The sequence below is a fragment of the Typopeltis vanoorti genome, chromosome 6 (assembly GCF_054136105.1).
Source record: "Typopeltis vanoorti isolate ZY-2024b chromosome 6, IOZ_Tvanoo_1.0, whole genome shotgun sequence".
NCBI classification, from domain to species: domain Eukaryota; kingdom Metazoa; phylum Arthropoda; class Arachnida; order Uropygi; family Thelyphonidae; genus Typopeltis; species Typopeltis vanoorti.
This window is the reverse complement of record NC_143554.1, coordinates 108,336,661-108,480,839: the sequence shown is the minus strand read 5'-3', so window position 1 is coordinate 108,480,839 and position 144,179 is coordinate 108,336,661.

The following is a 144,179-nucleotide window of genomic DNA, read 5'->3' as shown; positions in this document are numbered from 1 at the left end:
TGTCACATAATAATCATAATAATAATAATACATGCATATACAGGCAGCCCTCGGTTTACGACGGTTCAATTTACGTCGATTCACAACAACGCAGAATGGCTGCGTGTGCTTTTTTTAGTGTAGTGTGTTCATTCCAGAGATGATCAACAGAGTTGAGATCAGGGCTCTGTGGAAGTGTGGTGACATTCATATCCACAAACCACGTTGTTACAGCAGCAGCTTATGACATGGTGCATTGTCTTGATGAAAGAGACAATGGTGAGTTCCGTAGAAACACCACATGCTCGAAATAACCCTTATAAGTACGAAATGCACCTAACACCATCCATATTGTTTGCTTCATCACCGACAGTTTGTATATAAAATAAGTCTTTTTCATAAGATTCTTGAACCACTTGAGACATGGACTGTGGAAGAACATACCTGTAACGATCGATCTAAAAGTAGAGCAACATTATATTCTTGCGAAGCGGATCAGTTCTACCAGCATTGAGAACATCTTGATAATCTTAGCATATTTCAATGATATTGCGAGAGATGTTCTTAACAAAGCATCAGTTTATATTTTAGCGTGTAGACTGCAAGGTTAAAACTTCTTCGAAAAAGAGAACAAAGATTATCTCATTTCGAAAGTGTCACATAAATTTAGAATTTCTTTTTTTCTATGAGGTGACCATGTATTTTACAATGATAATAAACACACTAATGAAAACACCAGAGTGAAGATATGATGTCGATGTGAATGACGTATATTTATAACTGTATCGAAGCATAGTTTGAAAGTCATGCTTCTCCACACACACACACACACACATTTCACAGATATACATTTTTCTAATGTCCTTAACTTCGAACTTGTATCATATTTATTAGGTATACAACCTAACTTCACAAACGATTATTGTTTTTTTATTCGTGACATCATAATGAAACTGTCATTATGAAGTTAAAAATAACAATAGTACAGAGCGTGATGTGTGAAGGACATTTTACATCCTTCCATTGTGAAATTCAGAAATGTTCTCTATGTCATCGTTCTACATCAAATTCGGGTTGAATGGGAGAAAAATGATAATAATAATAAGTTCATACTTCATATAAAAATATAGTTGTTTCCGATATTTAAAGGTTAGGGGTTATAAAAATTAAAGGCATTTTTATTGGACCATAAATTTGTACATTTGAAGAATAAATCACCCGATGACATCTTAAATAATACCAGAGAAAAAAAAAGATAAAAAAAACAAACACGGAGGGCTTTGCAAAAGCTTCCATTTCTAACTGATTTTAGGATCTGTTAAAAAGGGACTTTACAGAGATCGTGTAGACAACTTACTACAGGCCTAAAAATCAATGGGATGCACTACACGAAATATCAGCTTTTTGCATTGCATTTATAGGTGAATTTCTTTCGTGTTAACTTTGGTACTGTCAGTGACCATGGGACAACAGTATTCTGACAGATATTTGCGCAGAAATTTGACGGAACCTCCAGCATATTTGCTGAGTTTACTGATTTTGAAGTAAAGAACCAATTAGTAAATTAGTAACGTGGCATATATTTGAATTCGTATTCGAATTTAGCACGTAGAAATGTGAACCGAACTCACTTACTTTCGCTCCTTCAGAAGAACAAGAAGAATAAACTCAAGCAACTTCATATAAATTTGCTATAAAATTTATTCTTCCTGAGAAAGCCTAACATTAGTAAGACTTGAAAAGAAATGAAATAAAGCAAGGTGAACATCGATGAGATGTCTCTCATTAAGAGAGATAAAGATAGCTTCAACTGCGTTTGTCTTATCAGCAAATCATACCATGGATTGGAACATAGGCACAATATCATAATTTCATATCACGGAGTCATCTTAAGGAATTTAGTAAAGTTATTCATTCACATGAAATTCTTAATAGAGATCAGGACTTCTGCAAAACGTTTTGGAAGTGGCTTCTCAGATTTTATAATTCTTCTATTACTCTAAAAAATACCAAAACACAAAGCGAGAAAGAAAATATTAAAAATAAAAACGTGTCGTTATATTATTCCAATATTATTGAAAAAAACAATAAAATTTATTCTGAAATCTTACAATTATAAATCTAGTTTAAAGTTTATTTTTCACTTGGTTAGACTATAATAAATTTAGTTTAATCCTTTATCCAAGTCTGTGCAAACAAAGTTTGCGCCTGAAAGTATCTTCAGAACTTGGGTAAGGTAGTACAATACCGGGAAACTCGTAGCAAAAGTGGCCAAGCTACCATCATCCCTATCTCAGTATCTTCCATAATGCAAAGCACATCTCCTTACGGATATGTATAATGTTATGCATTAAGGGAAGGGCCACTACCCATACCGGTTTCGACCTTTATTGAGGTGGGTGAGAGTGAAGAATAAACCCATCATCGGCCTATTGAAAAATAAAGGGGTCAGAGTGTCCCCGAAGAGAAGTAAAAGAGGGGTAAGGAAGTGACAGAGAGGTCAAGGTGGGGTGCTGGGGGGGGGGAAGAGGGGAGGAAGCGGAATAGGATGGGAAGGGCGGGTGGGGAGGTAGGGGTAGGGAAAAAGAAGAAAAATAGGCCTCAGCTCATTATTCTCATCTTGCTAGCTTAAGGCTATCAAATGATATTTCCTCACCCTCCTCGGAGATCTGCCTCAAGAAATCAAAAGGACCACGGAGGTAGCCGGTGCCCAGGTGACCCGCTCCTTCAGGGCAGCCCGCCTCGAGTTGGCCTGCGCTGCCTGGGTTTTTCCTCCGAACTACCTCCGTTGGAGACCAGGGAACAAAACAAACCACAGGGGGGACGCAGAGACCAAGGAAATGACTCGGAGTGGAGCTGCTGCTGCAGATGGAGATCTTAAAGCAGCAGCAGGCAGAACTTGATGGTGTTGTTTCTGACAGTACACAGGATTGGAGGTGAACACCACTTGATCTTAAATGTGGTGTCACCCAGAGCCTCCCATTCGAGATGTAAAAACCTCCTTAAGGAACCGTAGAACATGTAAAATACGATCCGGGAGAGATCCAACAAACTGGGAGGATTAGCAGAGTTGTAAAATTTTTTTCTTACCTTCCAGATGTGATACTTAAGCTCATTTATTATGAAGATTAGCAACTTCTGCCTGTTGTTGGCTGGTGGAGCAAACTGCAGGAAGATGATCTGCTCCTGCAGCAGGAGGGGGATGCGGAGCACGTCGCTTAACCTCCTCCTTAAGATTGAAATGGGACACCAGTAGATGGCGTTCCCCACGATGTCCGGGCTCCGACAGAAGTCGCATAGGGGGTTCAAAGTGTTGTTGAACCACCATCTGTTCACATTCACTGGAAGGTGTCCATATGCTATCCTCCATGCCAGGTCCTTTCTCGACGGGTAGCCTCGATGTTTGGAGAGGTGGCCGAAAAGGATGTTGTTGTCAATTCCTAGATCCGGAACGTCGGTATGAATGATGTTAAATAAATGTTCATACCATGTTGAACTGTTCCGGATCGCGGCGATGTTCACACCCGACGAGCGGAGTTGTTGCATTAGCTGGCACAGTCTGTTGTAGTCTTCTGGAACAATGTCCGCCTTGGGACCCTGGTGGACTGGGATCCCAAAAAGGGGAAGCTTGTGACCCAAGAAATACCGCACAGGATAGCTGCAGGGATGGGTGGTCTGCAGTATCCTGCTAAGATGGAAAGCGGTATTGCTTAGGTATCTGATGTTAAAGGAGGGGAGGCCGAAGCCCCCCCCCCCGCTTCTCCGGAAGTTGAAGGATGTTGAGACCAACTTCCTGGCGTAAACTGGGGCTTCCTGTAGAGCCGGATTTCCTGATCCTCGCTGATGTTAGTGATGTTCAGGACGTGCTGAAGCGCAGGGCATACGATGGTTTTGATGACGGTGGCCCTGGAGGAGAGTGACAGCTGTCCATTTTTCCAGTCCTTGAGCTTCTCGACGGTGTTGTTGTCGAGATGTTCTATGTTGAGCACGGGCTGCTCTTCAAACGGGACCCCCAGGATGGTGAGGGGGGTCGGCAGTAGGGACGAGACCTGCAGGGATGTTGTTCAGGTCCCAGACTCCATACATCTTGATCTTGGTTTTGTCGTTGTTGGATGTTAACCCCGACACTTTGAACTTCTATAAGATGGTATAAAAGTTCCGTATGGAGTCGTTGTCCCTAAGAGTGCCCACCACGTCATCCGCGTAGGCGATTACCTTGGAATCATCCGTGGTGAGAGGAAGTGGGATTCCTCTAACCGCATGAGAATTGTTGACAGCCCGCAAGAACGGTTCAAGGGCTAGTGCAAAGAGCAGCGGACCGAGGGGACACCCTTGTTTGACCCCTTTCTGGATGGTAATGGGGTCAGATAGGTGTCCGTTAATGAGGAGGCGAGTCGAGCTGTTGTTGTAGCCTCCTCTGATGATGTTGAGGAGTCCACTGCTGACCCCGACTTTCTCCAAGATGTTAAAGAGAAAGGAATGCCGGACGCTGTCGAACGCTCGGTTGAGATCAATTGTCAACAATGCCATAGAATACTTCTTGATGTTAACCAGACGTAGCACTTCTCTGATGAGGATGAGGTTGAACTCCATCGATCGACCAGGAACACCATACACTTGGGTACTTTTGATGATATACCTCATCCCGATTTTCAGTCTGTTGTTGAGAACACGGGCGAGGATCTTATAATCCGTGTTCGGCAGACTGATAGGGCGCCAGTTCTTGATGATAGAAGGGTCCCTGTTGGTCTTCGGGATGAAGACGGTATGGCATTCCAGAAATTCCCGTGGCATGTTTCCGGTGGTAAGGAAAGAGTTGAAGATTGCCACGAGAATGGGGAGGATGTGGTCCCAGGCCTCTCGGTAGAGTTCCGTGCTTAAGCCGTCTGGCCCAGGCGCTTTCTTTGTACGGCACTGTTTGAAGGCTGATGTTATTTCGGCCGCTGTAAATGGTACATCCAACCCTGCTTGGATGTGCGCAGGGAAGGAGTCAATGTTCCAACAGGAGTAATCCTGGGGGACACGGTTGTCTAGGTAGAGTTGACTGTAGTACCCCCAGAAGGCGTTCATGATGTTAGGTGTGGTGGTGTGTTCACACCCGCCTTCTTTGATGGTAGTAATGGTTCGCTCCTGCCGGAAGTTGACGTAACGCCTGTTGTAAAAAGCGGCCGATTGCCTGTCTTCCGAGCGGAGGTGGAGACGGATCTTGATGTTCTTTTCTTCCACCTGCTTCTGTCTCTCCGATTCAATGTCGAGATTAATGTCACAGATGACGTTGTGACATGGAAAGCCTTGGCGTTGGCTGGCCACGAACCAGCTCCTCTCCTTGTAAAGGTCACGGAGCCGAGCTCTTCTGAGGAAGGCACGTTCCTGGCCCCATTTTATCATATTTTCTTTGATGTTAAGTTTTAGTCGTGCCCAGGTGTCCCAGTCCCAGCCAGCGGTGCACCAGGTGGAGCACAGTTGGTTAAGCTTGACTGAGAACAGGGACGGGAAGTCTAGTGGTAACTTTCAGGGGCCCGGACCAACATCTACTGCTTCTAATGGATGGTAACTGAGCACGACTAATTTGTGGTCCGAGATGGAATAATTAATTGGAACGTGCCTTATTTTCTCGACTCTGGAGACAAGGGAAGGTGACAAATAAAGGCGATCGAGCCGTGTGCCGATGCCATGGCCTGTCCAAGTATAATCCGACAGTAGGGGTTGTGAGCCCTCCAGATGTCCGACAACTGGAGATTCGTGATGTGGGTTTCCAGTTGTCTGTAGCCAGCAGTACCTGTATTCGGATTTCCCTCTATTTTATCGCAGGCCGGGTCCGCCACACAGTTAAAGTCCCCCATCAAGATGACGTGATGGGCGCCGTACAAGTATGTATAAAGCGACTGGAAGAAAGTCGATCTTGATGTTGGATCTGCCGGGGCGTAGATGTTAATGTATCTAGTGATACAGCCCCGGTACTTCCAGTCGACGGCAAGGACTCTCCCTTCTGTATCCCTCTGGATGTTATGGAAGGCTCTGAGGAGGGGGGCTAGCATAAGTACCCCGACCCCGGCGCTGTTACGTGTGCCGAAGCTCCAGAAAGACGTGACGGGGTACTTATGGCTCAGTTCCTGCATATCTTTGTAATGAAAGAAATCTGTTTCTTGCAGGAACAAGAGCCGGATGTTAAAGGCTAGCATAAGCTTCCACACCTCCTCTTGTTTGGATGGTGAACGGAGCCCTCGGATGTTAAGAGAGGCAACAACACAAAAGGGGGGTGGCGGCATTCTGATGTTTGTATACCCGGCCTAGATCTTTAATACGTAGCTGTCTTGCGTATTGGATTAGGCTGTCTATCTGTAGGGGGGAGGTAGAATATCCCGCTTCCTGCAGACCGGCTTCCAGTTTATCGCACGAGCTCGAGAGAACCTCGAACTCGTGGTGAATGTTCTTGATTTTAAAGCTGACGATCTTGTTTCGGTCTGTCTCGTAGTTATATAGGTTGAACTGGGAGCCGGTTAGTTTCTTTATTTTTTGATTTATGCTGGAACGGTAAGAGGAGGTTTCCACCTCCATTTCGGACTCCGATGTTGTGGAGTCCGTACTCCTCTTGGAGCGGCTTCGATGTTTTTTTTCAAGTTTGGGGGAAGCCGCTTCCTTCCTTTTCTTAGGGGGTTCTTTCGGAGGTGGAAGGTCTTGTGCCCCCCTCTTTCACTACAGGGAGAGGGATGCTAGCTACTGCAGGGGAAGTCTCTGAAGCGTGAACAGAAGAAGCTTCCTCTGATATTGTTGAGGGGGGGATAGCTGTTGTTGTTGCACTATCCATTGCTTCTTCTATACTCCCCTCGACTGTAGGTTGTTCTTGTTCCGATGGTGGTGGAACACTGGAAGTTGCTGAGGGGAGGACTGTTTCCTCAGCGGATGTTGTTGCTGGGGAGGAAACAGTTCCTTCTGCTGGTGTTGCTGCAGATTGTCGCTTCGGTATTTTACCCAAGATGGTCTGGGTAAACTTCTTCTCCCCGCTGTTGGTAGGTGGATCTGGAAGTGCAGCGTCTCGGGCCGGCTGCGAAGAGAGTGCCTCAATGGGCGCCTCTGCCCGCTCTGCAAATGTTCGTAGAGGACACGATGTTACTTTGTGGTCCTTGGCAGAGCATTTACGGCAGGGGTGTGGGCACTGGTTAGAGATATGCCCGGCGCCGACGCAGTTGAAGCACTTGGCTCGCGGGCAGTCACTCCCCATATGTTCGATAGAACCACATCGCAAGCATTGCCTTTGTACCCCGGGGTAGTTTACCATGCCACGCTACGTGCCGATGTTGACAAGGTTTGGCACTGATTGCCGCATGTCCATGGTAAAGGTTACCTCGCCAGAGTACCAAGCGGGGTCTTTCTTGGAGACGCTCTTCTTAATGTTGCTCACTTTCCCCCACTTGCTAAATGTCTGTGTGAGCACGTCGTCTCCGGTCTCTAAGTTCCATGGGGAAGCGGTCGATTCTGATCTGCCGAACCTGTGATCCCACCATGGTTGGGATCACCTGCTTCCCTTGGACGGGGAAACCCTCTAGAAGTTTGTCTCTCGTGGCCGCATTTTTAACTACGAATATGTATCGTCCTCCTCCATGGGTGGTGAAGGAGAAGATGTTATTTACTCCTACGAGCTCCTTAAGAACGGGTGTTAGTATTCTGGGATCCTCCAAACCTGGAATCTCCACTCCAAGTGTCCTAGTCCTGGGGGGGACGTAGACTGCTCTACTCATGTTGATCTCTGCGTCTAAAAAGTAAAAAGAAAAAAATTAAGAGTCTTGCGACTCTGAAAATCCCGTAGTGCGTTAAACGCACTACCAGCAAGTTAGTATAATTAGTATAAAAATGCAACAATGTTAGTAAAACAATATTAGTACAAAACAACAAAAAAGAAACACTAGTATAACAAGCAAAGGATATCCGGGATCGCTTGACTTTTCCAAAAATTCGACGCCTCGTCAGTGGGAGCCAGGCCCTGAAATGGAGATACTAGGCAGAAGCACTGGAGAGGTCACCTTTACCTATAGGAGTTGCCAAACGGTGTGCCACCTCTTTATTAAATTACTCTGGATTTAGAGAAATAGTACCTTACCTCAGTGCTGAAGATATTTTCAGGTGCAAACTTTGTTTGCTCACACTTTGATAAAGGATTAAACTAAATTTATTAAAATCTAGTTTATTTTTCTTATATTGTATATAAATTATTTGCTTATATTGATTAAATTTAGCCGTTATATATATATACATCAGGTGAAAATCAGCAATAAAAAGACGAAAACTATGAAAATAGACAGGAGCATAGAAAACTTCAGCTGCATTCTGAATGGAGATCCTACAGAACAAGTAGAATATTTCAGTTATTTTGGTACAGTTTTTAGTGAAGATGGCAGGTTAAATTTCGAAATAGATAACAGAATAAGCAAAGCTGGTATGGTGGGTAGCCAGCTAAATATATTTATATGCAATAAGAGAAAAATTAGCCAACATACCAATCTAGCCGTATACAAAACCGTGTTTAAATCAGTTTTAAGTTAAGGATTTGATTTGAGAGTTGGGTTGGAAATAAAGCACTTGATCAAAGACTAGAGACAACAGATATGATGGTTGTGAGAAAAATTAGAGAAGTGAACCGATGGCATCAATGGAAAAATCATATTTAAAATGAAGACATTAGGAGGGAACTTGACATTATTGGCATTCTAGAATGTGGCAGCAGAGCTAATCTAAGATGGTATCGCCACTTAAATAGAATGGGAGACGAACGATTATCAAAACGAGTATTTGATGCCAAGATGGCAGGAAAGAGACCCAGAAGAAAACAAAGACTAGATGGATGGATTCAGCCAGAAGTGTCTTAGAAGTACGAAATATTAAGTACGACAATATTGCAGTGCTGACAAGGGATAAACTAATTGGGAGGAAATTGTCCATAGGAGACTAATAATAATGTAAAGTTAATCATGTAGTGCTATTATAACAGTCTGAACGCCCTTTGATGGTGTATAGCAGTAAATTGGTGATGATGATAGATGAAGTAATCGCTTCCATGAACCACATAAAATTCGTTTATTCTTTCATTTGTTAAAATTCATTGCCTCACTGTATAGAAATTAGCCGAAAAATGGTTATATAATATGCATTATCCAATATAGATCAAGATAACGAAGTTTTCTGTTATAATTTGGAAATTTTCATTTTACTTGTTAGGTGTTTCTCATCTCATCTGCACATGTTTTGCTGTGATCTGTTTGGGTTTGTCTTTCTATAACAAAATATTAGAAATACCATACTTGGTATGCACAGAGTACGATACTTTTTTGGTTTTGAATTCAAAATAGGAGAGCATTATTTTCAAGGTATGTATATACTCCTATATAATATGCCGCTGTTAAATTTCTGATATGTAAAATTTCAAAACCAAAGAAGGTGTTTTTATGATTGAGATACAGTTTTGTCGTTTTTTCCGGTCCGTTTTGTACGCTACTACAATATAAATGTTATACTGTTATCATAAATTCCTAGCAATTCTTTAATGAATTTTGTGTAGTAAATGACTCGTAAATAAACTTACTTCGAATTCGTTTACAGCATGATTCGCTGTTGTGTAAATGAGAAGCTAAAAGTTATTAACTGCGATTTTAAGAAAGGAATAATCATCAATTTCCATCATGTTCGTATAACCAGAAACAGAGTTTTGTGCCAAACAAGCAAACAAATTTTCCAGAAAATTAAAAATCACCATAACGGTCGTAGTGGTTACTACACGTGATCATTAGTGCATTGAGATAAAGAACATGGATCATGATCAGAAAGAATACTGAAGCTAATCATTAAGAGTATCAAAATCGTCATCATGATGATGATCATGAAGGTAGTAAAGTTCGTGATCTCTCTGGATCACGAACAGCTCAGTAATAATCTTCAGAATACTGAATATTTGATAATCATAATCATAGAATGCCAAAGGTCATTATATATGATCATATAAGTAAAATTTATATCAATAGGATGATCGCCATTTTAATCATATGCAATAAACATTTTTCAAATAATGCACAAACACCTCAAAACTGACTTTTGATACTTCGACAGCAAATAATGTTATATTAATCATACATACGGGAATTTACCGAGTATGTACTTATTAGCAAGACAAATTTATCCTACGCCTTGGATATTTAAATAATAGGCAAAACAAACTCGAATCCATGCATTCTTAATCGATATCGATTGAGGCGTTAAGTCTAGTTTATTTCCACTAAGAAGCTCAGTAATAATTTGTTTATGTGCAAGTATTGATCGAGATCTCTCTCTCTCTCTCTCTCTTTCTCTCTCCATCTTCCGTCTTGCAAATGAAAGTTTGCTAATCAAATATTTATATCTAAAGATGCATCACACGAGACATCTATTTATTGTCTACCCAAACCCCAATACACAAGAGCTCGGCAATAAAGCCAGTTACTTAATTATCTTTGCTACAAAATAAATTCTAATCAATTATTTGTGTGTATACAAAGTTTATTGGCTTTAGTTAAGGAACACGGTGCTCGATAAACACATTCAAATGATGCAGTTATCTGGGGATAAATCAAATATTAAATTGAACACAGCAACGAGAAAATGGAATTTTGAAAAATTAATTTTTAAATTGGGTTTCCATCCAACCTGGAACAACTCAATTTCAATCGTTTTTATTATTATTATTATTATGAAGGTAATTTAAATTTATTTATTTAATCACCAAAACTTGAATATACGCAGGCAATACTGTACTATATAGTTTATTTATTACTTTTAAAATTCTCCCTGTAAGACAATACTTACAAACAATGCAACATATTGGTGTCGTGCAGGGCGGTATCCTTTACAGGGGCTAGTTAAACATCACATATAATACCTGCTAAGATTAGCTACAATAAGTCATAGAGAAAGCGACCGTTTGAGCCACAAAAGTGCAAAAGTAGCGACCTGCACACTTGGTATGTTGTGTTGATAAGACATTGGATGAAATCGATACATGTTTCTTCCTAGGGTCTAAGACAATAACGACATAATTCAAACCATGTAGTTCTCTCCAACATTTGCCATCAATACAGCACGAAATATCAAGATGGTCCGGACTGCTTGCCAACACCAGCTGTTCTTTCTGAAACAAGCAAAGTGATTTCAGATAGAAAAAGAATCTTGCGGTGTAGTCCTAGTACAATAATATTAACTGTCATATTTTGCAAATGGTTTATTACATGCTGAACGAATTAGTATGTAATCAATAAGAAATAATATTAATTATATAAAACAATATTAAGTATTAAATCTATTTAGAAACACTCTTAAGATATTGAAATATTTCACTAAATTATACCACATTTAAAAATTTAGTTAGAAATATTTTAATACACCATTTTTTTTATATATATGTAAACTATATTAAATGTGGAGAAGAACCGTATATTTCTCCAGAATCAATCCACCGTGAGATGCGGTGATTGGTTCATTAATGCCCTTTGGTTCATTAATGCCCTTGGGGGTGATAGATAGCAACGCAAAGCTGTACCAATGAAGTTTAACTGAGGTTCGGCTGTTGCTGTTACCCACTTGGGCGATGAGTTTTTGAGTTCGCTCTCTTAGGGTTTTTGCCTTAAGGGAGCAATTTGAGTCTCCGGGGAGGGTGTTCTCCGGCACGGCCCGCTGAGGGGCTTAGTCGGTTAATTATTTTCCTCGGAATTTGAGCGGTTCTGCTCGGTAATCGAGTTTCACTGAGTAGAACCAACGCTGAGATTTGGACGGTCTTTCGCCCACGAATGAGTGGCCTAGAGATAGAGATCGTCCATATTTTTGAGATTGAACCTTTACTTACATAGTCGATTCATTCAATCCAATACCCTTGTAGGGTAATGGATGGCAATGCTGTAGCCAATGAAGTTCTAACTGAGGCTCGGCTATTGCTGTTACCCTCCTGCCATGATCAGAGCTTTATTAGCTCAATAACACCTTATCCCTACACTGTCTTCTACAGATAAGGGGGAGGATGAAAAGCATTTTTGCTTCGCCCCTTTAAGCCAGTCCTTATAAGGATAAGGTATTTCTCCACATTTAATACAGTTTATAGTCTGTACAACCGTGAGATGCGGTGATTAATACCCTTGGAAGGTAAAGATGGTAATGCTCTACCAATGAAGTTTAACTGAGGTTCAATGGATGGCAATGCTGTACCAATGAAGTTTAACTGAGGTTCGGCTGTTACTCCCTGGGGCGCAGAGATTCAAGAGTTTGAGTTTGCTCTCTTAAGGTTTTTGCCTTAAGGGAGCAATGTGAGTCTCCGCGGAAAGTGTTCTTCAGCACGTCCCGCTGAGGGGCTTTGTCGGTGAATGCTTTTCTTCGGAATAGAATATGAGCGATTCTGCCCAGTGTGGGTGGAAAGCCATCACTGAGCGGAGCTAACGCTGAGATGGACGGTCTTTCGCCCACGATTGAGTGGCCTAGGAATCGTCCCAATTTTTAGAGACGGCTTTTCCTTTACATAAGGCAATGATGTAGCCAATGAAGTTCTAACTGAGGCTTGGCTATTGCTGTTACCCTCGTGCCATGATCAGAGCTTTAATAGCTCAATAACACCTTATCCTTACACTGTCCTCTACAGATAACGAGGAAGATGAAAAGCGTTCTTGCTTCGCCCCTTTAAGCCAGTCCTTATGAGGAGTATTGTATTCCATCCCCATGTTTTTGTTGGGGGATTTTGAAAAGTGGCAGAATTGAAATAACAAATGGAAAAAACCCAGTTTTTTTTTGAATACCATATATATATTATAAGTGTCTCCGCAATGTGAGGGCGAAGCGCTTTTTATATTTATATGGGGTGGGAAAGGGTGAAAGGGGTTGAAAACAGCAACTGATTTTTAGAGGGGGAGAAGGGAGTTGATGGGGTGCGGTCCGTTTCGACTATTCTTGGTCGTCGTCTGAACACATGGAGGAAGTGGATGCTATGTCAGGTCGGGTAGGTGCTTCTGCTTTTGAAGTGTTTGTGTTGTCGCCTATTGGTCGGGGTTGTGACATCAGTTTTATGTTGTGTAGCTTCCAAACCTCGGATATTATGTAGGGCCTGTGTACGTTGATAGAGTTCGCGTCACACTTTATGGCTATTATTTTCGATATTCTAAGCATTGTTTCATTGTCTTGTCTGTCTACTATGATGGCCTTGTCGATCTGCGGGATATGTTTTTGTTCAAGGGTGTGGACAGCTATTTCCGTTTTTCCTGTGCCTTGTATTCGATTTTTCTTTTTGATGTTGCGTTTTTTAGTATTTAAGCGTTCTGGAATAAGGATGTTACAATCGCGGAAGTGTTCTGGTAGTCTTGCCCATAAAGACCTGATGGTGGAACCTGTGTAGGTGATGTCACAGTCTTTTTGGCAGGGAAATTTATAGACTACGTTGTGGTGTTGAAATATTTCTTTTTGTGTCTGAGATTTAATCAGTTTTAGGAGATTTGCCAATTTTTGGTTTGTGGTGAATACCAGTTTGTATTCACCACACAACCACACGCTCCCCTCGTATGTTCGGACAAATAAAAACCCACAAAGACAGGTACCCGATGAGACCAATAGTCTCCTACAAAAACACCAATACAGCTCCTTTATCTAAATTCGTAGCGAAACTTCTCAAGCCATTAATTACAGCATCTAACTTCATGATAAAAAAAACGGGGACGATCTTTTCAAGAAAATAAAAAACCTAACCCTATCCCAAGAAGACATCCTCACTTCATCGGATGCAGCCTCTTTATACACCAAGGTGGACGTCCCCAGAACCTTAGACATCGTACACACACTACTCACAGAAGACCACACCCTACACTCTCGTATTAAACTAACGTCCAATGACATTATTAACCTAATAAAACTAATAATCTCGGCAAACTTCTTCAAGTTCAACAACAACATGTACATTCAAATCTTCGGACTCCCCATGGGCGAAACATCAGCGGACAACTAGCGAAATTATTCCTAGCACACATAGAATCACTCCTACTCCACCCTTCCCTCCTTCCCGGCATCACATTTTATGGCAGATATGTGGACGATATTCTGTGCATTGGAAATCCTATGAAATTGGAAATCCGACAATGAAACAATTCTTAGAATATCGGAAACAATAGCCATAAAGTGTGACGCGAACTCTATCAACGTACACAGGCCCTACATAATCTCCGAGGTTTGGAAGCTTCACAACATAAAACTGAGGTCACAACCCCGACCAATAGGTGATAACACAAACACTTCAAAAGCAGAAGCACCTACCCGACCTGACATAGCATCCACTTCCTCCATGTGTTCAGACGACGATCAAAAATAGTCGAAACGGACCGCACCTCGTCAACTCCCTTCTCCCCCTCTAAAAATCAGTTGCTGTTTTCAACCCCTTTCACCCTTTCCCACCCCATATAAATATAAAACACGCTCCGCCCATCCCTTATAATACATATATGTTATTCAAAAAAAAAAAAAACCTGGTTGTTTTCCACTTGTTATTTCAATTCTGCCACTTTCCAACCCCCCCCCCCCCCCACACACACACAATAGTTTGGACATCGCGAAAGAAGATGAGCCACAACACCCAGAAAAAGGTATGTGCAAATTTCTTGTCCTCTATGCAACATATATTTATTGATAAATATACATCTACAATGCCCTTAGAATCCGTGAGAAAAGAGCCAATGGCATTTAAACTGGAGCACTCCTAAACAGAAGCAGGAAAATAGCCTTAAATATAATAGTTTGTTAAGAGGAGTAACATGGGAGTTTTACCAGAAATAATATCCATAAGCTATGTGATTGCTGCAAAATATTCGGTAAAATCAAAATAACAGATTACTCTTTTCAGTGTTTGTTATTTAACACAGAGTGTGTGGAGGAAATTGATAGAAACTTTAACATATCACAGCTCTGCAGAGTCTCCGTAATGGTTGATGTTATAAGATTAACTTATAGTTATTTATCCGAAAACCGTGCTCTGGAGATCAAACATTGAAATTTCTTCAGGCTTCAGTTAGTGGGGTAGTGATCTCACAACCGGTGACGAATTTTTTCTCCGACCTAAAGACAATCACTAATATCGGTGTCTGTAGCAGGATTCGAACCCATAGCCTGTGGATTACAGAAGAATATGCTAACCATTCGGCCAACCAGACTGGCTTTCTGGGATGGACTAGAGTATGATCCATACTCTAGTTAAAAGAAGTTTAGGTGAAATTATCTTCATGAAACACCATATTTAAAATGTTGAAAAATTATAAATGAAAAATAAAAAAACACTGTTTTAAATTAATAATAATGATAGCACAAAATGGAGAAGACAACTTACTTCTATGGTTGCTGGTTAACTTGAACACTTGATAACATCATTCCTAGGAAATGTTGGACTGGTTTTCATTAATAATAACCAAAATGAGATTCGAATAGCCGATCAAAACACGCAGCTTATGCATAAAGTCTCTTGCTCTGAATATACAGAATTAAATAGATTATACATAACACACAATACTTTCTTTCTTAATCCCCCTCCTCTTCTTCTACCTTTTTATGGTGTCGAGGTTTCTTATTCTAGCAACTGTAACCGTACTCGAGAATAAGGTGGTTGGCCCGATGCTTCCCGGTGTGTCCTATGTCTGTAGATGCGTGTGTGCAAGGTTTGCCTGTTCTGGGGGACGGAAAACCCGAGTTTACGGGTGAAAAAAAAACTACCTTCGTATGAGACCGGCTAACTCACCTTTAGTCGAAAGAGACCAGGTAAAGGTTCCTCAGTTCTTGGACTGGAATCGAACCTAGGTCTTTTCAACCAACTGGTTTCGTCCATAACGACTAAGCTACAAAGGCTCCTCTTTGTAACTTAGTCGTTATTCATTAAAGGATGAATGAGTAAGATAAATTTTTTAATTATTTTATTTTTTCTTTTTTACATAATTCAGAAACGCTGCTCTAGAGACCCAATATGGAATTTCTTTCAATTACTCAGACTTCTAGTCCTCCATTAATTGAGGTCTCACAGCGGTCGAAGAAATTCATTTCCCACTTAAAAACATTCATCAATATCAATACCTATAGTGAGATTCGAACCCAGGACCCATTTGTTGAAGATTGTATATACTGTCCACTCAGCAAACCAAGCAGGCGATCTGGTTGGTGATTTTGAAAAATATGTGGAGGATGTCAATTCTGGGCGAGACCGCATGTGGTGTTGATATTTTTATTTGGAAATTATCTCGTTTAATTCTCTTTTTACATACCTGAAGGATATCTAAATGAATTTATCTTAAAATAATAATAATTTTCACTATTCTTAAATAATTGTAATTTATTACGTTCACTTATCTTATTATCAAGTCTCAGAAATAAGACAATCAAAGCAAAATGTAATATAAAAAAAAGAAAAAAAATAGATTTTAAAATATTTCGTAGGAGATTCTCTCCCTCTTTCACACGCACGCACACACGCACAGAAGAATAATTAAGCGAAACTTTTTTAATCTTTTTAAGGTTTGCAAAATTCATTTCTCCACTCTAATCATGGGCAGTAATAGTGATGTAATTAAAAAAAATAACTTTCTCTAAACCTGTAGCCTAGTTATAAAAACAATATTTCAAAGGACCTCTTTAGGTTCATATCTTTTGGGTGAGAATCAGTAGATTTCACATAAAAAAACTTTTTTTAATATACTTTCTTCGGGAAAAAAAAGGACGCCTGCTGTTTCGAGTTTTTGCGCATGCGTACACTTACCCAAAACTTCCGGTACAAACTCTTAACGGAGCTTTCCTTCTATGTGTAGGATAAACAACATGTAAAATAAATTTTAGACATTGTTATTACCCAGTTTCAGTCTGTTAAAATAAAAGATGATAATTTCTTAACAACTTGAAAAAAAAAAAATAAGCACAGTTCTTAAATTAAATATGAAAACTTGCGACTCTGTGAGTTCGCCATTTACGAAACATCGCTGAAGTTTAGCGTAACTTTAATACATAAAACTTAAGTTAAAAACTCTTTTAATAACAACTTTATATTTTATAAAATTATTCTTAAGATGAATTTTTTATATTTATCTTAATAATACAGGTGAATTTAATTATAATACTGAATTAAATTTCATAAGTCAAAAATGAATATCGCATTACATCACTGCAAACAAGAAGGGGAAAATTGAGTTTAATTATTTAAATTTCTTTCTAATTTTCAAATGTAAACTAAAAAAACATAAAGGCTACTAAATTATTAAAAATAATTTTAATTTACTTTAAAAATATTAGGAAATAATTAAGACACCTTTTTATATTTTATATATGTAAATTAGATGAGCTTAATCTATGTAGTATGAATTGTTGTTGAAAATGATGAGTATTAGATTGATTTCAATCCAATACCCTTGGAGGGTAATGGATGGCAATGCTGTAGCCAATGAAGTTCTAACTGAGGCTCGGCTATTGCTGTTACCCTCCTGCCACGATCAGAGCTTTAATGCGCAATAACACCTTATCCATACACTGTCCTCTACAGATAACGGGGAAGATGAAAAGCATTCTTGCTTCGCCCCTTTAAGCCAGTCCTTATAAGGACTATATGGATGAATTGTTGTATTGTATACTGATAAATTACGGTACTCATTAATATCTTCATCTAGTAGCTACATATAGTAAGTAATCTCAAAATACATATATATGTAGAATATAAATGTATTTAATAGCTTATTTTGTCTTAAAATTGCTTGTCATACCGAGTGTATATATATATATATATATATATATATATATATATAATGTGTTAAATTAAATATATTTAATTTAACACACAACATGTTTCGTCAGAATGCCGACTTCTTCAGGCATGAGAACATTAAAAGCAAACACAAAAAACACCGTAAAGAAAAATTGTAGACCATAATAATAGACTATGATCTTATAGTTCATAGTCTATTATTTCAATTTTCGTTTCGTTTTGTATTTATTTCTTTTTGTTGATTTGTTTGTTTACTTCTACTTTTATTTCAACGGTTTCAGGGCATTTCGTCCAGTGCAAATCTCGTCCAATCCCTAGATTTCGTCTATTGCTTTTCTCGTCCAGTAGGACATTTCGTCCAATCCTATTTGTCCAATTCTTCATAGTCCTAGGAGTTATAAGTAACTTGTGATGATTAGTAATAGTCATTTGACACAAAAGAGAAGGGCGCTAGGCAATATGCATGGTCCACCCTCACACGTTTGGTTAGGTTAGGTTAGTGGACAGATTGGTTAGTCAGTTGGCATAGTCAGATGACATCGATGGGACCAATTGAGATTGGACGAAATGTCCGACAGGACGAATGTTCCCTTGAACAAAGTTATAAAAGAACAAAAAATCTTGGACCATTTGCCTTCAAATAATTTCAACTGTTTGGTTATAAAGGTTTTTAAAATAATTTTCTAATTCCTCTATTTCTACTTTTAATATTGGGATTTATTCTGCTTCTTCCTTCTTCTGTGTATTAATAAATCTCCACATTTATTTCTGTATACCATAAAAATCCTGTTCAAGTTCTTTTGTATATGATTCCCAAAATTCATTTTTTGCTTTCTATTTTCTTTTGAATAACTTTATTTCTTATTTTTTTATATTCGTTCCAATTATCTGTTGTTTTAATTTGTAGATATTTATGTTATTTTCTTGTGTTAGTATTTTTATTTCTTCGTTAAACCATGTAGTCTATCTTCTTGATTTTGATATTCTGCTTTTTTCTTTATGTTTTCTTCTTTTAATAATTCCACTTTAAATTTTTTTTCGGCATTGTGTTAATTTCCTTTAATATATACAATAATCTAAAATTTAGGGATACAAAGACATCTTTCTTATTTTTATATAAAAATTAACTAAATTAATAATTTAATTGGCTATTTCTATATTTCTTTCTTAGTAGATAAATCTTGGAATAAATTTTGGAAGAATAAAAAAAAAACACCTTTTTAAAAAAAAAACGACTAGAGCTTTTTAGTTCAATAACACTCCATCCACACATATTTTCTTCATTCAGATGACGGAATAAAGGGTCAAGGACTCAGTTCATCGCCCAGTTCTTTTAAGAACTTTAAGAACTTGTTGGACATGTGAAATTGGTGACAGATGTAAATTTAATCGACCGTGAGATGCGGTGATTAATACCCTTCGAGGGTAATAGATGGCAATGCTGTAGCCAATGAAGTTCTAACTGAGGCTCGGCTATTGCTGTTACCCTCCTGCCATGATCAGAGCTTTAATAGCTCAATCACACCTTATCCCTACACTGTCCTCTACAGATAACGGGGAAGATGAAAAGCATTTTTGTTTCGCCCCTTTAAGCCAGTCCTTATAAGGACTTGTTGGACATGTGAAAATAAAAATTAAACAAATTAGTAAATCGAACTTCTTGTTAGACATCTGAAAAAACTGAATTGGAAACGTAACAGAATTTAAAAAACCGAAAAGAGTAAAAGGATTATAGTCCTTTTTAGTACTTCCAGGGTAACGGGTGGCAATGCTGTAGCCAATGAAGTTTAAACTGATGCTCGGCTATTACTGTTACCCAGCCATGAGTAGAGCTTTTAGCTCAATAACACCCTATCCACACAGATTTTCTTCATTCAGATGAAGGGATAAAGAGTCAAGGACTCAGTCCATCTCCCAGTCCTTTTTTAGGACTTTATTGGACATCTGTTTCTGTTATACTGTTATATATTTACGCTGGTAATATGTTATCATACCAAAACAATAAGATTTCCACATTTCGTGATAAAGTTATCTACAATATTAATTCGATAATGATTACTAAAAATTATTTCATTGCCTCGGCATTTAGAGAAACAAGAAAAATCGAAAGACTTCAGAATTAACAAGGATAATAAAACGTATTTTTTATAAACTAGTGAAATATCAGTGCCAAGGGAAACGAGGAAGTTGGAATAGAAGAAATAAAAGTAACCAAGCACTAGAAAAGCTTTGAATATCATTGAAATAGAATTGTAGGGCTGGTACAGCTTAGAACAATTACGATGATTGCAGAAATACGTCACTTGTAATGAATGTAGAGGGCCGTGAGTGTCTATTATTCCAAACTGTGCACAGCCGTAGCTAATATGTGGTGTATGCACCGACCGAATCTCACAATATCACTAATTGTTACGAGCAACACGCACGTTGTAATTTATGCATATTCGATGTGGTTGTCATTATTCATCGCTGCTTGGCCGTACCATTCATCATGACAAAGAGATTAACTGTTTGGTATTTAATTCAATCACGAAGTCATTTTCTCTTGAAGAAGTGCGTTGTTCAGTGAAAAAAAGGAAAACATGACGGATGCATTAATCGCGCCCAAGTGTTTTCATTAAGATAGAAGCGCGAGATAAAGAGCTGCACGTCTGTTTCTCGGATGCAGTCTATGCCTGAACTAATTCATAACATCATCGTTGTTTATATTAACGTCAAGACAAAACGATGTATACCTTTTCCTTTCTCTCTCTCGGTCTCTGTCTCTCTCTCTATCTCTCTCTCACTTTCCATTTGGCTTTCTTTCCCTTCGCTATCTCTTTCTTTTTCTCTTTATCAAACGTTCTTTTCAATTTTACATAACAAATCTAGACGGAAGTATTCAGCTAAATGATTCATTCTTTAAGTAAATAATTTTCCGCACTTTGATTCTTACATCGATTCTCTAACAGACATAATGAAAAGAAAATACAGCGCTCTTTCATTCCATAAAAGTCTAACTAATAAACAATATCATCACCACAAATACCAAAATTCGCCTGCACCAAACCCACCAGTCGAGCCATGTTCAGATAAGGTGCCCAGACATGGAACTTCACTAGTGACCGAGCAGTTAATACCATCAATAACTTTGAGACGATGTGCTTTCTAACGATGCTAGGATATAAGTGGCAAGATCACATTCTCAATACCTTCATTCTTGAAAAAAAGCTAACAAAGATTCCTAATAAAACCAATTAAAAAAAGTCAACTGAGATGGTGGGAACACCTAGACATCCACTTTCACCTTCGTTCAGTATTCCTGCTCACTAAAGACCAACTAATGGACATAACAGGAAGAGAAAGACAAAGAAAACAGTTTTGGCAATAAATAAGCAAACTTCTTTTTGAAGATGAGGATCATAAACCATCTGACATTTATCATTTGGCACAAAACAAAGCCACTTGGCTCACTTGAATCTAATTGAGTTTATCGTCATGAGTTTTTGTTACGAGTATTTTTGTATATATTTCCCTATTCCTACATGATAAATGATGATGATGATGATGATGATGATGATGATGATGATGATGATGATGATGATGATGATGATGATGATGATGATGATACAAATAAGAAAACAAATCAGAAATTCAGGAATCAACATTACAAATCAAACAGACATCGCTTCACAAAATTATAAAAATGATCGAACTACCAACACCCGAATCTTTCTCATGCAAGTCGTGGTCACCAACACAATGAAGCATGCATCTGCGCATGTTTACTATCAACCACTAATAAAAAGAAACAATAGATAAATATTAATGGAATGAGTAACGGAACTTTATAACTGACGTCAACCGCATCACCTTTGAGATAGTGGGACTGCTTTAAAGGTATATTAAGAAGCATCTTTACATTTTTTTTACAAAATTATTTTCGCCACTGCTGCCAAACGGGCCCATTTTTACATTACATAATTTCAACGATTACTTACATATGTTGCATAACCAAGACTAGAAATTCCCATTAATTATTTTAAACTATACACTGCTCAAAACAATTAGAGGATATTTTTGTTTCTGTCGGATAATTATAAATTTCTGCAAATAATTTGGGTACTTTATACATGGATAAATATTTCTTATTTATGGATAGAATATAATTTATGAAATATTGTTTAAATAATCGATATTTATGGCAAATGTAACTAATTATATATTTTAGCGTGAAATCATTTTAACAAGAATAGCTAAAAATGCTTTTGTTAATCTTTAATCGGGCGTATGGTCTCCATCAACAGCCAAAACAGCGGTACATCTTGATTGCCATGGACCGGATAAGATGATCAAACATTCTTGTGGGATATTTCCCCACTCTTCTGTGAGAGCAATTTCGAGCTCTTGAAGCGATCGTGGTGGCACCAGTCTAGCAGACACGCGCCTACCTAAAGAATTCCAGGCATGTTCGATTGGATTGGAATGTGCTTCTGACAAGTAATGACAAATACTGATCGTCTCTTGGAGTTGTTGCTGATGGGGGACCTTGACCTTGTCTTCGGCAAACATTTCCCGTCTCCAGAAAACGATTCCAAAGTCGCGAAATTACGCTTTGAGATACACGACACGCTTGAGCGACAACTTGCTGCGTTTGTCCAGCTTCTAATCGACCAATGGCTCTCCAAGCCCATGGATTCCTGGATGTCATGTCGCTCTGCCATTTTTAACAAAATAATCGGTGGTAAGTGACACAAGTTGACAATTGAAGTGATAAATATGCACCGTGGAAGTGAGCGCAACAAGCCACGCTTTTATACCCCCCCCCCACATGCTAATACGTCTAAGACACGTTCCGACAAGTCTTAACATGATTTTGTACGCAGTTGCGTGTTCTACACTGTCGTATATTAAGAATATTTTGAAATAGATGTGTTATATTTGTAAATTATTTTTATAACTTTATAATTTATAAGAAAACCAAAATGTCCCCTAATTGTTTTGAGCAGTCTAATTTAGTTGAGCGCCTACTTTTCTGATTGTCCATTTACTTCAATAGATTGTACAAGTCATTGACCGACAGCTATGTCACCTACGGATTTACAAGAAACATTAAATATTTCCAATATGAATAACATTATAAATATCAAAATGAGGTTTTATACGAACTCGATGTGGTTGAGTTATTTGTTTTGTTTATGCCTTAAAACTGCATTGCAAAGAAATAACGTTAATAGTTTGCTTGTCAAGAGCCTTTAGTGAATATTTTACCTTTGCCTTGTAGTGAAAATTTAAGAAAATGCAGATTCCCAAAGAAAAAAAAAAAATCTAATCTATGGCCAGATAAACTGTACAGAGATTCTCAACTAGCCCTGCACAGCAACATATTTCGTGGTTGTATGTACATGCCTGTTAACTTAGGCCCTAATCATAATTCACCCAAGTGTTTCCATTCATAACCTTCCCCCCCCCCCCCCAACCCCAGATATAATTACCTCCCGTGTGATAAATTCATCTCTCTCACGCAAACCTTTATATATTATAACAAACTTGCATCGTGTCTCAGGATTTTTTTTCTGAATATTTGTAGCTAACGGTTATTAATAATCACAAAAGGGAAAAAAATACTAACAGTACAGATAATGAATAGTGTTTTAAAGATATGTTGTGAATAAAATAACGCCTGTAGCTAAAGGAAGTCTCATTGACGTTTCAAAACATACGAAGAAGAATGGCATGTAATCAATCATACTTAATCCCCGGCAAATAATGAGTTGCCTTGATTGTTTTCATTTATAACAATGGGAGACACTTTGAACATATTGTTAATGACTTTATGGCAGATGGCATTTGCTTTTTTTTTTTAATTTTTTATTTCTCCTCTTTCATTGTTTAGAATTTTGAAAAGAGATGTCGATGCATTGCTCCACGTGGACAGCAATTGATTTGGTTGGTGACTGAAACAACATGCAATTACCTGTTAAATTCGTAGCGTTTGTATTTTATACGATCAGAATAGGATGTGTTAATAGCATCTTGCTAGTAATGTATTATAACAGCTCTAAGACCAATTAAATGTTCATCACTAGTCTAAATACGAACTGAACTACCCAGATCTATGAAAATTACCTATTTTAAAAATGAATCCACTCGATCAAGGAAGTCGATCCTAATAAATGTATATTTAGCGATCATTTAAGAAATTTTATTGCACCAATTTTGTGTTTGTCTATCATATTTCAACGATGTAAAAATAGAAACGTCGTAAAAATCCTGTATTAACTCGAGGAGTGTTTGCTATTTGATAGGTACGTTAATATCGGAACATTTCTAATCAAAATGCTAATTCTAACTGGTGTATTCATGTTTCATTGTGACACGAATGGTTGTAACAATAAACCGGTTAAGTATAGCGTTGCTGTAATCATCCCCCAGTTCCATTAGTCCTTTATGATCATTGGAGGTAGCTCATGTTCTCTCTATGATTATCTGGGTAACCTCCCCGATGTTAGAAATATGCTTCTCATATTGCAGAAGATTACGTAGAAAGGCAATGATCTACTGGTCATTGTATAAATATCTTACGTTTTTCATTTCACTGTCGCAATATGTATTAAGAACAGAGAAGTCTGTATACTTATTCCACTTTTTTTTTTTTAATTTCGTGACGAAGTTTATTATAAATGTTTCTTGCTTAATCACCATTGTTTTAGTACACAGAATATAATGCTATATTAAATCTACTGTTTAAAATATAACTACGTTCTGGATGTGGTTTTCATCGATCGCTTAATTTTGTACTAAAATTAATAATGCAGTTATATTTTAGTTTACGTTGCACACAGACTTTATCTAAAAAACAAACGCAATTATACTGTAGAAATTTTACTTTGTTGCCATGGTATCCAGTTGTCATCGCAACATAGTTACGGTTGTCAAGGTTGTTACTTTTCTGCATTGTTTACCTTAGATAAAATTCCCAGTTAAAATATATTGTTGGTTTCCTAATGAAATGTAAATACTGAATCTTTGAATTATTAACGTGAAAACGAACAGAATTTCTACATTTAAAAGTGTATTTGGTGTACATACTGTTATACTGTTATGCTCTCTGTATTTCGGATGGATAGATGTAGGTTCAAATCGTTTATTTTTTCCGGAAATGATAGGTTTTTCCTCTAGAAACAAAGTTAAAAATTAATATTATACTGTGGACTTAACGATCATCTCATAGAACTTGTAACATAATCACAGAAGTTTGCATATGTCAGTGTTACATTAATTACTTCAAACATTTACTGTGTATAGAAATCAATGTCATTTCTTACCAGAAATAAAATTGCTAATTAATGTATTTAATCTGTTTAAAGTTCTGTTTTCAGTGGGATACATTATGCTTTTGTTTCTTATTCTAATTATTTAAGGAATGATTAAATAAACTATTTAAGTGAACCGCGGTATATAGTCCTATTTATATTCTTTATACCCTGAACACGTATGGTTATTAATTTATGAGTAAAAGTTCAATTTAAATTAAATGTTTTATTAACATTTAATTTTTAACTAAATTTATATTTACAAAATTTTTAGATTTTTTTTTACTTTTTCTAAATAAATCTAGAATTTATGAAGAATATTAAAACGCCTTTTTCTTTTTTATATATAATTATTACATGACATAATCTTGGGAAAAGTATTGAGTGGACGTAATACCCTTGGAGGGTAATGGATGGCAATGCTGTAGCCAATGAAGCTCTAACTGAGGCTCGGCTATTGCTGTTATCCTCCTGCCATGATCAGAGCCTTAATAGCTCAATAACACCTTATCCCTACACTGTCCTCTACAGATAACGGGGAATATGAAAAGCATTCTTGCTTCGCCCCTTTAAGCCAGTCCTTATATAAGTATTTACGTATTAATATTAATATCTGCTAGCAGCATGTTAATTAATAATTTTAATCTTCTCTTTGACTTGCTCCGGTTTTTCTTATGGATTCCACTAAAGAAATTAAAGCGATAAATGAGATATTTTAGCACGTATTTTAACGGTTTTAGCACGTATCGTGATAAAACCGTTTCGTATTTCGTATATCCTCCATCGCAAATATGATTGAAATCCTATTTTCCCTTTATCTATCATTAAGACATTTTCATAGATCATTCTAATTCGATGGGAAAGCATCCACATATCGTTCCCAACAGTCGTAATAATTTTCCAAACCGCTCATTTCCCTGAGTTGTAGGTGCAGGTAAAACTTACCCTTGTAGATTAAGAGACGAGCAGGATGATAGATCAGAATGCGCATCTCCATCAACGTATGAAATAACAGGGAATTTTTGATATTAAAAAAATAAAAGCTTTCAAGTTATTATGGCACGCGCGGGGAAAACTCACAGTTCCATTGATAACGTACAACGTTTAAAGAAATTGTATATTCCCTGTGAAATATAGCGCACTTTACAAAATTGGAAACTTAATCTTTTTTTTGCTGATTTAATCTTATTTTAATCTTGATAAAAGCTTTAGGATATACGTAAGAATAGTGCATAATCAAGCCTACATCTGGTGTGGTGGGTGGAGATGGAAATGCAGGACAAAACGCAGAATTTCATATGTGGCTAATAACACACACCGACTTATGTCTGCGTTACCAAGTTCTGCCTATAGTAAGAAGACGACTTTTTCAATTTATCCTCAAACTCAACCCAAAAAACATGACTTTTTTTATTGTAAAATTCTCTAAGATTAATAACTTCGTTTTTAACCTTTCATCCAGTTACGTGTTTTCTTTTCCATTGGTTGCTGGGATTGAAAAGTGAAATGCAAGTTATTAATCGTGTTTTCTGAAATAGAAAGAACGTATTAGAAAGACAAAATTCAAACAAACCTGTCATGAAAAGAAAAAAAAATTAAATTATGCATTTCCATCAACTCGTCAATTTTCATGTCAGAAAAAGTAGAATTAGACGGCGAGCTGTCGCCCAGTTTTACACATATATGACTACCCCGGCTAGACATCAGACTGTAAGCATAGCAGACGTTGGATCGTTATTAAATTCCCTGTCCAAATCTATCATGCAACGAATATGAGAAATGTCAGCCACTGTTCTTCAATATTTCTCACGACTATCAAGATTATTTCGACAATCACTGTTTAAATAAAAACATCGCTGTGCCATTCCAAGAAGGCTTGTAGTTTAAAATATTCGTGATAACTTGTTTGAGGCTATAACAACCTCTAAAAGCACCGAACAGCTGCAGTGAATGTATAAAACTGCAGCAAGTACAGGTAACGATATTGTTCGGGTGAGTGAAGCATGGTTGCCGGTTTTTGAGGGATGTCTGCCATATAGATGGGTCCAATATGGTGCCTAAGGATACTCCAGCTATTATTTTCCGTTGTGTGGATTTTATTCCGTTGATTTTCAAGGTACTTTCCTATTACTTGGATATGATTTGCTTAATTGAATTTGGATTTCATAAAATTTGGATCAATACCACCCTGGCAGCAGTCATAGTGACTGCTGCCAGGGTGGCTTTGATCCACATTTTATCAAATGCTTTGGCAACATCCAAGAATAGCTTTTGTATGTTATTTCCAGTTGTATCCTGTGGTAATATATTCGACGAGTCGTTGAATTGGCTGGACTGTGTTATGGTTGTATTGGAAGCCAAATTGTTCATTTGGTCTGATGTTTCCTTTATCTATTGTTTCTTGCAATCTGGTTAGGTTAATTTTTTTTCTGTAATTTTTCTTAGGTTCGAGAGGAGGCTGATGGGCCGATGGTTTTGTGGGAACTCTTGAACTTTTCCATGTATATGTATCGGGATGATGTCTACGATCTTCCAAGGTGCGAAAAATACTGTAGTTTTAGTATTGCATTTATAATACTGACCAGGTGCATTACAGCTTTGAGTAGAACATTTGATGATTTTATTTGTGATTCCATTCGGGCCTGGTTCTTTCTTGTTGCTGAGACATTTTACGAAACTGGTTATTTCAGTTGTGGATATGGGATGGATCGCTTTCAGATTTGTGGGCTGGCTTGACGTGCGTTGTACATACTGATGGATCTTGTGAACAGAGTTGAGGTTTATGTTTTCGGATACTGGACTGTACTGCCTTTCAGGTTGTCGGAAGGAACTTCTGCTTTGTCAGCGTCTGAATATACGATCTCCTGTTCGCCTTGCATTGGAGGAAGTGGTTTTCTTGATGGAAGAATTTTAAGCCATATTCCATACTGAGTGGTCTTCCGGATTGATGAACGTGAGTTTCTTTTCCGATTGTTGATTTCTGTGATTTTTGTGAGCTCATCTGTCTTGATTGGTGAGTTTGTTAAGGATTTTTCGAACATGTGGAGTCAGTGTATTGTGATATCTTTTCCGGGTTTTATTCTTTTCTCTGATTAGCTGCATGATGTCATCCAGAAGTCTGTTTAGCGTGTAATGGGTAGTAATAGTGACTGCTGCCAGGGTAGTGTTGACTTGATTTGTAAGGTTGGTTATTGCTTCATCGATGCCTTCGTTTTTCCTGATATTAGGTACCAGAATGAATATGTTGGAGATGATATTAAAGAATTTTCCACATGGCATGAAAGATTGTAGTGGCGTGGATTGATCTTGAGTGCCTAACTTGAGTAGGATTGGGTTGTGATCTGAGGAGAGTTCATTTATAGTTTGCAGTTTCGATTGATGTCTGGTTTTTTATAGGATAGCAATATCTAGTACAATTGGTTTCCTGAAAGGTCCAAAGTGTGTGGGATTCGGATGGACCGACTACTGTTAAATTGCTGGAAGAGGCATATATGTTGAGTATTCTTCCGTTTCTGTTTATCCTTTTGCTATTCCAAACCGGGTTCAGATCACCTCCTCTGATAATGGAATCTTTGGCGCTTATTATGGCATCGAGATCTGTTGTCAGTGGAGATTTGCTCGGAGTGTTGTAGGCTGCGTAGATTTGAAGATTTTCAGCATTTTTGGTTTGAATTCCAATTGTTGTGGTTTCTGGTTTGGGGTTGGCTGTTACATTGTGCATGAGGTCGATTTTGGCATAAATGGCAGCACCACCTGTGTCATCTAGTATGTCATTTCTGTAGGAAATATATCCTCTTAATTTTGGTTTATTGGCTGGTCGGAGGAGTGTTTCGTTATTTCTGAATTGTACCGGATGATGAAATCTTGTAGTTCAAGAATCTTTTTTTGAGACGCCGTTAGCATCCTATAAGAAGCGAGTTTGGTGTAAGTACATTTATTGCTGAGTGCAGTCAGAATGGAGTAGGTCTGTTTGAGAAATCTTTTTGCTGAATCCAGGGTCGGATTGCATTTGGTGAAGTCACCTAACATACCTGTTAGGGAACCAGTTAAGACTGCGACTAGATTGTAATTGAAGATTCCCTTTCTATTTATAAAGTTCTGGTTTTCCAGGTGGAGGAAATCCTTATAAGGACTGGCTTAAAGAGGCGAAGCAAGAATGCTTTTCATCTTCCCCGTTATCTGCAGAGGACAGTGTAGGGATAAGGTGTTATTGAGCTATTAAAGCTCTGATCATGGCAAGAGGGTAACAGCAATAGCCGAGCCTCAGTTAGAACTTCATTGGCTACAGCATTGCCATCCATTACCCTCCAAGGGTATTGGATTGAATGAATCAATCACCGCATCTGACGGTCGATTGATCTCTCATTAGAGTTTCAACTATCCTTAAAGTCCTTAAAAGGACTGGCTTAAAGGGGCGAAGCAAAAATGCTTTTCATCTTCCCCGTTATCTGTAGAGGACAGTGTAGGGATAAGGTGTTATTGAGCAATTAAAGCTCTGATCATGGCAGGAGGGTAACAACAATAAATAAACCTCAGTTAGAACTTCATTGGCTGCAAGCATTGCCATCCATTACCCTCCAAGGGTATTGGATCGAGTGAATCAACCACCGCATCTCACGGTCGATTGATTCATAACATCATTGGCCAGAAGGGTGAAGCAAGATGCTTTTATTCCCCGTTGTCTGATAAGGAGGATGAATTGAAGGAAAGATTTATGAGCTGAGAGCTCGCCCTGGGGGGCACGGGGATTAGTCATTGTTGCAAGTATTTAGGATGGCTTTTGGCCTCTTGTATTTGAAGAGGTGTCTCTTCATAGTTTGCTGCTTGTTTAACTAGATCGTTGGGGTGTGTAGAGATCTTTGAGAAAAATTTTTCTGCTGTAGTTAATAGGAAGGAGTAGATGTAAGGGATGTTTGTATCTCTATGCAGTTGCACGTTCCTTACAAACCACGGTGCGTCCAATATCATGCGTAAACACCTATTTTGCACTCTCTGCAGTCTGAGAATGTTGGGGTCGATAGTTTATAGATGAAAAAAAGATTACGGTGTTTTAAAATAATTCAATTATTCTAAGAAATCTAAAAAAATACTTTTCTTATTTTGCATATAATATCTTTACTAAATATTTTTACAATAAAATTTTAAATAATATTTTAATTAATCTTTTGAATTATAAACGAATGTAGCATTTGCAATTGAACGTGCTAGATATTTTCATAAACGCGTATAGATGGAGTAAGGAGTTTAAAATCACTGTGTAGTCACTAGACACATTTTGTTATATCTATGGTAGTTTCGAAATAAACAGTAGGGAGTTAAAGGAAATATTACAAACGTTATTAACAATCGTGTCATGCATCGGACTTGTAATCTATTCCACCACAAATATATCATTTTTGAAATCAGCGTAATAGACTTATTCTTTAAGTTAGGACTAATAGGGTTGAATACCAATCCTATTCGACAAGTTTTTCAAATCAATTGTTTTTCAAATTTTTAAAGTAGTTATACTTGGATTACTGAAGTCGTATGTGATCATAAAGGTCACGTAGTTAATCCAGCTCACCAAAAAAAAAAAAAAAATCTAAGAATTTTATAAATTATTTCTCAGGTTTGTGTGTGTGTGTGTGTGTGTGTGTGTGTGTGTGTGTGTGTGTGTGTGTGTGTGTGTGTGATTTATGTTCGATTAAACTAGATTAAATAAAATTAATACTTAGAACCTTTATTAAAATTTATCGAATCCACTTAATTTTGATTTAAATCGAACCATTTTTAGAGTCATCATTTAATGAATTCGAAGCTAAACAAACTCATAACAAAATTATTCGGAATTATAATAAATCATCTGTCCACAGTATCTAAAAAAAAGGACTCAAGATTCAATTATTACAGTAATATCATAACGAATAATTTTCTTTGAATTAATTAAATACTGATGTAAAAATCTGGAAGTCCATTAAATTTTTAAAATTATTTTTTCATCATGCTCTTTTTTTGTGCAAAAATAATATTTTAAATGGATTCGTTCTAGCTCTATTAACTCCTTTAACAAACAGGATACGATCTTTTTATGGTAATTCTAAATTCGTCATATAGTACAATAGGAAGACAAGAAAAACACAAGACAAGAGAAGAAATATAAGAAAGCAAGCAACTCTGCCATCTAATTATACCGACATGCTTTAGTTCCATCGTCAACGAGTTCGTCAAGTCCAACTCTGTGCAAAGGCTGATCGATCAGCACTGCTGGGCGGGTGGGAGAGAATATGAAAGCGAATCGGTGGACAACATCTTGATAGATATGTCAAATAGCACCAGGAAAGAGAGAGGTTCACTTTTCTCTAGCAGAACGGTCATTGATCTGGAGTGATGCCGCTTCAGTGGAGAGACATCCCGCGAAAATAAGACTTGACTCGTTAATCTCTTAATACTAATAAGTTCCCTTTGTTTGTCCTCTCAGGCTTGTCTCGGCAATCATGGGAAAGACGTCATGCATGTGCATTGGGGTCTGCGTTTATGTATGCAGATATTGAAATTCGAATTAGCGTCTGTCAATCAATTATTCACGGATGCTCAAATTCAAATATTTGACGATCGTTAGAGTCTCCGATAAGAAGCGCTCTCGAATGCCTTTCCTCCTCCGCCCCCCCCCCCCCCATGCCCTCAGCTCTCTTGTTCATACGGGAAATTCGAGGCTACTTCCGGTAAATAGGATTTTCATGGCCGATACTTAAGAGTTGAGCTTCAAAATATAATAAGATTATTTCAATTTAGTTTGCGTGAAAAGAAGTGGAGAGATTAAAGTTAATGCATTTGTGTCATTCCATGATACGCTTCTTGATAAACGGATTGAGAAATATCGACTGCATATTAATAGATAGGAACTATTTTTCAAGATCTGAAATGCCCATCAACATCAAATCATGAAATCTTAAACATGCATCTGCGCAATATTTTTATTATTTATTTACACACATTAGTTTGAGAGAGACAGAAAGATGTTATCCTCTTAGCTAACCAAACCTGCATATAATGATTTTACCAAAGTGATTGTCCATTTCAATTTGATTAAAAGCTATATTAATAAATTTAAAACAGATATTTATATACAAAATTAATGCATTTAAATAGTAACATGATAATTATTAAAAAAAATCGTACAGTTTTTTATAATTACAATAAGAAAAGTATATAAATATTCTTAACACCTTTTATTGTTAATTTCTTTCAGATATTAAATTATTTTACAATCAGAATAATCAATCGACCGTGAGATGCGGTGATTGATTCATTCAAATCAATACCCTTGGAGGGTAATGGATGGCAATGCTGTAGCCACTGAAGTTCTAACTGAGGCTCGGCCATTGCTGTTACCCTCCTGTCATGATCAGAGCTTTAATTGCTCAATAACACCTTATCCCTACCTCTACAGATAACGGGGAAGATGAAAAGCATTCTTGCTTCGCCTCTTTAAGCCAGTCCTTGAATGGCAATGCTGTACCAACTTCTTTGGTCAATCACCGCAACTCACGGTCGATTAATTATAATTTCCTTTACTGAAATCCTTATATGGACTGGCTTAAAGGGGCGAAGCAAGAATGCTTTTCATCTTTCCCGTTATCTATAGATAGATAGATAGAGGACAGTGTAGGGATAAGGTGCTATTGAGCAATTAAAGCTCTGATCATGACAGGAGGGTAACAGCAATAGCCGAGCCTCAGTTAGAACTTCATTGGCTACAGCATTGCCATCCATTACCCTCCAAGGGTGGTATTGGATTGAATGAATCAATCGCTGCATCTCACTGTCGATTGATTCCCAATCCTTCTTTTTCCTCAACCGCACCTGATCTCTTTACTGAAATCACTTTTACTTTAAGAAATTATATACAAATGAAACAATAAAAAATGGTGGATTAATTAATTCGCTTTTCTTTTAATTTTTTTCTTGAAAATTATTCATAATATTAAAATAATTTCTTTGATAATTTTAAATGTATTCCTTTTATATAAAATTATTTCGGTTTTCGATGCATATATTGGAAATATATGATTTTTGGTATATCTTAGCTACAACTACATTATGAATTTGCGGTTAAGTTTATTAAACATATATGTAAAATTCTGCTTTCTTTTATTACAAGTATTTAATCATCTTTTTCTAGACGATACTAAGATGTGCTTAATTTCAATATAATAAGTAAATAAAAAACGTTCCGTTGATGATAACATTGTACATTTTTTAAGGCTTCTAAAATTGATGGAACTTTGTTTTTATTTAACGTCGTCAAATTAGAGCACAGAAAGTTACAAAAAACTACATATTTGCACTATAATAACATCGACAAGCTAACCGTAGCATAAATAGGAGGCTATGAAGCGATATAATACGAAGGTTGGCGAGAATTTGATGTTTTAGGTGGAATCATTTTTATGTCAGCTTTTTTTTATGTTTATACATTAGGGAAGAAACATACTAGCGACCTCTATCGGCCAATATTATTTACTCATCATATCAGGTTTTTGTTTGTTTGTTTGTTCATAAAGAAAGAAACATAATGGCGACCTCTATCAGCCAATATTATTTACTCATCATGTGTAGATAATTTTGTACTATTTAAGTGCCATTCATATAAAGTTTATTATTTTTTGATGTCATTATTGTTATTTTAATAAATACAAGTATTTTATTTAGATGAATTCTTTCATATTTGCTGTTTTTTGTATAATGAGAATTATCTTTTTTTGTATTCTTGTATAGCGCTTCTAAAACCTATCACATGTTTAGACTACTACTGTAAAAGTTGAGACAAGTTTAGGATGGAATGAATTTATAACAGAACTAAAAGATGGATGGGTGAATCGCGAAAATTTTCACATCTATCATACGAACTTCATTATTTTATTGCCTCTCTATAGTGAAGGCTTTTCAGAAATTCTTATAACGGATTTTTGTTTAAAAAAAAATAATAATAAAAGGAATGAAAAAAATTAAATGCAGAAAGAAGCTTTTTTTTTGTTATTATTTGTACGCTGTAAACTAATGAAAACCTAACATCTGAAGTCTCTATCAGTATGCTTCTGTGGCTTAAAGTAAGAAGAACGAAGTACTTGATTTTCAGGAAGTTGTGTTTGTATTGGAAAGGGACCGATTCAAACATAGAATACAGAGAAGCCTCATGAAAGATACATAAACTGGAGAAGTTATTTAAAATTTAACACCTGACACAGGTGGATATAAACCACCAACAGTAACCGCTCTCAATCTGTATGTGTGTCCTTTACGATTCTACTATAGAGAAACTCTGTTTGAGTACGTTCCACTTTCTCATTGCCAACATCTATCAAGAAAACGTAGTTAGGAACTGCTGAAGCTCGTCTGACATCGAACAGAAATCTGCTACATTCACCGCATCTGAAAACCACAACAAGACACCTCGTAGTCACCTTCTGACTACGCTAGAACTTTTAACCAAAAAAAAAAAAAAAAACATGAATTATTGATGAGTTGTAAATAAAGCAGTATACAGGGGAAGAAAAAGAGACATCTCCCGAGGATAACAAAAACCCTGAAAGTTCAGAGAAACTACAATAACAAACATTGACAGTTGAACTCTATCCGATAACTCCATCGTTGAAATAAGAACGACAGAATAATCCTATTGCTCTCTTCCCGTTTGCATTGGAAAAAAGGCTTAATCTCCAATCACAGCTACGCTGTATTCGATCCTTCTCATCTTAATTCGCTCCGAGTATGATTTTTTTTTCTACTTTCTTTCCTTCCTTTTTTTTTCTTCTTCTTTCATTTCGTATTGTCTGATGTTGTCAAGAGTGGATCGTTAGCCATCTCTAAGCGCTACGCAGAGCGTTTATTGGAGCAAGACGGTAGAAGAGAAAGAGTGGTAACAATCAGCGAGATATTATCGACAGCAGATGTCAATATATCCGTAGTGTGTTTATTGCACGTTTCTCGGACGCGTGTCAAAACACGAAGTGTGTAATTTAGAAAAATCATCGGCCAGCCATAAGTTTCCATTTGTTTGTTGTCCAACACCATCTGTAACCGAACGAAATTCTCTGTTGCCGTTTGGAGAGATTCCTACTTGCGGATGTGTGTGTAATTTTTCGATACTAACATACAAGAAGGTTGGGCATTGTTATTTGAGTCGGGGACTGTACGCCCTATATCCCCTTTTTCCGTCAAGCAATCTTAGGACACCAATTTTAGGGACGTAAAGAAATATTATGTCTCCCGTGAACACACTATAAAATATTGTGTGACACCTCGGTCTGGAATGGTACAGTTGCGCCCTCTTTTTTATGGTTTTATATCTAGCAATAGTCTCAATTACTTGCGAAATCAGTTTATTTGATCTTTGTAATTATAAGAAACTTTGATCTTACTGTTTATAAGAAACTGATTTTTTTTATTACATCGCGAGGTCTGAAGTGACTTGAAAAAAAATTAATTTAATTATATTATATATTAAATGTAATTCACTTATTCTGGCATGAATTAAATTATAAATGCAAACTACTTATTTATTGAATATTAAACATTGAATATTCTATTATGTAAATATTAATTTCGATATAAATAATAAATATTTTTAATGTAATGATTTATTTTTTGAATTTATTTTAAACACCATAAGTGTTTAATAGTCTAAATCATATATAAGAAACATCAAATAAGTGGCGGTTGTTTCTTCCATTAGGTGCTATCAGGATGTTTCATGAAATTACATTCTTTTTTATGTAAATCAAAATTTTTTAAATCTTATTTATTTATTACATATAAGTCAATAATGCTGCTAATCTATTACTCCTGTTTCTGAAACGTAAACGTGTCATAAAAGTTTCAATTACGTGTTTGTTCCTATAAATTTCTAACATGAGTTCCGATAAACTTCAGTATTGTATTTTTTTGGTTGTTTATTAAAATTCCAAGGGTTTACTTCCTCTGTGGACGTATTTACGTACCACTGAATCTTGGAAACTAGTTTTAAAACTGGGTGACATGGATAGCCTTTCCAAAAAATCTATCAATTTAAACGTTATGTGCTGATCTTTCAAAAAAACATCATAAATACCTTCTGTTTAATGCCTACTGCGACTGCGCATTCCTGTAGATTTCATTGCCAGAAATCTGAATTGAGAAATATCGAAGAAAAAAAAAAAAAGAAGAAGAGAGAATGCAATAAACAATTTCATTTCTTTTATATTTTGGTCTACTTTACAATCTTTGTTTGTTTGTATTTGTTTAATTATGCTGTTTACTATCATATTTCTAAGATAACTAATGTTTAAATGTCTTAAATTCGAAGTTAGATGTAAAAAAAAAAAAAAATCGCTTACTTAAGCAATCATCACTAAATTCTACTTTTGTTGCTTTATTTAGAAAATAAACATGTTTCCCAAGCACAAGGCATCAATTGATTGATTTAAAAAAAATAAAATCGGAATCGAAGACAGTAGAATTTTTCTTCCTTTCAATTCTGCACTGATATTGAATTTTTATTTTTTTCGTCTTTTGTCTTTATTATATTCAGGAGTAAGTTTAAATTTAAATTTTCTTTCGAATGTGAATTCATACAGGTTGATTTATCGATTGATTGATTTGAAATTGTTGTCTGTGTTAGTAAGAACTTCAAAACAAGAAAGATATTGCATTTTTGTAGTTCACGTGATAAAATTTTCCATTTGTTATCTGTGGAGATAAATCACCAGACAGTGAAGCTTCTGTAGAAGATTTAAGGATCAAAAACGTCTTCTTTTTATCTGATGAAGATAAAGAAGTTTTTATCATTTCTTTGCAAAGTTCAACAATTTCATTCTCTAAAGAATTCTTGTAAACAAAAGAACTTGAAGGAATTTCCAAGAAATTCGATGATTATACTATAAGTTTAGGCCAATCTACATTCGTTATTTTTGAGTAGAAATCTAAAGTTTCTCTTCTCTATAAATGGCTATTCAATTTAGATTCAGAAACCCGATAATGTGATTATTGATGGGGGAAAAAAAAGAAAAAAAAAAGAAATGCACTTTAACTAGAACGAGGACAACGCAGAGGGCGCCACTAGTAAGAAAACCGATTATTAGCTGTTACAAGAAAAGACAGGGTGTAAAAAAGAAACTAAATAACTGCCACACACACACACACACACACACACACACACACACACACACTGGAGGAAATCATTCCCTTAAATATACAACAGACGGCATTGTTTTGTGTGTTTTTACCTCAGGGCTCGAAGAGAATGGAAGTCACGTCTGGCAGAGCAGTCACTTCATTAGCAAAGACCTGCCTGGCCAGTCATATGTGCAGGAAAACCTGACTCAGCAGATATGGAGGATTCGCAGTTATGTTCCGTTGCCAGGCAATGAGGATGCTACCCCCGCCCAGCGAGGGGGGGATACATGGTAGAAATCTACTGTGCGGGCAAAATGGCACCGGGAGGGGGGGAGTGAATTGCACGTAGTAAACACATCGATGGCGAGTGCAAATTTAGCATGATTGGCCGTCAATGGCGACATTAATCCTCGTATGAAAAATTGGAAGATAGAACGGCGACGGAAAGCCGAGCACGTGTCGCGTCGTTTCTATTCAAGAACGTTCCTCCATTGGATTCGGTAGCAGTATCGCGTTTCGCCTGCTTGACAACGTAATACGACCCGGCCAGGTCTCGCGACATCCCTAGGATTTTGACTAAGTCTTTTCTAAATACAGCCGCGTCAGCTGGGAGTCTCGAAGTGCGCGCGGCATCTAAAAGGAGGCGAAAGCTGTTCGGAATCCTCTTCACATTAAGCAAGGTACAACAATCCATCAAAGATGCGGATGGGACATCTTTAGTGCACTAAAACATGGCTTTCTGTTGAACAAGTGATGGTTGCTATAGTAACCAAGTGGAGGGGAGGGAATGTTGGATGGCATTCTAATGATGAGTAGTACGTAAGGGAAATCACAGCAAGCGAACAAATCTACCGAGTTAATTCGAATCCTAAATGAATGAACGAACGAAGGAATATTTTGATAGTTTCGTGGTAAACAAGCCCGTTCTGATTCAGTTGGACTTCTTTCTGTTTCGTTTGATGGTTTGGTCTCCAATGTAGTACTGATTGCAATGAAGTATACGTAACATTTTTCTAAAGCGGTGTTTAAGCATAATATTTACATTTTGGGTTGCGAACTTCAGATGAGATAGATTATAATACTTAGATGTCTTCGATTCTTTAATTTATGTTAAGACTCCGTACTGGAAATGGAAAATATTACTATTCGTTTTTCCATATTCCCTTATAATCGTCGCAATTTGCTGTTTAGGTTAAGACAATTATTTGAGAAAGAACACACAATAACAGGTGAATCCCAATTGGCCAAAACATTATAAACTATTATATTTACTATAGATGGATGGATGGGTGAAGAACAAGATAATCCATCCAGAAACCAAGCCCTATAGACTAAACAGAATGTTTTTAAAGCCACATCAGACTCCCAATAAGGAAGCCATTGAGTTATATAATCTATACAGCATAAAGAGATCAGTTTTATAACGTTAAGAATGTTCTGAAAATCTGTGGTGAAGTCTGCATCTTTGCTCAAAAGTATTTTCAAATATTCTCTTAAACTACCCCCTGTTACCTGCTTATGAGATCGAATAATTGACTTCCAGCTGAAAAATCCTGAACACGGCTGTTTGCGTCCTAGACGGGAATCGAACCAGGTCTTTCCAACCAAAGCTTTAATAACCTTGCGAAAAACAATCATGCTATAGTACGCCCACATATAGGAGACCCTTCGACACTTCTGCGCATGTCAACAGAAGGAGAATCCATTCCGATAATAGAGTAATCAATCCTTATCGTGGGATGAGTTGTTTATTATTACAAGTCGGAAAATTAACCTCTTTTTTATGATCATTCTAGTTTTTAAAGTGACGAGCGCATCAAAAGTGTATGAAACGTCAGCCACTTTTTTTGGTTTATATATTCTTAACATATAATTTTGTTTTGCTCAGTTTCCAATAATCCAATGAAAAGAAAAACTGAAAACCTTCGATACTTGAATGGCAATCCTTTTGTAATCTAAAACTGAATCACTTAAACGTCTTGCAAACATCCTCAATCCTGCATTTTATTACATTGTATCGGTCAGAGTGAGGTTGTTGCAATATATAATTTTAATATGTTTTGCTCCTTTTTTGTTCTGTAACTCGTCTCTAACTGAAGCAAAATATGAAGATGGCATGACAAATGTTTGAGAGGATTGCAAATACCGAATTTCAATAAAATCTCTTCGACCAAAAATCCGGCATAACTCTCCTACGGATGGCGGTCCAAGCGAATCTACGATATATGTAGGTACTTAAGCATTTTGCGAAATGCACCTAAAAAAAGAAAGAAAGAAAAATAGAAATAAAATCTAAATCAGACACAGTAAAATATTGCTGCGAATTGCAGCGATATTTTATTGTGTCCGATCATTCCTATACTGCTTTATATATCATCAATGCCTTCTGTACCCTCTTCCAAAACTTTTCGTTCTTTCTTTCTATTTCTACAAATATTATATTATTATATGCTGTTGTAAAAGATTGAGAATATAAAAATTTCTTTTTATTTTCATTATATTATTCAATACCGGCCAATGAAATGAAAGCCTTTATGTAGATATACGTAAACATCGTTTATGCAGCATATACGCAAAAGCTTGGTCACCAATTGTTCTAAGCCAGTGCTTCCCAAACTTCCGGATGTCAGGGCCCCCTTTGGAAGAATTAAAATATTTCACGGCCTCCCTCGAAAAACATCGTAATATATAGTCATATATTATTATAATATTTATTGTATTTATATTCAATACAAAACATACACAGCGAATATTACAAAATCAAATGCAAATATTACGTTTTTAGCATGTTACACATGCACATTATCTCGTAATTTTATATAGATAAATTTATTGTTATTGTGCATTTGCAGTACAAGCACATGAAACGTAAAACGAATAGTAATAAAGAAAGAATTAAAAACATAAAAAAAGAGTTTAATAACAATTTAATGTGATGGATGTGTTTCAGTACTGCTACACCAATATCAGGTGAAATATTTGAATATATATATATATATATATATATATATATTAAAAGATTTTAAATTTGTTTTCATTATTTCACAGCTTAACTCAACAAAACCTACGGCCCCCAAGGGAGCCGCAGCCCACAGTTTGCGAAGGCCTGTTCTAAGCAACTGTTTAAAAAGTTGTTAGTCAGTAATTATCAATATTGTTGATCATAACGAGATAAGCAAAGGGTTTTTTGAAGTTCGATGTGGGTTGTCGTCTAGTTGGAGCCACAATTTTGAAAACAGCAGAACTGACTGGTTTCTCAAAAAAATGAGATATCCCGGGTGTTTAATCAGTGGAAAAATAACCTACAAGGATTGTCTGAGAAGCGTAACTATGGTTCTAAAACAATCTGTGAGGAACGAGATCACCGTCGTCTGACGGTCTTGTAGGAATAAACAGAACTTCCTGTGTGCAGCAATTGACAGAAGCATTTAATGAAGACTGTTCTCGACTCGATCTATTCGCAGCGAATTGAAGAGGAACAGTATTGGCAGTTGCATGCACATACCGAAATAAACCACTTATTTCTGCAAGAATCGGAAAGGTCGTCTACAGTGGTGTCAGGAACATCGTGACTGGACACTGGAAGACTGGGAAAAAATTCATGTGGTCCGACGAGTCACGGTACACCTTCTGTACTGATGGTAGGTAGAGAGTTTGGCTAAGTCTCATAAAGCAATGAATCCGGCTTGCCTTGTAAACATACTGAAGGTTCTGGATGTGGTGTGGGGCGTGTTCTGTTGATACGAAAGGCGTTCCCTGATATTATTGAAAGGTTTGGTGTCCTCTAAGGAATATATGAACATTGTTGCCGATTAAGTTCTTCTGCAATGTTGACTTTCTATGCAACAAGTGACGATTGCTTCTTGGAGGCAATACTACTGTCCATCGCAATAGATTTGTTCAGCAGTGGTTCAGCGAGCATGACAGCTACCTCCGCCATCTTTCCTGGCCACCACAAAGCTCGGATCAGAACTTCATTGAGAATGTATGGTGCATGTTAGAAAAACATATCCTTGAGCAAAGACCTCTTCTATCAAATCCGAGCCAGTTAAAGAACTGTATTGTGAACGCCTGGTATGTTGTAGACGTAGGGCTAAAGGAGGTCCAATACGATATTAAATAAAAGTTTCTAATTCAGCCGGTATGTTTAGTAATAAATCCTTGTATAACAGACCCTATTATTTCTTTAGAAAATACGGATGTTTATCCCTTTAAGAAATTTTTTAATTTTGGATATTAAAGAGGAAAAAAGCCGGCGTTGAGTGGATGAACCCGGTTGTATTTCCTGTTTATAAGTTTTTTTATTTATGCAGATTTTGTGCGCTTAACCTGGAGGTGAGAAGTCAATTTGTACGAAACAGTTACTTCATCTTTATTATGAGGTCGTTTTCGTTCCTTTTAATACACGAACTCGCACAGATTTGAACGGAAGTTAAGTCAACAACTTGGTCAATTAATTAGCGACTGCAGCCCGCACGCAATTATCTCATCATTGACGTCTATTTAGGGAGAAAACTTAAAAAGAAAAATTTTACGGGAACTTCGAGGTGTATTATCTGCTTTTCAAGAAACCTAAGACGAAAGTATCATCATTAAACTTTGTCAACTTAGATCCACCTAGTCATCTGCTCAATTAACAAAAGTGGCGTGTCTGCTTGAAAAATAACTTAAGATATTCAACAATGTTTTTTATTTGTATTATGGCTAAATGAAATGTACAACAGGTGGCGCTGAAAACAAAGCATTTAGACAATGTTCCGTTTTCTGTTCTCGCGACCTACAACTGTGAATGGAAGTCACGTGACGTCTGAGAATTCTCGTAACGGAACTCTTCGTGGGAGGGGGGAGGTCTTGAGAAACGGTTAGCAACAGACAAACCATTCATCAAACAGTCCATTCTGACTTATTAGGCCTAGTGAAGCGAGTTTAGCGAATCACTGAAATTAGCGTGTCTGTGCTGATTAATATCTTGTCACCGACTGTCCGCATAGGTCACATGACGCAGCGTCTGCAGACGACACATGATTAACGACTATGCACTGCTAAATCATGTTCGATGAAAGGGAAATAGATTTATTCGCTAACGTAATCAGCGAAACACATGACGGAATGTGGTATTCCGATGTACAGGGCTGCTTGTGCCACTCAAGATAACTGCATCAAACCAAACATTCAAGTACAATCAATGAGCCCAATCACTCCATAATCCGAATTGGATTCACGTCAGTCCACTGTGTGGACATGATGATAGGCCTTTCAGCGCTCTTAACATGAGATCCACATTCCTTTACCAGTTTTTTTTTTAATTATTATTCTATCTCTATCGAAAAAGAGTGAGAAAACACTATCTATCCTTCCATGGTTAGTTTGGCCACATCAACATTCAGTACTGAAGTGTTTTGTGTCGTCATAAAAGCAAATGCTCTAAAAGCATTGGAATAGTAATATTAGATTCAGTAATTGATTAAGTTTGTTCCACTGGTAGTCATGAAATGATATCAAGTACTACGCAAGAGAGCTTAGTAAAAAGAAGAGTCTAAATATAATAAAAAAAAAAAAATAGAAGTTCTTTTTCCGCTTCGCATTGTTTATGTTTTTTTTTTACTTTTCTTTACACTTGAACAATCGCCATGTTTTCTTTTGCGTTTATACAAGCAAAAAATAAAATGACAGGTTGCGAGCCTTCTATTCAGATTTCGCAGCTTTATGAAAATTCAAAACTGTGTGTGTGTGGAGGCTTATTAGATTGTATATTCATTTCATGTTAATAATAGGACCGTTCTCCCAAAGGTAACTTGAAAATCCAACTTCCTATTTTTTTGTTAAACTTAAAGGATCCTTTAAAGAATCCTTGAATCCTACTAAGATGAAAGAACCCTTTATAAAAGCTTTTCGACTGCAGGTGACGTACCCAGCAGTGGCAGCCCGTATATAAACACTCCCGTAGCACGACATTGTAGCACCCCTAAGGAAAAAATGAAAAATTTAAATTGTGTTTGTGTTTATAAATAATAACAATTTTTACAACATTATGTAAATGCAATACAACATGTTAAAGGTTACAGCTTATGTTTCAACAGTGACTGAATAGTTAATAATTGGAATTGTTCGATTAACGCTTTACATTAGGAAACAAATACACTTGCAATCTAACGCAGTGTCGATATTATCACGTTCGACCAATTGCAGCCAGACTCGCCGATATTCATTGCTCTTGTGATTGCACGTTACAAGTCATTCCGACACTGCCCAGCCAAGCAGTGTCGGAATGCTTGCGCGTTATTTCTGTGAGATACGAAACTTTTATTATTGGTGTTTGTTCGTGGTGAGGGTCAAATATTTTTAATAAAGCAATTTTTTAATATGTAAATTTATTTATTAATAAATTGGTTATTGATTAGGAAAAAATAATTTTTTTAAATTTTTTATTATTATTATTTTTTTTTTTAAATTTTATATATGAAGCACCCCACTTAAAATTTTCACCGGCCGCTACTGGTACCCAGACTCATACGAAGATGGTACAGCCTTACCCATGTAAAACTATCGGACTCGAACCAGAAGATATTCGCAATTACGACCTTCTTTCTTCCCAGTTCCTTCGACTGTAATTCAAAAATAATTCAATCCCTTTCACAGTGCCGACCTCGTTTTATTAACGAGTTCGGCACTGTGAATGGATTTTTTCTTTCAGAATCTCAAATTTACAGTCAATAATTTTTGAACGTAAAATGCACTCAGATTAGATACTTTTAGCGTGCTCTGTGTGGGCGAACTGACGTCATCGTCAGTAACTTTCAGTGGTATATTTGTTTAGAGCGCCTACTGTCCAGACAGTACTGTTGCTTGAACTCTGCAAACAGTAATGGATGTTTGTGGGTACGTGGATTTAAGCGAACTGATTTAGTGCTTGCAGTTTTGCAGATTATAGCTAGAAAAAATAAATAAAAATATTACAACAGAGTGCACGCGGAGTCTGAGAACTATACACGCGTGCACAAAATGTTTTCATGTGCACATAGGCCGGCAAAAAAATAGACGGAATATTGATATATTGCAGTATCTCATCATATTATCAAACACAGAAGCTAATGCAATTCGTAATGCCTGATTTCATTATACTGTGTCAAATGTTTTACTGATATGAAATAATAAATTCTGAATAAGAATTTTCTTTGATGTAAATATCGAAATTCAAACGATTTCTTCTATAAAACCTGAAAGAAGTGAAGAAAGTTGTCCATGCAATTCCTGGACAACTACACACGAAAAAAGAGACTATATTTGTCTTTCTTTCTTTTATTTCTTCATTTTCCCAGTTAGTCTTTCTCTTTTCCTCGTTTCTTACCCATTTCTAGTCTTTCTATTCTCCATTTGTCCTCCCGGACTGTAACTCTTTCTCTTCTCAGCGATATTGATCTAGATATTGACGAATACATTAGAATCTTCCATTGGCTTCGTTTCTAATCCTAAACACTTACATCATGCAACACTCCAAACTTGTTAGACGTAAAGGATTTTTGGCTCTCTAAGTGCGTTCGTATATAAGACATAACACTTTATCCCTTAATTCCTCAATTGAAGAGGATTTTAAAGTCTGTAGCAGCACTTTCAGAAGACAACAAAGTTTGTTTGAAACACAACCCAGTGACAGAAGGGTCAATAAAGTTAAAAGAGAAGTTTTAAACATTTTGTTTTTCTTTTATTGATGAATAGATGCATGGAATGCAAACGATACTTGTATTTATTACTATAACTAGTTAGTGCTTCTAAATTTGGAGACAGAAATAATACGTTTTGTTTACATATTTTGATCTTAAAATAAATCTGCAATTATTCTTTTAAAAAATTCTAAAATTAAATAAAATTCTTAATGACCGTTACTGATACTTCATCGATCAAAGTTAGCAATCAAATATTCAAGATGCCATTAAACTATACGGAATTTTATTTCCATTCTATGCTAAGTTATGAAGTTTGCCTACACCCAATGACTTTTATGCATGCTCGTGCAATAACTGCCAGCCTTACGTCATATGATGGCCTCTATTCAATTAATGACATTCATTCATAGCTGATATCACAGGGATCCATGATTAATAATCCTCTGCCATTTATCTGTTTGGTATTCCTCGCGCTAATGAAACTTTTCTAGCATGGAAGTCAGGCTAACGATCGTGCAATAAATATCACACGATCATTCCTTTCCCCCGATTATGGAGCCGGAGGAAATAAAAACCTTCCAAAAATGCATCACACTTAATTAGTTTAGTAAGGAATTTTAAAATAAAACAAATTCAGAGATGTGTTTACAATGAAAAGGTAGAAAACGTTCTAATTAAATTGCACAAACAGTGAAGACTGAGAAAGATTTCAGAAGACATAAATAAATTAGATAATAGTTAGACATCCACAGCGCCATCTCGTTTTTTTATATGAAAAGAGCAAGCACATTCATTAGAAATATTGATATAAATTAATTAATATTTTTCGTCAAGGTTTCTTTATAAATGTAACGAATTTCTGTGATTAATTTGAAATAAATTCATACTACCAGTTTCTTCTCCAAACATTTACAGTATTTTTTACAAATGTATTGAATTTCAACTGCCATTTGTATAGATAAATACGTAATACATGGCTGAAATGTAAAGCATAAGACACAAATTATTCTTGATAGTCAAAGCGTCACCTATCCATGACAAAAAAAAAAAAAAAAAAAAAACGCAAATGCCAACTTAACCAAACCGATCAATTCTGAACTAATTTTTACGAGTTTTTAAATTAACATTCTTAAGACTAAAGTAAATTAAAAGACAAAGTAAGATTAATAACTTTTCTTAATATTTTTTAAAATGCTGAAAAATCTTCGAAACTTCAATGTAATTTTTTTCACACAAAAATTAATATCGAAATTAAAGACACCTGTTTGAAAAACTGTTAAAATTAATATATGAAATATAATCTAAATTTTTGATGGTTGAGGGATTAGGTGGTGAATCAATCGACCGTGAGATGCCCATATAGGGTAACGGATGGAAATGCTGAACCAATGAAGTTTAACTGAGGTTTGGTTGTTGCTGTTATCCTGGGTAAATGAGTTCGCTCTCTTAGGTTTTGCCCTAAGGGAGCACTTTGAGTCTCGTCCGGGGTAAGTGTTCTCCGGCACGGCCCGCTGAGGAGTACTTGCCGGTGAATTATTTTCCTCGGAATATGAGCGGTTCTGCTCAGTGGTCGGGGAGCCCGTCACTGAGTGGAACCAACGCTGAGATTAGGACGGTCTTTCGCCCACTATGGAGTGGCCTAGAGATCGTCCGTATTTTTGAGATTTCACCTTTACTTACATAGTCGGTGAATGATTCATTCAATCCAATACCCTTGGAGGGTAATGGATGGCAATGCTGTAGCCAATGAAGTTCTAACTGAGGCTCGGCTATTGCTGTTACTCTCCTGCCATGATCAGAGCTTTAGTAGCTCAATAACACCTTATCCCTACACTTCCCTCTACAGATAACGGGGAAGATGAAAAGCATTCTTGCTTCGCCCCTTTAAGCCAGTCCTTATAAGGACTTGATGGTTGAGAAGCGTTGATGTCGTTGTTGTTTGCTGTGTAAGTTTGAAATTTCATATTAGAGAATAATTTGTATAAGCATTTTTTGAAATGAATTATTGTGATTAAGTAAATCAAAACTTATTACATTTTTGAAATGAATTATTATTAAATATTAACCGAATCTTTTAACATTTTACTAAATTATAATTTTGTTTTACTGAAAACGAAGTGTAATATCCACAAAAATAAATTCACTTATTACAAAAAAAAAAATCATCAGAAATAAAAACAAATTCTTGTAAATAATTGTAAATGCTGTCACAACAATATTCCACCATATCGCTTATAACATTTTATAACTCCCTGGACTGCGATTTCATTGCTAGACATTTCTGAACGTAGCTGTAGATCAAATTTCACGATCAAGCCATATAGCACTGGGAGCCGGAGATGGCATGGGGAGTGAAGAAGGGCGATAAAGAGGAAAAAGGAAGTGAATAGCACGAATCCACTCTAGCACGAAAAAGAAGAGCAAGAGGACTCCAAGAAAGGAAGAATAAAAAATAAAAAAAAAGAAAAGAAAAACGCAGACGTTCTGTAGTATTATTGCACTGCAGTAAGTGAGCTCTACCTCTTCTAAAGTCATAGAAACGCCATTGTATCGCGAAAGAATAAATCTCTAGAAAAGACACTTTGATTGTGAATGTAGCACTTTCTATAAATGATCATAAAGACAAAATCATCTCTTCATTCCTTATTAAGTCACGTGTTATGTGAATAAGATTATAGTCGTTTTTCTAAAAGAAAAATAATTGCAATTTTTAAAGCAATAATTTGAAATATTTTTCAAAATTATTTCCCACATTTTTAGGACTCCAGAGGGGGGAAAATGTTATTTTTAGAATGTTAATCTTGAAAAAATATATATATATATTTTTTTTTTCGGTGGGAATGCCAATTTATTTCATTTAGCTTCATTTGAATACGTTCAAGTGATAATACTTTTGTGCAGCAGTGTAAATATGTCTCGCTTTCCTAAACGATCAATAGGCTTCTTACCTATTAATCAGGGATATGTAAAGGGTAGGGGGGGGGCGAATGCTTTAATCTGCTTTGTGTGCTGACTGGTTCTTTTGAGATTCCACAACACAACGGCGATTTCCAATTTGTAATTCCACCTAACAAGGTATTTACACGTTTAATTAGAACTCAAAAAGAAATAAACACACGACCTGCCGACGTTCTTACTTGTTCCGATCACTGCTCTGTTCCATTGGACCAGGAACAGGATAATTGAATATTTGTAGTGCAGATATTTTTGCGACTCTAATCACTTGATTAACCTGACTAGCCTCGTCGTAACACAAACCTACAGTGATTGCTCCATTGAGATGCAAATCTTTTCTTTTTCTCCCGCTAATTACTTTTTTTTTCTTCAACACCCTAATCAGAAATTTTAGAAACATTACGGCGAACAAAAAACTTTCTTTATTTAATTGAAGTTGGAAGCGATTCACGCGTTCTTAAACTGCCATAAAGTTCTCTTGTTATTAGCGCACAAAAGTGCGCGTCAGCTTCAGAGGAACTTACAAACGCTGGTACGTTTATATTTGTTTATACAAAATTTGTTTGACTGCGTCGTACATTCTGCAATATCTTTTTTATATCTTCAAAATGGTTTTTAATGTGAATTGAAAATATCAGGTTTCGCCACAGCTTAAGAAAAAAAATTTAATTCCTGTCAGTAGAAACCAATGCCTTTTGTATGTAGAATATATTAAATAATTTATTATATCTATAAAAACATAATGGAAAATTTATGTAATACTTAAAAATTTTGATTATTAATTATATCTTAGAAGAACTAAATATAAAAAACAATAAATTTTTACACACCTTTAATTAATTTATATGATAATAATATATTAAATATATCACCACATCAATTAATAAGTAAGCGAATGCTGGCGTAATGGCTGTTGCCAAGTGTTTATATAGGTGATCAGTGATTTAAATAGTCGTTATGATTTTCTGAAGAAAAATTTATTTTGTAAAATATTTGCTACTGATGCTGGTAAATCGATTTGATCTACGGGATATTTATATATTTATATTTATATTTATATATAGAGGTAAGTGTTCTTCATTCTGTGAAACATTTACTACCTTTGCTGGTAGATCGATTTGATCTACGGGATATTTACATTGGGCTCTAGGTCCCACTTCTCAAACTTTATTCTAATAGAGTTGTTGCCTTCTATCAATCATGACAAAACCTCTCAATGAAGGCATATTTGAAGAAGTTTACAGAGAATTCCTAAGATTAGGAAAACTTTTGAGCGACAACTGGCCAGGGAAAGTAAAGCTGTTAGATACATTCCCCCCTACAGCAGTCACAGAAGATAGGATGGATGATTCTAATGAAGGAAGTATGTTGACTGAACCAGAATTAAGTCACTCCACGAATACAGAGAATGCTGCATCTCAGGATAATACTCCGCAGTTTTTGGAAACCAACACAGAATTTCAAACAGTCAAAAAGAAAAGGAAAATCTCCTCTACTGCAGATACACCCAAAACAGTGGAGATAGAACCAGATAATGTAATTAAAGAAAGGGTACCCCCAGTCGTCCTAAGGGCCAAGGAGCACTGGACGTCCGTTGCATCCACACTGAAATCTTCAGATATCACCTTCATTAAAGCCACAAACACAGAAGAAGGGATTCGCATACAACTTAAAACATCATCAGATTACAGAAAAATGACCAAACTTCTAGACAACAACAATTTGCCATATCACACTTTTGCACTCAACAGTGAAAAAAATTTAAAAGTAGTGTTAAGGGGAGTAACTGAAACATTACAAATAGAAGACCTCACTGCAGACCTCCAACTTAAGGGATTTAGCCCAATTAAAGTCAGCCGAATGTGGAGAGCTGATAAAACACCCTATCCCCTAATTCTAGTGGAAATAAGCAAAGACCAAAAACATATATACAATCTCCAAACCATCTGTGATCTAGTCATAAAAGTTGAGGCATTGAAACATAAATCAACTACAACCCAGTGCCATACATGCCAGAAGATTGGGAATGCCCAACGATGCTGCAAGGCTGAATTTCGTTGCGTTAAATGTGGTGGCAAACATGCATCAAATGAATGCCATAAACCTCGTACACTTCCAGCAAAGTGTGCAAACTGCGGAGGACCACACCCTGCAAACTATTGGGGCTGTATAGCATTTCCTCAAAACCAGTAAACCTCTTCAAGAACAAGCGTCTTCCCATCAAACCATAGTCTCCACAACGGATGGAAGATCGTATGCTGAAGTTACAAGATCAACCTTCCAAAAAGACCCAAAACCAAAGCAGTCACAGCAAACCAACAAACCTATCCTACTGAACATAACAAGCCACTTAGGTGAAATGCTTGCTGAACTCCAACAAGCCAACCCAACTCAAGAAGCCAAAGATATCATCTTAAGGCATACACAATCACTCTTTATGGAAATTCTTAATGGATAAATCTAAAAGAAAACCGAAATCATTACAAATTGTTTCATGGAATGCAAATGGTTTATCTATCAAATTGCAGGAGTTTGCAGCAGAAACTCAAGCAGACATCATCCTCATAAATGAAACACATCTTCGTCCAAATGACAAAATCAGAATCAATAGTTATAGCACTTACCGTACAGACAGATGCTTTGCTAGAGGTGGAGGCACTGCCATCTTTGTGAAAAGTAACATAAAACATAATTCAATAGCAGAACCTCAAACAGAACACATGGAAACTACAGGAATAGAAATACATATGGAAAACACAAGCAGCATTACGATATATGCAGCCTACAACCCCCCAAATAAAAAACTCCTTGAATCTGACTTAGAGGTGATACTAAATACAGGCAGAGCAGTGATTATAGCCGGAGATCTTAATGCCAAACACTCAGTCTGGAACAGCAGAAACTCAAATATTAATGGAAGAATACTCAACTCTTACACCACTTCAAGAAATATAACAGTAATAGGACCCACTGAACCCACACATTATGGAGCTACCGGTCGTCCTGATGTACTAGATATAGCTATATTAAAAAACATAGCGCACAGCTATCAGATACAAGCAATCAACGACTTAAGTTCTGATCATAACCCCATCATATTACAACTAGGCACCATACAAGATATAACAGAAAACACCACCACATTTATAAATTGGAAACAACTTCCCTCAGCCTTCCAGGAAAACCTTGGTCCAATACCGCATATAACATCTGCTGAATATGTAGAAAAAGCAGTGAAGACTCTTGAAAAACAACTGCTGACAGCTATAACGTAGGTAACAAATATAACCAAATGTACACCATCAAATAAACTTCCACAGGATATAAAACGTCTTATCCAAGAGAAAAACAGATTAAGAAGACAATATCAGAGAACAATGGACCCAGCGGATAAACAAGCAATCAATAGAGCAACAAACCAGGTTCGATATGCCCTAAAGGACCACCGTAACCAACTCTGGAATAACAAAATTCTCCAATTAAACACAGAGGATCAATCAATATGGAAAATGATGAAATCACTCCGTTCAAAGCGTTTTACATTTCCTCCAATCCAAGGTGAATCTAATGTTGTCTACAACGACGAGGAAAAAGCTGAAGCATTTGCTGACAGTTTAGAAAAACAATGCAGCCCCAATTATATCAATACAGATATAAATTTCATAAGTAAAATTCACACCCAAGTGCGTAAAATAACTCAAAATGCCTCATTCCAATCCAATAACAAATCCGTGTCACCAACAGAAGTATATGAGATTTTAAGAAAACTAAATAACAAAAAGGCTCCAGGTCCAGATGGAATAACAAATAAGGTACTCAAGTTACTTCCTCGCAAAGGGGTTATGCATCTAGTAGCCATCATTAATGCCATCCTCCGGCTAAATTATTTCCCACAACGATGGAAAATTGCCGACGTTTTCCTAATCCCCAAACCTGGGGAAAATACACAGTTTCCTGAAAATTACAGACCAATCAGCCTTCTTTCATGCATAGGTAAGATAGCCGAACGTGCTATTCTCACACGGCTTCAAGAGGCAACAGATATCAACCATATAATTCAAGATGAACAATTCGGCTTTAGGAAATATCACTCCACAACGCTACAAATTTACAGAGTTATCGAATATATAACCCAAGGGTATGAATGGCACCAACACACTGGCGCAGTTTTTCTAGACATCACTCAGGCATTTGATAGAGTATGGCATCCCTTGGCGTAATTCTACCAAATATCTGGGAATTCATCTTGATAGACGTCTAAACTTCAAGTCACATATGGATAGTGTTGCCACTAAGGCAAGTCAGACTATAGCACAGCTATATCCACTTTTGAACAGGAACAGCTTCCTAAGCATAAGCAACAAAATCTTACTTTTCAAATCGGTGATCAGACCGCAACTAACTTATGCCTCTCCAACCTGGGGTCACACGACTAAAAGCAACATCAACAGACTTCAGATAATACAGAATAAATGCCTAAGAATGGCATTTAATGCCCCATGGTTCATCAGAAACATCCAGTTACATCAAGAAGCCAATCTTCCAGATATTAAGACCTACATGACAAGCATTGCAGAGAAATTCTTCACAATCACGGATAATCACCCAAATCAGTTAGTTCGACAGGCAGCGGACTACAAGCCCTCAGATCGTTTCAAACATAAAAAACCGAAATCCTCCATCGCAAGAGAAAGCTGATACAGCCTCAATGCTCACAATGAGCGGGTAAATTACCCACAATAATCTCATCACCCACAATCTAAAATCTAGGTGAAGGGATAAACAGTCAAGGACTCAGTCCATCAACCAATTAAGTTCAAGTTCAAGTTCAATTACTAAGTAATGAGAAAATCGTTATTGTTGTTCTGTCAAAAAAATATTATTTAAACGTGATTTTCTAAATAAATTAAACGTAGAAGACGTAGATAGCAATATACTGAATCCTGCGAATTGGGTCAGATACGAAAATGGCAACTTAGTTACCTGGAACATTTGATGTCATTTTTGAATGATTATGTAAATAAAGTAAACATGAAATTGAGAAATTTCTGAAATATTGAATGATCCCGCATTTTCTTTTCTCGATGTGTTTAAATTTAAATCAGGAAAAAAAGTTCTTCGATATCTATTTAAAGACAAACAAACAAAATAAAAAAACCGAATATTGAACAATATGGTGGTGGTAGGTCTGACCTCCACCCTTGGATTCAGAAACTGGGAAAACTAGTGACCTACTGGAGGTAGCTCAATGTGAATGATTTCATTGAATTTGTATTCGGACTGTGACGGAGAACCACTTTATTTATTTATTTATTTTTTTTTTTACAGAGATAATTCGTTTGAGGATTGGCGATCCATGGTCTTCAGGCGTAGATGAGATGCTGCTTTTGTTTTGTGTTATAAGATTCGTAAAGAGCGTTTTAACAACTATTAATCTTGCTAAGTTGATTCAAATGATATCGTATACTTCCCAAGAATATAACAATTCACGAGTTCTTGTAACTGAATTGGCCTGATGACAAACATCATGCTTGAATACCAATCTCGTTCCGGGGACTTTTCCTCAAGTTCCAATGTTTTAAACTAATCAAATTCTATGTTCTTTTTCATTAGCCTTTTTTTTTTTCTTTGCAGACATTGCACACTGCTTCGGTAGAAATAAACCCAATTCTGAATTCAGAACTTAAAATTTATATATATATAAAAAAAAAGGTTTAGTCACATTCTAAACAATAAAATAAAAACAGAGCATGGTTATAAGCTGAAAATGCCATAGAAAGGCAAATTCCCAAAAGGTTTGAATCCACTGTTTATTCTTTACGTCAATTATTAATTTGTAGTTGAAAAATATCGTCATAAATGGTTACTATTAATTAGATTAGAAGTAATTAATTATAAAACTTGATGTTGTTTTTATGGACTTATTTATGAGAATGACAATCTGCATTTACTTTGGGATTTTCCAAAAAAAAAACAATAAAAAAAGACTAATTTATTGGGTACGTGGTATAATACAAATAATACTATCGAACTTCTATTGCATACTCGTATTTCTTTTGCGTTCCATTGGCTTTAATACGATAGAAAGAGAGAAGGAAAGAACTGCTGTTAGATATTTCTACGACTGATGACGTCAGCATGCATATTGGAATTCATTATCGTTCAAGAACAGCGCTCGGCACAACGACAAATATTGATCCGATGCTTCGAAAGCAATCCCTTCCTTTTTCTCCGGAAACATTATGGAGACACACACACACACACACACACACACACACACACACACACACACACACACACACACACACACACACACACACACACACACACACACACACACACACACAAAACTAGAGGGGGAAAAATCGAAAAAGAAAGCCGATCGAGTTTTGCTTTTGTGCCCAAGTAACAAAACACAATGTGGGCGTTGGCAAAGTCACCTTCGTCAACAACATAAATGCGAATGTTTACGGAAAGAATGCAGAAATGCGTGTTCCGATTTATCATTGCTGCATTGGGGTGGCGAGTCTTTCGTGGCCAAGTCGAGGAATTATCTTTGGCAAAGCAATAACAGAATCCGTTTAGATCCAAGATACATCGCCCTTAATGGGAGGATGTTTCATAATATTGGATATCATCAGTCAGCTTTTCCGGTGATTACACGAAGTGCTTTTTATGTATTTTTTTTTTTTTTTTTTTTAGTTTTCACAATTCTCTCTCTCTCTCTCTCTCTCTCTCTCTCTCTCTCTCTCTTTAAATTTGCTTATCTCTGTCTTTTTTCTTTCTTTCTATGTTTATTTCGTTAATTTTCCTATTTCTCTTTCCTGTTCACTTTTTCTCTTTCATAATCTTTATTTCTTTCATTCATCCACTTTATTTATTCTTCTATCTTTTTCTCTTTACTGTTTATCTTTCTAGCTCTAGCTCTTTCTCTCACTTCTTTCTTTAACGTTCGTTATTTTTCCTTGTTCTCTTTATCCATCTCTCTTTTTCCTTTTGCTTCCGCTGATGGATTATTTTTCTTCTCTCTCTCTCTGTAGTATTTTTAAAATGTCCTTATCTCTTTATTTCTCTTTTTTATTCTTCTCTTACTCTCTCTCCTTCTCTATATGTTTATTTCTTTAATTTTCATTATTCTTCTTAGTGTTTCTCTTTCTTGTTCTCTCTTTTTTCTCATCTCTCTCTCTCGTCATCCTTATTCTTATATATTTTTTCTTTTCTGTTCTCCAGTTTTTTCCCTTTTCTGTTCTTTTCTTATCTATCTTTGTTTCTTTCTCTCTCTTTTCTCGGCATTTTTCTTTCTTTAACTTTTCACATTCTTTCTTTCTCTCTCTCTCTCCCCACCTCTCTTTGTTCCTTTTTCTTTCTTAAGCTATTTTTCCTCTTTCTATCTTCATCTTTCTCTATCTTTATCTTTCTTCTTCGTCTTTCCCTTCATCATTCTCTCTCTCTTTTCCTCCCTCTCTCTCTCTCTCTCTCTCTCTCTCTCTCTCCGTCTTTCCCTTCATCATTTTCTCTCTCTTTTCCTCTCTCTCTCTCTCTCTCTCTCTCTTCGTCTTTCCCTTCATCATTCTCTCTCTCTCTCTTTCTTTTCCTCTTTCTTCGTCTTTCCCTTCATCATTCTCTCTCTCTCTCTCTCTCTTTCTGTCTCTCTCTCCTTTTTTCTCTCTTCATTTTTATTATCTCTCTCTCTCTTTTCTGTTTGCCGATATTTTCCTCTTTATTATTCTTTTCTGTCTCTCTCTCTCTCTCTCTCTCTCTCTCTCTCTTGACTCTGCCTTCGTAATCTCCATTCGTTCTATCAGCATGTTCTTCTTTGCTGCCATTGTATTTCTTCAGCCGTGCCTTCGTGTATTTTGTCTTCTTCTTAAGAAGCGAGATCTTTAAGCACTAATCTTCGCAGTGTTTTTTTTTTATTATTATTTTTAACTGCGCCCACTTGAGATTCCTTCTTTAAATATTGAACGTCCGAGCTTTTCTGCTGACAGAAAATAAATTTGTTGCCACAGATTAAGAATTATAAAGGCGTCTCCTTCTCTCTATCTTTCCTGCTTGTTTAGCAAACCACATACTTCAGCCTCAGTTTTGAACGCCGACATTCGATGTAAGAAAAAATCAACCGCGTATACGTTCAATTGGCATTCCTTGTGCAACGCACAATCCCCTCTTCTTTAAATGCATCTTTCTCATTGTAATCACCAAAAAAAAAAATGAAAAAATAATGCAAAGAAAAAAAAAGCTTAGTGTGACGAAATGGTGAAGAAAAAGAGGATCCTTCTTGGGCCTTGCACAAGTCGAACCAAGGAGATCATCATTCCACGCCTGCAACGAACTTAAAGGCTCCGAAACAAGACGATTGTAATCCATGAGTGAGACATTAATTGCTCGCGATTGGCTTCTCGGCAGGGCGTCTAATTAATTTTGCGATCATATCGATAATGTGATCCACGACATTGCAGCGCCCCGTCCTTTGGGACTCCGTCTCTCTTAAATACCTTTCACATAAGTGATTAGCAAATTGAAAGATTCAGCACGCTTTGTTGCATTTAGTTAATTGGAAACAGTCGCAGTCTGACAGGGATTACCGAGCAGAGACGTCTGGAAATTCTATAAATAGGCCATATCGTCCTTATTTTCTTGCCCTTTCTATCTTTCGTTTTCTTCTCTCTCTCTCTCTCTCTCTCTCTCTCTCTCTCTCTTTATTAATAAATTATCCGTGAAATAATTTATTTGGTAAAATTCTATCCTTCTTTAACTTGATGACATCGATTTATAAGGAAACAAACACTGAGCTATTAGAAAACCAAATTAAATAAACAGTTTCATAATGATGAACTTAAAATAAATTTATCGAAAAGAAAAATACATACATTTTAATTTACAGGTAAAATAGAATAGAAAACTACAGGCGATTTCAAAAATTCTATGCACTGTGCTCCTGTTGTTAACAACGTATATTTACCAAACGACATTTACAAGCCTTTAATATAATCATTCTGTTTTATTTTTCTATTTAACTTGTGGTCTCGTCTAATCTGAAACAGATTCTTCCTAATTTAAGTCTTATTTCATGAAACAAAAACACTAGAAACAGAAAATGGGCACACTGTGTGTTTACTTAGCAAAACTCACAACTGACATGAAGGTGAAACTATTACGTCATCTCAATGGCCACGCATGCGTAACATGCAGAACTTTTGAAATGACAAAATGGCGTCATTGAAATTGATTGCAGAATATGGCTGGAACTTAATCCATAAAACGAACCAGATAAATAAAGTTTTCCTGTTGACAGAAATTTTAAATGGAAATTGCATGCTACATTTTTACTAAATAAAATAAGTTACATTATAAATAAAATATATTATGTAAGCATTTAAAACATTGCAAAACACAGTTGTCAATTTCGTCTATCCTCATACACCACTGGCGATTAATATGCCATCTTTGATCCATTATCAGAACGGAAACGCCACCTATAGTTGTTGATTATTCAAGAAATAATATTCTGGATTTTTTTGTGCATAATAGTTTGGCCAGTGAGCTTCCGTGGCAATTTATTTATTTATTCGTATGGCATGAATATCAAAACATGCAGTACAATACTGTCACTTTGATAACATATGAAATTAAAAGTCAAAAGTCATTTTAAAAACCAATAAAATTAAAAGGTTACATCCATATTGGTCAGATAGTTCATGGCTTCGGGTGTAGCACTTAAAAAGTCCAATTTGTCTCCTGAATATGCTCTGAGATAACACTGAGTCACAATATGGTTCACAGTTTGTCTCTGAGCTCCACAATCACAATGCGGGGATGGTCGTTTACCCCATTTAAAAAGCATGTCCGCACATACACCGTGACCACTTCGTATTCTATTAAGCTGAGTCCAGGATTTTCGTGGGAGGTGTGAGCAAGCATCAAAACTTTCTTGTAATTCATTGAGAGAAAATTTTGCAATGTCATCTGTATGGCTCTCCCACTGTTCTTGCCACTTTCGCTTCAAGTCAAAGTTAGAATGTAGTAGTAGTTGGGCTAATTGTGGTGGTGGATGTCTTGATTTCAATCGTCGTACACTTAAGTCTGGGAGATCTAAATGTATTGCTAGGGCTGTGTTCTCCGAGATTTTCTTATACTCCTGTAAGAGAGCCTTAGTCCTGCGCAGATTCGGTGGAACAATGTTACTAAGAGCTGGAAGCCAGTGTGTGTGTGTGGGCGTTGATTTAATTGTGCCAGAAATCAGTCTCATTGTATTATTTAGTTGGCTATCAACAAGTTTAACATTTGTGCTATTTAGCCACACTGGTGAGCAATATTCGGCAACAGAGAAAACTAGACCAAGAGCAGTAATCCGCAGATTATCGGCTGTTGCTCCCCATGTCGTGCCTATTAGTTTTAGTATTATGTTGTTACGGGTTCTTAACTTAGCAGAAACGTTTGTTAGGTGTTGCTTGTTAGAGAGCGTGTGATCCAGGGTAACGGCGAAGTACTTTGGAAACATATTGTGTCGTAGTAAACATCCTTCAAAGAAGATATGTAAAGTGACATCTGCCATGTGATTATTAAGGCGAAAGCTTGATACTTCTGTTTTGTCTGGATAGAGCTGGAGCCTCCATTTTTTATAATATATCCGTGGCAATAATTTGTTGGAATGGTACCTAAAGCAAATAAAGATCTATTTGTAAATTGTTTTAAATTATAGCTACTAGTAACCATAAACAAATGTCCTAAGGAAATTAAAAGTCAGATATCTATCCGCAATTTTTTTCCCGATTTGGTTCACTTTGTTAATATTCACAAAATTCGAAATATAAACTCGGAAGTTAGATTTAGTTAAAGAGACAGAGAGAGAGAGGCCCTCTTCGATTTTTTGTCTGTTTCTAATGGCGACAAGAATGTCTGAGTTGAATGTGTCTTAGATCGCTTGATTATTTCTCTAAGCGAGTTTGAATGGCTCGTTTCTTAAGGAGTTTCTAAATCAAGAGCTTTCGTTTAAGTCAGAGAAAGTGGTTAATTGAGTTGTCAGCTGTGAGAGTGGGGGGGGGGGAATAGAGTCCTCATCTTTATTTCAATTGAGTCTGCCACATAAAAATGGTTTCGTCGTCAAGTAAACAAAGTTTGTGAGCGTCCAAAAAAAAGTCATCTGCCAACACAGAAAGTTTTCAGCATGTGGGATCAACTTCTCCAGTCGATGGAGCTGATTAATACAGAAGGCTGTAAGTACCCCCCTACTCTCATTTGCAAATCTAATGAAGTCATTGAAATTTCCGGCATACGGAAGCTGCACGTTTCCTCTCTTTATCAGAATTTTAAAACGGGATCTCAACAGTTTTACATGCACTCGACTTAGGGAAAAAGATTAAAGTCCCAAAATTCGATGCAGCATAGCAAGAATGTTCTAAATACATCGAGAATGTGGACTTACTCGATACCATCTAGCTTTCTTTCTCTCTTGGTTTACCTTATTTTTCATTTTTATTCTGTTTTTCATTATATTTTCACTAATTTCTTCTCTATTCCTTTGTTTCTCATTCATTAACTGGAAATGATTTTATAGACAAAACAGATGGTCGACAACTCAATCCTTTCTACAATACTCCCAGCATCATATTAATCCACGTGACAGTTTGGTATATAAATATTATATTACTTAAAGTACAAATTGACCGGCTTAAAACGCATGCACGCATACATAAATTTACGAAATATTCGAATCTTTTCATTTAAAAGATATATTAAACTTATATGCATAAATAAAAGGTGTTTTATTAAATTTTAAAAGAACACTTAATTTAAAGAGAAAAATAAAAAACCATTTTTAATATTGAAGAAAGTATTATATTGCATCCTAATTTTATTTATTTTTATTTAAATTTTATATAGTAATCAAATCACGTTTATTAATTTTCTCAAAATACCATAGATGGTTCAAATAGGTATTGAACATTCTGTAGAGAGTGGGGGGGGGGGGGGGATAAACGTAACTTCTGTTCGTTGTGAAAATTTTCCAAAATGGACGCTATTTGTCAAAAATTTAGAATGTATTACAATTAATTTAGAATAATTTAGGAATCAACTATACTGGTATTGATGTCCTAAAAATTTTAATACTATGTTGCTGCATTTCGATTTTTTATGATTCTCATTCCAAATAATTAAAACAATTCAAAAAAAATTGAATAAGTAATACAAGGGAGTTTTTTTAATATTTTAGACTCTTAAAGCTATTTTCACTTTTGTGTTTTTAGATCAGAATACATTTCCGAAGTTGAACCTGTTTTCTCCGTAATTAAATAAAAAAATAATAAATAAATAAAGACTTGTAACGACCCATTTCTAACTGCCATCCAAGTACAATAAAATAAACAAAAAGGTCTCTTAATTTTATATTTAACAAACTTCTTGAAGCGTTCATTTAGTATGACAGTCTTAATTTCTGTCCATCACTAGAGGATTCAAGTGTTTAATATCATGTAAGATACCTTTAAGTAATGCTATCAGTTAACTTTACCAACGATGTAAGGAAATTATACCGACACAAACATTAATCTTTATCAGCCTCTTCCCAAGAGAGAGAGAGAGAGAGAGAGAATTAAATCAGACTTTCAACAAATGGTAATGAAATGTTAATTTAAGCAACAATACATACTCAGTGTGCATGCATTCAAATCATTACAGCTTTATTCAATAGAGGGCGCATCATGACTTTTTTTTTTCTATCAGGTACTGCCATTTCCTGAAAAGCTGTAGATAGCTAAGTAGAAATAAACTGCTGTAGTTTCGGCGTTCAATGACAATATGTCGTCCTTCTATCATCATCAAATAGCACAGCGCCACCTAGAATTGCTAAAAATATCCGTTTCTCATAGTGGTATCGTTAGTCATTTGGTTCCACTTTCCACGACAAGAAGCTCCCATTTAGTGGCCGGCTATCAACGTGTCCCATTTTTAATGTGGGGATGGCGTCTTCTAATAGCTCCATCCAGAAGGATTTATACTTAAAGAAGCTCCAAGGAGTCGTAAATGTTGCAGTTTCCAAAACACATACACAGACTCCACTTAAGGTAGAACGTAATGGATTTTTTTTGTTGTTTGTTTGTTTCTGAAAGAAAAAAAAACGTTTGGTAATTTGATTACTTGCAATACTTTTGTTTACATAAAGTTTGAGTGCTTTCATTAGATACCAAATATTCCTTTGAATTTCTTTTCCTTCAACTTGCAACTTTTTTTCTTACACCATTCAAAAATTTTTATCGAATTCATATGAAATCGCACACTTCTACTAAAATAATATTTACCGGCCTGGAGCTACACCTCTAATGCTAACATTATCAAAATACAACGAGTGCAGAATAAGTGCTTGAGAATGATTCTGAACGCCCCGTGGTATGTTAGAAACAACCAACTCCACAGAGACACAAATATTCCCTATATTTTCTCTTTTCTACAACCCTTAGCAACCAAGTTTTTCCTAAAGACGTCCACACATCCCAACGATTTGGTTCAGCAAGCTGCAGCATACGATCCAACGGACATATTCAAATATAGAAGACCAAAAGCTATATTAGCCTCCTTTAGTGATGCATAATCTCCATGCCCATTCAGGGTGAGCAATCTGCTCATAAATTTTACCTTCACTGTAACCACATCAGATAGCGGGGAATATGAAAAGCATCTTGCTTCACCCCTAAAGACATAAATGTCAATTGTCAATATAATATTTAAGTGGATCAAATTACAATTCTAATTGAGTACTGTATGTAATGTATCAACAGGCAGAATATACTCCCATTTAGCCAAGGAATAAATAAACAATTTGGCGACCTGAGTGGATAACATACTGCTCTCCAACCAACAGGTTGTGGGTTCGAATCCAAATTTGGACATCGATGTTTGTAAAGACCTGCTCTAGGCAAGCATGATAGCTCTTACAGTTTATAGGTTACAGCTTGTCTTGATTTAAAAAAAAAATTGTTTTCTTGGATCATTAAGTGAGGGTTGGTAAATATTATCCTGTAGCATGTATTGGGATACCAGGAATGCTGAGTCCTAATACATGCCCTAATCCAGAAGAATTTATACTTGAAGAGACTCCACAGAGCTACACAGTTGATTTGGCTTTCATTTTCCGCCGTTAATTTTATGTATCACGTAGATGTTCTCGATTATACGCACTCCAATCTAAAAAAATCTGAACACACATCCCACAGTTCATAGTGTCAGAGGTGACACAAAGCATTGTGATTAATCCCAGACACAGACAAAGAGAGAAAAGGGGAGCACGTTTGTAATGTTATAACAACCGCTGCAGTGTCGTCACCTGCAGAAAAATATGGAAAACACATTCATATTTATTTTATGAATATGTCAAAACATACGTAAAAATGTCGAATAATATGCCAAAATTTTTTCGCGAAGACTTTTCGATCCACCATGTAATAATATACCATTTTTTCCTAACGAAAAATTCGTCATCAATTTTAACCTCACAGTTCCTTTATTGTAATCTCAAGAATCTTCTTTGATTTTTTTCGCAACAGACAACCACTTTACACATAGTAAATACCGAGGTTGCAAACTCTTGCCTTAGGGAAATCCAACTTTGTTTAAATATCACTGACGAACATATTTTTCAAAAAGTACTCCTTAGGTAGAAAGACCTGGATTCGAATGGATTAAAAGAACATTTACATGATTTTTAATGCTTTGTTCCCAAAGTTTTTCCACAGCAATCAGACAAATCAGCCTATGAACACACTACATTGATAAGTATAACAAACGCACCTCATTAACTCTAAATAATCCAAATAATCCTTTCAAAATATAAGCAGAAAAAAAAAGTTAAAACGCACATCGAAGTGAAATAAATTTGTACTATTCCCCCCACCTATTACGCAGAAAGGGGGGAGGGGGTCAGTTTAAGTGAACAGACACATTTCTCCTTTTGCGAACAGACACATTTCTCCTTTTGCGTGCCGAACAACATAAGTAATCCAAACAACGATAACCATTGTGTTACATTCAACTTCGCACAGTCGTCATGGCAACGTGATAAATCAACAGCAAGAGGAATGTGGCCAGACGCAAACTAATCTCATGACTATCATCCGTCATAGTGTCGGCTAGGTGACACAAAGCATTGTGATTAACCCCAGTGTACGGATAAAGCCGATTTTTCTCCGGCACTTAGTAAGCAGATAAGGTGTTCTTTTGAAAGCCAAACCGTACCCGAATTTAAATTGTGGTGATGATATAGGAAATACAGGATTGGAGTTGGGGGTGGGGGTGGAGAATAATGTTTATGAAACCATTAGGGGGTCCCTTATTTTTCCGCTCAGTTAATCACCTGACAGATGGACTCGGTTTTACATCTTTTTTTCTTCCTTATCTGACTTCTGGTTACCATGACAACGGAAAAACTTGGATATCGGTCCCTTGGAGATTTAAAGAGTTTAAAATAAATTGAAAATACGATTGAAAAAGCGGATTTTTAATTATTTGGATATCTGTACGGGTTGATTTATTTATAGAATTCCAGTTCCTAATCATCAACCAGATCAGATGGAAAATATCTGAGAAGCGCCCATAAATACCCATCTTTCTCCCTAATTCTGAGACCGGACGGAAGTATTCAATCTTCTTAAAGTCGATAACTCTTTGTGGAAGACATTCCAAGCAAGAAGATGCACACCCTTCGAATCAAAAATGTTCTTGGAAAGACCTTTTGATGGAGTTGCCCAACCAATAAATTCTTACTAAATACTAAACATGTCTGCTCACTGAGGAGGACGAGTGATAAGGAGGTCGAGTAATATTTCTCGAATGCTGACGCGCGTGGTGCTAAACAACACCGTATATCTTCGACTTTAATATCTCCCCCCCGAATGTGCAGTAAACAAATATGTTTCTTGCTGTTTCCTTTTTACTGCGTGTGCGTTGCATTTAAGCCTCTTATTGCTAGCGAAATTGGAAAGAACTCTTAAATTCTGACGATAAAACGTGATGGCAGAAATAAATCTGTCAAGTGGAGGAACTGCTTGCCTTATAACTCGGGTTATTTATGCAACATCTCGCTAAAGTACTTGTGGAAGATTTTGAATGTAATTCCATAGTTCAAACCTGAATGACATGATGTAAAATCTGTCCTATGAAGATATAATAAATGTACATAATACTGACAGTTCTAGTCGACAGATTTAACTTCCTCTCTCTCTCTCTCTCTCTCTCTCTCTCTGTGTGTGTGTGTGTGTGTGTGTGTGTGTGTGTGTGTGTGTGTGTGTGTGTGTGTGTGTGTGTGTGTGTGTGTGTGTGTGTGTGTGTGTGTGTGTGTGTGTGTGTGTGTGTGTGTGTGTGTGTGTGTGTGTGTGTGTGTGTTATTACACAGCCATAACCAATTTTACGCTGTTTGTACCATCAACATTAACATTTTCTTTATATTTCAATATATATAAACTTCGAATGTTTTCATGTATATTTCAATATATAACTAATACGTATATTTCAATATTTTCGTGTATATTTTGATATATAACTTTCTAACATTTTCATGTATCCTTCAATATACAACTCTCTAACATTTTTGTGTATATTTCAATATATAACTAACATTTTTCATGTATATTTCAATATATAACTCTCTAATATTTTCATATATATGTCGATATATATAACTCTAACATTGTCGTGTATATTTCAATATATAACTCTAACATTTTCGTATATTTTAATATATAACTCTCTAATATTTTCATATATTGATGTCAAGAATTTTCGGCTTCGGTAGAGTAAATTTGATTCAAACAGCTGTTTACAGCTATTATAGATTACAACTTTTATTCAGGACATTCTTAAATATTTAATGGTTATGTATCATCTGAACATTGATAAACAGCTGACAAAATACATATTAGTGTATTAAAATAAATAAAATATGCTTAAATAAATGTTGTTATTAGAAATTTTGAAAACTATTTTCCCGAATTTCTCTGTAAAGATAAAACACAATAATTTTATAAATAAAATATACTTAAACTTGATTATTAGAAAATTTAAAAACTATTTTAATGAATTTGATGATGATGAGGATGATAATGAGATAACAACAACATTACTGGCTAGATGGGTAAAGCAAATATGCTTTTCTATTCCTTTTGATCTGTGTAAAGAAACTATTTGGGGGGGGGAGGGGAATTGTGAGCATTAATTTCGCCCTTCGGGATTTGAGGAGTTAGCTGTGTTCAGGATTGTCTTGGGTCTTTTGTGTTCGGATTTATGGTGGTTGGCAGCTTGTCTGATTAGTGGGTTTGGGTGCGGGCTTGCTTTTGGGAAGAACTTTTCAGGTAGGTCATGAAATCTATTAAGATACCTTATAATCCTTATAAGAACTGGCTTAAAGGGGCGAAGCAAGAATGCTTTTCATCTTCCCCGTTATCTGTAGCGGACAGTGTAGGGTTAAGGTGTTACTGAGCTATTAAAGCTCTGATCATGGCAGGAGGGTAACAGCAATAGCCGCGCCTCAGAACTTCACTGGCTACAGCATTGCCATCCATTACCCTCCAAGGGTATTGAATTAAATGAATCAATCACCGCATCTCACGGTCGATTGATCACCAATATCTCCTCTATTAAGATGAAATAAGTCCTTATAAGGACTGGCTTAAAGGGGCGAAGCAAGAATGCTTTCATCTTCCCCGTTATCTGTAGAGGACAGTGTAGGGATAAGGTGTTATTGAGCAATTAAAGCTCTGATCGTGGCAGGAGGGTAACAGCAATAGCCGAGTCTCAGTTAGAACTTCATTGGCTACAGCATTGCCATCCGTTACCCTCCAAGGGTATTGGATGGAATGAATCAATCACCACATCTCACGGTCGATTGATTCATCCTCTATCCCTTATGAAATATTATTTTAGATTTAGGTGGGAAATATGTTTTATTATCTGGTGTCGAAATTGTTCTACTTATTATAAGCGGAAGCAGAGGGTTGAAAAAAAGGTGCATATTGGTCTGTAGAGTAGTTTTTTCAAACTATTTAAAAATAAATAAAAAAATAACTTAAAAAGTATACAAGCGCTGGCGAGTGAGAACAATTTCATTAATCACAGTTAATAATTATTTAAAAAGGAAAATATAATTTTTATTTATTTGGTATTTTTTTTACATCTTTTAGTTTTTATATACATCTTTATCTGCACAGCACCAAATTCATACATGTTATTATGTATATATTATAATTCACATGATATGGATTATAATAATATAATTCGCATATCAGGATAAATAATTATAAATAAATAAATCCAAATAATTGCTGTTACCCTCCTGCCATGATCAGAGCTTTAATAGCTCAATATCACCTTATCCCTACACTGTCCTCTACAGATAACGGGGAAGATAACAAGCATTCTCGCTTTGCCCCTTTAAGCCAGTCCTTATAAGGTATAATAATAATCGTCATAGTGTATTGATTCCGGGAAGGGAAAAGGATAATCGACCGTGAGATGCAGTGATTATTATATACCCCTGTAAGGTAATGGATGGCAATGCTGTAGCCAATGAAGTTCTAACTGAGGCTCGGGTATTGCTGGTACCCTCCTGCCATCAGAGTTTTAATAGCTCAATAATACCTTTTCTCCTTACACTGTCCTGTACAGATAACGGGAAAGATGAAAAGCATTTTTGCTTGCTCCTTTAAGCCAGTCCTGATAAGGATAGTTTTTAATTAAAATTTTCATCAATTAAAAGAACAAAAATTAATGTTAGTGCTGATAAGATTTGTTGGCATTTTTCTGAAAGGTGGTTTTGTAAACCCGATATATATATATATATATATTTTTTTTTTTTTGGAGGGGGGTCCAAAAAGAAGATTTATAAAATATTATTTATCTTTTACTTTCGTTTAGGCAGTAAACATAAATTAGAATGATTAAAAATTGTTCGAAACAGCTCAGTGTAAATTTCTACTGCATGTCACCATGGATACCAATTACGTACAGTTTTGAGTCTTATCCTCGACAACAGTGTTTTCATCTTCACATAAACATTAAAATGTAATTTTACAGAGCCACGGTCAGTGCTTGCTTTTATTTTTATTTTTTTTTAACATATACGAAAATGCCACACAAGCCGAATCTGGTACAGAAAATGTTACAGATAGAAAGAAAAAAAAATAAACTAAAACATTAAAGCTCTACTTGTTCCAGTACAGCTGTTTCCGTCAGGTGTCCAAGAAATTTTCACGAAATAAGAAAGTTTACAAGCGAAATGGCAGTTCCATATGTGGAGTTTTCTGATGTTTGTGTTATACTTCAAGTTTGGAGTTAAAAACTTTGAAGGTGGAAACAGCAATGATGGAAACATTCATTCCCGAAGTCTGCGTTGTGGAACGAAAACCCATTTTTCATCTAAGGAATAGAATATCTAAAGACATTCATACTTTATTGAGAACTAGTATTCGTCCTGTAAATAATCTGTGGTCGTTCTGATGCATAAGAAATATATCAGAACGTATTGAATGCGTTGGATTTTTTTTCTTGTTAAATAAGTATTTATCCCTCTATAATTTCGTCCTGTGTGTGTGTGTGTGTGTGTGTGTGTGTGTGTGTGTGTGTGTGTGTGTGTGTGTGTGTGTGTGTGTGTGTGTGTGTGTGTGTGTGTGTGTGTGTGTGTGAAATGTTCCCAAAAATTCGAATGACTATATATACTCCAATATTTACACTCAAATGGTTTTGTGTTAACCACCCACCCACCCACACCCACACCCACACACCCACACTTTATTTGTGTCAAGAAAACTCGGTGTTATTCATAATTCAATTGTTATAGTTTTATGAACATATTCTACACCACTAAAGAGTCCCTTATTATGCCTCTCCAATGTCATACGTAACTGGAAGGAAGATTTTTCTTCTCTCGAACTGGAGTTTTACTTTTAAAGTAGCCGACGATACGCATAATAAAGAGACATTATACAATGGTTTTACAGCCTTGTTATTTCGGCAATAATTCCAACTACCAATTCCCAAAAATGTTTCCTTCACTTCTACAGTCCAATGAACATTACTGCTACCATCTACATACCACACTTTCACAGCGTTGGCATTGATGACTTACAGCCGTCTTGCATTTTTCCTTCACAGTTTATATCTAAATTACCCCCCTGTTATTTTAAATCACTCTAATGAATAACATTGATTCTTGCTACACATAATTAAAACATCTTATTAAGTATGGTTTCGTTAGAGAAGAATTCCAAGGATATCTTATCGGTTTTAAGTTATTTTCTAGCGAACGATTTCTCTGTAATCTATAAAAATTAGTAACATATTATTAAAAATTATTTTATTTATCTTATAAATAATAGTGAAACTGATATTTAACTTAAAATTTCAAATTTATTGTTTTAAATATTTAAAATTGCTTTCACTTATTATGAAAATATTAGTACATCTTTCATCTTTTTGTGTCATAGTATCCAGGGTAACAAATGGCAATGCTGTAGCCAATGAAGTTTTAACTGAGGCTCGGCTATTGCCGTTACCCAGTCATGACTAGAGCTTTTTAGCTCAATAACACTCCATCCACACAGATTTACTTCATTCAGATGACTGGATAAAGAGTCAAGGACTCAGTTCATCGCCCAGTTCTTATAAGAACTATAAGAACTGGCGTGTGGATGGATCATGGTCGGAGTGCGACAGATTAATCGACCGTGAGATGCGGTGATTAATACCCTTGGAGGATAATGGATGGCAATGCTGTAGCCAATGAAGTTCTAACTGAGGCTCGGCTATTGCTGCTACCCTTCTGCCATGATCAGAGCTTTAATAGCTCAATAACACCTTATCCCTACACTGTCCTTTACAGATAACGGGGAAGATGAAAAGCATTCTTGCTTCGCCCCTTTAAGCCAGTCCTTATAAGGACTGGCGTGTGGATTTCTAAACTCAACTGACCATATCATAATCGAGTAAAAAAATTGATATCTTAGAATCGTATAATAATAATAACGTTGTTTAAGTTAATACTAATAAATAAATATATTTTAGAATCGTATAATAATAACGTTTGTTTAAGTTAATAATAATAAATAAATAGCACAAAACGAATAATGTAAGCTCCTTATGTGCATTGTTAAGTTTAGTAAGATACAAAACACCAGAAGAGATGAATATGGTCCGATTCTGAATACACATGAGATTAGTATATAAACAAATGTTAGTAAACTCATTACGAAAAACTGTAAGGTAAAAAAAATTAAAAAATAAGAATTTAATGAAGAAAAAAAATCTCGGAGGGAAAAATATTTATTCCACTGCAAATGGGTGTGTGAGTCTTTAAGAACATCTCTCTCTCTCTCTCTCTCTCTCTCTCTCTCTCTCTCTCTTAATTATTCTTCTAACACTCTTAATGTCCTGCGTATAATTTAGTTTCGAACTAGAAGAACCAGAAATAGAACATTTGTTCTTATAGACTAACAATTTTTTAGAACAAAACAATCAAGGTTTATGTGACAAATGCTTTCAGATTTATTACAATAAAATATCCCGAATACTAATAAAACGATTTTGAATTTAATATTACATCTTATAACACCGTGGTCAGTTCTGAATACTTTAAGATGGGTCCAGTTTCTTATGAATTAACCTAAAGTGGGGAAAACTATTTCAGATCAGTAGTCATACTGAAACACAATCTCTGTCTCAAGTAATTCTACTCACTACATGAAATAGTGGAGCTTTCTGTTGAAAGGAATACCAACAACAGATCTCGGAATTTCACTCAAAACGGTTATGTAATGCATGTTATTATTATTGTTTTTTTTTCTTGACTTTCTGCCTCTCCAATCACTCTAGCGTACGGACTAGCATCATATATCACAGTGTCCATAGAAAGTGTAAAATACATGTAACTGTCTCCCTAATGGAGCCAAGTGTCCAGCTGTAGGAGACTGATATTTCAAGTGTGACGTGTTGGATATTGAGGGGACTGAATCAGAAGGAACTATCATTTGTCAAAAGCCAACAATCATCAATCACTTTGGCTCAAAGCCGATTTTCTTTATGCAGCAGATCTGGTTTCATATTCAATATGGAAAAAAAATTGTGCTTGGAAAGCGAGTATAAAAATAGATTAAAACAAGGTGTAAGCATTGGTGAAGCAAAAATACTGGGAGGAAAAGATTTAGGACAATTGAAATTCGGTTGAAATTAAATACACGTACTTAAACAGGTCAGGAGAGTATTCTTGCCTTAATAATTCGTTGCATTATGGAATACTTTACCGCCTGACTATTCAAAATAGGCATCTAACAACAATATGCTTTTTTTTTTTACTGAGGAAAAACGCAGCAAACCTTTAAAAGCAGCCAAGGATGTTCTTTGGCAGATAAATAAGCCATCTCGACCATCTTTTCTTCAATCAGGTTTTGCATCTTCATGCATAAAGTAAACCTCAAGAGGAGAACTGTAGAAAAGAAATGAATAAATCATTTGACGATTCGCATTCTAGGGGGGAAGGAAGGAAGTTAGGGGGGGGGGTGAGAAGTCATCATTCTGTGCACGAACGCGGCTAGTATAATGTCTTCTTCTTCTCTTTCTATTCCAGACTCGCAAAACTAAATGTCCTTCAAAATAACACTGTCTTTTCACTTATCGCTTCTACGACCATCCTAGACATTCGTCTCTTCCCTCTTTTATCTGCTCACTAAACACCTCGTTTGAAATCGGAATATATTCCACATCTGTTTTATGGACGCATGTGACAGCAATGTCTTGGAGCCATCATTAATCTCCGTTCTCTAATTCATGATACGCTTACAGAAGAAGGGTTTATATACACCTTTTGAAATTCAAATCTCTGACGGGAGATTTAGGAAAAGAGGTGCGGGGGGGGAAGTAGGAGAAGAAATCACGGCATATAAAAAGAGAGTAGAACCTCCATTATATTTCCAGGGGATCTTGCGTAGAAATTTTCTTTTATATCAAAACCAAATCTATGTTGAAAACTATTAGTGAGAATTTCTAATCGTATCGCGTTCAATTTATCATTCTTTCTTATACTTAAAGGAATGAAAGGTGGAGTTCAATATGCGTTCTTAACAGTCTCATCTGGCTTTTCTCGAAATAGGAAATGCATTATTTTCTAGCCTTTCGCTTTCAGCTAAACAATTATGTGGCTGATTTGTTCCATTGATTTCAATGGTGCTGGTGGCTATTTGCATGCCGGGATGGTTAGTGTGTGTGTGTGTGTTGTTAAAGTTAGCGTAAAGTGAATGATGGCAAAAGTATTCATTTAGATGAACAATTCCCCGACTGAGATTTGTAATTATACTTGGGGGAAATATATATTCGGTAGTAGTAATTGCTTGCCATACATCAACAGTTGCCATGGGAACCAATACATTTAGATGACGTGATCTACTATAGTCGTTTCGTTTTCTAGTTCACAGATTAAGCTCCGAAATGAAATTTTCGTGATTATTCTATAAGGAGCAGTTAAAGTGGACTCCTGAATATCAAAAATAAAAGAAAAGTGGCGATATTTGGCTTAACTGCTTACGCTAGCTTTACCTTCGTTTATGTGTAAAATACAACGCCCAAAGACTATAAAGACATTCATAAAGCCAGAAGGATCCTGGGAATTGTTTGTAGATGGCTCTCATTATAGCAGACAGTAAATGATCAAGATTCTGCCTTTCTAAAAAAAACAGGAAAGAATGACGTATAAAAGTATCCACTTCGCCTGTTCTTCCATTTAATCATACTCAGATCACCAATAAAGACGAGTTCGTTGGTTGGCTATTTAGATGTAATGATGATGCGACTAAGCCATGTATGTTGGTCGTTTAATTGTGTCTATTCCATAGACATTCTTGTGGGATTAAAATCCAAGATTTGGAGCGATGGAAAACTTGTGATTCTTGTATGTTCGAGATTCTTTAGAACATCTTTTATCATTCAGTGTTCCCAAAGAATTACAACCTGCAAAAATTCAAGAAAAACATTAGTACGTTCTTTCTTTGTTCCCCATCTCTAATCCAAACATACTCCTAGGAATCGATGAGTTTAAGGTTGCGAAGAAAGAAGACAACTAACAGACTAGGAGTTCGATGTACAGAACGAGATGAAATTACACCAAATCAACTGATACTCTGTCACTTGATATATGCAAGCTTAGTTGCTATGGTAACATGGTGTCAATCCTTCTTAGTCTAACAAACCATTTTATAATATGTAAAGAGATATGTTTTAATTGAACAGATAGCAGGAATGATTGAAGAAAAATAAAGGTTACTTCAGTAATTTTTCATCTTCCTTAAAAATTACAAGCTCGACATCTCCTCCACCACATCGACATTCAAACGAATAATTTCCTTCTTCCTCTTGCATCATCTACAATGAATGTTCAATGTGAAAATCTGGGATTTGCATAATCAATCTAGAGCTTATTTTAATATGATAAATACTTGCCAACAGAAACGACAGTCGAGTCTAACATAAACAATTTATTCAGTCTAGTAAACGTTATTCCAAGTATCCATGAATATATAAGTGGAAGCTTATTTTAATGGTGATTCATGGTTTTGTGTAGAATTCTCATATTAGACGCTCTCCAATAAGAGTCAACTTTTTTTTATGGTCAAAGCTAACAACAAACTTTCACTATAAAACTCTTTTCGTAGATTAAAAAAAAAAAAAAGGACAAGTTTGCAAACGCTTTTTTATCTGCGCGCGTGTGTATGTGTAGAGTAACATCATTACTATTTCAGAAGCAGCTTTCCTCCCATTAATCAATATTATCTTATTTTTGCATATTTTAATATATGTCCGAACGCTAACGTTTTTACCCAAGCAGAAGACACGACTCACATAACTTACCGTTATTACACACGAAAAATGGTGGGATGACGCTGATTTATTGCGTTTCTCTGCGCAAGGGGTGGACTAATAGAGCGTGCGTTTTATATATAATAGAAATACAGTTCATGAAATATGCATTTAGCATAGCGGGCCAAGAATCTCTCTCTTTCTTTCTCTTTGAACCTGTATTTATTACAGTGGTATTTGGGCTTTGGTAAAATTAGATACTCGAACTCCAAGCATTTTTATGGCAAGAATCTTCTTTGCAAAAATGACATTGTAAAAATATAAAAAAATATCTTTTCCCCTGTTCAAAATAAATATATAGTTTTAATATGTTCGAGATCTTCACTGCCCTATCAAACTTTCGGTGTCAGGTTTGGGTAACTATGGCATATTTGGTTGTCCAGTATTTTTGGAGGTATGACAATGTAATAGTTTCAATCTTTCCCTATATTATTATTATTATTATTATTATTATTATTATTATTATTATTACGGGCAGCTCCAATGAGTCCTTAGACTCATCGAGGGAGGCCCAACATCATGTCAAGAACAACTATTCAACATTCACACAGTATCTATCATACTTCACCTTGAACTCATTTACAGTCATGGCACCCACAACAGACCCTGGCAGCTTATTCCACTCATTACCACTCTCCAAGTAAAAAACCTAGCTCTAACACCCTTGCTAACCACGCTCTTACCAAGCTTCCATGGATGGTCCCTAGTCCTCCCACTACCAGTCCTATTCTCAAAAATATCTTCTGAATTCATCTTATAGAAACCCTTCAGTAATTTGAATGTCTCAATCATATTACATCTTTTCCGCCTATCAACCAATTTCTGCAGCCCACAAATCTTCAACCTGTTCTCATAAGGTTCATTCCATAGTCCTGCTATCATCTTGGTGGCTCGTCTCTGGATCCTCTCCACTTCCTCCCCATCAAGAAGAAACCCTGGCGCCCATATCTGGGCATAGTCTATAGTTAATATATAGTTATATTAACGTAGAGAAATCGTCTGTCTGTAATAAGTATTAACATTGACCTCGGAAATGTCTTTTTGAGATGCATAACGGTTCTGTTGCAAAAGGGCTAAGCTTACCCTCTTTATACTTCCCGTTGTCTGAATCGGAAGATGTGTTGTCCAGAGTAATTTATGAGCATTAAGTTTTCCCTGTGGGGGCTGAGAGATTAAATTATCATTGGAAAGTAAAATGACTTTGGGTCTTTTATACTTGTAGAGGTCATATTCGTTGTAGTCTGTAGCTTGTTGGATCAGTTGATTTGAGTGCGTGGCCGAGTTTGAAAAGACTTTTATTGCTAGAGAGTGAAAGAATGAGAAGATATATGGAATATTGGCATCACGGTGAATCTGTTCTTTGGACAATCTTTCCCAAGCTATTATTATTATTATGTGACACCTCCAGGGAGTCCAAAGACTCATCGAGGGAGAGTGTGTCAACAGCATCGAACTCCTTCCAACTACTAACCGCGCTCAAACTTGCTTAACTTTTTGCGAGCCATTAGTAGCAGAGGCTCTACCCATCGACCAACCTTGAATGAGGGAGGATATAATTGTTCTTGATTGCCTAATTTGAGTAAGATAGGGTTGTGATCCGAAGAAAGCTTATTCAGTGTTTGTAACTGATATTGGTATTTGACATTTCGTAGGATAGCAATATCTAAAACATCTGAGCTGCCAAGAGGACCGTGATGAGTAGGCTCAGCCACTACAATGTAGTTTGATCCTGTATAATTATTTAGCCTGCGATCCTTTTATTGGCTGTTTTCCTGTTCCAAGCTGGATGTTAGAATTCAGATCCCTAGCGATGATGATGGATTTCCTGACGCCTAGAATGGCGTATAAATCATCCATCAGTAAAGTTTTGGTCTGCGAGTTGCAAGCAGCATAGATTTTGAGTTTACCAGCTGTATTGGTATTGACTTCGATGCCTATAATCTCTAAATTTGTGGTTTGAGGGTTGGTTATTGCATTGCGTTTAAGGTAGTTTTTGACATAAAGAGCAGTGCCAATGCCTCTGTAATCAAGTCTATCATTTCTGTAGAGCAGGTATCCTCTCAATTTCGGATTGTTTGCTGATCGTAAATGAGTCTCACTAATTAGTATAATATCTGGATTGTATCTCACTGCGAATTCTTGTAATTCAATAATTTTGTTGGAGAATTCATTGACGTTCCAAGCGGCAATTAAAAGGGATTTTAAAATAAATTTATTTCTATTCATTACTAAGTGCTGTTAGGATGGAGTGTGTTTCTTGTAGGAATCATTTTGTAGAAGTCAGCGATGGACTTGATTTACTAATGGCCGCAGTCAGATTAGGGTGTGTTTGTTCCTGATATGTGTTTTCTTGGAACGTGCCGGATCGGCGTACGTTTTGTTCAATTGATGGTTTTTAGATATTGCTTGAGTAGGAGAAAGTTTATCTTCCTTTAATTGCGTGCGAGGTTGAGAGGAAGTTTGATTATTTCTCACTGTCAATCTGTTTTTTGGGTAGAAACTACATCCTTTGTAACTTGCAGCATGAGGGCCGTTGCAGTTGGCACATCTGGGAGGTATAGTTCTTGGCTTGGCACAGGTGTTAGTTGCTTAGTTTACTCCACATTTCAAACACCTGTAGTCAGCTCTACATTACTTTTGAGTATGAACATATTTCTGACATTTGTGGCATTGCCCTGCTGATGTTCTTTTTCTTGAAGGTTCAAACGTTATCCTGAGCCCCACAGACCAATGTTAACTCGTAGATGTTTTTATGAGAGTTGTGAATTTCTACCAACACAAGTAGCATCAGTCTCTTGTCAGCTCTAAACATCCTACTCATTTTAATCGGAGGCAAACCAATAGCTAGCTGTTGCTATTTACTCAGAGGTGACGTCTCTCAGTACCATTTAAATTTTTTTTTCTCTATTTAGGAAGGTGTGTAATATTGTAAGGTGCAATTATCCATTAATTTAGTTAGTTAACGATAATCTCCAACTGTAGTGGGCTGAATCTTTATGCCAGAATCTGTATTTTTTGTCCACGAGTAGGCGCCATTTTGGATTTTGGTCCTTGATGATTGATATGATCGACGTCCATTTGCTTTTATCGCATAGAATGACTGGAGGCACCTTCTCCTTAACAGTGTTTGAAGTATCTGTTTTTGGAGAGTCATCATCTATTTTGTCATCTCTTGCGTACCTCTTCAGTCCTTCGTTTTTTACGCGCATGTTCTTCCGGGAATTCTTTAGATGGGGAGACCCCCAAGCCCATCTTTCACCCTCTGTTCCCATATCGTCATCGTCACCATCCGGATCACTATTTGTCATTGAATGAATATAGATTTAGATAACCAGGCCACTCGGCTTCAAATTTCTTTCATAGCTTTTTAAGGAGACCGAGTGCTAAGTTTTTGTCCAACTTTTGGACGAAGTCATCTGTATCGAAATCGACATTTTCCATAATTTAAATAAACTTCTTACCTGTTAAGCAGCTACTGACTTTCGCAAACACAGAAGTAAAAATCAAATCATTTATGGAACACAAAATAAACTACCATCATACATCGAATCAGAATTCCAACTCATTTAGCTATAGCTATCTTCTTGATCATGAAATATAATGATTTTATAAGAAATGTAATCCGAATTATTATGGTGTAGGAAAAATACAATTTTTATTCAAAGTATATTTAAAAGAAAACTGTGTAATTTCAAAAATATTTTATAAAATAATGTGTGCTCACTGTTTGTATGCTTTGAGATCAAATATATTTATAATAACTAACATAAAGAACAACCGACGTACAAAAACTTTCAATAAACATTACCTTGCAGCATTTTAATAACTGTAATAGATACCAGTATGCATTAACGACTAAATTTGTAATCTGCCATATAATATATTTTTGACAATTATTTTTTGTATCTTTTACATTTTATTTATATAAAATGTTAATATCTAATATACCACATTGTTATATTTCTTTTAATATTAAAAAATGAAAGTTCTCCTTAAAATTTTTAACAAAAATAAATACACCAAATTGAAAAATTCAAAATGTTTTCTTATATTATCATACAAGTCAATTTTTTCTAATTACTGGATCCAATACCCTTGGAGGGTAATGGATGGCAAAGCTGTAGCTAATGAAGTTCTAACTGAGGCTCGGCTATTGTTGTTACCCTCCTGCCATGATCAGAGCTTTAATTGCTTAATAACACCTTATCCTACACTGTCCTCTACAGATAACGGGGAATATGAAAAGCATTCTTGCTTCGCCCCTTTAAGCCAGTCCTTATAAGGACTTTTTCTAATTTGTGGTTTAATATTAGAAATTTCTGCATAAATTCAGGGAAGGAAAAAATTTATTCTGCATACTGAACAGGGAAGGAAAAAATAAATTTACTCTTAATATATAATAAAATTCATATATATATATATATATGTTGCATTAGTTTACAAAGTAACGCATGTTGTCTTAAATACAATACAGATTCTTGCATGTCCCTTACCTAAAGTGTAGGCTGTTTTTTATGAACATAGCTATTTCGTTCGAGGGTGTTTTATTAGAAATTCCCAATGCTACTGTAACAAGAGTATCACTGTAGAGATGCCGGACTTGCACTAACATAAGAAGAGGAGTTCTTTTTACGACCTCTTGCTTCTAAGAGAATGATCTTTTGCCCAACCAAAATGTAGAAAACGCAACACATAAATTGAAGAGCTCGTACAAGTCTCGAGTCTTACTTCTACACTGTAAGAAGACAGCCAGCTGGAAATTATTGGACAGAAGAGATTTCTGAAGTGGGAAAGAAGAAGAAGGGGAAAATACGGACCATAATTTAGAATGCGCCGAAATAAAGTCGGGTTGGAGATTAGCTTTTAGTTTTCCTGCAAGAAGGATGTGGAGTTTACAGAGCACGAGAATCCAGAATAGGGCCATTAAAGAAAACCGTCTCAATATATCTTTCTTTTATTACTACTACCAAAGGGGAGAGGTTCACAGAATTTATATTCTCACTTAGAAAGTAAGACGAGTTAAAATTTTCTTTCCCTTCTTATTTTTTAGTCATCTTAAGATAAGCAAGTCTCCGCTCAAAGAATGACACCTGTGTTTAGATTTTCTATCATGCTAATGGATATCCAAGTGGCATGTTTGCTAAGATCAGATTTCTCAAACTCGGATACATAAACGACACCTAGTTGCAGAAACAGGAACTAATATTCTGATATTTCATTGACATTTTCGTCATTCTATTTATCGAAATGAGTAAATATGTGTAAAATATACTGTGATACATAAGCGACACCTAGTGTCAAAAACAGGAACTAATGTTCTGATGTTTCATTGACGTTTTTTTCGTCATTTTATTTATCAAAATGAGTAATGTTTAAAATATAAAATTATTATTTCGTATTAGAATTTAATAGTTAAATTTTCTGATTGATATTCCACCGAAAGAAGTCATTTTGCCCACTGATCTCACCTGAAGAATCGAGAAACAAATAAATAGTAAAAAGGCAAGACAATATAGACTCTTCGTACCTTAGTCGATTTCGACGAAGCCATTTGATTGGAAAGATCTGGGTTCGAATCCCGTCTAGAACACGAAAAGTTCTTTATTATAAGTACTTTATTTTTTCAATTGAAGGTGAGTTATCCGGTCTCATGCAGAGACAGTAGATTTTCCTCCCAAAATTCTGTGGGGATAATATTTTGAATCAGTCAAATCAGCCGAAGAACACACGCCGTTTACACACAACGGTATATATTCAGGCATAAAACTAACCACCTTATCTTAAAACTATGGTTAAGAAATCTAATCTTGGTAGGTCGCGTGGACCTACTCATTTCGTAATATATAGAAGATCTAGTGTATAATAGAGATATCAAGGATGACTCACTAAGATAATTATACACAATAATGTTAAATGAAAAGATGACACATAATTTAGGATATTGCATAGAATTGCAAGAGAGACATAAAAAGAAAACCTTAGCGTCCCAAAGAAATAATAACTCATCAATAGAAAAATAAATAAATAAAGCAGTATCAGAAATCGCATACTTGTAGAATGAGTTGTATGAAATAAATGTGTAGTGAAAAGAATTATAAATAAACCTCTCAAGAGCCTGAGTGGTTTGTTTTGAAAATACTCATAGAGAGTATACGGTGAGTTCAACATGCAAGTTGGCAACTAAAGCCAATCAATATATATCATTGAGAAAACTAGTGGAAATAAGTACAGCCAGTTTCCTAAGGAGATTATGTGGTCAAAAGAAAAAAAAAATTAAGAAACGTTTGAAATATAGTCTTCAAAATGAAGTAGAAGGATGGTGTTGTTTTTTAGCAGAATGGTCTTGTATAAACATTTTTGCATCAGAAAAGTAATAGGAATAAAAGCAATTTCTATCTTAGAAACATGTATTCAGAATCTGTGGATCTGCATGAAGCTTACGGCCTCATCTCAACTGATAAGAGATGCGAAATGCAGGCGAACGGACAAACCATAAATAAAGCTCTTATAAATAGAAAAAAAGATATCTTGGGTTTTCGGTATTCTATGGATTGAGATAAAGATGTTGCTTATATCCTAACATCTGTTAGGAAATAAGTAGCACTTTTCTCATCACTAACATATTTGATGATTTACTAGAGCAAGGGAGGGAGCTACAAAGGATTCAAATTCTCGTCGGACTTTCAAACACAACCTACAGTTTTTTATCGATCAAAGGAACATTATGAAAAATTTAGTGGTTGTGAGTTCAGCAAATTGATGACTAGAGCCAATCAAGTCTCTATCTATGGTATGTAAACAGACACGCGCGAATAGCAAATGGAATATATATTCCATCAATAAACACAAAGTGCGAAAGCCCTTATGTTTACTGACACAAAAATAAAAACCACTCATGACTCTTGCGCAAATTCTGTTTTGGTCGCGTACCTTAATTTTTCTTACTTTGTAAATATAATATTTAGGAGCATTGATGGCGGACACAAAAATAGAAGGAATGTCTTGCTGCTTTAATATTCTGGCAAACATCACAAAATGGTCGCAAGGCTTGGATCTATAATGTAACTTTATCCACTTGATTGGAAGATGCCCATAAGCAATTCGCCATGGAATCACGATGAAATGGTCGTCCCCAGATATAGTAATGACATTCTACATATCCAACTTAAGACGGGTACAAATAATTTTCGTAAATATTTTATAATCAATTTTGGTAAGCGAGATTAGACCCAACTATTTACAGGAGTGACGTCTCTATCTTTTTTTTAGGAATAAAAACTATGTAGCTGCTAACAAATCTCTCACAATAGAATTTGTTGGGATGATCGCAAAATTTGACCAATTCCTTGGATCTCTACACTGTTCGGTTTTCATATGCAGCAGAAGAGAATTCTGAATATCTAAAAAAAGTCTAGCACGAAACTCAAGTTTGTCAACCCTTTTTTGTCGTTCTTATTCTGTCTATTTCGATCTCTTTAATAAGATCCATACAAAGAATATCATTTCGCTGGTGAGCACGATTCCATCCTAGTTCTTTATAGAGATCCCTCATGTGTTGTCTCTGCCTGATGTGCTTTTTCTCGCCAAGACCTTTGGAAAGGTTCCTTAGCGTGGGACTTAACCACCTTACCTGCCATCATGGATCAAATACGCATCCTCATACGCTTCGTATCCATCATATATTTCAATGTAATTTACAATTTTAATATGCACTTCTCATCCATGATAAACTGGACTATATATATACGTCTTGGCCGGTAGCATGGTTAAAAGTAATTCACGCCTCCCAGTTCCAGTTAGTGTCCTTCCACCTATCACATAAACTGCTTCAGTTCATCACTAAAAAATATTAGGAAAAGTGTGAGCAGTCTCCACTGGACATTCATCAGTACCATTTTCTGATCTGTTGAGATTATATATGGCTCTTAAATTTTTAGAGACATGGAAGAGGTCTAGTCTTGTCAATATTCATTCTCGCGATCCTGTCGTTCCCATTTTGTAAGGATTTTGATTTTTCCAAATATCAACAAGGTCCTTATTCTCACGGCAGCGTTTTAGTGGTCGCGAAACCATCAGTACCATTGAGGTCGTTTCCCTCCTACGTTATCATGACGGGTATCCTCTGTACAACTCCAATTGCCAGCAATGATAAGCTGTTGAATCCTTAACATGCGATGCTGCAAAGAATAAAAAAATCCACATCTCTGGTGAGTAATATTGGGAGCATATACAGTGAAAAACGGGTTGTTATCCTCGCATAGTTCCAATCTATGGAGACCAGACACCATAAAGCGTCCTTTTGTCATCATCATCATCATCATACGTATCAAGGATTTAGGGCCTAGTATGGCCTGTTCCGGCCTTAGAAGTCATCGTTGAATCGTTTAAGAGGACGTCCTGGTTTTCTTTTTCCTAATGGCTTGTACTTTAAGGATTGTTTTGTAATCTTTCTGTTTTCATTCTTTGAACGTGTTCCATCCATCTATGTTTATATTTTTTAATTTTTTCTGTTACTGGTACTTGGTTTAATTCTTTCATAACATCTTTGTTTCTTTTGTGATCAAATAGGGTATACTTTGCAGTTTTTCTCATAAACTTCATTTCTGCTGTTGTTAATCTTTGTTTGTCTTTTTGTTTTATTGTCCAGATTTCGCTTCCATACATTAAGACCGGTAGGGCTAATGTATTGTATACTTTTAGCCTGGTTTGTTTTTGAACTAGGCTTGGTTTAAATATAGAGTTAATTACACCTGTTATTTTTAAATATTTTCCAATTTTTATATTTATATCTTTTTCATTTTCATAAGTGATCATACATCCTAGGTAGTTAAATGAATTCACCTGTTCTAAGATCTTGTTATCTAATACTATTTTAGTTCTTGCTGGATTTTGTCCTTTAAAGGCCATAGTTTTTGATTTTTCCGTTGATATTATCATACCATTATCTTTGGATATCTCATTTAGATTTAAAATAGCTTTCTGTAAGTTATCTTCAGAATTTGTAATTATTATTTGGTCGTCTGCAAAGAGGAGAGTGTTTAAGTTAACTGTAGGTGAAAGTTTAATTCCTTGATGTAAATTTTTACTCCATTTCATTATTATTTCATTTAAGTAGATATTAAAAAGAGTTGCTGAGAGGGGACATCCCTGTCGGACCCCTTGGTTTATCTCTCTTGTATATGATAGCTCATGATTTAATCTTATTTGTATTTGATTATTTTCATTATATACTTGTGACAGCTTTCAGGATATTATTTGGTATTTGTCTTTCTTTTAATATGTTAAATAATATGTTTCTTTTAACTTTGTCAAATGCTTTTTCAAAGTCAATAAATGCAATATGTGTTTCTAAATTATATTCTCTTCTTTTCTCTATTATTAATTTTAGGCAGAAGGCTGGGTCTATACATGATCGTCCTTTTCTAAATCCATTTTGTATGCGTCCTTTTGTATGTTGAAAAAATCCTCTTCGAATAGGTGGCCGAATAATAAGCCACTCCTCTTGAATGGGGGTTCCTCAAAACTCATAACTTTGTACCGGGAAGCTTCTAGAGAAGGTTTTACGATCCAATGATAATAAAAGTTCTGAATGTTGTGCATTTTCAGACAGCGCGTGCGTAAGAGCATTGCTAAAACCATTAACATTAAGAGTGGCCACGCGAAGGTTATATTATTAGCTATATGAGATTGTTTTTTTTTTTTTAAAAAAAACAAGTAAAATATTCTCTTAAGCGAACTCAATAAGGGTAGCATATAGCCAGGGGCGCACACAGGCGCCAGGATAGTAAAGGCGCCAAAGAGGAGGAAATACTTTAAAAAAACCGTTTTTTTTAAAGTGATTTTTTTATTGGAAGGGGGGATAGGACGCCAACTAAAGTTTTGCACACAGGCGCGCCCCTGCATATAGCGCAAAAATATTCTCTTCGTTCATGCCTATATATCTGTAGTTAAAATTATATTGTTAGCAACCATATGCCCGGGGCGGGAGTGTCCTAGGTTCGATTCCCGTCGGTGACGTGAGGAGCTGAAGAATCTTTCTCGGCCATAGCTTAGTCGGTATTGGGCGTGGACAGTGGGGTTTTCATCCCGCAAAGCAGACAAACCGGCCTTGCGAGCCCAACACTACAGGACGTGGGATACATCGCATCGTAGGGCTGACCACCTCATCCTGTGAACGGTTTGAGGTCCGAAGGTAAAGGGAAGATGAGTTGAAGCAGCCAGCTGTCAATATTCGCAGTTCCCTCTGCTATATGGTTGCCCATTGGGACTTGTACAATTCACTGAGGTGACCCTCTAGTCTTCCTCGTGCCTTAATAGTCCTTAAAGGACTGGCTAATTGGGCGAAGCAAGAATGCTTTTCATATTCCCCGTTATCTGTAGAAGACAGTGAAGGATAGGGTGTTATTGAGCTATATAAAGCTCTGATCATGGCAGGAGGGTAACAGCAATAGCCGAGCCTCAGTTAGCACTTCATTGGCTACAGCAATGCCATCCATTACCCTCCCAAGATAATACCCATTTTAGTCGCCTCGTATGACATGCATGAGCTATATTGGGACTATTCTTATCCAGGCCACCACATTGAGTGATTAAAATTTCGAAAAGGTGTATTCTAACTATAATAGAATTTAGAAAAATTTATTAAAATTTTAATAAAACTTTTATTTTTCTAAAGGAAAACAATAGTCCCAATAATATTTCTAATATAATTATATTAAATTCATGAAATAAAATAAAATATATAAAATTAAGACATGTGAACCGTGTGAATTTTGACGCCATTACATTATTAAAAGAATATCGTGATAAATCGGCCTACTATGCACTCCCTAAAGACATCCTACTTTTTACTAGAGGTTTCGCTCTTGCGATGTTATTCGACTAAGGCATCGATTATTTATTTATTTGCTCAACTTATGAATCTCACTACTAAGATGTATTAAGATGAAGGAAAATTTAAATGCTGTTAAGTCGAACAAGTTTTGTCATGCGCAGTGAAGCGTTTACAAGATTAAGCATATTTGTTACTGGTTGATTTACTGTAACAGCTTTATGAAACATTGGATGTATAGTAATCACATTTGATTTGTTTTGACTATACTGCGTGCAAAGTTCTTTAATATGTGTTTTGACTTGTCAAGGATTGTTGGATATATTTTAACTAATTAATCTGTAGATTCGAAATAGAGTAATACTTTAACATAAAGAAATACATCGAAAACCAGGAAAATAAACTAAGAACGTCAAACATTTTAACAAGACACCAACGTTATCTGAAGTTGTGTTTTCAGTCCTAAAAAGTGACGCAAGTTTGCTCTTTCGTCACAGAGAGAGAGAGAGAGAGAGAGAGAGAGAGAGAGAGAGAGAGAGAGAGAGAGAGAGGTAATTACCATGAGGCCAAGGCCCCTAATGATTTTTAAATGATAATATCATTTTAATGGTCGCAGGTTGTCACAGCGTACGTGAGGCGTCCAATAGGACATAATGAATAGCCAACGGAAAATTTAAAACAGAAATAGTTGCAAAAGAACTCCAACTATTTATTTTAACCCTTTCTTTCGTTTCTCTCTATCTGTTCAATCGTCTATCTCCAACGATATTCTCCTTAGCACAATGCGCTATTCGACAGAAAAACAGAATATAGAGAAAAGGAATTAAGCCCGTCATCAAAAATCAATCCCAGAATACACCCGATAGTGAACTTTTAGCATTCCTTCAGTATCACGTGAATCCAACTGAGTTCTTATAGTTCAAATGCGGGTACATCTTCAGTGGAAGACGTACCCGCACCTAAGTAAATACACCCAATTCTCCATTTACACGGTAGATTGGTTCCAGAAAAAATCGCGTAAATGAAAACCGTGTAGAAAAGAATACAATGCATATGAAACAATAGAAGAATGGTTCCAAATGTGAAAACCCGATACGAACAATAAGTTATTTTCAAACAAAACATATACAGTATATGTGTGTGTGTGTGTGTGTGGAAAGTTTTTTACCTTGGGTATAGTATGTTAAAGATACTAAGCCATTTCATAAGCTAGGTTTCAGTCCTTTTTCCCAAGTAAGCAAACAGACAATAAGTCAAGTTTGCACTTGATATATATATATATATATATATATATATATATATATATATATATATATATATATATATATATATATATATATATATATATATATATATATATATATATATATATATATATATATATATATACTGTATATATATACAGTTCACGTTTAAACTGTTCAGCTCGTTCAGTATTTGGATCATGTGTAAGAAAATGACTTTGCAATTTTACTAGCCATTTGAAACCCTTCTTTAATTAATCCTGCAGTGAGTGGAATCTCTTCATCATCATCAGTTATCATCGCTTTTTTCTTTTTCATCAAAATTCTCAAGGACAACTTCTGTTATTTCGCCATCACTAACAGCCTTGCCAACCATCAATTCTTCAATATCTGCAGACGAAAAGTCATCAAGTCCTTCTCCAGCAACTGAATGTGCTAATCTGATGATATTGGGATATTCAGTTGTATGCTGAGGTACAAGTTTGTTCTTTTTCACACATTCTGGCCAAGTAGCTTTCCACCATGCATTTAAAGTTGATGGTTTCGATTCTGATTACGCCAACTTAGCAAGTTTGATGCAATCCAAAATAGAAAATTTCTTCCACACATCAATGACTGTCAGTAAATCATCCCTAACTAGTTTATCCAAAATGTATTGGACTGTTATTCTTATGTATAAGTTTTGAAGATAGCGATCACACCCCGGTCTAGTGGTTGTATTAAGAATGTTGTATAAGGTGGTAGAAAACAAAATTCCACATTCGGGTGTTCTAAAACAGAATGGCCAGGCACGGTGTATGGACTCCGTGTGATGGCCGGGTTAAGAATAGCGCCAGCGTAACCTATGCGTGTCGTAAGAAGCGACTAAAATGGACGCAGAGTTTTGCTCTCCCAGGTTTCTTCCGGAATTTTGCTTCCGGTGAGGCGGCTTCGTTTCGCGGGGTTTGCCCTGGAAGAACATTTTGAGTCTCTGGGGGAGAGTGTTCTCTGGCGTGGCCCTTGAGGGGCCCCGTCGATGGACGCTTTTCCCTGGAATTTGAGCGGTTCTGCTCGGTAGTGGGGGGGGCGTCACTGAGTGAGCCAACGCTGAGTTGGACGATCTCTCGGCCACTATGGAGTGGTCTAGGGATCGTTCTAATTTTTAGAGAGGGCTTTACTTACTTATCAGCCCCATTGTATCCCATGTATGTCGCACGAGGCGACTAAAATGGGTACCCTAGGGAGGGTACCCATTTTAGTCGGATGGCAATCCGAATAAAATGGGTACCCTCCCTAGGGTAAATAGAATAGATGGCAATGCTGTAGCCAATGAGGTTACTCTGTATCCTCATTGGTATTCACATTATCCTTTCATCCAGTTGATTTTATTCTTGTAAATAATTATAAACTCTAAACACACAGCTCTGCACAAAATAATTATATCATCGGATCCTATAAAATAAAAAAAAAAGTTAAAATATTTATTTAGCCATGATTAAACGACATGAACATTTTACATGGTAATCAAGATACGTCACAGATGGGCATGGGTAAGCGACCGTATCTCTCAATGTCATTCCATCTATGACATCAGTATTTATATACTGGTAGTATAGAGATGCGGAAATGTGGTTTGTAATTTAAGTGGATAACGTGGCGAAATATTGTTATAGAAAACGAAGATTTATGTTAAAATCAAACGAAAGAAAGAAAGAAAGAAAAACTTTAGCAAAGAGCTAACTCATTGCGTTTTTATGAGTAGACGCAAATTTTCCAAAAAAAAAAAAAAAAAAAGAAGCAAACGTTTTCTCGAGGAGAGAACTAAACCAGAGCTATTTAAATGTTATAAAATATTCAGCCAATAGATTAAACTGTCATCCCATTATTTCCGTCACAATGAGCGATGCGATTTTTGTCATGTATATTATCAGCGTTAAAACATCCTGTATAAACTGAACACATCCAAAAAAAAAAAAAAAAAGCAGAGCTGATGTCCTGTCTACATTGATTCTTGAAACACATTGCAAGCCTTTTTGGTTCTGAGAGCACATTGTGGAGAATCCTATGCATCTGGTAACTCACAATTGGGAAATGCTCACAAATAAAGCAGAATAAACCAAGGTCAGTATTTTATTACTCTTAACCGCTTGTGTTTTTAGGCAGGTTCGTCTGGTTTGAGGAGGTAATGACCTAGAAGAAAGCTTTTCCGCCTGAGTAAACTTATCTTTAGTTGGAAAACAAAGGTTTCTCGCATCCTATAGAAGAACTCAAATCCACAATTAGTCTCCTGATTGTAATCAGGGGAAAAAATTAAAGGGTACTTATAGGAATTTCAATGTAACCGTATTGCAGAGTCTTACATTACTGCGATCTCTCTCTTTCTCTCTCTCTCTCTCTCTCTCCCACACACACACACACACACACACACACACACACACACACACACACACACACACACACACACACACAGGCTACACTTATCAGTTATCGAAGTCAGAGCCACGTGTGTACTTGGTCGACATTTCGGCAGTGTGCTTATGATGTCATCAACCTCTGGGATCAAGATTCCTCCTGGTGTCAATTTTTTCGTTGACATCAGCAATCCATCATCTGTGACCGATGGACGAGTTAATGTCAGTCTAATTCTCTGATTTCAAAAGAGTTCATGTTCAGGTGAGGCCTCAAAAGTTTTTTTTTTATGTTATTAAATTCCTCCGAATGACCTCTAGCAGAGGTCACGTAATCCGACGTGAAAGAAACGTTGAAATTTGAGCTGTAGCTAGTCAGAAACCTTAGATTTCAATGCATGAAATAATTCACGCTTCAGAACAGTCACCAGATGGCTCTCTTGAATGCGCCAAACATTATTATGACAATAAACTCACTTTGATTCGTGAAATGAATCTGTTCTGGTTCTTGGACCATTCTACCTATGCCATATATTCCATCACAGCTGCATCCTTCAATCTGCTTTATATATTCTGAAAGAGACATGTGATATTAACTCTGGAAAAAAGAAAAAAAAAAAAAACGACAGTTCCATAGACGACGGAGAGATACCTAAGATACTAGTAGATACATTGTGTATATTTAAGGCATTATTTTCATTTATTTGGGGGGGGTGAATCTTAAATAATGCTGATATCTGCATTATTTGATATTGATATCTGCATTGTGGACAGATAAATATTTTAAAAAGACAAATGGTAAACATTTAATGAAAATGAAAAGAAAATAACTAAAGAAGAATTAGAAATCAGCCTGAAAGAAACAAGAAACGGAAAATCACCTGGAGAAGATAAGCTAGGTTCAGAACTATATAAATATGCTGGAACAAGATTCAAAGAAAGACTCCTATTATTTTTAAATAAAATTTATTCAGCTGGTAACCCCCCGATAGAATGGAAAAAAGCAATTGTGAATCCTATCTTTAAACAAAAGGTAGCAGAGATGACCCTAAAAACTATAGAGGTATAAGTATTATAAATTCCTGTTACAAAATATATAGCAGAATCTTAAATAGCAAACTAATGAAATATTCCGAAAACTTTATTCTAGAAGTACAGAATGGATTTAGAAAAGGACGATCATGTATTGACCCAGCCTTTTCCTAAAATTAATAATAAAGAAAAGAAGAGAATACAATTTAGAAACACATATTGCATTTATTGACTTTGAAAAAGCATTTGACAAAGTTAAAAGAAACATATTATTTAACATATTAAAAGAAAGACAAATACCAAATAATATCCTAAAAGCTATCACAAGTATATATGAAAATAATCAAATACAAATAAGATTAAATCACGAGCTATCATATACGAGAGAGATAAACCAAGGGGTCCGACAGGGATGTCCCCTCTCAGCAACTCTTTTTAATATCTACTTAAATGAAATAATAATAAAATGGAATAAAAATTTACATCAAGGAATTAAACTTTCTCTTACAGTGAACTTAAACACTTTCCTTTTTGCCGACGACCAAATAATAATTACAAATTCTGAAGATTACTACAGAAAGCTATTTTAGATCTAAATGAGATAGCCAAAGATTATGGTATGATAATATCAACGGAAAAATCAAAAACTATGGCCTTTAAAGGACAAGATCCAGCAAGAACTAAAATAGTATTAGATAACAAGATCTTAGAACAGGTGAATTCATTTAACTACCTAGGATGTATGATCACTTATGAAAATGAAAAAGATATAAACTTAAAATTGCAAAATATTTAAAAATAACAGGTGTAATTAACTCTATATTTAAACCAAGCCTAGTTCAAAAACAAACCAGGCTAAAAGTATACAACACATTAGCCCTACCAGTCTTAATGTATGGAAGCGAAATCTGGACAATAAAACAAAAAGACAAACAAAGATTAACAACAGCAGAAATGAAGTTTATGAGAAAAACTACAAAGTATACCCTATTTGATCACAAAAGAAACGAAGATATTATGAAAGAATTAAACCAAGAACCAGTAATTGAAAAAATTAAAAAATATAAACATAGATGGATGGAACACGTTCAAAGAATGAAAACAGAAAGATTACCAAAACAAGCCTTAAAGTACAATCCATTAGGAAAAAGAAAACCAGGACGTCCTCTTAAACGATTCAACGATGAATTCAAGGATTTAGGCCTAGCGGAACAGGCCACGCTAGGCCTAAATTCTTATATGCATGATGATGACGATGATGATATCTGCATTAAACTAAGTCAGTCTAGTCATTTATTATAACCTGCCTAGTGCTAATGTCTGTTGTGTGTGGCCACCATACTAAACTGCAAAATCTGTCCTGTTTTTAATCTATTCCTAAAGGCAAAAACAAATCTTTCTAATCCATTTTTTTCTATTTCTTAGAAATCCGTATCATTTCCATCGAATCATGTCCGCCACCTTTCAAAAAAAAAAAAAAAAAAAGGAAAATCCTGCAATGTTTCCCTCCCCCCCCCTTTTACTAAGGGTAATTTAACTAACGAAAAGTTGAAACTTGTGTAACATTGCAACACTAGTAGAAGTGGATCATGGTGGGGGGGGGGGGGGGTGGGGGGGGGGGGGGGTGGGGGGGGGGGGGGGTGGGGGGGGGGGGGGGTGGGGGGGGGGGGGGGTGGGGGGGGGGGGGGGTGGGGGGGGGGGGGGGTGGGGGGGGGGGGGGGTGGGGGGGGGGGGGGGTGGGGGGGGGGGGGGGTGGGGGGGGGGGGGGGTGGGGGGGGGGGGGGGTGGGGGGGGGGGGGGGTGGGGGGGGGGGGGGGTGGGGGGGGGGGGGGGTGGGGGGGGGGGGGGGTGGGGGGGGGGGGGGGTGGGGGGGGGGGGGGGTGGGGGGGGGGGGGGGTGGGGGGGGGGGGGGGTGGGGGGGGGGGGGGGTGGGGGGGGGGGGGGGTGGGGGGGGGGGGGGGTGGGGGGGGGGGGGGGTGGGGGGGGGGGGGGGTGGGGGGGGGGGGGGGTGGGGGGGGGGGGGGGTGGGGGGGGGGGGGGGTGGGGGGGGGGGGGGGTGGGGGGGGGGGGGGGTGGGGGGGGGGGGGGGTATCCTATATGCATATCCCCTACTCTTTCAAAATTTTTTACTGTAACTTTTATTTCATTATTTAATTTTTCCTTTCATTTCCTAAACACTTCTGTTTTTTCTCAGACAATGTAAATATTGTGCGTTCTTAAATATAGTCATTTCTCTTAATCCTATTTTAATTCCTCAATTTCGGCTAATTTAGCATGAATGGGCAAAAAAAGTAATCTCTAGTTGAAGAAACGCCATCTATCGTCAGCTGTTACTTTTAATACATGCAAGATACATACATATAAGTTGCATTACAAAACATGTTCTAGAAAAACCTGAAGCAATTATAAGGATGAGATTTATAATAGCACGTTCAACATACACCGTCCGATAATCAAGTCTTTATAACATGTTTATTTTAACTCTATAATCTTCTTATATATAAATTAGATAGCACAGTACATGTTGTTATAGGGCAGCAATAATTGTGGATTCATGAGGATTTAAAAATCTGTGTAAAAACAGATCTTCAAATCCTTTTACTGTAATACTATTGAGTGTCTTTAGTCCAGCTCTTGAATAAATGAGATATTAAAAGATTAATATTTGAATCTTTAAATAAATTTATTATTTAAAGATAATAATCATAAATTTATTAGTGAAATAAATTTATTATTTCACTCTTATGTGAAATAATAAATTTATCAATCGTCTAACGAACTTTCCAAACCTCATAATGAGATAGATATATTTCATATTATAAGTATAGCATTACAATCGATTTCAATCTCGATATATATAAAAAAAAAGAAAAATATATTTAGTTTTTTGTTTCCAAATTAGATATTTCATATAGATTATAAAATACAGTTATATATTTAATATTTATTTCTTAACCAATTGAAAGTATTTTAAAATAGTGAATTATATAGTAAATTTTCTAAAAACACCATTTATTGTTTAGTATGAGTTTTATAATAGGTACCAGTGAAATTCGCTATAATAATAAGAGACCCGAGAAGGAATTAATCGACCGTGAGATGCGGTGATTGATTCATTAATGCCCTTGGGGGTGATGGATAGCAACGCAAAGCTGTACCAATGAAGTTTAACTGAGGTTCGGCTGTTGCTCTTACCCACTTGGGCGATGAGTTTTTGAGTTCGCTCTCTTAAGGTTTTTGCCTTAAGGGAGCACTTTGAGTCTCCGGGGAAGGTGTTCTCCGGCACGGCCCCGCTGAGGGGCTTTGTGGGTGAATTATTTTCCTCGGAATTTGAGCGGTTCTGCCTCGGTAATCGAGTTTCACTGAGTAGAACCAACGCTGAGATTTGGACGTTCTTTCGCCCACGAATGAGTGGCCTAGAGTCGTCCGATATTTTTGAGATATCACCTTTACTTACACATGCGGTGATTGATTCATTAATGCCCTTGGGGGTGATTGATAGCAACGCAAAGCTGTACCAATGAAGTTTAACTGAGGTTCGGCTGTTGCTCTTGCCCACTTGGGCGATGAGTTTTTGAGTTCGCTCTCTTAAGGTTTTTGCCTTAAGGGAGCACTTTGAGTCTCCGGGGAAAGTGTTCTCCGGCACGGCCCGCTGAGGGGCTTTGTCGGTGAATTATTTTCCTCGGAATTTGAGCGGTTCTGCTCAGTGGTCGGGGAGCCCGTCACTGAGTGGAACCAACGCTGAGATTAGGACGGTCTTTCGCCCACTATGGAGTGGCCTAGAGATCGTCCGTATTTTTGAGATTTCACCTTTACTTACATAGTCGGTGATTGATTCATTAATGCCCTTGGGGGTGATGGATAGCAACGCAAAGCTGTACCAATGAAGTTTAACTGAGGTTCGGCTGTTGCTCTTACCCCCTTGGGCGATGAGTTTTTGAGTTCGCTCTCTTGGGGTTTTTGCCTTAAGGGAGCACATTGAGTCTCCGGGGAGGGTGTTCTCCGGCACGGCCCGCTGAGGGGCTTTGTCGGTGAATTATTTTCCTCGGAATTTGAGCGGTTCTGCTCAGTGGTCGGAGAGCCCGTCACTGAGTGGAACCAACGCTGAGATTAGGACGGTCTTTCGCCCACTATGGAGTGGCCTAGAGATCGTCCGTATTTTTGAGATTTCACCTTTACTTACATAGTCGGTGATTGATTCATTAATGCCCTTGGGGGTGATGGATAGCAACGCAAAGCTGTACCAATGAAGTTTAACTGAGGTTCGGCTGTTGCTCTTACCCACTTGGGCGATGAGTTTTTGAGTTCGCTCTCTTAGGGTTTTTGCCTTAAGGGAGCACTTTGAGTATCCGGGGAAGGTGTTCTCCGGCACGGCCCGCTGAGGGGCTTTGTCGGTGAATTATTTTCCTCGGAATTTGAGCGGTTCTGCTCAGTGGTCGGGGAGCCCGTCACTGAGTGGAACCAACGCTGAGATTAGGACGGTCTTTCGCCCACTATGGAGTGGCCTAGAGATCGTCCGTATTTTTGAGATTTCACCTTTACTTACATAGTCGGTGATTGATTTTATATGAGATGCCCATATAGGGTAACGGATGGCAATGCTGAACCAATGAAGTTTAACTGAGGTTCGGCTGTTATCCTGGGTTAATGAGTTCGCTCTCTTAGGTTTTGCCCTAAGGGAGCAATTGAGTCACCGGGAAAAGTTCTCCGGCACGGCCAGCTGAGGGGTACGTGCCGGTGAATTAAATTATTTTCTTCGGAATGAGCGGTTCTGCTCGGTACTCGAGTTTCACTGAGTAGAACCAACGCTGAGATTTGGACGGTCTTTCGCCCACGAATGAGTGGCCTAGAGATCGTCCGATATTTTTGAGATATCACCTTTACTTACACATTACGGTGATTGATTTTATATGAGATGCCCATATAGGGTAACGGATGGCAATGCTGAACCAATGAAGTTTAACTGAGGTTCGGCTGTTGCTGTTATCCTGGGTTAATGAGTTCGCTCTCTTAGGTTTTGCCCTAAGGGAGCACTTTGAGTCTCCGGGGAAAGTGTTCTCTGGCACGGCCCGCTGAGGGGTACTTGCCGGTGAATTATTTTCTTCGGAATGAGCGGTTCTGCTCGGTACTCGAGTTTCACTGAGTAGAACCAACGCTGAGATTTGGACGGTCTTTCGCCCACGAATGAGTGGCCTAGAGATCGTCCGATATTTTTGAGATATCACCTTTACTTACACATACGGTGATTGATTCATTATATATTTATAATAGGTACCAGTGAAATTCTCTATAATAATAAGAGACCCGAGAAGGAATTAATCGACCGTGAGATGCGGTGATTGATTCATTCAATCCAATACCCTTGGAGGGTAACGGATGGCAATGCTGTAGCCAATGAAGTTCTAACTGAGGCTCGGCTATTGCTGTTACCCTCCTGCCATGATCAGAGCTTTCATAGCTTAATAACACCTTATCCCTACACTGTCCTCTACAGATAACGGGGAAGATGAAAAGCATTCTTGCTTCGCCCCTTTAAGCCAGTCCTTATAAGGACTATAATAATAAATGTTTATACAGTCTTTTCCTTGATTTCTTCTTCTTGGTAGTGAATTCTGATTTGGCAGTCGGTCGGTATTTTGAGGTTAGGCGAATTCGGATGAGCGCGATAGTGATGTCCACCGCTCGGACAGTTTTGGAATTGTGGTGCTTTTATTATATTATGTGTCTTAAATTTTAAATATCATGCAATTTTTGATTCAGTGCTCTTGCCAAAACAGTACAGAGTCCTGTAGCAGTGCCGGTAAGACTACAACTGCACGGTAAGCGTTTTTCTTTTCTTTTTTTTTTTAAGATAGATACTTCACATTGATAGTCATGGAAAAACAGCTAAATGAGACAATATTCGAGGAGGTATATAGAGAATTAATCAGACCAGGTGAGCTACTTAACAACAATTGGCCGGGAAAAGTGAAACTGTATGGCACCTTTCCCCCGGAAAGTGTCACAGTCGTTATCGCAGAAGGTCAGTCAGATTCAATGCCTTCTACTCCTTCAGACTTTGTAGAAGTGCGCGCACGCAAAAAGCGAAGGGAAACAGAAGAACCGCACAATGACAATAATGAAATGGAACAGGATTCTCGGGGCTCGGACGCCGCTATTTCTTCCAAAGAAAAGGTGCCTCCGATCATCCTTAGAGAAAATCAGAAGTGGGCAGCTTTAAGATCCACAATGTCCAATCTGCATATTGGCTTCATTAAGGCCAAAAACATGGATGAAGGCATAAAGATCCGGCCAGCAACAGTGACAGATTATAGAAGGTTGACCAAAGAACTGGACGACAGAGACATCTAGTATCATACCTTTGCGCTCAGTTCAGAAAAAAATCAAAAGTGGTCCCTCGTGGTGTCTGTGAAGATATTGACACAGCAGAAATAGCTGCTGACATGAATTATCAGGATCTGCCTCCAGTCAAGGTCAGCAGAATGTACAAAGCAGACAAGACTCCCATGCCATTAGTCCTAGTTGAGATTCATAAAATATACAAGGAAATCTACAACTTAAAAACAGAACCACTCCGGAAAAGATCATCTTCTGGGCAGTGCCACAGGTGCCAGAAGTTTGGCCATGCCCAGAATCTTTGTAGAGCAGAATATAGTTGTTTGAAATGTGTGGACAGCCACCCAACCAATACCTGCACTAAACCAAGGACCACCTCGGCCAAATGTGCCAACTGCGGTGGCCCTCATCCTGCGAACTCAACGGATGTACTTAGCACCCAAAGAACAGACGGATGGAGGCAGTAAATCAGCCCTCCTCCTACAGTATCAGAATAACAGAGGCCCAAGCATCAAAACCGGAGACTCTGCGACCACAGTCGGAGACCTCCAAAAATAGAGACACCCAAAAGTAAACAAGAAGTTATGCCGATGTGACCCGTACAAATAGACCAATACCGGAACAAAATCAACCAACAGCACCTAAAAATCTAACAGCTGTTATTACGGCCTCACTAGCAAACATGCTACAAAATTTCAGCCTATCAAACCCTACTGAAACCTCCACTAAAAGATTTCTTCGTGAAACGCAGGTCATCCTCACAGCTCTCATAAATGAATAGTAACAAATTCATTCCAGCATCTCTTCAGATCGTTGCTTGGAACGCAAATTGCCTCAAAAACAAAATTCTGGAACTCCGAGACTTCACATATAGGTATCAGCCAGATGTTATTTTAATCAGTGAAACTCATTTAAGACCCTCAGACAATCCTACAATAAGGGGCTATCACCTACACAGAAATGACAGACTACTCTACAGAGGCGGCGGCACTGCCATCTTCATTAAACACTACATTAAGCACCACTCTGTGAGCAATCCTTCAATCACTAACCTTGAGATCACAGGCGTGGAACTTGTCACCAGCTCCACTGGCAAACTGAAAATCTACTCAGTTTACAACCCTCCCCAAAAATCTCTACTTCACTCTGACCTAAATGCCATCTTATATGTCAGAGAGCCGACCATTATAGCCGGGGATCTGAACTCCAAGCACCCTGCGTGGAATTGCTCAACCACCAACAAGAATGGTTGCATCCTTTCCAATTACTTAGGATCAAGCAACGCTGTTGTGGCAAGCCCCACCGAACCAACTCATCTCAGTACGTTCGGCACTGCTGACATCCTGGATATAGCCATCCTGCAGGATATCAAACTTCAATACAGTATCATATCTATGGATGAACTATCATCCGATCACAATCCAGTTCTACTACAACTGGAAAATCAAGAATACCTGTGTCCTTCTTCTCACTCCTACATTGCATGGGAAAGACTGTCTGCAGCACTCAAGGATTATATTGGACCTGTTCCTCACATACGCGCAAAAGAAGAAGTAGAAACTGCAGTTACAAATCTCACACAACAAATTAATTCTGCTATAAAGGTAGCTTTCTCCTACAAATCTGCCCGCAAGTCAGATCGTTTGCCCGAAGACATCATGAACTTGATCAGAGACAAAAACAGAGCTAGGAAAAGATTCCGTAACACGCGTGCACCACAAGATAAAACAGCTCTAAACAGGATAAATGGGGCAGTTAGATATGCACTTAAAACTCATAGAAACCAAGTTTGGGATAAAAAGTTATCCTCTGTCTCTCCTACTGATCACTCTATCTGGGGGGGGGTTACTGAGAAGCATCAGAAATAAAAACAGTTCCCCCCATAATCTCAAACCAGGGCTTAGTTCACACAAATATAGATAAGGCAGAAGCCATACTAAAGTCTCTTGAAGAGCAGTGTAAACCCTCTTATAACAACTTATATTTCAATCATTTGTACAAAATCCACAGACAGGTCAGACACGCTTTAAATCTCCCAGATACCAGCGCTGACCATATTGCACCCAACTGTTGAATTATATGATATTATTAAAACCTTAAGAACAATAAAGCTCCTGGACCAGACGGCATCTCAAACAGGGCGATCAAGCTGCTGCCTCGAAAAGCTGTAGTGCACCTGACCTGTATAATAAATGCAATCTTAAGATTTCACTATTTTCCTTCCGCCTGGAAACTGGCTGATGTAATTCCTATACATAAGCCAGACAAAGACCCACATCTACCGCAAAATTATCGTCCAATCAGTCGTATCTCTAATCTGGGTAAGGTTGCGGAGAAGGTCATCCTCTCACGACTCCAAACCTCAGTAAATGACCTAACCATCCTCCCTAAAGAACAGTTTGGTTTTCGGCAACACCATAGTAGTACCCAGCAAATCCACAGAAATGTGGAATACATCATCACCAGCTACAACTGGCACCAGTGTATGGGAGCTGTTTTCCTAGACCTATCCTAAGCATTTAACAAAATCTGGCATTTTGGTCTCCTGCACAAACTTATCTCAGCCGGTACATCACTAAAAATGGTTAATCTAATCCATTCATATCTTCAGAACAGAACAATGCAAGTGAAAATCAGCGGTTCTACATCGTCCCAGCGCCATATCTTTGCTGGAGTGCCGCAGGGATTTCTAATGGCTCCATTGCTGTTTTCTGTATACATGTCAGACATCCCGCACAATCCGATGACTTCCATTTTGGCCCTGTATGCGGACGATACGGCAATACTAACCAGATTTCTCAGACCCCATTTCATTAACAGAAAGCTTCAAGAAAACCTTCTAAAGCTGGAGGGCTGGCTCTCCAATTGGAGACTGGAAGTCAACCCCCTGAAAAGCTCAGCCGTTCTTTTCTCACAAAGGCCAATGTCTTCTGCAGGAGATATGTTACTATTCAATACTAAAATTCTCTGGCAGACAGAAACAAATTACCTGGGTGTAATTCTCGACAAAAAGCTATCTTTCAACTAACACATCAAGTCTGCGTGCGCAAAGGCATCTATATCCATAGCTCAGATCTATAAGCTAATTAATAGAAATAGCAAGCTCAGCACCAGAATCAAATTGCAACTATACCAGATGACGATTCGTCCTATAATCACCTATGCCTCTCCGGCCTGGAGCCACACCTCTAATGCTAACATTATCAAGATACAACGAGTGCAGAACAAGTGCTTGAGAATGATTCCGAACGCCCCGTGGTATGTTAGAAACAATCAACTCCACAGAGACACAAATATTCCCTATATTTTCTCTTTTCTACAATCCTTAGCATCTAAGTTTTTCCTCAAGACGTCCACACATCCCAACGATTTGGTTCATCAAGCTGCAGCATACGAGGCAACGGACATATTCAAATATAGAAGACCAAAATCTACAGGGTGTTCGGGATAAATTTGATATATTTATAATTAATTATATTTTTCCGTAAGTTACATGTATTAACACACACTTCTCTTCATTTAAAAGTTTGGACCCTTCTTCATTCATATACAAGATGTCAGAAAGGATGGATAGCTGGAACCCACCTGAATCATGGAAGAGAATAACTTGTATCATGATGATTCGTGCCCGCCATCAAAATAAGGATATTACGACTGCTGCCCAATGCTCCCTGAATACAGTAAAAACAATCAGGCATGAACTTGAGACTTGCAATGGTGACTACGAGGATGTAGCAAGAAGAAAGCCCTAGCAGACGATCTGATTGCGTTCGTACAGCAGAATTCCTCGCAAATCTGCAGGAACAGGTGTTGAAGAACCCTGGCATTGGAATTCTGGCTTTGTTCGTGGAGTTGCTAACTGTAGTCAAGCCCTGGATAACAAGGGTAGCCAATGGTAGGCCGTATGTATGGCAGCAGGATTCGGCCCCTTGCCACACCTCTGGGAAAAGTCAAAAATGGTTGTCTGAAAATTTCTACGACTTCACCAGTCCAAATGTTTGGCCTCCAAACTCCCCAGACCTTAACCCCATGGATTATTTTGTATGGGGCGCAGTTGAAAAAGACACCAATCGCACTTCCAGTAATACAAAAGCCCAGTTAATGGATAAAATTAAAACAGTTTTTGCGGCCCTTCCCAGGGAGACTGTAGCATCAGCTGGTTCGAGGTTCCGAAGCAGAATTGAAGCTGTGATCGATGCTAATGGTGGTTATTTTGAGTAAATCTTGTTGATAGTGTTGTAATTAACTCTGCCTGTAATGTTTTTTTGTCAATTCATTAAATTTAATAGATACAAAGAAGATTTTCTTTTTCCTTACGAAACTGTCAAATTTATCCCGAACACCCTGTATATTAGCCTCCTATAGCGATGCATAATCTCCATGCCCATTCAGGGCGAGCAAACTGCTCGTAAATTTTACCCTCACTGTAACCACGACAAATAGCGGGGAATATGAAAAGCATCTTGCTTCACCCCTAAAGACATAAATGTCAATTCTTCTTTTTCCGTGTGGTGGCCAGGATAAGAATAGCCCAATGCAAATCCAAACATGTCGTAAGAGGCGACTAAATGGACGCTGAGCTTCGAGAGTTCGAGTTTCGCTCTCTTAAGGTTTTTGCCTTGAGGGAGCAATTTGAGGTCTCCGTGGAGGGTGTTCTTTGGCACCGCCCGATGAGGGGCTTCGTCAGTGGAGGTGGATGCCTTTCCCTGGAATATGAGCGGTTCGGCTCTGTGGTTGGGGATCCCGTCAGTGAGTGGAGCCAACGCTGAGTTGGACGGTCTTTCGGCCACTATGGAGTAGTCTAGGGATCGTCCTAATTTTTAGAATTAGCTTTACTTAAATATCGCCATATAATATAATATATAATAGCTGTTTAGACAGAATCTGCTCCTTAATGCTTTCCATAGAAACGTACCGTCTCCTGCTGGCTGGAGCTGTTATTCGGAAATATGTCTAAATTATATCCCCTCCATCGCAAAAAAACACTCAGAGGAGTTTACACTGTGATTGTTAAGTGGTGATGTAGTGGGATGGTTCCATCTATATTCAGTGGCATAAATTCACGTTATATCTTTTACACTATATTCTCTTTACAAAATGTTCAAGTACAGTCGATATTAAGAAGAAAAAAAATCTCGCGACATCCTGGTTGAGAACCATTGATCTATATTGATCAGCAGACCAACTGTTCGATCCATCTTAATTGAATAAAAAGAAAGTAAATCATTTTGGAGGGGGGAAATAGTGCCACCTAGGATTCATAAGCCGAATTATTGTGTTTTTTTCTGGCTCAAAGAAGTGAAAAGCCATAAATCAGATAAGTGAAGATAGTATTAAATATATAAATAAAAATACATTCCAGCCATTGATTGAAGATTGACAAGCAACTGCTAACGGGGAAGTGATCTCCCTAGTACAAAAATAATTCTATTTAATTTTTCCAGAACAGACTAACTGATAATGAACATTCTAGTGAGAGGATGGAGGGGTAAAACAATCGACTGTTATCCACAGTCCCCCTTTTTTTGTTTCTTTTCTGTTCTTTTTTCTCTTTTGATCAAAGAGCTAAGCTAAACATCATCCTCTTTCTTAAAAAAAAAAAAAAAAAAAAAAAAAAAAACCTTGGCGCCATACACCATACATGAACTTTTTTCCTTTTTTTTTTCCAAAAAAAAGTATCTTAATGTCTCAGCTTAATAGAAAACGATAGCACACATTAGGGATTAGTCCTCAAGTCCGTTTTTTTTGTAGCTCAGTATAAAGTAAAATGGCAACACAAGAAGAGTTTGAAAAAGTGTACGGATTATGGGGAAAAGACAGGCAGCCTGCAGCTTGATAAACCACCTTTAAAAACGACACCTTTTTTTTTTCTCCCTATTTATCCTCAGCGCTAATCCTTAAATTTCGTACAACCATTGTATAACTAAAAAAAAAAAAAAAACTTAAAAAAAAACAAAAAAAAACATACATTTATCTCGGCACCTGCAGGAAGAAATTATTTCTTCACTCATATATCCTAAAAGAGGGGTGAAAATGAAGCCACGTAATCTCAGATGAGATTAGGATTAGTTAGAAATAGTATGTTAATGCCGTATGTTCTCTGGGATGGGAAGGGAACGAGATACAGGATTAAAAAAACACTTAACCTTCTCCGCATAAGAGAAGTGTTACTCCTACTCTCACCATGGGTCTCACGGGGGGTGCGAAATAAGATTTCAGATCGTAAACCCATTAAAAACTACTAAATAAGCAAAATATGATTCCGTCATCCATTTCTATTAGTTCTATACGGAGTCATTTCGTGAACAACCATTGACTAATCGTGTTTTGTTTTTTATGTGAGTCCCATCTACAAAGGGTCTTAAACCTATAGTACATTAGTGTTTATTATTTCCAGCCAGGTCTGTGTAGCAATTTACGGAAAAAAAAGGTTTACTTTACTTAATCTTCCGTTATCTACCTTTAAGGTGTGGAAATTTTTTCCAACTATTAACCGTAACTCGAGGGTGAGGTGGTTAGCCCTATGCCTTTCCGAAGTGTCCTGTGTGTGTGTTCACGGGGACGGTTCTGAGGGTTTTGCTTGTTCTGAGGGATGAAAAACCCGAGTTTCTACCTCCGCCTATGAGAGAATGGCTAACTCACTTTTCATCGAAAGAGACCAGACAAAGGTTCCTCACGTCACTGACAGGAATCGAACACAGGTCTTTCAGACCAAAGGCTTCGTCTATATCGATTGGGCTACGGAACCTCTATAAAGAAAAAAAAAGGTTTATAATAATAATGATAATAATAATAAATGAATGAATGAAAGACAGGATTATTGAATAGGACGTTCTTATTCAAGATGGTACATAAGATCCTCCGGTAAAAGGATAAAGAAAGAGAGGAGCGGAATGAAGAGGATGCTGTCTCGCTGAGGATGATAGAGAGGGAAAGTTCGTAGTGACAACAGCAGATTAAAAAATGAGAAAGATATTGAGAGAAAGAGCGAGAGAGGGAAGGAGGAAGAAAGAGAGACACTTCATGAGGATGATGATGATGATAAGAGGAGATAAAAATGAAAGAAAGACAGATAAAGAGAGAAAGAGATAGAGTTCATGATGACAAAAGAATATTTAAAAAAAAGATAAAGGAACAGATAGATAGATAGAATAGATAGATAGATAGAGAGAGAGAGAGAGATGACAAGAGAATACTCCTGATGATAAAAGTAGATAAGAGAGAGAAAGAGACAAAAGAACATAAGACAGAGAGAGAGAGAAGGAGGGAGAGAGAGAGAGAGAGATCTCATGATGACAAAATCAGATAAAAAGATTACTCCATCCAATCCAAACCGTTATAATGACAAAGTCTTTCGGGAGTGCACCTAATGGGAGGAAGGTTTATCTTTTCCATCTTTCTGTTAGAAGTTGTTCATTAAATGAAGTGAACGCCAACCGAAAAAAATAAATAAATAAAATAACCACAAACCAGATAATGAAATAGCGTCCTTGCCGAGATAAAAAGAACCGATATCCGTGTTGTAGACAGCAGACGATGACCACTATTCTTCCTTTTCTCCCCATCATCCTCCCCTTTCCATACCCACTACAAACACGTATCAAGTGCTAGTGCAATAGAAAAGTTTCTATCAAATTCCGCTACCGCTTAATCCTCACCTGAGCGAGTGCGATCGCTTGTTAAATTGGCAAGCAATTTTTCAAGGCTTACACAAGCTGGGATTTTCATAATCTTCTTTTCGGAAGTTTTAAGAAATAATTTTCTTTAGCTTTATCTTAAGAAAGTTTCCAATTAAGACAGTTAATATTTACATACTGCACGAATGGAATCAAGTATTCTTCACTTGTGATGTTTTGCAGCCTTTCAATTAATCCTCAATAGATTATTCCCACAGAGATTTATTTCTCGTTTTGTATTTAGAAACGGTAGAAAAATCCAGTACTTCACCCTTAGAAGTAAGCATTTCTCTTGACGACAAGAGTTGTCATTAACAAAAGTTTTGTTCTACTCAATTAGACAAATTCCACATAATAATTTAACAACAGACAAAGAAAATTAAGCAAACAAGTTTGCAGATTAATATTTATTTTATCATGTGTCTATAGTTTGAATCGGAGTATTTCTCTTGAAAGGGATTTATTTTTAAGAGCTTTGTATTGTACTGTAACTTTTTTATTGTGAGTATATTAACGGAATTAAATTATAAAGAATGAAAGTTTATTGTATTTTTCAGCAATGTCGATTGCATTAAAAGTGGGGGGGAAAAGTTCGTTTGGTAGTAAATGCAATCGACACACGCTGAAAAATACAACAAATTTTCACATTGTTGATAACTGCATTCAATTTTTATTGTTGGAATACGATTATTGATATCATTTTTGAAACTGATATTTCTTTCTAAATTTGGAAATTGGCATTTTTAACTTTTCTGTAATTTTAACAGCAGTTATTGAATTATTTTTTAAGAGCGTTGCTATATTGTTGTATGTTCTTGTAATACTGGCTTTTTAAGCCAGGTAGAGATTACGTCCACATCGATAGTTTTTCAGAACACTAAGAACAAGAAATACCAGTAGTATGTTTAGTGTTCGCGAGTATTTACAACCATCATAAAAATATCTGCTATCTAGAAACAAATGTTAAACACATCGTGACATTTATGTAATTATTTACTTTATAATCTCATTTTATAGCTATTGCAATTTTACAGTGATAATAAAAGACAGTTATAAGTTTAACCAATGAAAAATTGTTACTTTTTTTATGTGAATGAGAAAAAAAATTATAATTTCAAAGGAGAACTGTAATAATAAAAATGTAGTCGCAAGATTTAAGCAATAAAAATGTCAGTTTCAAAGATCATAGTTTTTCAACAAAGATGTAGATTTCACCAATTAAAAAATAGATTTCAACAAGGAGAACTGCAATAACAAATGAACACTCGCAAACTTTAGACTAAAAATGTTAATTTTAAATATGATAGTTTCTTTCAACAAAGATGTAGATTTCAACAATAAAATAAAAAACGAACTTTCAACAATAAAAAAGTAGATTTCAACAAGAACTGCAATCATAAATACTTTTAGACTAAAAATGTCAATTTCAAATATCATAGTTTCAACTCGATGTTGATTTCAACAATAAAATAAAAACAGAACTTTCAACAATAAAAAATAGATTTCAGCAAGGCAGAACTGCAATAATAAATAAACAGTCGCAGAATTTAGAGTAAAATGTCAATTTCAAACATCATAGTTTCAACAAAGATGTTGATTTCAACAATAAAATAGAAAACAAAACTTTCAACAATTAAAAAAAAATTAGATTTCAATAATAACTTCAGAAATATATAAATACGCAAACTTTAGACTGAAAATGTCAATTTCAGACATCATAGTTTCTTTCAACAAAGATGTAAATTTCGACAATAAAATGAAATACACAAATTTCAAACAAGAAAAATAAATAACTTGCAACAAAAAACTACAACAAACACACTTCTATTTAAACGATTATTACTGCCATCATAATAAGTTTAATTAAGCACAAATCTCGAGCACCTCTATAGTTCGTTTCAAGATATTTACCTTTTCGAAAGCATTAAAATCATTTTCAAGCACGGTCAGCCATTATGGAAGGAAAATCAAGAAAATGTACAACTCTCGGCAATAGGATATTACCAGCTTGCGTTGGTACATACATACTCTTGGCAATCCCACTTGTATTCTCATAGTTTTCCTTAAAACATCTCTTCACTACAAATCACACCCCTGGGTTTTAATTAAACATAGGACACGCTGGAAGAGAGTTCAAAATTAACATAGCCTCCCTCACCTTGCCATCACAGCAGATAAAGTGTCGAGGTGGCATTTTAGTTAGCAAAATTAAACTTTTCTGCTTTGGTAAGTGGAATTTTAAGTGCAAGTTGTCTTGAAGGGAACGCTCTGAATATCTTAGAGAGCCCTACCAAGAGAGATGCTCAACACTTGTGGCACTAGATGCCTCAGTAAGTAGAAATTCAAATTGCTGTCTAATCTAGTGTGTCAGTGAGCTCTTTATTTAATACACTAGGACCCAAGGTGTGCAGGTTTACCAACATCGATTCTCGGTTGGAAATCTGGTATGTGTGAAACTATTTAAACTGCATTCAATTAATTAAACTATAACATAATTTCGTGAACATTATCCAAGAAATGCTGGTTAATTTCGTTCAGTAAAAATGTCTTTTTCAATAATGAAAGATCGATTTTTTAAACAATGAGAAATTGTATTTCGGCATCGAAAAAGATAGTTGCCAGTTCAAGCCGGTCGATACTTCATTTAAACAATGAAAAATTTATATTTTTCATCATGTAAATTGCATATTCTATTTCTAAAAGTAAAAATATAAAAGAAATGTCTCTTACAGATAATTTGTTCATCATGTAGATTATATATTCTATTTCTGGAAGGAAAAAACAAATGCCTTTTACAGATAAAAAAAATTCTATCACTAAAAATGAAAAAAAAAGCAAGACATGTTTTTACAAATAAAAAATGTTCTATTTCTAAAAGTAAAAAAAACAACTTTATGTATAGGTGAAGCGGGCTCTAAAAATAAGACGATCCCGAAAGATCGCCAAATTCAGCGTTGTTCCACTCGATGACGGGCTCACCCCGTCACCGAGAAGAACTTCTCAGCATTGACTCTACCCAGTGGCAGGTTCACCCCATCACCAAGCAGAGCCATAATCTCAGCGGTGGCCCCACTCAGAGAAAGGCAAAAACCTACCTCCAAATGGAATCTCTCAAAGTCAGATCCGCCCCGCACCGGTTTCCACCCTCATTGGGGGTCTCATCAGTGAGTAGGTAGACAATAAAAAACAACAACAAGCGCCTTCAACAGATAAAATAAAAAATGCTCATACGCTTAAAAAACAAATCTGAAGTAAAAAAGTTATCAATATTAAAATAAGGTTTGAATATCAATAATGTAATCATTAGATTTTAAACAAAAAATAAGCTTCTTTTTAAATTAAATAGCTTTTCATCTTTTAGAAATATTATTTTTATATACTTTTCAATTTAAAATATCTTAAAGAACTAATTTTATTATTCGTTTAAAATATATACTGTACAATGCTAAAAATTAGAATGCGATCTCCTGAATACTGTGATCAAATTAAAAGCGAAATCGAAAGCGTAAAAAAGTGGCAGTGATTCAAAACACTTCACTTTTCAACGGTGATTTTACATGTAAAACAGAACACTTAAAAATAAAAAAGCCTCAAAATTTAAAAAAGAGTTGCCAATTTCTACCACATCAATAATCATAGTTCAACAATGAAAAATAAATGCGGTTGTCGACAATGAAAGTTTGTTCCATGTTTCATTCTAATGTCGATTGCATACCACCAAACGAACTTTTTATTTACTTTTAAAATATACTCACGATAACAAAAGTTATAGCACACTTTCAATACCGCGAATGAAATAAATAAGAAAAAGGGGAAAAAAGGATTTTTCCCCTTCGTTCTTTACTAGGGAAGCAACGTTGCATATATCAATTGATAGGGTTAAAGTGAAACCAAAATCTATACTAATCATGATAAAAAATAAAATAAAAAAAAAACTACCAATTCGTATGAAGTTCCTCACCAAGTTTCCATACTCAAAACTTCATAGAAAAATATGGGGGATCATAAATCAACTAGTTTTTGTAACTTTTTTATCGACCCCTCCCCCATTCCTTACGCTCTTCGGTTTCCGTCTTGAAGGTTTCAACTTCTTTCTCGATTCCTTAAGTGGAACCCCCCCCCCCCGACGTTCGCCGCAACTCCTTCCAATCAGAAACATGAGGGCGGAGACCTCGTTTCTTACAGTTGCTATAGTCAATGGGGGGATCGATTATCGCCCGACGTTTTGTCCATTTGTCAAGAAACTTCTGGCCATGTCAGCGTGATAACAATAATTATTCTTCCCCCCACTCTGCGGTAGGTCATGAGGATTGTTGAAAAGGTTCTTCCTTTCAAAGATTAATTACTAGCGATCGTGCTGTTCCCACTTGGCACGCATCATGCTTACTAAATAGCTGTTTCTCTTGGGGTTTTATTCGCTTTGATGAGTTAGAAACTTCATTTCTAGTGCGATGGTACGTTTGCATGAAGCCTTTACGATTTTTAAATTGTTATCAGGTGTCATTAAAACTACCTGGTAAGATCAACTCGAGTTGAAAAGAGCCAGCAAACACAATAAACCCATTTATCTCAGTTACTTTTCATCAACTTTTAACTTCAGAACTGAAAATCCTGTACATTTCAACAATAAACAAGTATTGTACCTTTCAACAATGAAAAAAAAAACTGTCATTTCAAACTTGAATGGTTCGTTAGTTTTACTTCGAACAATAAATGTTGTAGTTTTCAACAATGAAAGATTCTTTTTCGCTTTTAACAGTCGAATATTGTCAACAATATTTTTTGTTGTTTTTCTCAACAATGAAAAGTGTACATTTCCACAAAGGGGAAAAAAAAAAGTCTGGAAAACTTTGAGCAATGAAAAATCGGTGCGCTTTTCCGACTGTGAAAATGTTTGTAACTTTAGAATACAAACAGTTTTTAACAATAAAAAATCGGCGTGTCTCTGAACATGTCACTAGCTGTTTCGGTTAATATCTCTCAAGTTTTATTCAAATCGCTGCATCCGAAAAGTGCAATGAAACTTTGGAGAGAGAGAGAGAGAGAGAGAAAGAGAGAGAAAGGAAAAAGTCAGCTTTTATCTTTTTTTTTTTTTTCCCCTTGATATTCCGTGCATCATTTCCCACTAAAAGTACTACGGGGAGTAATTTTCAAGGGAAAACAACACCGTAAGCATTTCAAAGCCAAACTCTTGGTCCATTAACGAAGCTAAAGAAACAGCATAAACATCTCGAGCACTTCACCGGTACAATGAAGTCATAAATATCACATGGGATTAAAAAAAAAAAAAGCAAAAAAAAAAAGCCGCATAGTCGCTATTTAAACTGCTACATGGGAAAGTATTTTCAAGCAATAACACAAAGTACGCAATTATTAGTCCATTTGACTCGATAAAGAGATCGAGCATGATAAATTAATATAAATCATGCTGTTTTGGTTATATAAGTGATGTTGCGACGTCATAAAACAGAAATGGCATTCAATAGTGAAAATAACATTTCACTATTGAAGGATAACCGTGTGCATTTCATTCCTAAAATGCACAACTTTTATTGTCAAGAATTAAAACCATGAAATGTTTATTTTTAATTCTTGACAATCAAAGCTGTACATTTCAACAAGGAAAGATCGTGTGATCTTTCAATACTGAAATCTTATTTTACAGTATTCTTTTCAACAATGAAAATTGTATATTGTCTGATCAAATATAAATGTTGCAATACAGTTTGAAAATTACCCGTTTTTTTTTAATTGTTTAATTTCATTTAACAATGTTAAATGTATTCGTTTCTTACTACAAATCTCGAAACTACTTCATACTACTTAACATCGTCCTGCTTAACTCAATTCCAACGGGTTCGCAAAAAACTACCTGGAAGCATTTTTCCATTTGTTTTTATGACTGGAACCAAAAATTCCTATTTGAACAATCATGGACTTTGATTTTTTTTTTTTTTTAAGTATAACACAATGTAGCCGGGGGAAAAACTCCATTATTAAATGCAACAGAAATTTTTGAAATTCTCACAGTGCAACAGTATCGGGACGAGGAAATAACAAACTTGAACGAACTTCTGTATTTTTGTCTCAATTTTCCCACGGACTGAATTAAATCCAATTTTCTATGTTTAAAGTTCTATCATAAACTGGAAAAAAATAATAATAAAAATAAATACATAAATAATAAATAAAATGAAAAGTTTCCATCAAAAGATTATTCTTAGAGTCAACTCTGTCTAAACTTATGCTATTTTTTAAAAAAATCAAATTGTAAGCTTTCTTACTTCTTACAGCCATTGACAATTTTTTTCATTGTTTCTTAACTTTATTTAATTGCCAACTTTCTTACTTCACGTGGCAATAGTACACAAAAATATATACGTGTATCTCTCGTTTTAAGCGATGAATGCATCTCCCTAGAGTAGTTCGCTTTTTTTATGTATAAAAAAGAGAGAATCTCTTTAAAGAAATTCGAAACCACTCGCGTAAACAAAGGTCTTTGATATCCTGTTCGTCATTTTAATTAATAACCTGTTAATTTTTTTTAATTTTTTTTTATTTTTGTTATTCTTTGATTTCACTTTTAAATTTTCCCACTATTTAATTAAATGCTCATGAGTCGAATTAAATAACTTTTATTTAAATTAAAATAACAACAATTGCTCAAACTACAGGACATAATCGTGCTAATCTTATATGTAAATTTGAAACAGTTTGGAAAAGGTGAATAAGACATCTGGAAAATTCTGCTTGCTTGCATTCCTCCTCTTTATAATATTTACATTTACGTATAAAAAAATGAAACTGAATTAAAAATACAAAAAATATACAAATTAATAAAGAAAATTAAAAAAAAAAAATCCTTATCAAGTCAACGGTATACGAATATATGAGGATGGTATCCTGGAATGGGGACTGGGTCTCCTCATCCCCCCAGTGAACACACCTCGACCGATCATTCTTATCCGGGAATTGTTTCGAAACGGATATTGCCCTACATGCTGATGGTATGGAGCAATATCTGGATTCCATTGGATCTGGACTCATCCTTTGAGATCATACACCGTGTCACAAGGCTCTCATTATACAAGCATGGTTTAAAGCTTCAACCATGCTTGTATAATGTTCGACGGGATTCATGATTTGAATCCCGTCGAACATTTGTGAGATCATGTTGAACGCACCATCCGGTCAACACCAGTGCTTCGTTCGGTTGCTGACCTCTGGGACGTTATTCTGTCTAGTTGGTCCAGAATACCTCAGAACATCTTCTCTGGTCTAGTAGAGTGAATACCAAGACGAGTACAGCAGTTATTATTATTATTATTACTTGACGCCTCCAGGAGTCCAAGGACTCGTGGGAGGACACTCTACTTCACTTAATACATCTCACCGCCTCTATTACAGCTTAATTCTCCTACTACCATCAATGCCATCTACCGCCCATCATCACCAACAGCAGTTTTTTTTTTTTTTTTTTTGAAGGCTGATTTATCTGTACGATGAAAAACCCAAGTTTCCGGGAGGAAAAACCCTAGAGATCGGCTAACTCACCTTCAATTGAAAAAGCCTATATAAGGATTCCCCCTCATCACGACGAGAATCGAACCCAGGTCTTTTCCAATAGAAGGGCACAATGTTCTGATGTTCTTCCTATTGCGCTACGGAGATTATCTCTGTCAAAGAAGGCCGACATGCTACTAGATCATAATGGTTTGTCTCATGAATGTATTGAATATGATGATGTAAGACTTGTTACGATCAAATCTAAGCTGTTCTTCTATGGAGCATGATATGATTCATCCGCTTAATATACACTCTCCTTATCACTCCATTTATCACTATTCTTTTTCTCTTTTATATATTTCTTTATATACTATTTATATTTATATATATTATTATTTTGCTTGTTTGTTCTCTTTGTATACGTGGGATATACAAAGACAATCAAGTGTTCAATTCCTACTGGCATATATCCATGAGGCGAATAGATCGGATCGTAACTATGCAAGCGGACATATTTGTACCTTCACGCTTTGCTAAAACAATTTGCATCGCCTCATGAGTAATTCCATTTTCAGTTGGACACGATCAATCCGGTTATCGATAAACACTGAAACGTGCGATCAGTTGAGACAGTCCGTCCAATGTAGTGTGTGTCTAAAATAAGTCTGTAAACTCTATAAAGCCGTAGTGCTTATTATAAAGCTGATCGAAATGATTTGGGAAACTATAATAATTATCTACGGGCTTAGTAGTTCAAGCCATTCAAAATTAAGTGATCGAAGCTATCAGAAGGGGTAGAGGACAGATCAGTACGTAGGCCATCTATGAAGATATTCAAATTTAGATGCAATATTCACCGGAGAGCGGCTCTAACAATTCGCGTAGAACTGGCTAATTTAAACTTGGATTATACAATGAAAGTTAACGGCCATAATTTTCTCTCTCTCTCTCTCTCTCTCTCTCTCTCTCTCTCTCTCTCTCTCTCTCTCTCTCTCTCACACACACACACACACACACACACACACACACACACACACACACACACACACACACACACACACACACACACACACACACACACACACACACACACACACACACACACACTTTACTGTGATAGCATTTCTTATCACAGTCGTATAAATTTATAAACATATAAGCATTTATTTATTTAGATTAATTTTGTTCCGCTGTTTTCGTACGCATTTCATTTTTAGACTGGACAGATTTTGCTGAAATTTAGTATATCGAAAGTGTACGAATATTTGTTGAGCCATCTCTGTTTTGTGGGCTCAAGGAAGATCGTTCTAAGTTTGATTCTACTCTTCGACTACAGGAACTTTTTCTACGCAATATTTTTTTTTTTTTACAACTTAAGAAAATCGATCGGAACTCATACTATGTCAAGCAAAAATACCACGAGATGGGAGCAGTTGTTTAACGTACTCTTTTCCCCAGATACCGTTTGAAATCACTGATAGTCTTTGGCCAGCTATCTGTGATTGGTTAAAGGTGAATATAGGCTTCCCGTAAATTCCAAAAGTTAGTTATAAGAGAAATAGCCTCGCCTACTCGCACTGAGATATGAAAGGTTTTAGCGGATTTTTTAAGCTGTTGTGGAAAATAGACTTTTTCATAATTGCTCCTGCGATAATGCTCATACTTTGTGTATCAAACACTGTTTATTGTCATTTATTATGGAAGGAAAATACAAAAAAATATCTTTAAAGGTGATCAAATCATTACAAAATCGGACCTACCTCACAAAACTTGGATAATACTAAATAGAATTCGGACAAGTCATGGCCTATGTGGAGATACTGTCTATCAGAATGACTGGAATGCCTTTTTACGAGCGGCTCCTGAAGCTGTGACCTGGATTACAAATTTAGATCTGAATTTATAACGGTATATACGTTTTATTGTTATTATTATTATACCATATTAAGACTTTTATTTTTAACTTTTATGTTAACTTTTATTTATTTTAAATTTTCAATTCCTTGGATTAGATCTATGTTTTCCTTTAAAGTTTTAACTTATAAAATTTTAAATTTCCCAATTCTGTTAATATATAATGACATTATCATTCTCTTTTTTTTTAACATCATTTTTGCCATGAGCTATGTATGTTTGTATGTATTGTCATTTATAACTCATCATTTCAGATGGTTTTGTCAGATTTTGCAACTAAGAATGATCCAATTTACATTAAAGTTGAAATGGCTCCATACATTTTAGTAAAGATTGGAAATATTAAATTTCATTAAAATCTGTCTAACTAGAGTGGAAAGTCACGTGTACGGACACGAAAAACTTGTCCGTACTTCAGGCGATACCATGTTTTTATTGTTTCTGAAGGTGTTCTATAATTTGTTGTTATGGATACACGTTTCTATGGCAACGCAACTGTGGAAGGAAAATAATCAATGGCATGTAACTTTTGAATATCTTTGGTAATAAATATACATAGCGGTGTCGCATGCGAAAGTATATTAACTGTTTGCGTAAAAAAAAAAAAAAAAAAAAAAAAAAAACCTAGAGAGAGACTCCATAAAGGAAAGTCTAGAAACAATTTTATTTAATTTACAAATTATTTTTATAATTTTATTTCCATAATCCATATAGTATCCCGAAGAAGAAAAATAAATGTATAGTTTTATATATTATTATTTTAATTAATCAAGTAGGATGGTAAACTACTCGACGCTATAAATTATATATAGTTATATAATTATATTATAAGTTATAAATTATATATAGTGTTGACCGGCTATTCGGCTGAAACCAGTCGAAGGTCGAGAATTTCCTAACAGAGAGACAGACAGAAAAAATAAGCTTGAGTATTTGAGTCTTTTACGCTTATCCATCCAGGGTACATTCTTTACTAGATGCCACCTTCTGTTAGTTGCGATCAAATAGTATTTTTGGTCCCCAAAATAAAAAATATTCACTCAAATGTATATCTGAAAAGAAAAAAGAGAAAATAAAAATAAAACGAAGAAAAGAAAGAATAATATTCCAGAAAATATTCCGACTTTTATTAAATGACATTTGTTCTAAATAGCATTCAAGACGGAATTCCATTATTAGTTCAAAAACGAGGTCTAATCCGACTTCTGAAACTGTGTGCTGAATAAAAACTAATCAATGTACAGCCAACTCGCTAAGAAAATCCCAGAACGAGGTCTTAACGACAGAATTTGACGCAACAAACAATTTAAGCTCAAGAACAATACCGATCTTTGTCGCCTCCTACAGCTAATATTATCCAGAAATAATCTTCTCCTTAAAAATAAAAAACATAAAAAGTCAGCATTAATCAGAGGCTATAACAATACAGAATACGATGTTTTGTAAGTTAGAATGGGTTAGTGCTTCCTGGTACTCGCACACACATATACACAATTTACATATTACCTTGAGAGGAATACAGTAATCAAAATAAATCCCTTTGCGCGAAAATTTAATCAGCGTTTCGTTTCATACATGTTTCACAACGTTAATGGTGTTGGCAAATAACGTTCTAACCTTGTTGGTATCAGCTATAATTACGATAAGGCAGGAAAATGGAAATTGTGTGTTACAACACTAACAAAACATGTAAAAGTCGCAGGAGATGAAACCGACATGAGTGCGTGAGTCACGCAAAATTCAATCTAATTGTTGGAAAAGCAGACGAGAGTGAGTCGACGTAACCAAATGAAGAATTCAGAAACTGACATGGAAGGGCGAGGGCATGCACGTTATTAACAGTTGCGCGTGATATTGTAGATTTCGAGTTAAGGACAAGTAATAATCAAAATAGTAATAGAAAAATATTTATTATATGAACTGGGAATGTAGAAAGGGGAAAACACTTCTAGTTAATGAGACGATGGCGTTTATTTCCTTATCAGATAATAAACTTTAATCAAAGTCTATAAAAAACTTACCTCACCCATTAACATACTAAACAGTGGAGGGCATTAGTTATTACGTGGTGCCAAGCGAAGATAATGACTTGATTATTCGGGTGAATGCGCCCGCAATGTGAACAGAGTATTAAACGACGTCAGAAAGCGAGACAAAAGGGACATTAAGGTGAATGATACTCAGATTAGAAGGAATTAGTCCAAGAATGCTGGCCACAATATGGATGCGCTGCAGGGAGCCGAAATTTTGTGCAAAATTTTATCTTCATTTGCTTCTCCTGTTGCGAAAGATTCAGGAAATACTGGGAGGAGCGAGAATTAATGGAACAGCCTCTTATAGGTCTTCGCAAATGCATTTTTTTTTTCTAATCTTTTATTTAACGTGTAATCTCGTTCATTGCCTTTATATTCTACACAAACGAGCCTTAATACCGGTTGTCAACAAGATTTTCCATGAATGCTAAAAATATACACTGCCCTTCCAAATATATATACGAAGTCATGAATTCTGTTCATTATTAACCTTGAAAAACATTCATTCTTCCGCTGGTTTTCAAAATGAATTTTTTTAATATAATTTTCAAAGCAAATTACTTTTATTTTATTTTTTAAAGTGAATCATTTAAAAAATTAAAACGAAATAATTTATTTTTTTCAGCATAACAATTATTAATTATATTTTAATTGTTGTGGTGGTGTGGGGTTCACCCCATTTTTCCTCCACCGTCCCTGGTTGAGCCCTCCTAGTGATGCATTTTAAGTATGTATTTTATGACTGTATATCAGTGTGTGTGTTTACAGGCCGGTTTGTCTGAAGGACGAAAAATCCGATTTTCCTGGTAGGGGAAAACTCTCTATCTCTGTATGAGACCAGCTAACTCACCTTTAGTCGAAAGAGACCAGATAAAAGTTCCTCAAGTCATGGACGGGAATCGAACCCAGGTCTTTCTGACCAAAGGACTTCGTCTATACCGACTGATCTACGAAGGCTCTCGTTATTTTTAATTCAGAGTAAATTAATCAATCGGAAAATATTACGAACTCTAACAACACCAACTGACCCTCGTATCCTGCATTGCATATGCATACTTGCACCTAAAAATCCAAGAAAATGGCAATTAAGTAAATTTAAAGTTTTTCTTTTGGCTATTTACCAAACTACACACATTTCCTCCGGTTTTAAGAGCGATTTTCTAGTTTTATTTTTATTATTTCAATAAAGTCTTAATTTCTAACAAAGATCGTAATCAGGATGCTAAGAAATTCAAAACGGGTATCGCATTATTTTTACACCACTCGGTTAATTCGATCGCTGACAGTTTTATGTATCGCAGACGTGTTTATTAGAGCCTTTTATGTAAACCCTTGACGTGTCTACCCGAGAATATGATATTTAACACCGGCATATTTTATTCTTATCGCCGGTGATTTGCTAGCTCTTGACGTGTTAAGTGCAAAGGAAAATCAATGTCTTGTAGAAGAATTTACCGGATCTAAAATCTATCAAAAATGTCTTATTACTTGTCGTCAGATGTCAACTATTTTGCGGTTCGCTGAGGATATCTTCACTTGTCTTCCCGCGGGGAGTGAATGCGTATTTACTTTTACCCACCGAAGCGTCAACATTTAATGTTATTGGTTGGATTTTTGTCAATTAAGAAGTAGACTCGTAAGGCTTTTAAAACAATTCAAAAACAAATAGAAAAGTGGATCGCGTGTAGAATATCTTTCAAATGGAAGAGCTGTTTGTTTATGTCGGCCGGGGAAGCAAGAGATTGTCACTATTATGGAATAACGTGGGTGAAATTATATTTCATTGTTGTTGTTGATTAGTATTTTGAGCTCCTGTGTTTGAAACTACTTACTTATACCGGAATTCAATATTTCCTGAAATTTGTGTTTTTATCTAGCAAAACGGCCTGAAGAACACACGCAATTGGAACCAGGCCTTTCCAAACAAATTGCTTCTTTATATTGACTGAGCTACGAAGACGTGTTTTAAATGATAAAAAAAAGCAGATTTCAGAACGCTGAAATTTGTTTTTCTTTCTTTTTTCTCTTAAAATAAAAGTTTATTATTATTATTATTTTTTTTTTTTTTTTTTAGTTTTTATTGTTTGTGAAATAGGATGATGTAACCAGAAGTGAGCTATAGGCGCTTTGCTTACTCCTTCGGGAACAAAAGCTTTAGAGGATTATTGATTATTTATTTATTTATTTTGTTTATGTTATATTTGAGTACTCCAGTAATAGCAGTACATAAGTACCGATTTGCCTTTATTCCCTTAATTTTCTAGTGAAAGTGCCAACCATTTTTATCTCCCTTAGTACATTTTGGTTTATGTTTTAGGAACTGCCTTGTAACTTCTTTGAACATATCGATTCGCGAAATTCTCTAAGGCAAAATCTCGCAGGAATGCAAATATTTGAATTTATTGTTTGATATTTCAGAAACAGAATCATAGGGCGCAAGAAAAATTGTCACTGTTTCATTATATGTGGCTGTGACAATACCCTTTAATCTCTGCACTCAAAAAATATTTCAATATAATGTGATTATTCATAAAACTGCGCATTCAAGTATACTATATTGATCGCGCAACCTATTGGTGAATATCAGAACTTCACTGGTTTAATGCAACCAACTCGAAAAGACAATAGCACAGTCATTTAATAGTAATAGTAATGAAAATATTAACATATCTCGATCTTCGATCTGTCTTGGCATTTAATTCATTGTTTCTTTTCAGAACATCTGATGACGTCACGTATGACGTACGCAAATCGAAACCGCTACTTTTTCCGACTTGGGAGGACGGAAAAAGTCGAGTTGATTTTCTCCTCCTTTCTTGATGAATATCAAAACATCGGACAACTAATCAAGCAATCCTTGTCATCACATTCGTCCAGGGGACAGTCCCTGTGATAATGGGGTTCCTCCCTTAAGTGTTATTATCCCTCCGCAACGAGTAACGGCACCTACGGAAGCCAATGAGCACATGCCGTTCCGGTGAAGCGATGAAGAAAAGCCGTTAAGGTAAAAGATAGGCCATTTCCCAAACCAGGAATGCTTCGGGAGGTTGATTTTTAAAGAGGTAATTTGTCAGTAATACGGACCTCGCGCTTGACATCCCCGCCGCTGTAACCAATTCAATAAATCACATCGACGGGATATAAAAGTATATCGAGTGCGGTAATAACATCTCTCATCTAGTTATTGCCCCCTTTAAATTTTAGGGAGAGAGACGCATTTTACAGTGGATGGTAGATAATGTCAATGGCTGCTTGGGATTAAGTGTAATCTGTAAGAGAAACTTATAAACAACCAGTTGTTGATGCATTCTCCTTTCTCCTTATGATTTGTAGAAACAGATCTAGCGTCTTAGCCTCCAACCAGATGTATTGTGTATTACAATTTCTCGATAATAAGCTTTAATAGGATTTGGAATAGGATCTCCGTATTCTATCAACACTTAATCACTAATACAAAATTACTTTAATTATATCTTTCAAACAATTTTCTTAATTAATTTTAGAGAGCCTGCAGTGCTTTAAGTGAAAAAAAAATTCTGACGAGCATCAGACATTTTAGAGACATCAGCGAAATCCCAAATTAATTTCGATATTTGGATGAGTTGATTGCACATCGCATACAACGGAAAAATGACCGGAGAAAATTATGTAATGGATGGAGAGAGAGAAGTAGGGTTCGTTAAGTTTAATTTAATTTTTATAAGAAATCATTTTTAAAAGTACCAAGCGGGCGGATTTAATTAGCAAATATTTGAATATCGGTCATTTAACTAGTGTGTTAGAGAGCGTGCGCTGTCGTTCATTTAAATTTAACTGGGAGTAGCTTTACATGTATTCAAAAAATGTCATACCTGAGCTTTTTTTTTTTTCTTTCTTTTTTAATCTAACGCTATTGGCTATGTGAGTGTACGGTACATTTCACTTCCGTCGAATCACGTGTTCCACTAGAATTCCAAAGGGAAATCAACATAAATATTCAGCAAATATTTCTTTTTGGTAAATAATCTGCTTTTTATTCCTTCTCTAAAAATCTGTTTATTGCTGTACTCGTTTTAGAGTTATTTACTTCGCTTTTTTTTTTTTTTTTTTTTTTTTGAAATGCATGATTGCTAATCTGTTCCCTTCAGCTATTATAAATTCAAAATCTTATCACTAGTTAGAGGATATCAAAGTAAATTTTAAAACTGCCACATCATATTTACATAATACTACTGTGGCTTAACTGTGACACCTTAAACTGCACACGCATTGCGATAGAGACAGAAATGAACATCTCCATAGCAATGCACGCTCCAGTTATAGCGCATATTTACATAATACTACTGTGGCTTAACTATGCGAACTTAAACAGCACACGCGCGTTGCTATAGCGATAGAAATGAACATCTCTGGATCAATGCACGCTCCAGCTATAGCGCATATGACATAATACTACTGTGGCTTAACTATGACAACTTAAACTGCACACGAGTTTGCTATAATACAAATGAACATCTCCATGGCAATACACATTCCAATTATGGCGTATTGGAATTTAAGCAGCAGTTACTGTATAGTGTTTCAATACTGAGTTTGTTAAGGCTTATTCAGCACAAATCCAATGAAATTTAGTTTATTTAACCAGTGACATCCTGCGCAGATTAAAAAAAAAAATTGCCGAATGAATATTCTGAGTTTTTTATTTTTTATTTTTGGTGGAAATTATTGAAGAATATTAAAGCATTAACTATTTTATGACAATATAAGTAACTTCCCTTCCTATAGCAATAAATTCTTTGCTATTGAAACTTTTAGTACATAATTTCTTTTCACTTTTTTATATTTTCTTTTCTTAGTCAGAACAATCTTTGGTTGTTTTTCTCGGGAAAACACTTGAACTTCTTTTCAAACTTCTCTTTAGACAAATTACATAAGTTTTTGATTTTATTTTTCCCTTCCGGAAGTCGATGGTCGTGTGTCGTTTAATAGAGTAACCCCAGCAACGGTACTGATGTAGATAAAGTGTTCGGATTAGAAATCAAAAGAGGAATGATAAGCGTGTACGAATAGAAGTTGGTCGTACGGCTAACGAACCGAAGAAAACGCATCATTAAAGAAACAACTCACGTACTCAGATGCTATGAAACTCGATCGAATCGAGTAAACTTAGAAATCATCACATCCCACTGCTCATTCTTATCTCAATTTTATATACAGAGAAAGACACGAGTGGCCTGCGGAGAATGGAAGACATCTTCAACTTTGAAAGAATGGAAAGAAGAAAAATAGCTGAAAGGAATGATAGAGTGGATATATTCAGTTAGGAGTTGGCTTGTTTTGAAATCGATGCCACAAAGTTTAGGCAATTTTATTAATTCCTGGCTTTGTTTACAAGCTATTCGCAAATGCATTAAAATTCTGATGTGTGTGTGTTCATTTTGTTTATGCAATTCGTTAAAACCGTGTAATTTCCTCTATATGAATAAGTATTTTCTTCATACTGTTTTAGCTAAAGTATTCTTCGACTTACCCTCAGTTGAAAAATAATTCGAACCCAGGTCTGTCCTACAAAAGACATCGTTACCAACACTGAGCTATGGGGCTTTATTTATTCTTAAAATACAGTAATTTGTATTGCTGGAAATTGGCTAAAGAAATGGCAAAATAAGAAATTCTTCACACATTTTTTTTGTACTTTATAACAAGAGAAATAAATATTTTATCCATTGGCATCTATTAGGAGTTAAGATTAACCGATTATTAGGCTTTATGCATTGTCAAAGTTTTCATTTTTATCATTTTTTAAATAATTATTTTTGCAGTTTATCTGACATGAAAATATGCAATCGATAACTGCTTAGATGAGAAAATGAAATTGCAAATATGCAGTTAATGACTTTATTGCCATATCGTAGCAGCTTGAAGAGGAACTGCATATTTTAATTCCAAAGAATGTTAAAATTAAAAATAAATTATTTTCTCTTGCAGGAAAGTCACATACAACTATTGCTTCAATTTCATATATAGTAAAAAAAATCAATTTTGCAATAACTATTTATACGTTTTTTACAGTTTTGTATTCTGATTTAACATTTCTTTCTGATGAAATTTACCTAAAACTGGCGTAAAATATTCCTGGAATTTATTTTTAGTTAATTCTAAATTTTATTGTAGAGCATGCGCTGTCTCAAAGAGAAATGAAAAACAGAAAACTTTATTATTTTTAAACAAATTAAATTTTATTTATAAAACAATTAAGAATAATAATTTGTGAGTTCAACAAATCTTCATCTTCGGCCTGTAGAGTATGATAGGCTGAGAGTCAGCAGATAGTAGGAGAGGAAATAAAGATAGAGTGCATAGTGGTAGAGTAGGTTAAAGAGGCCTCAGTTGACCTGTTTTAGCTGTTTGCCCCCCAGGGGCGTTTCTAAAACGGTCGTTGATTTTTCACTTTACAAAAAGGAAAAATCCTAAAAAGGAAACATGTAACAAAACAAACAAAAAAATTACAGAGAAAAGCAAAAATTGAAAGGTAAACTTATAGGTGGAGGAAGGATCTGGCCCGAGTGATGCAGCTCACAAGGAACTGCACCGCCTCGCTGTAAGCCTTCGCCGCTCGGGTTCTCAGGTCCTCCCCCACCTGTGGGAGCTAAAAACCAATGAAGCTGATTACAGAAATCCACAAGGTGGTTACTGTTCCTTTCTTTTGTTGTGGGCTGTTATGATTCTTTTGGCCACCTCACTTCCCTTGGTCATGTCTAGTTTGCAGAGAGCAATGTAGAACGCCGAAGCTGCCTCCTCGTCTATATCCAGGGCTACCTCTACTTACTCAGGGGTGATTTTGCTGATGTCATCAACGAAGAGGTCACCCCATTTTGCACTGACGATGTCGGGTCCATATTTCCCTGTGAGGAGGAGTTCAGGTTCTCCTACTTTATCTATTGCCTCTTTAAACTTTTCTGCCACCCAGGGCATACCTCTAAGGAGATGTTTTAGAGTCTCCCCTGCTTTTGCATGAGGGACTTCTGGGTGTTCGGTTTCAGATACTTTTGCTGTTTTGAGATTTGTCAGCTCTTCTTCCTGCGGACTTAATGGCCGTTTGGTGTTCGTCTCCATCTCTACTACAGTATCTGAATTGGCGATGTCTATATTGGCAATGGTAGCTTCGCTTTCGTCCGTGGGAGTTACCATGATGGTTTCTGCATTGTCAATCTCTTCTGTTGGGATCGTATGGCTGGTCTCTGCAATTCTGGTAGGTTTCCCTCCCTTACGGGACCTTTTCGTTGTCTTAGACATGGCGGCATGATCAGGAGTGGCTTCAAGAGGCGGAAACGCTTCCTGTGTTGTGACCTTTTCATTACATGGTTTTGTTGCTGATGTGACTGCACCACCCATCCTCTCTGCGAGGGTTCTGGATGGGCAGGTGTCGACTTTGTGGTCAGTGACCCCACATTTCAAACAAGCTGCCTCACATTTTTCTTGGTTGTGGCCAATTTTTAGGCAGTTCTTGCATTTTATGCGAGGGCAGTCTGCCCCAAGATGATTGAAGGCACTACATCTAAAGCACTGCTTTTTGACGCCTGGGTAATTTACCATTACCCGGGCAGATCCTATGAGGACAAAGTTAGGAACTTCGGTCTTCATTTCAAGAGAGATAGTTACCTCCCCTGACTTCCACTCAGGATTGTCTGCGTCATTGTGAACCTGGATTTCCCGTACAACTCCCCACTTAGAGAATACGCTGTGAATTATATTGTTGTTCTCTGCATATTCTAGGGGAAATCGTAGTATCTTAAGGGTTCTCAGGATGCTCCCAACCATGAAGGGAGATACTTTTACTTTACCACAGTCAAACCCTTTGAGAAGCTTTTCTCTGGTCTCCATATTTTTGGTCACTACCTGGTAACACACTTGATCTTAGCCAAGAGGCCGAAACAATCGAGAATCTATCTCAAGGGGATTAAATTCACTTGAGCCTCTGAAAATTTGTTTGCAGCTATAATGTTTATTTAAATAACATTATAATTATTAAAAAATGGTATATTAAATATTTTAAATTTTATTTTAAATAGATCATTAATATGTAAATTTAAATAGACTATAAAATCAATTGTAACACTTCCCACTATATTAATTTAAATAAAATAGAATTTTTCATTTATAATTCCGTAAATGATGATAAAAAGTATTATTTTATTTTCATTAGCCAACTAACAAGATATGAAATTTTGCGCTATAAAAATTGAAATACGTTCTCAGGCTTATTTTATAAGGCACTATTGCATTTTTCACGAGTTATTTAAGTATTGAGGTTTATTAATTATGTATTTTATCTTATAAATTGTATTTTCTATTTATTCATAAACTGAGGTTTATGAATAAATAAATATATAAATAAATAAATATATCCCTTAACGATTAATTTCCATAGAAGAGAAATGCTGCATCTTATAATAACTCTAAACCTTAACATTCTTATTATTGTCTATGGCAGTGTGAGTTTTACAGTCGATATTTGAGATATTTAAAAATCTGAGTTTCCGAGAAGAAAAACCGTACTTTCACGTGATAGAGATTAACTAACTCGGGAAGCAGTCGGGGGGAAAAAAAGTTTTAGAAAAAGTTCATCCTAATCAGCAGCGACAATCGAATTGTTTCCCGAATTCATTTGTTGCTTCATTAAAAAAAAAAAAATTCTCATGACGAAGCAAACTAAAAATAACGAAAATTCTTTCACGTTGTATGGCTTTGTGAATATGTTATGTTAAAAATCCATTAATACTTAAATAACATCGATTGTACCATTCATTTTGAGATTTAGAAAAATTAGACAAACTACTATAAAAACATATTTATAAAAAAATTTGACACTAAATTTAAAGAAAATAAGAATTAAAACTTCTACATTTGCATGCTATAATATAAAATAGAAATACACCTTTTTGTTTTTTCGTAAACAAGAATATAATAGAGCAATTACCTAATTTAGCATTAAAAGATTATAATAATATTTAGCATTAAAAGATTATAATAATATATTTCTATGTGTTCTTTTAACCATGATTAAAAATTTATGGGAAATGGGAAATTCGGCCCTGCCAGTCTTCCGTATGGTCTGAAACCCACAACAGGCCCATTAACAATACTAGGAATTCCCTTCCTAGAGACCCCAGTGTTGCAAACACAACACTTAATAGAAATGTGTCGCGAAAAACTCAAACCCTTCAGTCCCAGCTACCTATCATTCGAAGGTAGAGCAACAGTTATCAAAACAGTCCTAAAACCGATGTTACTGCACATCATTAACATCACAGGCACGCAAGAAAACGCCATTCACAAGCACATCACTAAATTTTTCTGGAACGACAGGAAACACGAATTGTGCAGGGCCTTTCTCCATCTTCCCCCCACACAAGGGGGATTCGCCCTGCCAATCCTCAAATACTGCCACCTAACCAACACTGCTCAGACCATACGGAAAGCACTGGCATCAAATCACCCTTCCGGCAATCCGATTAAATACTTCGTAGGATTTTTCCTACCCTACTTCGGGACTACTGGCCACGCCAGACCATGTGCGGAGACGGTGCCTGAGTGGTACTACACAATATGCAAACTTTTCGAAAAAATTGCAACGGATGGAGTTCGAGTACTTCAGCTCAGCCCAAACAAGCTGTACTGGAAAATTTTCGACAACTTTGACTGGGAAAAGCCCGATCTGGGCACAAACGAAGAGGTGCTGTTCACCAACATAAAAAACAGCTGGGGACAACCATTTCACCGGGACTTAGCCTGGAGAATCGCCTACGGCAGACTCCCGGTGAAACTGGTAAAATCAGCCTACAGCTCGCGACCGTGCAACCCCTTCTGCGACGTCTGCGGCGCGGTAGAAACCGTAGGGCACTTCTTCTTTCAATGCCCGCCAGTACAGCGTATTTGGCACAGACTGGCTGAGGTGCTTGCGATCCCAGCGCTCACATTCGCCGAAATAGTCTTTCTACAGTTTCCTCTCCCAGTAACCAAAAACAAGAAACACCTGATTTTCCTAATAAATGTGATTAAACATCACATTTGGAAAATCAGGAAAAAACACCTTTACGAGGGGGGATCGCATCTATCTCCGTGTTAGGAACTGTCTCTCAGCCTACCTCCGCCGCTTCCTGGATCAGGAGAGGTACTTGCAGGGTGAAGAGTGGTTCCTGAGGAGATGGTGCGACCCACCAACCATCTGCCAGATCATACAGGGGGGAATCCGGTTGTGTCTGCACCTATAACACCTTCAAGTTGTAGGTGTTGACGCTATCTCGATCTTCCTTCCTGATCAGCGCTTAACCCACAGGTATGTCTAGTCCTTCGCAGTTGAAAGTTCTTCTGTCCCCAGGTTGGGGTTGACCTGAACAAACCCGGACTGCGAAGGCCAACATCGAGGTGGTCCCAAGCCCTTTTCAGGGTGGGGGTCTTCCGGGCCAGGTCATCTCCCTTCTTTTCCTGGTTATACTGTTCTGGGTGTGCTCGTCAAACTCATTCCTCTATAGAATTGTCTTCCACATAATCTTTAGATATATTTTCACTTGTTAAATTTGCATAGTCTCTCCTTTTTTTTTTTCCTTTTCAGGATTTTTCCTTTTCAAAAGTAAAAATTCAATGACCGTTTTAGAAGCACACCTGGGGGGTCAACAGCTAAAACAGGTCAGCTGAGGCCTCTTTCATCTACTCTACTACTATGCACTCTATCTTTATTTACTCTCCTACTATCTGCTGAATCTCAGCCTATCTTACTCTACAGGTCAATGATGAGACACGTTGAACTCACAAAATTATTATTATTATTCGTGTAAGTATGGTATTGATTATTTGTGGGAAGTAATAGTACTTGGTATCAAGGTCGATTTTCTCAATAAATACTTTTGAATACGTTTATTTCAAAGCAAAATACTGGTCTGCAAGATGGATCCTCGCAAGTTTCGCAAACAATATTGCTGGTGATTTTATTGCGAAATTAAGTCAGAACGAAATTCTAATTCCTGGAGGGTTTTGGTGGACAGCATCAAGAAACTCGTAATTCTTCACAGTATTATGTTTTAAAAGCTTTTTATAATTATGCGTTATATTTTACTTTTTTTCCTCCAATAATTCTATAAATAAGAAGTTTAAAATGCATTGTATAAAACAAATTGTTTAACTAATGAGATAAATAAATAAAAAAAAAAAGCTTTAAAATGATATGTCGCAGGCAAGTTGAAAAATTGTTTGACAAATAGATCTAGACTGGAAGGAATATTTCAAAAAACAAAGGCCTGAAAGTCATTTATTAGAGACGTCAGTCTTTTTTAGAAGAATTAATTTAAATGATGACGAATAAAAAAATGCTTATTAAAAAAATGCGTAAACTAATTGCCATTCAACCTGGTTCTTCTGGGATAAAGTGATCAATCCATGTTAAATGTCAGGGTTGGAATCTTCAATAACTGCTTTTCCTGTATGCATACATACATCCAAATTATTTATTTAATTAAGTTTATTTATTCTGCGCATGATTAATCTTCTGAATATCTCATAGAGGGAGCAGCGATCGCACTAGCTTGCCTTTTTCACACTAAAACCATGATAGTTTCGTTCTCGAGTAACTTTTGATAGGTAATAACAGAAATGAACATCCAATAAATGTCGGTCACGTGTCTGCATTATTTCAGTGCTAGATCCTATAAGCGAAGCGCTCTGAGGCTGTTTTTTCTCACAGTAAAAAACTCCCTAAGTATTGCTTCAGTTATCAAATTTGCTACAGACCCGGATGTTTCTTCGATAAAATATTTGTGGGAAGTTTCTCGGGAAAGCCTTCAATGTAATATTGAGATTGGATCAGTCAAGTTACGTTTGGTGAATTCACTCTCACTTATTCTCCCCCCCCCCCCCCGCTCCTCACCAACCTCCCAATAACTCGATTTTAAGATGTTCACTGCCTGCATACGAAATAGACGAGAATACCAGGAAATGATAAGAAAAAGTTTGACAGTTTTAATCTAATGAAAAATTACTCTTCCGACTTTGTCATATTTCGACATCCGTCATTAATTGCCAGATGATTTGGGGGGGGGGGGGGGGGGAAGGATATTTCTACCGTTAATGCACAGCGGAAACATGGGAGCAGAACACCAATGACTTCATTTGATATTAAACTCCTGCGGCTCTGTATCGTTAAGGTAATTGGCTAATGAGTACAATGCTCTAAATTTAAAAAATAAATAAATAAACAAATGTATGTTTATTCTTGTTCATAATAAAAACAAACCAAAGTTCGAATCCTAACTCATAACCCTGCTCTTTCTCGAAAACTTAAATTTTGCATTCCACAAAACAGGCCAAGCGGCCAGAAAAATAAACGCAATTTAAACAGACGAAATATATTAGTTTCATAGCATTAGTCAATTCGGCTGTTATTCTAATAACCACTGTGTCAGAAGGGCCATGCGGATTACTCAAGAAATAAAGTCAGTCTCGAAACTTTATGATCAGAACTTATGCATCTAGTGCTGGACGATATCCGATAGTTAAGTTTTTTTCTTTAGCGAACTCAATTCACTATTGATTTCCTTAAACTTAACATATGTTCATGAGATAGCATGAGTTCTTTGAATGGAATCTATCTAAATGATTTTTCTCTATCTTACTTTTGGAATCCCTAGCTGTATTATGGGGTTCTCATTCTTGGATTCTTACAGAAAATGCACTAAAGATGGTTTTCATTTGTTACGATTGAAAACAATAAAAGCAATATTAAAAATGTGAAGCAATTGAACTACAGCAGTTTTCGGCTTATATCCTATTGTCAGTTTTAAAATGTTCTATCGAAATATACCGTTAAATTCCCATTTTCCAATCTTCTCTTTCACGTTAAGTGTTCAATGGCCTATCATGGCCAAGTAACTCGACTTCTTAGAAACGATACTGTTTATGATAGAGCGGGTATCCTATCATCATTGTATAGTATGGCTGTATATTGCGTGTGTTCTTTTGACCGATTTGCCTGTTTAGTGCGATGAAAACCGGAGTTTTCAGGAAAAAAAAAAATCTGCCACTTTATATGATACTGGCTAACTGCGGAACGACAGTGGCTATACTACTAAAATGTTTTGTTTTAATTGCAATAATTCATCAAGGTCTTAAATGAAGGTATTAGTGAAATGCTCCGTGTGTGTGTGTGTGTGTGTATATATATATGGAGGAATGCACAAGATGAATCATAGGCGTATTTTGTGCCAAGCACACCTAAAACAGAGTATATGTATGTACATAAGTAAGGAAATTATTTTATTTTATTCGTGTGAGGTTTCCCCCGTTCTTCGACTTCCCCTTAGGAATTGACGGTTGAGCCCTCCTAATGAGGGATTAAGTACTATATCCTGTAGCCTGTGTGTTCATGGGGGAACGGTTTGCCTGTTTGCGGGATGAAACCTCCAGATAAACTGGGGGGGGGGAACCTGCCGCCCAAGATCGGCTAACTTGGCTATGGCTGAGAAAGATCCTCAAGCTTCTCACGTCATCGACGGGAATCGAGCCTAGGACACTCCTTTTCCCAGGCACATGGTTGCGAAGCGCATAGCCACTAGGCTAACCACGCGGACAAGGAAGTGATAATAGATATTCATAAAAAATATATTTTGCAATCGCTATGAGCCGTTTCCGGTTAATGTACTGTAGAGATAATCCACCATCTTGCCATTAGAATTCATCTGAATTGAAGAACTGGAACTAAAACTGAATCACGTGTCCTACTGTACATCAAAAATACTAGAAACAGGCTAGCTATTATTTGAACTTTCTTTTTATTTTTAAACTCGGGAGGATTTTAATTCAAAGAAATAGACAAACTAGCTGCAGAACACGCAAAGTCAACAGCCACAATATATTGTCCAAACCAAATTCTAACTTGAATTCGATTTCTCTCTCTCTCTCTCTCTCTTCCTCGCACGCACGCACGCACGCGCGCACGCACGCACGCACGCACGCACGCACACACACACACACACACACACACACACACACACACACACACACACACACACACACACACACACACACACACACACACACACACACACACACTTCATCAAAAACAGCTTGTTAGTTTCTGATTTTTTTTTTTTATCCGTTCAGTTTTGTCGCCAACACTATAATCATCTACCGAATACATCTCTGATAAATGTACTTCAGTTCAGTCATGACATTTTGTTGTTCAACTGTTGAAAAATCCAAAAACATTTTTTTTACCGAACTATTTTCTCCGTTGATCACAGGAACTACTGTTTTTCTCCTTTAGGAAGTCATTACACCGGAAATATTGCAAGCACTCTTGTGACTGTAACATCAGACAATACACCAACCTTTTGTGTTGGTTTCTTGGTATGAAACAAAATGCCACATTTATCAAATCCAAAAGGAAGTGGGGAGAGAGGGAAAGAAAAAGTTCGAAAGCTTGTGACAGCTTAAAAATGGGGGACAAAGAAAAAAAAAAAGAAATTACACACTACATCGTAACAAGCATTCATATTTTAAGTCAAAATGAATTATTCACTATTGATTAATAAAAAATAACATTAAGCGATAGAAAGAAAAAAGCAGTAGTAGAAATATTATAAACATGTTATTAAATCAAATAAAAAAAAAACAATTTAATTCTCTTTCAGCAAATTTTGCAATTCCTTCTTATTATTTAAAAAAGAAGAAGACACGATAAAAAGACTTTGAACCTGAGCGCCACCTGGATTTCTTCTTAACTATTGTCTGTTGCTATAGTAACCGCATGTCTTTTGTCTGTATGGCTTGTCAGACGCAAAGTAAATGTAATTTGGAGAATTGCTGTATCTGCATATTTTATTTTGTCAAATACAATATTTATGAGTTGTTTTCAAAATTTTATAAAGCGCATGGAGAGACCAATCGATAAACGAACGTGTTGCAGAGAATGAGTTTACTCTGAATTTATTGTCGTGATCTCACAGGAAGGCGATGATGAGTGTGTACGGAGTAAACACACACACACACACATATATATATATATATATATATATATAAAGAAGACTAAATAGAAAGTTCAATGTTTGCGTAATTTTAGTTTTTTTTTTTTTTTTAGTAAGAGGAAAACTTAGTCCCATTGCAAAGCATGACGAAACTTGCTTAAATAGACAAACAACAAAAATATTTAGCTTTGTATCCCACTCGAATATCGTTCTGCTTCCCAGTTACACAATAATTTACAATATTGTCATCCTGTTGTTTTCAGTCATTTCATAAGACTCATGAACAAATGAAATGCCATCTATCTCGGGCGCACATGCAATCTGCATTTTGAATCAGTTTCACATCCATCACCATGGCAACCAATACACTGCTATTTTTATAAGTATACCTTCAAGTAAGATGTTGAAGCCCTTACATATATCTACATTTAAGAAAGATAATTTCTTTCTGTTATTAGCTAACTGAATACAGATTTTTTTTTTATTTATGTTTGCAAAATATCAGCACATCATACTTATAGACACATTTCTTCATGAACAAATATTATTCAATCTAACTAGTACATTTAACTATACCAAATAGTTACGCTTAAATTGTATGTAACAAAAATGTTTATTATCTTTGCCAGGAAATGTGTTTTACCAGGAAAGCTGATAGACAAACGGATATCGAGTGTTCATGATTTTGCTGTTATTCAGAAATAATCTTTTTGCTTCTACATATAATTTAGTTATATGTACAATACGATTGACTTCTACCATAGAAATACTGTACTTCCTTTCAACATTTAGCCAAATATTGATAAATATCTTATTTTTGACAAATAGCTATTTTATATTTGAATATTTTCGTCTATAAAACAAAATAATTTAAAAATTAGTTTTAAAATGTTTAATTATATCTTTTTATACTTTTCAGATACTATAAAAATTAAAATTATATAAATACACCATATAATCTTTTTAATAATGAAATATATTAGTCCCATTGCAAAGTATGACAAAGCTTCATATCTATGGGTTGTTGGAGAGGTCGACCGTTAGATGCGGTGATTATTATTACCCTTGGAGGGTAATGGATGGCAATGCTGTAGCTAATGAAGTTCTAACTGAGGCTCGGCTATTGCTGTTACCCTCCTGCCATGATCAGAGCTTTAATAGCTCAATAAGCTTTATCCCTACACTGTCCTCTACAGATAATGGGGAAGATAAAAAGCATTCTTGCTTCATATAAATAAGCATTTTTTTTTGTGTGTGTACCGAACATTCCCACACAAACATCGTTCTGCTTCCCAATTACCCAATAGTTTACAATATTGCATCTTGTTGTTGTTAATTAATAATTTTATAAGACTCATGAACAAATGAAATGCCATCTAGCCCGCTTGAAATATCATCTTGGGTGCACATTCTCTCTGCATTCAGATTTCTACATTTAAGAAAGATAATTTCTGTCTGTTATTAGCTAATCTAATGCAGATTTTTTAAAATTTATGTCTGCAAAATACTTATAGATACATTTCCCCGTGTACGAATATTATTCAACCTACTAGTACATTTTGCCTGCGTAGCGAAATTGGAAAAATAATGGTATATTGCGTCCTTCGATTGGAAAAGGCCTAAGTTCGATTCTCGTCGTGACGGGAAGAATCTTTATATGGAATTTGAAGGCGGGTTAGCCGATCTCATACGGAGGTAGCAGGGTTTTTTCTCCAGGAAAATCGGATTTTTCATCCTGCATAGAAAAATAGACCTTAGGACAATTTACAGACAAATAAATAAAACATACTGGTGATGGCTTACAGTAGATGGCGTTGGTGTAGATGATGAAGACGGGGAATTGTGGAATGGCTGCCCTCCCTCGATGAGTCTTTGGACTCCTTGTAAGCGTCACGAAATAATAATAATAATAATTTAAGTATACCAAATAGTTTCACTTAAACTGTATGTAACAAAACTATTTAATTCGAAGATAATCTTTTATTATCTTCGCCAGGAAAGCAGATAGATAAAAAGCTATCGAATGTTCATGATTTTGCTGTTAGTCAGAAATAATCTTTTTGTTTGTACATATAATTTAGTTATATGTACGATATGATTGACTTCTACTATAGAAATACTTCCTTTCAATGTTTAGCCAAATATTGATAAATATCTTATTTTGACAAAAAGTCATTTTATATTTGAATATTTTCATAAAATCTTTTATTAAAAGGTTTTAAAAGTAGTTTTAAAATTTTTATTTATATCTTTTTATATTTTTGGATACTATAAAAATTCAAATTATATAAATTCACCATATAACTTTTATTATTATTCGTGACACCTCCAAGGAGTCCGAAGACTCATCGCGGGAGGATACCTATTGTAGAACTCTTCTCCACCACTACACCGAACCTCTACCACCAATCAACAACATCAGCGCCATCTGCTACCCACCACAACAACTAGTATTTTTTGTCTGTAAATTACGTGTGTTCCGAAAGGCAGATCTGTCTGTATGGGAGATGAAAAACCCGAGTTTCCAGGAGAAAAAAACCTCCTCCTTCCTTATGAGATCGGCTAACTCATCTTCGATTGAAAAAGTCCACATAAAGATTCCTCCCGTGGCGACGAAAATCGAACTTAGGCCTTTTCCAATCGAAGGGCGCAACATACCGTCGTTCTTCCAATTGCGCTACGGAGGCGCTTATATTACTTTTAATATTATTATAAATAGTATTAATAACTAAAGTTAATACTTCTAGCAGCCGTTCTCTTCACGAAAAGATCAATATTTCCTGCAGAAGACGTCTTACTGTTCAATGTCAAAATTCCCTGGCAGACAGAAACAAAACACCTTGATATAATGCTGGAAAAAAAATTATCTTTTAACCAGCACATCAGGACTATGTGTGTGCAAAGGCATCTAAAGCCATCGCCCAGGTCTACTCCCTAATTAACAGGAACAGCAAGCTAAACGTCAGAATCAAATTGCTTTTATACCAGCTGACGATTCGTTCCATAGTCCCTTATGCTTTCCAGCCTGGAGCTATACCTCCAATACTAACATTCTCAAACTGCAACGTGTACAAACCAAGTGCTTACGAATGATTCTAAACGCTCCATGGTTCGTCAGAGACAATCAACTTCATCGAGATGCAAATATTCCTTATATCTTCTCTTTCCTACAATCTTTAGCAACAAATTTTTTCCTGAAAACGTCCATACATCTCAATGTTCTGATTCGGCAAGCTGTAATCTACGATACAACGGATCTATTCAAACATAAAAGACCAAAAGCCATTTTAATTTCCTGAAGCGATCCATAATCTCCATGCCCATTCAGGGCGAGCAAACTGCTCATAAAAGTTTTCCCTCACTGTATCTCTAACAGATAGCGAAGGATATGAAAAGCATCTTGCTTACCCCTAAAGCCATTAATGTCAATTGTCAATTGATACTTTGGGGAAAATATCCTGTTTTCAATTAGCTGTGTTTCTGGTGAATTTAGTGTATTTAATAGCCCACTGATTTAGCATCCTATAACAACCTCTTTTCAAGTCTGAAAGTTCTCCGTGTGCCATTGAGTGTAAGCGCTTTTAAAATCTATACTTGTAGTTGTGTTTCATATATTCTGTATGTTATTTGTTTCGTTGTTTGAGTCGTATATGACGTCATCCATTACTTTTGCAATGTTTACCAATGTATAATGTACTCTGTTTTTTTTTGTTTTTTTTTCGAAAATAATTTACCTTATAATATCGAAAATAAATATAACTTATATTTATCTTATAACGTATAAGTCATTTAAATAGTTAAACATTTTCTGGAGTCATTGAAGATGCTACAAGATTCCAAATATATCGTTTATTTTATTATATTTTTTTTTTCAAATAAAATTGGTAAACGAATTAAATCAATTTTAATCCTTCCGACGCTCGTAAACAAATTTTGAAAAGAAAAAAAATTCCATTTTATTTCATCGACAGAAATTCTAAAACAGCGACTTTTCTACCAATATTTATATGCATGTCATCTTTATTTTCGTATTTATTTAGCCATATTTGCGTAGTTTAGAACTTTTGCCAGTTAAAATAAGTGGAGTGACGTTTATTCCCCTTTGAAATGTACATACAGTCTATTTCCATTTCCAATTGGTTTCGTATATCTGTCACCATGGCAACAGGTGGTACTGTTATTTTTATACACACACACGCCATCTCAACTTCAGTTGTCGCTAAAGCAAACAAGGAACGGATGGATCAGTATTGGCTTGTTTGCTCTGTCTCAAGCCCGAATTTTGTACATTGAATTGAAGCGATACCGTTTTATAAAATTCCTGTAGAATGAACATTTCATTCAAGATTTAAAAATTAAATAAACACGAATCTGTTTGTAAAAAAATAAGAAACCAAATGGCAGTTTTAAATGATCGCAATCTCCTCATTTATAGACATGACAGTCAGTTATTTGTGTATAGTTTATAATTTTCTTCGCTCTTGTTTTCTATTTCATTCACAAAAATAAAACTGAAAGTTAATTAAAAGAATATAATTTCTCTAATAAAATCTATTTAATTTTTTTATCAATTCTAGAGCAGCCTGATTTTTTATTGCATTGACTTATTTGTTATGTGTCTTTGGCAATTATAAACAGTGGTGGCTCGTGGCTTGAAATCGTGGGGGGCGCTGCAACTTTCGAAATATACATACACAGCGTAAGTACAGTGCATACGTGTTTGGATAAAATATCAAAATTTTGGTAAAAATTTAAAAAAAAATTAAACATGAAAAGATATTGTTTATTATCGATAAAATTATACAGTTTAGTATAATTCAAAATTACTTAAAAATAAAATCCATTATCATAACCCCAATAATGTTCTAAAATAAAAACTATAACAAATGTTATCTCTTTAATTGTAATGTCCAAATATTTAAAGAGACGGAGTAAACACGATAGGCGCTACGAACACTCTACTACTGGCGCAAACTGCATGTAAAGAACAGTGGAACTGCGCGACGGACAGTGCCGCATTACCCTAATAGCTCGCATCTCACTATGACGTGCATATGCTTGCGCGCGTAGCAATATGACACTGTGGTAAACACAGTGCTGGTAGCTTCCTTCATCCCCCTAAGTGCTACAAGATGGGTTTTTATTATTTTTTATACAAAATAAGAGAATTGTATAGGATTGTTGATGAAAAAAGTAAATATTACAAGCAAATATAAATAAATTAATAAATATATTTAGATATCGAGAAAAATTTGGGGTGCTGCAGTTCCGTAGTGCCTATGCACGAGCCACCCCTAGTTATAGACCTTTGATTGGAATGACGTGGGTTCAAATCACCGCCCAGTTCGCGAAGCACTTATAAAACAATTTAAAAAACATTAAAAAAATAATCTGAAAACTTACAGAAAAACACGTTAAAATTATTTTAAAGTTAACATGTAACATAATTATATGAATAAAAAATTATTAGTTAAGTTGAAAAATAAAAAAGCAAAGACAAATAATAAAAGAAAAAGCACTTAAAGATATTATAGATATACTCATTGAGAGATAAAAAATAGTTATAAAAGTTCACATTTAAAAAAAAAGTTAAAAATAGATACAAAAATCAAATACATTAGTTTATCAAGAACATACCATCAAATGAAAGATAGTACGATATGAAAAATTAAACACAAATGCTGGAATACTTCACTCAAAAGAATTGGAAAGTAATTTTTATGAGATTAAAGCATCTGTACCAGCTAAAGAAACAAATGAATGAAAATATAAAAATTAACAAACATCGGATTATATAAACAGAAAGAGTGTTTTCATAATCTATGCAGGGAATAAAGATAATGATGTTTATGGAGAGAGAGTAACATTTGAAATAACAGAAAAGAGATAATGAGGAGGAAAAAAACTCCAAAAACATTTAAAAAAAAGCCAGAATAGATAGTATGTACAATGAACTCTTAAAACTATGAAGGAGAAGAATTATGTGATATCCTAAAGAAAGTATTTAAAGAAAAACAGACAAGTAACTTGCATAAAGGCTTAACAATATTAAGGGAGATTATTAAGGAATATTAACAGAGAGGGGGGTGAGGGGGGGAAGAAGACAAATCCAGAGAACTGCAGAGGAGTTTGCTGCAAAACATTGAAATTATCCATTAAAATAATTCTTAGAAATGATTTCTTAGAATTGTCTGATGAAGAACAACAAGTGTTGAGGTAAAACAGATGGACAAAGGAATATTTATATAATCATCATCATCTTCACTTTCCTCATATGTACCTTTGCTGGGGGGGGATTAGAGGGGAATGCTATGGCAGTACTGCACGATTTAGTTTCCATTATTAATAATATTCTATCAACAATTTTCCTCCAAATTATTCTATCACTCATCAGCACTGCAGTACTATCAGAGCTTATATTTCTGAACTTTAATTTTGACCTTTCTAACCTTAATTCTCCCATTCTGTTGACTTGACCATACCACCTTAATGTCAAATTCCATCTTAATATTGCTACTGTTAATACTTTTATTAATGCTCTTCCATTAATGCTATCTGTTCGCTCCCCGAAGTTTCTTAAAATCCCATGTCAGTAGTCTTTGATAAAGTTCTTCATTCTAACTCAGATCTCAGATTCATAAGCTAAAATTAATTTGAACACTCTCGTGTATACAACTAATTTAGTTTTTGGCTAATTTCTCTCTTATTCCATATAAATTTATTCCACTGATTCCCCACCATACCAATTTTGTTTATTTTCTATTGTGTCTATTTCCTTATTTAACGTGCGTTCTTCACTAAAAATTGAAATTGTGATTGAGTAACTGAAATATTTTAATTGTTTTATAGGTTCTGTACTCAGAATACATTGAAGTTCCAGATTATTTTCATAGTTTCGGTGTTTTTTTTATTGTGAATTTCATATAAATTTTGTTACAGCTGTTAAAAGAATCCTGGGGACTTGCACTGGATTTGTTTAAGAGTACATCATCTAACCTGAACACTTAATAGAATAATTTCTCTGTAACAATTACATTGTTTTATTTTTCGTTTTAGAGATAGGGAACGATGACAGCATCTCCAATCTTCCAGAATTCGACCCTCTGACCAGGACCTCTGAACTATGCAGCGTAGACACTGAAAAACTGACCATTGTCTCTTTCAGAAAGACAATGCGCTGTGTCATAAGGTTGCTGTAACTGATTGGTTCGTGGACGTGAATGTCACCATATTTGACTGGCCTCCACGGAGTTCTGATCTCAATCCTATTGAACATCCGTGGGATGAACTGGAGAGTCAGGTGAAGTCAAGGGCCATCTGTCCACAACAATCAAGGACCTCATTACATGTTTATAAGAAGAATGGTAAAAAATTCTCATTGATCGCTACCGTACGCTTGTGAAAAGTATGTCCCGTAGGATTGCTGCAGTCATCGCAGCAAAAGGAGGTCCTTCATCTTCTTAAGGTGGACGTCAGGCTATTTGTTCCTCATACTATGGTGTCCTTTGACTTCTTTCCAAGTAGTGTATTAATACAGTACATAACGGTTGTTCATTACCCAAAAGAAGAATAAATTAAAATAACCAGAAGAACGGAGTTAGAAAAAAGTCAACTTATTAATCTCTATCTTATTTAAATAGCGATCGATGAAATAATTAAAGTAAATAAAATGTAAAAATGTTGAATGCAAATTCAAAGCTAAGAACAATGAGCAATTTAGAAAGGTAGAGAATATCGCTTCACTAGGCGGAAATGCAGATGCTTAGAAAGAGTACTGAATATATTTGAAGAATGCAGCAGAAAAGATAAAATAATATCAGTAAAAATAAAAATTATGAACCTTTCTAGAGAGCCCATTGGATTACGGGACAAATTAATAGGATGACATATTTCAGAAAAGAACGAATAACCACGGCTTTACACAAAATAAAGTTGAAGTAAAGCTTAGAGAATATTTAGATTCTTTCAAGCACTGTTAGCTTGTAGAATGTAAATTTATGAGACACGTTTACTTGTAGAACACTACAAGAAACCGTGAAGTGTGTAGAGCTATGAAGAAGAATAAAAAGATAAAGAAACAAAAATAAGAATCTTTAGCTCAAAAGCTTTAACTTAAGTAGAAGAACTACAAAACATTAGACAAATAAATAAAACTGTACAAAGAAATGTTGATGGCGTGATAATGTTAAATAAAATTAATAATTATAATCACAATCCGTAGTACATAATTTTTAGGATAAGGTAATTAATTTCATGCATAAATGTGTATTTTTTTGTATGTTAGTATGGTTAATTCCTTTATGTTTTCCTGGCTGGTTTATTCACTCAAGTTCCATGGAAAAGATTCATTGTGTCTTAAACCCGATTCGAACCCCCCAGATCTTTCCAACCAGGGGATTTAGTCGTAACCGACTGAGATACGGAGGTGCTATTAAACTAAATTCTGAATATGCAAATCAAAGTTGGAAAATACAACTCAACTAATAAATGATCGGATATGAAAAACGAAAAGAATAATGAAAAAATCATATTTTTCTTTCTTCTTTTTTTCTCGTGGCCTTTCCATCCAAAGGAAAAAGTATTGTAAAGAAGACCAAGAAGAAGATGGAGGGATGGAGTTAAAAAAAACCTACAAGGAACTAAACTTAATAATGACAAGAATAAGAACAAGAAGACAGATACTAAAGCCATGTTGCATATGTCTATTGAAAGGCCATCACGTTGTTAGTAAATATATATATATATATATATATATATATATATATATACGAAATTTTGAAAATGAAGCATGCTCATCAGTCAACTCGTGCGAATGTAGCACACTTAGATCAACCAAATGAACTGTGAATGACGTCTTTGAAATATAAAAATGAGTTATGTCAACAAGAAACAGGCAGTTCACAAAACTGGATTTTCTAGATTCTTCTCTATCAGGGATTCAGGGGATACACTTTTGAAGAAATTTGTGCAAAACATGAAATACAGAACTTCACGGCTTCGATTTCTATGGAACAATTGCTGGATGCAAGGCCAAACTGTCGGAATCATTCCAATGATGAAGTTCGACTGTGGTGTAGCGCTCTCTGTGATTGGACCATAGATATTTGAAACGTTGTGGGAAGCAGTTAAAAGCATCATGATGTATACTGTTTGCACATAAGATCGATTATCTACATATGGCAACTTTCACAAGACATTATCCACTTCTTGAAAGTGTTTTCACTTGGTTTCAGTGGGTTGCTATGGAAATTTTAGCAAAGGGCTCGCATCATCGAGCAAAAAAAAAAAAAGAGAAAAAAAAAAGCCGTATTTCACACAAAAACTTTTATTAATACAGCTTGTGTACAAATGCCAATCAAAAAGTATGAGGGGACAATCAACCTGTAAAAGTTTTGATTTTTAAACAATATTTTACATGATCTAAACATGAAATATTTGTCACAATCATCTGTATTAATTTATCTTACATAAGAAACACATTATTTACCTATCAAAATATAATAAGAATAAAATCTTTTATAAACGCATGTATGAAATAGCCCCGCATTTTTTATAAATAAAATAAATTTCTTTTGTTTGTGATAGAAATGTTTATGACAAACAATCTATAAAGAATAAATAAATATTATCTAAACATAATAATATTGAAGTACGTTATATTTCTCTTTTGTTTTTATACTTCTGATAATCAACGGTACCAATCAAGGGGCATTATTTTATAGTCCTATTGATTTATATGCGATTACCAAAAGTGAATTCTTATTTGTAAAATGGTGGTAACAGTAACTATAATATTTTATTTAATAAAATCACTTTGTTGGGTTACCGTATGAGTTTGTCGCGTAATATATTTCAAAATATTATGGTTTTTTTTTTTTTTTTTGAAAAAATAAAAAAGTAAACAAGAAGAACAAGGGGCTCGCAAATTTCAGAAAAATGTAACAAAGGGCTCGGGCGAGTCCCTTATGGCTCACCACATACTATAAATTAAAGATGCCAAGAAATTATATTCTTGGTTACATCATTTATCCAAGTGTAAGCAAACAAAGTTCGCACGTGAAGTACCTTCACAGGCTATAGGGGCTAATGACTTCACATCAATTGCTGGTTTTCGTTCTATTTGATGGAATTAAAAGAACAACATAGATTACAAGCATTTTAGCCCAATAAATTAGAACAGGAGATTCCAGATTAAATATTTTCTGATATGGAATATTATGATGAATTTGTATGCTCGGATGCCATCTTTTAAGATTAAAAAAAAAAAAAAAAAAACGCAGCTTCCTTTTCCCAAACATCGTATTTAGGAAAAGAAAGATGAGTAGCGACTAACTGAACAGTTGATTGTCCACTACGAAAGGTTTGTCATGGTTTTACAGAAAGAGATTGAAAAATAGACAATCACTGAAGAAAAATGAAGTTACTTATATTTGAGAAGAAAATTAAATGAAAATTTTAAAGTTTAGGAATAAAAATGAGAAGAACTTGTTTCTAAAAATAATAGTTGAGAGAATGGAATGAAGAAGATCTTTTGGTTGTGAATCCAGAAACGAACTGCGAATAGCTATTGCACGTTTCTAAACAACTTTCCAGGAAAGTGGCCAAATTACGGATTCCAGTTCTGTAACACGGCAATGAGAATATCTGTCGCAAATAGCGAATTACTGTCTACTGCACAGTCAAGAATTTCTAGGGATAATTTATTCCTGCATTCTCCGTTCTCAAGATTCGAATCCAATAGTTGAAATTTGCCCAGATTTGAGATTACATACAAAAGAAAATTAACTATTAAAACGGCAACTCTAAGTCTAGTAGCTTGAATGCTGAGGAAGTCATACATGGGATGGGTTTATGCCAACAAAGATCGGAGTTTGAAATTATTCCACAAGAGAAAAAGCTCATATTATCCAAGTATCATCGAGGATACGATAGGTTAAAAGAGTTATTTTTGAGAGACGAAGATATGATTTTTATTAATATTAAAGTTAATAAAATATTAGTCTAGACTCTAGACAACCATCAGAGTTGGATTTGCAATCATCACAAAACCGTTTTTTTTATGCGCAGAACTAAAACAAAAAACATAATCAACTGATCCTGAATTACTGGAATTAGTAGTTTTATTTCCAGTATAATGATTTGTTCACATCACACATGCATTGTTCAGCCACAGGATAAATTCATAATTCATTCCCAAACATACATGCAAATATGGTTCACTACAAGAATAAAAGGAGCGAAATTCAGGGCCCAGTTCAAATTTATTACGAACGCAAAGCTAATACTCACAGTAAATATAACAACACAAATGTTTCAGGTAATTCCAAAAAAAAAAAAAAAAAAAAAACTAGAAATAAGAAATAAGTAAACTATACATAGAACACCTTACCGTAGTTTTTACTTGCAATTAAGTTCTAGATTGATCTTTTATGGAGAGCCCTCTAATACGTTTATAATATATGGTTGTAAACTTTGAAACAATAAATAAATAAAATAAAACAAAACGAACAACATGAAAAATAATTTTAAAATAAAATAAATAAATAAATTATTGATAAATAATTTATTTAACAATAAAACTGTTAAATAAATAAACAAATAAATAAAAAAAATTAAATAAATAAAACATTAAACAAATAGATATAAATAAAAATAAATAAATAGAAAACAAAATAACGTTAAATAACATTGCAAGCGATAGGGAAAACAGTTGCTGTATTCGTGCTCACTGTACTAGAAATAAATAATAGTTAATTAACAGAATTAATAAATACACAGGAACACCTTTTTCTATGAATACACACGCACACCGAAAACACTGAAATAATTCCTTTTTTTTTTCAATATTTTATCCTTCTTTCGGTCTCTCCAGTTATCTCAAACATTCACTCATTTTCTCAGTTACTAAAAGGTATTACAACTTATTTTTGAATGTGGGATTGATGTTAAAAAAAATCTTTTATCATGAATGTAACACAGGCGCATGCGCATATATCATGTCTCGCTAATATAAGCCGTTTATTTTGAATTGAGATAAGAGTTCAACGATTTATCCTAAAAGAAATATAAAATACTGTTTTCGAAATGTTTCTTAAGAACATTTCTATTTAATATCTAATTATTTAATAAAACAAAAATAATAATCAAAATAAATTAAAATAGTTATCTTATTTTATTCCATGACTTTTTAATATTTATTTGAAAATAAAATATTTATTGACACACCATTTTCTTTTTATTATAATAAAATTTTATTAAAATTTATTATAATTTTCAAAGTTTATAAAGATAATGAACAATCGACCGTGAGATGCGGTGATTGATTCATTCAATCCAATACCCTTGGAGGGTAATGGATGGCAATGCTGTAGCCAAAGAAGTTCTAACTGAGGCTCGGCTATTGCTGTTACTCTCCTGCCATGATCAGAGCTTTAATTGCTCAATAACACCTTATCCCTACACTGTCCTCTACAGATAACAGGGAATATGAAAAGCATTCTTGCTTCGCCCCTTTAAGCCAGTCCTTATAAGGACTAAGGTCAAAGTTTATAAAGTTCTTTTCACTTAAACCTTGTTATGTTATCTTCCAGGTAGTATGATAGGAAGAAACAGGAAAAGTCCTTTTTAGGACTTCCAGGGTAACGAATTGCAATGCTGAACCAATGAAGTTTAACTGAGGTTCGGCTGTTGCTGTTATCCTGGTGATGAGTTCGCTCTCTTAGGGGTTTTGCCCTAAGGGAGCAATTTGAGTCACCTGGGAAAGTGTTCTTCGGCACGGCCCGCTGAGGGGTTCTGGCCGGTGAATTATTTTCTTCGGAATGAGCGGGTCTGCTCGGTGGTCGAGTTTCACTGAGTAGAACCAACGCGGAGATTTAGACGGTCTTTCGCCCACGAATGAGTGGCCTAGAGATCGTCTGATTTTTTGAGATTTTACCCTTTACCTAAACAGTTCCACGTAGACCTGGAAGATAACAATGTTTAAGTGAAAAGAACTTACATACTTTTACTATACGAATGCCACTTAAACCTTGTTATCTTACAGGTCTATCTACTCACTGATGAGACCTCAAAAAAGGTTGAAACCGGTCTGAGTAGTGACCTCTCCTCATAATGTAATTACAGTATTACATCCCCTAGGGGCTGTGTTTTTACATTATGAGAAAATATCAAAGATAGTGAGGGAGCTTGCTCCACCTTTGCTTTAAGTTCCCTTGGTGTTGTACTACCAAGTGGTCATTTACACTTGGATTCGCCGATAGTTTTTCGGTATATATGAAACTCGTAGATTCGTAGTTCTCGATCTTAGAGTTTTGTTTACTGGCAGTTGAACAACAACAAATTTGTATCCCCTTAATTATTATTAAGGATGCCAGAAAAATAGCCATTTGGCTTTCAATTCTTTTCATTATGCTGAAAAAATATATTATATGAGAGAAATGAAACCGTGTACATAGCGATGCATAATCTCCATGCCCATTCAGGGCGAGCAAACTGCTCATAAATTTTACCCTCACTGTAACCACAACAGATAGCGGGGAATATGAAAAGCATCTTGCTTCACCCCTAAAGACATAAATGTCAATTGTCAAACCGTGTACAGATATATATATGCTTTTTAGGACTTCCAGGGTAAATGGCAATGCTGTAGCCAATGAAGTTTCAACTGAGGCTCGGCTATTGCCGTTACCCAGCCATGACTAGAGCTTTTAGCTCAATAACACCAAATCGACTCAGATTTCCTTCATTCAGATGACGGGATAAAGAGTCAAGGACTCAGTTCATCACCCACTTCTTTTAAGAACTTTAAGAAAACGTGTACAATTATTTCAAAGAATTATATATATAGTTTTATGAAAAATATTGAATGACTAGAACCGAGATTTAATTAAAAAGGTTTTAATATAAACACACTACTAGTTTCGGCCTGTAACTATATAAATATATATAATTATATATATATTTATTTATTTATTTATTTATTTCAAAGAATTATTACATATATTTTAAATAATTATTCTATATTTCAAATATATAATAATTATTATTATTATATATATATATACAGGGTGTCCCAAAATTCACGCAAGATTTAAATTTAGCGCCATTTGTGCGATAAAGTGTTGCCAACGAGAAAAAAAGGACAGCGTGACAGCTGACAGTTCAGGGTTATTAAAAATGACCACACACACACACAGCGAAGAGAGTTCGTTGAATGGATTATGGAACAACAACAAGTGGATGCTTATTTTTCGAACAAAATCATCTTCAGCGATGAGGCTCATTTTCATCTTGATGGCTTCGTTAATCGACAAAATTGTCGCATTTAGGGTTCAGAAAATCCACGAGTGATTGTTGAGAAACAAATGCATCCACAGCGTGTCACTGTTTGGGGGATGGAGAAACAAATGCATCCATAACGTGCGGATTTTGGAATGGTGGCATCATCGGTCCATTTTTCTTCGAAAACAGTTAATGGTGCTCGCTATCGCGACATGATAATCCAGTTTTTTGTGCCTAAATTGCAAGATATGGATGTGGACGACATGTGGTTTCAACAAGACGGTGCCACATGCCATACAGCCCGAGAAACAATTCAATTACCGCATGAGTCATTTCCTGGTCGTGTAATTTCCAGCTTTGGTGATCAGAATTGGCCGCCCACATCATGTGACTTAACGCCGTTGGACATTTTTCTTTGGGGTTTTTTGAAGTCTAAGGTTTATGCCAAAAAGCCCACGACCACCCACGCCTTGAAGGAGGAAATTGAGCGCTGTATCAACGAAATTCAGCCACATTTATGCAAAACGGTCATGGTAAATTTCGACAAAAGAGTGCGTATGTGCCAGCAAAGCCGTGGAGGCCATTTACCCGATATGCTATGCCATGCATAACCCTATACTGTATACTTTATCAATCAATAAGAAATTACCATTTTTAATTAAAAACCTGTGTTTTCTATAAAAATTACTTCTTGCGTGAATTTTGGGACACCCTGTGTGTGTATGTATATATATATACACACACGCACACACACACACACACACACACACACACACACACACACACACACACACACACACACACACACACACATATATATATATATATATATATATAAATGAATTCTGAAAAAAAAAATATATATATATGTATATACGAAAGTAGTACTAAGAGGAATTACACAATCAACATCTCCAGATGAGATATTGATATTGATAGGCCTACAAAGTCTAGGATTGGATCCTATGGAAATCACCCATATACACTGATTTGACAGACGTTCCATGCCTTTAGTGCTGGTTGCAATTAATAAACAACACAGGTTTATTTACGATATTAAAATTTGCAATCTGGTGATTAAAACCGAACTCCGCAGAAAACCTCGTTAGGATCAGCGTTGTCAAAAATATGACGATAAGAAGAACTGCTGTAAAGCAGAGTACCATGCATTCAGTGTGTCTTGATAACCGTCGGACGGCCACCTGCAAAAAACAGATCCATGTGTGGCAGCTCCATCCAGCAAATTATAAGAGATATACAC